The sequence below is a fragment of the Rutilus rutilus genome, assembly GCF_951802725.1.
Source record: "Rutilus rutilus genome assembly, chromosome: 2".
Taxonomy (NCBI): domain Eukaryota; kingdom Metazoa; phylum Chordata; class Actinopteri; order Cypriniformes; family Leuciscidae; genus Rutilus; species Rutilus rutilus.
In genome coordinates, this window is record NC_140210.1 from 50,488,564 (window position 1) to 50,606,770 (window position 118,207).

General features: G+C 37.3%; 5 protein-coding genes and 1 pseudogene across 6 annotated transcripts; 3 read left to right on the forward strand and 3 right to left on the reverse strand.

Annotated features, from left to right (window-relative positions):
- Positions 1 to 9,420: 9,420 nt before the first annotated feature.
- Positions 9,421 to 39,608, forward strand: LOC311283592 (B-cell receptor CD22-like). Its single transcript, XM_084398107.1, has 12 exons — positions 9,421 to 9,487; positions 15,959 to 16,303; positions 16,402 to 16,650; positions 33,603 to 33,860; positions 33,945 to 34,202; positions 34,292 to 34,534; positions 34,618 to 34,705; positions 34,884 to 34,929; positions 35,481 to 35,737; positions 36,566 to 38,296; positions 38,375 to 38,542; positions 39,373 to 39,608. Exons 1-10 carry the CDS (start codon positions 9,424 to 9,426, stop codon positions 36,618 to 36,620), a joined length of 1,863 nt encoding a protein of 620 aa, XP_084254233.1. The 5' UTR covers positions 9,421 to 9,423; the 3' UTR covers positions 36,621 to 38,296; positions 38,375 to 38,542; positions 39,373 to 39,608.
- Positions 38,180 to 39,044, reverse strand: LOC311283803 (ras-related C3 botulinum toxin substrate 1-like; the record flags this gene model as incomplete). The annotated part of the gene is made up of 1 exon (XM_084398524.1): positions 38,180 to 39,044. Exon 1 carries the CDS (start codon positions 38,753 to 38,755, stop codon positions 38,180 to 38,182), a length of 576 nt encoding a protein of 191 aa, XP_084254650.1. The 5' UTR covers positions 38,756 to 39,044.
- An 8,185-nt stretch (positions 39,609 to 47,793) lies between the features above and the next one.
- Positions 47,794 to 99,425, forward strand: LOC311279595 (B-cell receptor CD22-like; the record flags this gene model as incomplete). Its single annotated transcript, XM_084391202.1, has 4 exons — positions 47,794 to 48,025; positions 48,124 to 48,372; positions 99,053 to 99,336; positions 99,399 to 99,425. 4 exons carry the CDS (start codon positions 47,794 to 47,796, stop codon positions 99,423 to 99,425), a joined length of 792 nt encoding a protein of 263 aa, XP_084247328.1.
- LOC311283827 (B-cell receptor CD22-like) lies at positions 60,363 to 68,307 on the reverse strand. Its single transcript, XM_084398560.1, has 5 exons — positions 67,842 to 68,307; positions 63,753 to 63,995; positions 63,567 to 63,669; positions 60,913 to 60,958; positions 60,363 to 60,695 (listed from the first exon to the last, which is right to left on the reverse strand). Exons 1-5 carry the CDS (start codon positions 67,843 to 67,845, stop codon positions 60,636 to 60,638), a joined length of 456 nt encoding a protein of 151 aa, XP_084254686.1. The 5' UTR covers positions 67,846 to 68,307; the 3' UTR covers positions 60,363 to 60,635.
- On the forward strand, positions 99,405 to 105,459 carry LOC311283788 (uncharacterized protein). The gene is made up of 5 exons (XM_084398500.1): positions 99,405 to 99,641; positions 99,725 to 99,812; positions 99,991 to 100,036; positions 100,680 to 100,936; positions 104,042 to 105,459. Exons 1-5 carry the CDS (start codon positions 99,425 to 99,427, stop codon positions 104,094 to 104,096), a joined length of 663 nt encoding a protein of 220 aa, XP_084254626.1. The 5' UTR covers positions 99,405 to 99,424; the 3' UTR covers positions 104,097 to 105,459.
- Positions 105,460 to 105,590: 131 nt separating this feature from the next.
- Positions 105,591 to 106,167, reverse strand: LOC311279599 (ras-related C3 botulinum toxin substrate 1-like; annotated as a pseudogene). The gene has a single exon. The product of its transcript is annotated as a ras-related C3 botulinum toxin substrate 1-like (transcript).
- Between the last annotated feature and the right edge of the window lie 12,040 nt (positions 106,168 to 118,207).

Here is a 118,207-nt window from a genome sequence, read left to right on the forward strand (position 1 = left end):
TATAAGCAGCTTTACCAGGAAGACATACAATTGTATGCTATTTTACCCTGCTCTTTTGAAGTGTGTGACAAGGGTCTTTGTGTCCTTAAACAGCTTGATGATGTTTCTGTGCACTGGGTTGACCTCGTCCAAGTGGTCAAATACATGTTTTAAGATTAAGTTGATAGTATGGCCAGCACAGGAGAGTCGGACATAATCCTTGAATGCTGCAACCACATTTGAGCCATTATCTGTTACAAAAGCGGTGTCGTTGCTCAGGATGCCAAATTCCTGTGTGAGGTAAAAAAAAAAAAAAAGATTAAAAAAAGACTAACACAAAAGCTTTGCAAAAAGAAGCCCAGATATAAGAGCATCAAAACAGAATGACTAACGGTCCTGTAACTGAACAGAGAACTTTTCAATAAATGTTTATAACTATATTAGGACAAAACATACAGTGTTTACACATATGCTTAATGCATATCAGCACAGGAGGACACTAAGATATGAAAATATGAAAACTATTTTTAAAAGTTTGAAATTTTTATGAAACGGTTTCCTTAATCTATCAAAAAAGTAAAACTGCCTCCGACACAGAGAGCAGCAAATGCAGCTGCCTGCAACAAACTGATGTGCAGTACAGTAAGGGACAGTGACACACACATGGCTACTGTTGTATTTATTGATATATTTCTCTTATTGTATAATTATTCTTGTAAACATGTTTTTTGTTGTTGTTACTGTTGCACTCTGTTCTCATACTTTTCCCAATTTTATCATTAATTAGCAATATTAATTACATATGCCTTGTGGATAAAGATGATCTGATTTGAGAGACAGACAGACACACGGAGAGAGATACCTGAAGGATTCTCTCCACAGTCCTTCTGATGTGGTCACTGGATTTAACACCTTCCATCTCTCTTGTGGCCAGAATCCGGTTTACCATCTTCCAGTCAAGGATGTAATGCACTGTAACAGTGATGTAGTGTGTGTTGGTCCTTTCCTCTGTCCAAAGGTCTGTGGTTACAGCATGGTCTCTAGTCTGCATGAAAGGAAGAATTATATTTTTAATGGGCCACAAAATATCTTACATGTAAAAAAGATTACCAGTTTAGAATATGGAGATATTATGGCGTTTAAAAATTGTAAGGAAAATCTGGTGTATAGGGTTTAGAATCTATAGATCACAGACTACTGCGTGAGAGGTACAATTTATGTATAAAAATAGTGCAGAGTGACATACCTGACGGAGCTCCTCCATGACCAGCAGTTTTATTTTCTCATACTCCCCTTCTACGTGACGGGAAACTGTGCGTGCACATGGCAGTATGTCTTCCACCTGCACGTTACTTCCATATTTGGCTCCAATGTTGAGCAGCTCCTGTGCTACGTTGGTAAAGCCTTTCCCCTCTACCACAGCAAAGGGTCTGAGATCTTGGCTGCACATGCGAGCAATTTTGTCGGTCAGACGAGACTTGACACCTGACGGCAATTTTCGCTTGATGAACGAAGCGATGCTTGGCTGATTCTTTCCCGAATTTGCCTTGCAAGTGTGCCTCTTCAGACCGCTCGTCCCTGAATCACTTGCGTACTTGACTAAGACTAAGCATGTCTTACAAGCAGCGTACATCGTGCTATCCCCGTCACATTCTACTCTCATAAACTTAATTAATATTTCAGACTTTCCGACCAGTTCTGTGAACTTAATAGACATGTCATTACTTCTGACTTTGCGCTGTAAATCATTTTTTGCCACATCGACTTCTCTGCGGCTGTTATAGCTCCCTCCATCACTGCTCTTTGAATTCCGGCGGGAAGCCGTGACAAAAAGCACTGATGGCTTCTGGGACGGCTGGGTCGTGTAGTTATTTTTTAATTGCGTTACATTGTAGGCGTATTAAAAGGAAACTACAAAATGGTGCATGTACTTTTTTCTTTTTTTGTCGTCTTTGCTATTGGTTGATTCCCGCTCCCGTCTGCTCCCGTTAACCATTTATCCTGTACCGTCCAAATCCCGTGATTAATAGCAAAGATGACTCCCATCCTGCAGGAATCCCACGGGAATCCCGTGACCCGTGGGATTCCCGAAAAAATGTCAGCCTCACTAACCTAACAAGTCAAGTCAAGTCATCTTCATTTATATAGCGCTTTTAACAATGTAGATTGTTTCAAAGCAGTTTTACAGAGATAAACGTATAATTTAAGGTAACAGCAAGAATCTTGCAAGAAAATGTATAAAATTAACTATATTCTTCTTCTTCTTCTTCTTCTTCTTCTTATTATTCTTATTATTTATAAATAATTATTAAATTACTCTCCCAAGTTAAACGTGAGAATTATGTTTTGCAAAAATGACATTAAAAATCCTATAAATAATCGCCGTACACTGTAAAAAAAATCCTAATTTTACAGAAAATAACTGTGATTTTTTGACGATCATTTTCTTTCATTTTAAATTGTAGTCAAAACACTGTAAAATTACAAATAATATCTGTAAAATAAAAATTCAGCTGTTATTTGAGGTATTGTGACATTAATGACAAATTACAGTAATTCACATTTTTTATACAGAAAATTGATTGTATTTTTCATACAGTATTTTTTCTGTTTTCTTAAATTACATAAAAATGTATGTAAAATTACAAATATAATCTGTAATTTAACAGAAACAAAACCGTTGAATGATAAAATGGTCAAATGACTGTCAGCTCCCCAAAAAACTGTAAAACATCCTAAATTAAATAAACTGAAAAACACTGTTATTTTACAGGTATTTCCTGAATAATCACGATCAAAAACCTTCATTGTAAAAAAAATCGTAAAAAAAGGGTCAAATGACTGGCAGCTGCGGCTGCCAAACAAAAACCTTAAAATTAAAGTAAAATATTCTAATTTAAATAAACCGAAAAAACACTGTTATTTCACAGGTATATCCTGCATTATTATGGTCAAACACCTTCATTGTAAGAAAATCGTAAAAAAAGGGTCAAATGACTGGCAGCTGCGGCTGCCAAACAAAAACCATAAAATTAAAGTAAAATATGCTAATTTAAATAAAGTGTAAAAAACTGTAAAATAAATTTGATGTCACCATGATTGAGATCAGTGTCTGCTTTAGTTGGGCTCATGACCCTTGAGTTTTTAACTTTAGTTTTCTCTGGCTGCTTTAACTGTGTATTTGATGCACATTTATTTTAGCATTATATGCTGGAGAAAATATCAGATGACCATGATCACTTATTGGTGATGTTATAATCATCATAAGATGATCTGATTCACTGATATGCCAGTCAAATCTCTGAATATAATAGCTTAGATTACATAATATGTAGATGGATTTTAGCTTTAAACAAAGTCTTTAGATAATGTTAAAATTTATCACATGATCCTTGAATATTGTGGCATCAGTATTATAACCATCTGTAATTGAAAAAAAATATACAGAAAAAGTTTTGAGCTTGTTATATATATTTTTTTTGTAATATAGAGACATCAAGAATCAACATATGAATCTCAACAATGGTGACAACCAACAAAGCCTTTTTGTGACTTTATAGTAGTTCAGATTTCTTTTTCGTTGTCACTATTGTTGCGATTCATACGCTGATTCTTGATGTCTGAGTGAGTCGATATGATCCTATCAAAACATTTTCTGTATAATGACTTCATAAAATCGGAGTATCACAGCACTGCAGGATGTGCTATAGCAGTTTTATCATGCAAAATGAACCACTAAAATGTAACAAGTTAAAGCTTATTACTCTTCTCAGAGTCTCAATGAAGCAGGACATTACATGTTGACTATTATCACTAGAAAGTGAGCAACATCATCTGAGTTTCTCTTGGATTCCCACTATAACAAAGATGCATCAGAGACACACAGTTAAAGCAGCCAGAGAAAACTTAAGTTAAAGTAAAAAAGGTCAAGAGCCCAACTAAAGCAAACACTGATCTCCATCATGGTGACATTAAACTTTATTATTTTCAATAAAGCTTCAACTTCTAAACCTCTGTTAATTCTCAATAAGAATGTTAGTATGAAAGAAATAAAGTCTGGATTGTAATAAGTGAAGATGCTGAGATCCTGATAGTGTTTAATGTTCTGTTGGGGTTTAAAGTGTTTCTGTATGGTGTGTTTCGTGTGTCACCATTGTGTTGAAGAGTAGAGCCTGAGCTTCAGTCCAGGATGAGCAGAGAAACACCGATGATATGCTGCATGTTGCTTTATTTAACAGACAGTAACTGTGTAGTTGCTGATGTAGTGACGTATAGTCACAACAAATCATGCATATAATTAACTGCATGTTTTTCAGTAAAAAAATCAGAAAAAAATGTGAAGTAACTGTGTTTTAACTGTGTGTTTCTGTTAAAAAAGATTAATGAAGATTTCTGTAAAAGTATTTTGCACTTATTTAAATTAGGCTATTTTACATTAATTGTACGGTTTTTGTATGGCAGCCATTGCTGACAGTCATTTGACTGTTTTTTATGGGATTCTTTTACAATGAATGTGTTTGATCGTAATAATTCAGGAAATAGTTGTAAAATAACATTGTTTTTCTATAAAACATTTAAGGAAAATTTCTGTAAACGTTTTTTGCACTTCATTTAAATTAGGATATTTTACTTTATTTTTACGGTTTTTGTTTGGCAGCCGTAGCTGACAGTCATTGACCGTTTTTTTTACGATTTTATTTTTTACAGTGTAGGCAAATGGCAAGGCGCTCGGCTGGGGGAATTGCCAGCCGAAACGATGTGTTCTGCATTATGGTCAGCAGCTTATCAAACTCTGTCTTGTTCAGTCTGAAATAACTCTGAAACAAGACATCGTCAAAACGAAGCTCCTGTACCAAACGGTAGTACTCGCTGTGTGATCTGCGGTACTGGCGTATAGGGTGTACCCAGAACCTATGGCGCCGTCTCCTTCGCATGTAAAGTAGGGTGATAATGACAATCTTTGTTCGATAGTCCATGATGACAACTGACAAACATTGCTGGATACCATTTTATAACCCAGCATTACCTAATTCCAGAATAAAAGCATATTTTACATGCTGATAATTTGTCAGAAGTGCTTTATTTTATTTATTTGATGTTATTAAATTATTTTGCATTCAATCATTTGTTCAGATTGTAGTTCAGCTCTAGTCAATACATTCGCATGTTTTTTTTTATAAACAGTCATTACAGTGGAGTGACTTATTTAAAAACAGCCCTTTTTTGAATCTACGAAATTTTCAAATATCAAATAAGCCGGAAAATGTGTCAGTTGAATGTTTATTTAAACGTTCATAAATTATACCCTTTATTTTTTATTTATTTAGTTACTCATGTGTTTTATTTAGGTCTGTCTTGAACATTTGCTGATGAATTGTTTCATCAGTTTGAACTTTAGATGTTAGATGGCGCTAAAAAAGTACTTGGTTTGCGAACCACCATTAAAAAAAAGAAGAAGAGGAAACGCAAACAAGGTGGAGACATTCGTTTCGGAGGCGTGCTCCACGGTAAATTTATTCACACACCCAAAGTGGAGACGTTACAGCGTTGCCAGCGGCACTGAGCGGAGTTTTGCCGCTGTAGTGGACACGCGCCGTGAGTGGAGTTCACACCAAACGTGAATAGAGCGTCTGGCGCAAGTGATTTCCATGTTAAGTCAATGTAAAGACGCGTTTACGAGCGTCTGGAGGTCCTGCGGCGCGAATGAGGCGTTTAGCACGGCGCGTCTGGCGCGATACGTGCGAGTGATTTGAGGGTGAGATAGAGAGAGAGTCTTTTTTTTATTTTCATGTTGGATTGCATTAGCCTGGTAATACCAAACTCTGCTACTTCGCTTTGCTTCGTAGACAGAGTCGAGCGTTTTCTTTCTCGCGCGGGGGCGCCAATTGTCTGAAGTTTAAAATCATTGGTTACCCGTAAGCCAATCACATAACGTTTGGTTAAGAAGTGTGTTATGCGCTGACTCAGCCGCATTGAACTTCACCTGTAAACACATGTATGATGCGAAAACAAAACCATCGAGTGAAATACCGGACTGAACATGGCTGTGAACGACTTTTGCAGATTATGTGAAGTAAAACTACGCATCCACGGTACAATCAGCGGCTCTCAGCCCGCCCTCTGTTCGTTGATTGGCCGGCTGTTTTGAGGCCGGAGGAAAACTGAAAGACAGGTCGATATCTCAGACTGAGTACAGAAGCGAACTGAAATTGAGCGGAAGTACGAAGTCTGACGTAGTCAGGCTAGGATTGCATAGACGCTCACCTAATTCTGATTAGTCAGAATTCCGTTTAGGCTAAAAATAGGTTTGGCACTTACCGCGGTTTGTAAAGGAACTGCATCTTGAAGTAGCCTACTTTTTAAACAAGGAAATATAGCGGTTTGGTGTGAAACGTTGATGGAGCAGTGAATAGGTTCAGTCCACAGCAAAATTACATGACAAACTTTTTTTTTTTTCTTTTTTTTTTAAATGGCGTTTATCGCATTTTGGAAAATAGCTCTTCAAATGATAGAAACTTCTCACAGCCATGAATAAATAGGTTACCCTGGTGTAAATATAATTTGCCTTTACAATTAACTCAATTACATTCTATCATGATGTATTTATAGTAAACAGTAAATTCTCCGGTGTTAAATTTAACACCGCTCGGTGTTCATATGGGAACCACCAGCAGGGTGTTAAAAGTAACACTGAAGCAGTGTTAGAGTTAATTAGATAATTAAGTGTTTAATTGAGCGATGATTGAGCATTGAAGACACCTGATGATAACGAGCAGAATCACTGAAGAAAAGAGAAACACAAGAACTACAACTGACTTCCGGAGATGAAATTAACTGAAGATAAAAGACGACATTAAATCTGTGAAGATCTCAGCAGAGGAGGATTAAACAACTCTACAAACAGCATTACCAGCTTCACTTATTACCAACTAGTTATTGAGAATTAATAGAGGTGTAGATGTTGATGTTTTATTGGAAATAATATGTTTTAGTAAATTCACCATTATGGTGATCAGTGTTTGCTTTAGTTGGGCAGTTTGACTCTTGGCTTTGCTATGCAAGTTTGTGGTCTTTGTGACAGTGTTTACCAAAACACATACTTTTGTTACAAAGTATGCCAGAAACAAACATGATCAAGTGATGTAGTTTTAACCATCATGAAGTAGAACAATTCACTAATCTCATAAATTGGCAAAAATGGTATTTGGTATTAAAAGATTACTTTTTCACCAATGATGATTTCTCGCCACTGAACAGACATTCTTATTTATTTTTTTTATTTTTTTTGTGAACATTGTTGAGCAAATTATTTAAGACACACACAGACATCAAGAATTGGCATATGAATCTCAATAATGGTGACATGCTTCCTGCAGCAATGCATGCTGGGAGCCACCATATTATAAAACTAATGGCTCCCAGCATGCATTGCAGCATGAAGCATGTAACCATTGTTGTGATTCATAAGCTGATTCTTGATGTCAGTGTGTGTGTTCGGTTTATTTTTTCGCAATGTATTTAAAAGTTAAAATTCAGAATGTTTGATCTTTGAAAAAAATATATATTGATGGTAAAAATCTGTTGATAACAAGTTACTTCTTTTGGTCAGTTATGACATTTGTCAAACTTTTTCTTTATGATGATGATGAAATATACATCATATATTAGTTTATGGTTTTCTTCGTAACACATGATGTGTTTCAGTAAACACTATTATAAAGATAACAATTAACATACATTTTGTTTTATAAATTGTCAAACCACCCAACTAGAGGGAACACTGATCACCATAATGGTGACCAAATATTTTCATCTAAAAATGTGTTCATTCCCAAAAAGAACTTATGTAGATGAATGACAGAAATAAGGTCAAACTAGTTTGTAATAAGAGCGATTTCATGTCTTTTTAGTTGATTTCATCTACAGCTGTGTCCAGAAGTCAGTTGTAGTTCTTTTGTTTCTTTTTTCTTCAGTGATTCTGCTTGTTATCATCAGGTGTCTTCAATAATCGAACAATTATCACTCAATTAATTATTTAATTATCTGATTCACTCTAACACTGCTTCAGTGTTACTTTTAACACCCTGCTGGTGGTTCCCATATGAACACAGAGCGGTGTTAATTTAACACCGGGGAATTTACTGTGTAGGGCTGTTTGTCTTAAACATCTGTTACTGACTGAGTGACATTCAGTGTCTGTTCGATGCAGTGTACAACTGTTTGTTTAGTTTCTTCACTTTAAAAAAAATGAGGAACCACTGCGAAATTCAATATAATTTTGCATTATAATTAAGGTGCTAAACTTCCAGTTCACACAGACTTGAACAACATGTCCTGCGGAAGTTCGAAGGCATTTCCTATCATTATATGAAAGGCGACTTTAATGACATGTAGTATGGACCCATCATGTGCCCATATAAGCCGATAGACACATTTCTATAAAAAAAACATTTGGGTTGGCCAAGCAAGGTCCAAGTGACAGCCCATCAAAAACCTACATGGACATGTTGGCTGGGCTATGCTCATACTCCAGATGGTTTAGGAATGGCAACTGTTTGAGTTCAAGCATGTCATTTTCTTATTTTGGGCTCAAAAGGAAGGTGTGAAGCAAGAGGTTAATATAATTTTGTACGTTATTTTTATGTGTGATTGATTCTCAATGTTTGTGGATGAATCTATTGCAGATAAGAAGAGTACAAGATCAGCTTTTGTACAATGTCACCAATGTAATCGTGAAGGTCTTTTTTACCTAAAAACGGTTGTCTCATGTATCTCATTATTTATGTGAATAATTATGTGATGGATTTTTCTGTATAATGTGTTAATGATTCAGTAGGAAATTATTCAATTAAGTCAGGCTGATGTCTTCAACATCACCATTGGCTGTTGAAGTTTTATAACAATATCTTTAAAGTGCAAGGGGTATATATACAAACATTATCAATTATTATTCATTTCTGCATTTTAGTAAATCATAACGAGACACAACAGTCAAAGATGTCCAGTAGGGGAAACAGACAAAAGAGGAAAAAGAGTTTCCTCTTTCTGAATGAAAAACAGGTTTTTCCACCTCTGGTCATTAATAAACAGTGTTAACCACACAAAGTCCTTCACTGTAAAGCTAAAGTGCTTGTGTTAATGCAGTCAGTCATTCGGTTGCTGTTGATCTGGTGAGCTTCAACACGGTAAGACAAACACACTCTTGCTTAAATGAAACTGATGATTATTTCTATAGATGAAGCTCATATATCACATGATTCCTGACATGAGGAATATCTTCTGTTCATCTAATGATCAGTTCATTTACACACACTGATGTTGTGCATTAATAATCTTCAGATGTGCAAAGATCGTATTAACACTATAAGAGCTGTTTAGGATGATGAACATACACTGTTTATGAGCATATAAGTGATGTTTAATGCTGTATTATAGATAAATGTTATGCTGATGTGGGTCAGAATGGCTCCTCCTCTTCCTCTGATCTTCTTTCTGCTCATGATTCACGGTGAGTCTCTCTTACATTCACATTAGAAACACTGATTTTATTTTATTTTAATTTTAATTTCACTGATTTTTTATTTTATTTATTTTTACTTTTGAAACAGGAAGTTAGGTTGTGTAGCACCAGATCATCATTTTTATGCACCATTTTACTGATGAACCTGAACTGAAAGCCACGAAACTCACGTTTATTTGTCATTTGTTGTATTATTTGATAGAGCAGCATGTTGGTCATGGCTGATTTCTTTGCTATTCTCACTCCTCTGTCTCTGTGTTCATTTCTGCTTTTCTGCAACACCCTCCTTTAAAGCTGATGAAGAACTTCACACTGAGATCCTTCACTGGATTTTAACTTTCACTGCTGGTGTTTTTTTTTTGTTTTTTGTTTTTTTAGGTGCCAGCCACCATCAGCTTTGTTGATAATAATAAAAAAAAAATTATATAAAAGTATTGGCAACAAAATATTTTGTTGTATGAATATCTGAACATGCAATATATCAAAAGAAAGAACAGAACAGAGCCCCTGCTTTAAAGAAAAAGTTTTATTCTAGCTTCATTCATTCTTTTTGAATGTAGGTAAGTTTCATAAAAAGAGCAACATTTTAAACAAAAAGCTGAGAAAATCGTGTTTCATACAAAGACTAACGGGCATAAGCAATAATTGCACACAGTAAATTCCCTGGTGTTAAATTAACACCGCTCGATGTTCATATGGGAACCACCAGCAGTGTGTTAAAAGTAACACTGAAGCAGTGTTAGAGTTAATGAGATAATTAAGTAATTAATTGAGTGATGGTTGTTGGATCACTGAAGAAAAGAGAAACACAAGAACTACAACTGACTTCCATACACAGCTTAGATGAAATCAACTGAAAATACATGAAATCTCTCTTATTACAAACCAGTTTGACCTTATTTCTGTCATTCATCTACAGGAGATCTTTTTGAGAATTAACAGAGTTTTAGATGTTTATGTATTATTGAAAAGGTTTGGTCACCATTATGGTGATCAGTGTTTCTTTTAGTTGTGCAGTTTGAGTTTTTTATGATAGCTGTTGCCTTTGTAACAGTGTTTACTAAAACACACAATTTGTTGCAAATGAAACCATAAACATAGATTATCAGGTGATATATACATTTCATCATCATAAAAAAAAAAGTTTGACTAAAGAAGTCACTTATTATTAATAAAGAATATATATATTTATTTTAACACCAACACTTTTTTTTTTTTTGCCAAAGATTCTGAATTTTAATTTCTAAATACATTTCGAGAAAAGAAAATGTAGTGACACACACACCAACATCAAGAATCAGCATATGAATCTCAACAATGGTGACATGCTGCAATGCATGCTGGGAGCCATTAGTTTTATAATATGGTGGCTCCCAGCATGCATTGCTGCATAAAGCATGTCACCATTGTTGAGATTCAAATGCTAATTCTTGATGTCTATGTGTGTCTAAAATAATTTTCACCACAATGTATTTTTGAAATCTCAATTCGGAATGGCTAATCAGAGGCAAGAAATGTAATAATAACAAATAATCATTTTTGATCAGTTATGAGATTAGTGAATCAATCTACGCCATGATAGTTCAAAATATATCACCTGATCATCTTTGTATTTGGCTTCATTTGTAACAAAAAAGAAAGCGAAAGAAACCTGATATTCTCGGGCCAGCAGTGTCCAAATTTCAATCTTAACTGTTCTATTTCATCAGAAACGATCTGAAACCAGGGCTTTAAGTGTAAAATACCGAACTTGTCCTTTAAACACTAACAGATCTCCCCTATATTAATATTGAGCAAAACACATAAAATAAAACTTAATTGTAACATTTGCTCTCCTTTAACAGTCAGAAGCAAAGCATGCTGGGAACTAGAAATCTGTTGTAACTCATTCCGTGAATGTGTGTGAATTCACATGTATATAGGCACATGTATGTGCAATATATATTTTATATGTATTAATATATATTAGGGCTGGGCGATTTAAATCGCGAGATTGTTATGCGCATCTCGTCAATAAAGCCGGTTCCTTGATTAGTAGTAAATCTCCATCACCTGCTTTCAGATGGAGCGGCATTTAGGGCTGAGGAGATAATTAAGTGATTAATTTAGTGATGATTGAGCATTATTGAAGACACCTGATGTTAACAAGCAGAATCACTGATTGTAAGAAAATCACAAATTGTAAGTTACCATTAAGGTGATGGGTGTTTGCTTTAGTTGGGCTCTAGACCATTATATGTTTACTTTAATATTTACTGTTGTTTGTCTGCTGTTATTGATTTATAACAGTTAAATGAACAAAGTAAAATATTATCTTATAGTGTTGATTATGTTTTGACATAATCATGCTGTAATCTGAAAAAGGAAACTTATTGCGATAGTTTGGTTTAACTTGTTAGCTGCAGTTTAATGATTCTTCAGCCTATGATTATCAGTACTTTACTTATAATTCAAAATATTTAATAAACATTGTTCTGATCAAAACACTTTCAAATGAATTTATTTAGAAACACAGACATCAATAATCAGCCTGTTGGTGCGTTCAAGTCATCTCGTATAGATCGTATTTACGAGTTGAACGCACTTGAACGCCACCACAATGTCGTAAATACCAGTGGGGAGCTCGGGATTTTCTCTAAGCTCTGATCTTTACGAGTTGGGGGCGTGTCAGTGATTAACATGGCGGAATACACAATACGTAAAGGTATTTAGCTGTGATATTGTCAGGCTTTTCTATTAACAGCTAATCGCCAACACAGAATATGATAGTATTATAATATAACAATGCAACATGTAACGATGTGTTGGCAGTGGCTTCATAAATTAATTAAAAACATAAAAATACAAAGTACATCTGATGCACATTTCTTTGTTCTTCATTTTCTAGAACAAGAGTTTAAGAACCTTACTGTATTTCTGTGTAATTAATTAAGAGAAAGTACTCCGCCATTTTGCTCCGACGAAAGTGACTTGAACGCACATGCCGTTATAAGCACGACTTCCCACCTTGTACGTACGAACTTCCCAGGAGGACTTGAACGCACCATGTGAATCTCAACAATGGTGACAATAATAAAGCATGTTGCAGTAGCTGCCACCAATCACAACTCATTAATGGCTCCCATCATGCATTGCGGCATGAATAAATTATGATCTGAATTGTCTATGTAATTTACTTTTCCTAATTGAATATTCTGCTCCTCACCATTGTTGAGATGCATAGACTGAATCTTGACATCTGTGTGTGCCTAAAAGAATGATTTTTTTTTTAAAAAACAACTTTTAAGAAATTCTTTATATTATATGAAAAATTCTGGGCATTTATGCAGATTCACTAACCAACAACATAAATCGAAGTCAGAAAGAAGGATTTTAATGAGTTCAGTGATCAAGTTCAAATGATGATTGTCATAACATAACCAACACAATCAGATCACTTTTTTCTTTGTTCAGCTGGTGATTATAATTCAGAAACAACAGACAAATAAAATCTAAAGTTAATAATATATGGGTCAAGAGCTCAACTAAAGCAACCATTGATCGTCATAACGGTAACTTACAATTTGAGATTTTCTCCTTCAGTGATTCTGCTTGTTATCATCAGGTGTCTTCAATAATGTTCAATCATCACTAAATTAATCACTTAATTATATCATTAACTTAAACACTCTTGAGTGTGGACTCATACACTCCCAGGAGTGTTAATTTAACACTGGAGTTTTTGCTGTATACAAAGAGCCGTAGTTAACTGACAAGCTGAGCCATATCGCATTAATTATCGCTGGCGATACGTCCGCGATATTAATGCGATATGGCTCAGCTTGTCAGTTAACTACGGTTCTTTGTAGTAAATGCCGCTCCATCTGAAAGCAGGTGATGGTGATTTACTACTAATCAAGGAACCGACTTTACTGAAGAGATGCGCATAACAATATCGCGATTTAAATCGCCCAGCCCTAATATATATATAGTAGGGCTGGGCGATTTAAATCGCGATATTGTTATGCGCATCTCGTCAGTAAAGCCGGTTCCTTGATTTAGTAGTAAATCACCATCACCTGCTTTCAGATGAAGCGGCATTCAGTGATGATTGAGCATTATTGAAGACACCTGATGTTAACAAGCAGAATCACTGAAGAAGAAAATCGCAAATTGTAAGTTACCATTAAGGTGATGGGTGTTTTCTTTAGTTGGGCTCTAGACCATTATATGTTTACTTTAATATTTACTGTTGTTTGTCTGCTGTTATTGATTTATAACAGTTAAATGAACAAAGTCAAATGTTATCTTATAGTGTTGGTTATGTTTTGACATAATCATACTGTGATCTGAAAAGTGAAACATATTAAGATAGTTTGGTTTAACTTGTTAGGAGCAGTTTTGTGATTCTTCAACCTATGATTATCAGGACTTTACTTATAATTCAAAATTTTTAATAAACATTGCTCTAATCAAAAAGACGTTCAGACATCAATAATCAGCCTGTGAATCTCAACAATGGTGGTGACAATAATAAAGCATGTTGCAGTGGCTGCCACCAATCACAACTCATTAATGGCTCCCATCATGCATTGCGGTATGAATAAATTATGATCTGAATTGTCTATGTAATTTACTTTTCCTCATTGAATATTCTGCTCCTCACCATTGTTGAGATGCATAGACTGAATCTTGACATCTGTGTGTGCCTAAAAGAATGATTTTTTTTTTTAAACAAGTTTTAAGAAATCCTTTATATCAAAAATTCCGGCCATTTATTCAGATTCACAGTTATGCTGTAAACAACAACATAAATCGAAGTCAGAATGAAGGATCTTAATGAGCTCAGTGATCAAGTTCAAATGATGATTGTCATAATATAATAAACAAAGATCACTTTTTTTTTTCTTTGTTCAACTGGCAGTTCTAACTCAGATACAACCACCAAACAAAATCTAAAGTACACATGAAAGGGTCAGAGCCCAACTAAAGCAACTACCCATCACAATAATGGTAACTTACAATTTGCGATTTTTTCCTTCAGCGATTCTACTTGTTAACATCAGGTGTCTTCAATAATGCTCAATCATCACTAAATTAATCACTTAGTTATCTCATTAACTTAAACACTCTTGAGTGTGGACTCATACACTCCCAGGGGTGTTAATTTAACACTGGAGGTTTTGCTGTATACAAAGAGCCGTAGTTAACTGACAAGCTGAGCCATATCGCATTAAATATCGTTGGCGATACACTGTAAAAAATGAATCATGAGTCTTGTAATTTTCATTAAAAAAATTGAGGTGATCATTAAAAATATTATGTATATTTCATTAAGAAAATTGTGGTTCAGAGTTTACTAGAAAATATTGAGAACATTTCACTAATAAAACCAAGAGATGCATTTTCCTATTTTTTTTAAGGAAACATACACAATTTTAAGGCTTGAATTGAGGAACTGATAAACCTCATAAAATTAAGGAAAAGGGGCTACCTATTTATTTTAAGAGAATTAGCTCATTTATGCGGTTTTATTTAGAGACGCCATTGTTTGTTCCCAGCATGCTTTGCACATGGCTGGAAATGGAGAGTAAATCTTGAAATTAAGTGTTATTTCATGTGTTTTTGAGTAAAGGGAAACATCTGTTAATGTTTAATGTTCAGGTATGTTTGACATTTGAAAGAGTTTCTATTATGTTAAAGTTTTGATCGTTACCATTGTGCAAAAGAGTAGGGCTTATGGTTAGGTTGTGAATAACTGCATTTTTTTAATATTCTGAAGCATATTGTTACATATATGTAGCAATAACTCTGCTAGTGATAGTGCAGTAGCAAGTTTGATTCTGTGCTGTCCTAGCAGCATACAGTCTTTTTATAAAACAATATATCTCAAAGTTAAATATAAACAGGTCATATCCATTCAATTGAGAATAAAAAATACTTCAAATAAAAAAGCACATTTCACTAAATTTTTTTAATTCATTATGTCATAGATTAAATAAATTAGGGCATTTTACATGATTTATTCAGGTAGATTCCATGAATGAAATCAAGCTTTAACTACTCAAAAATATTATGTGTAATATTGTTACCATAATTTTTTAAAGTAAATAGCAGTAACATTTTTTACAGTGTACGTCCGCGATATTGATGTGATTTGGCTCAGCTTGTCAGTTAACTACGGCTCTTTGTAGTAAATGCCGCTCCATCTGAAAGCAGGTGATGGCGATTTACTACTAATCAAGGAACCGGCTTTACTGACGAGATGCGCATAACAATATCGCGATTTAAATCGCCCAGCCCTAATATATAGCCATACAAGGTCAATGCATTTATTGCAGTATATTGAAAAATATAAGCACTAGTTTCCCATATATGGAAATGTATTATGTAATATATTTTGCAGTATATTCCCATTTTTGTTCTGTAAGGGGTAACTGATAAAACAACATTTTCATCAGTATGAATTCTGTGTTTCAGGGGTTTCTAGTGATGATTGGAGAGTGAGTTACAGTCCTTCACGCATCTGTGCACTAAAGGACTCAACAGTGATAATGAACTGCACTTATAAATACCCTACTGGATATAAGATCATGAAAGTGTTCTGGACTAAAACAAAAAATAAAAAGAAAGATGAAGAGTTTCCAGATCTGTCTAAGGACCCTGAATACAGTCAGAGGCTTCAGTATCTGGGAGATAAACAGCAGAACTGCACCGTCAGACTGAGTCATGTGACACTGAAGGATTCACGCATGTACTATTTCAGAATCATCACTGATAAAGACAAATGGCTTGGTAACCCAGGAGTGACTCTTACTGTCACAGGTGACTTTGATGAGGTTTATCTCTTCTTCTGTGCATTATGTTGAATAATAATCAGTGTATGACAGCAGCACTAGATATAATGTGTGTGTTGTGTTCAGATCTTCAGGTGGAGTCTCCTGAGAGAGTGACAGAGGGAGATTCAGTCACTCTGAGATGTAAAAGCAGCTGCGCTCTGACTGACAGAGCAACATTCATCTGGTCCAGAAACTCACAGCCATTAACTGAGAGAAGAGACAGAAACAATGAACTCCTGCTGCAGTCAGTCAGAAGAGAGGATTCAGGCAGATATAGCTGTGCTGTAGACGGACACACTCACATCTCTCCTGCTGTTCAGCTCAATGTCATGTGTGAGTATAAATTTAAGTGTTTATTTTTGAAAAGCAACAAAGCACAGATCAGGTCAGGACTTTGGAAAAAGTTCTGGCAAGATTCTCTCAAAGTTATGAACAAAATTTCTTCCAGTAACATTAATAGAGTGTCTCTTCAACAGTCTTTAATAATGTTCTCAATATTGTAGCAATTTTCTTTTTACTTGTACATTACAGGTGTTTTAAATGCCCTCATAATGTTAACAGAAAACTCGTTTTTGCAGACGCGCCTATACACTGTAAAAAATGTTACTGCTATTTACTTAAAAAAATTATGGTAACAATATTACACATAATATTTTTGAGTAGTTAAAGCTTGATTTCATTCATGGAATCTACCTGAATAAATCATGTAAAACGCCCTAATTTATTTAGTCTATGACACACCATTTTTTAGTGAAAATTTGCTTTTTTATTTGAAGTATTTTTTATTCTCAAAATTGTGTGAAGTTAAGTGAATGGATATGACCTGTTTATATTTAACTTTGAGATATATTGTTTTATAAAAAGGCCGCATACTGCTAGAACAGCACAGAATCAAACTTGTTACTGCACTATCATTAGCAGAGTTATTGCTACATGTATATAACAATATGCTTCATAATATTAAATAAATGCAGTTATTCACAACCTAACCATAAGCCCTACTCTTCTGCACAATGGTAACGATCAAAACTTTAACATAATAGAAACTCTTTCAAATGTCAAACATACCTGAACATTAAACATTAACAGATGTTTCCCTTTACTCAAAAACACATGAAATAACACTTAATTTCAAGATTTACTCTCCATTTCCAGCCATGTGCAAAGCATGCTGGGAACAAACAATGGTGTCTCTAAATAAAACCGCATAAATGAGCTAATTCTCTTAAAATAAATAGGTAGCCCCTTTTCCTTAATTTTATGAGGTTTATCAGTTCCTCAATTCAAGCCTTAAAATTTGTGTATGTTTCCTTAAAAAAAATAGGAAAATGCATCTCTTGGTGTTATTAGTGAAATTTTCTCAATATTTTCAATAAAAACCTAACCACAATTTTCTTAATAAAATATACATAATATTTTTAATGATCACCTCAATTTTTTTAATGAAAATTACAAGACTCATGATTCATTTTTTACAGTGTACCTCGGCGAGATGAAAACATCTCAACTTCTCAGAATGCCGCAAGCGGTGCGCGGGTCATGTGACAAAAAACAACCGACCTTTCTGTAACATCAAAAGCTCGGCCGAACAGCTGATCATAGCTGAACAGGGCGGGTTTTTATTTCTCATCTCCATAAATATATCTAGTAGCCTAGTAAAGCTATTTTCTAATTTTCTAAATAATCTAAAGGATTTCTTAAAAGTTGTTCTGATAAAAGCAAACCTTTCTTTTAGGCACACACAGACATCAAGAATCAGTGTATGAATCTCAACAATGGTGACAAACAGAATATTCAATTAGGGAAAGGAAATTACTAAGACAATTCAGATCATAATTTATTCATACCGCAATGCATGATGGGAGCCATGAATGTGTTTTGATTGGTGGCACCCAGAATGCACTGCAACATGCTTTATTATTGTCACCATTGTTGAGATTCACAGGCTGATTATTGATGTCAGTGTGTCCAAATAAAGTAATTATCAATGTCTTATGATCAGAACAGCTTTTAAGAAACATTTTGGATAATATTGAAAATGATAATAAATCTTTTGCTGTAGATACGCAGGGCTACTGTTATCAACAAGGTAGACATTAGTGATGGGAAGTCCGGTTCTTTTCCGCGAACCGGTTCTTTCGGACAGTTCGTTTCAATGAACCGGTTCAAAAAACCGGTTCACCAGTTCTTTTACGTCATCACGTAATGACGTCAATTCTATCATCCCGGCGTATAAATATACATTCAAATAAAGGCATTTGTAATCATAACTTCAGTTAAATAATGTACTCATCGTCATAATCATCTTGGATAGGTTTCTTACATTTACGTTTTGAAAATGAACCCTGTAGTAGGCCTAAGGCAATGCGCAAACGCGGATGTTTTACATGTCTTAAAGTGAATAAACTGGTCTTCATCATTTTTATTTTATTTGCAATTAAATAAACTTACATTTCGCCGAATTCGGCCCCTCATTCAAGTCATTGGTTCACCCGTGCTCATGTAACAGCACAGCACAGTATAAACACAGCATCAGTTGGCCAAAAGAAAGTTCGGTTCAGAGACGGTGCGATCACGCATGCGCAGTCTCTCCAGCTCATCGGTTCTCCGTATCGAACGCGTCCGAAAGAAACAGTTCACAGTTCTGTACTGGTGATCCGAGAACCGCTGTACCTGTACGTTCGGCAGTGCGCGCATGCTCAATATCAACTGCTCGTGCTCATCACTTCTCTCAGCACAACATGTCTCAGCTCAATGAACTGTTGGATTTACTGGAGTAACATATATGCCTACACAGCAAAAAGTCCAGTGTTAAATTAACTCTCCTGGGAGTTTATATGGCTCCAGAGTCAGTGTTAAAATATGAGTGTTAAATTAACACTCAAGAGTGTTAAAGTTAATGAGCTCATTAAGTGATTAATTGAGTGATGATTGAGCATTATTGAAGACACCTGATGTTAACAAGCAGAATCACCAAAGGAGAAAATCTCATTTTTTAAGACACCGTTATGGAGATCAGTGTTTGATTTAGTTGGGCTCTTGAACCATAAACTGTAAACATTAGATTTTCTTTCGCTGTTGTATCTGAGTTATAACTGCCAGATGAACAAAGAGAAAGATGATCAGATTTTGTTGGTTATGTTTTGACATAATCATAATTTCACCTGAATCACTGATCTCATTTAGAGTCTAATCTATGACTTAAATATATATTGTTGATTACAGCATCACTGATACTACAGCATTAGAACTTTTTTTTCTAACTAGTCTAAAGGATTTCTTAAAAGTTGTTCTGATAAAACAAAATCTTTCTTTTAGGCACACACAGACATCAAGAATCAGTGTATGAATCTCAACTATGGTGACAAACAGAATATTCAATTAGGAAAAGGAAATTAGTAAGACAATTCAGATCATAATTTATTCATACCACAATGCATGATGGGAGCCATGAATGAGTTTTGATTGGTGGCACCCAGAATGCACTGCAACATGCTTTATTATTGTCACCATTGTTGAGATTCACAGGCTGATTATTGATGTCAGTGTGTCTAAATAAAGTACTTTTCTAAGTATTTTTATCAGAACAATTTTTAAGAAATATTTTGGATTATATTGATAATGATAAAAATCATTTGCTGTAGAATCTCAGGCTGCTGTAATCAACAAGGTAAATCTGACTCTCTAAATGAGAGTTGATATTCAGGTCAAATTATGATTATCAAATCACAACCAACACCACCTGATCACCTTTTCTCTTTGTTCATCTGAGAGTTATTACTCAGATACAACAGCCAAACAAAATTTAAAGTTAATGCTTTATGGGTCAAGAGCCCAACTAAAGCAAGCACTCATCACCATAACGGTGTCTTAAAAAATGAGATTTTCTCCTTTGGTGATTCTGCTTGCTAACATCAGGTGTCTTCAATATTGGTCAATTATCACTCAATGAATCACTTAATGAGCTCATTACCTTTAACACTCTTCAGTGTTAATTTAACACTCATATTTTAACACTGACTCTGGAGCCATATAAACTCCCAGGAGAGTTAATTTAACACTGGACTTTTTGCTGTGTACTCCGGGATATTGGTTTATTTTGAGTCGAAGGGACTGTCAGGACTCAGGCATGTCCGAAAGTGAGTAACTTAACTTGTGGATCAGCGCTGACGCAAGACGCGAACTGTTTCGAACGATTCAGTCCGATTTAGTGTACTGGTTCGACCAGTTCACTAAAAAGAACCGGTTCAAAAGAACGATTCGTTCACGAACCGGCCATCACTAGTAGACATAACTCTCTAAATGAGTTTTGTGATTCAGGTCCAATTATGATTGTCAAAACATAACCAACACCACCTGATGAACTTTTCTCTTTGTTCATCTGACAGTTATAACTCAGATACAACAGCCAAACAAAACGTTAAGTTAATGATTTAAGGGTCAAGAGCCCAACTAATGTTGCTTAAATCATTAACTTTAGATTTTGTTTGGCTGCTGTACATGAGTTATAACAGTCAGATGAACAAAGAGAAAAGGTGATATGATGGTGTTGGTTGTGTTTTAAAATAATCATTATTTCACAATCATTTGACCTGAATAACTTAAAAAAATGAATTGATGTTCAACAAATAAAAAACAGATATAATATGGATGAACAAATGATAAAGCTTGGGTTGCTGAATATTCAATCCCTTACTCCAAAAGCACTCATTGTTAATGATATGATTACAGATTATAACCTAGATGTGCTGTGTTTGACAGAAACCTGGCTAAAACCAGACATTTATATTACTTTAAATGAGTCCACCCCGCAAGATTACTGTTATAAACATGAACCTTGTCTGAAAGGCAAAGGGGGAGGTGTTGCTGTAATTTATAGTAATATCTTCAGAATTACTGAGAAATCTTGTTTTAAATATAATTCTTTTGAAGTGTTGTTGCTAAATGTAACACTATGTAGTGTATATGATATATCACGTTTAACATTTGTGCTGGCTACTGTATACAGGCCACCAGGGCACCATACAGACTTTATCAAAGAATTTGCTGATTTTCTATCAGAGTTAGTATTGGCTGCAGATAAAGTCCTAATTGTTGGTGATTTTAATATACATGTAGATACACTGTAAAAAAGAATACATTGATTTTATTGATATCTAATTAATAAAAATGAGGCAACAGATTACAAGCAATATTATTAATTAAATTTAACAAATTAGAATTGAGTAATAATTAATCAAATGAATTCCTTTAAAGGTAACCATTTAAAATGAGTAAAATGTACAAAATATCTTTTATTGCCAACATTGAAGACACCTGGTGTTAACAAGCAGAATCACTGAAGGAGAAAACCATAATTAAAGTCACCATTATGGTGATCAGCATGTGTTTTAGTTGGGCTCTTGACCTTAAATTATTAACTTTAAGTTTTGTTTGGCTGCTGTACATGAGTTATAACAGCCAGATGAACAAATAGAAAAGGTGATGTAATGGCGTTGGTTGTGTTTTAACATAATCATTATTTCACAATCATTTGACCTGAATCACTGAACTCATAGAGTCCAATTTATGAGTTAGGTGAACTATATTAATTATAGCAGCACTGGCCTTGTACGGTATAATGTTTTTTAACTTTTACAATGTAAGGCAAATTATTTCTAAAAGGTTTCTCTTACATAAAAGGAGACACACAGACATCAATAATCAGCCTGTGAATCTCAACAATGGTGACATTTATAAAGCATGTTGCAGTGCATTCTGGGTTCCACCAATCAAAACTCATTCATGGCTCCCATCATGCATTGCTGCATGAATAAATAATGAGCTTATGTTCAGAGGTGATCTGTTCGTCACCATTGCTGAGATTCATACGCAAAATCTTGATGTGTTTGTGCCTAAAAAAATAAATAAAAAAAATATATATATTTATTTATTTTTTATTATTGATTTGATCATTTGGATTTCATTGAAAAGGCTAAAAATATTATACTGCTGTAATTAATAAAGTTAACTTAACTCATAAATTGGACTCTATAAGAGTTCAGTGATTCAGGTCAAATGATTGTGAAATAATGAGTGTTAAATCACAACCAACACCATCAGATCATCTTTTCTCTTTGTTCATCTGGCTGTTATAATTCATGTACAGCAGCCAAACAAAACTTAAAGTAAATGGTTTAAGGGTCAAGAGCCCAACTAAAACACACACTGATCTCTCCACAATGGTGACTTTAATTATGGTTTTCTCCTTCAGTGATTCTGCTTGTTAACACCAGGTGTCTTCAATGTTGGCAATAAAAGATATTTTGTACATTTTACTCATTTTAAATGGTTAACTTTTAAGGAATTCATTTGATTAATTATTACTCAATTCTAATTTGTTAAATTTAATTAATAATATTGCTTGTAATCTGTTGCCTCATTTTTATTAATTAGATATTAATAAAATCAATGTATTCTTTTTTACAGTGTAACGAAAAAGATGCATTGGGATTGGCATTTAAAGACATTCTGAACTCTATTGGAGTTAGACAACACGTGTCAGGACCTACTCATTCTTGTAATCATACTCTAGATCTAATATTATCACATGGAATAAATGTTGATGCCGTTGAAATTCTGCAGCAGAGCGATGACATCTCAGATCATTATCTGGTCTCGTGTAAACTTCATTTTGCCAAGGCTGCAAAGCCGACTCTGTGTTACAAATATATTAGACCTATCACTTCTGCCACTAAAGATTGCTTTATTAATAATCTTCCTAATCAGTTTCATCATGTCAGCATCCCAGATAGCTTAGAAGAACTAGATATTGCGACAGAAACTTTTAACTCTCTCTTTTCTAGCACTTTAGACACAGTTGCTCCTTTGCGCTTAAAGAAGATTAAAGAAAATAGTCCAATGCCGTGGTACAACGAGCACACTCGGGCCCTTAAGAGAGCAGCCAGAAAAAATGGAGCTCAACTGGAAGAAAACAAAACTAGAGGTATTTTGCATTTCATGGAAAGAGAGCTCGATTACAGAGAGGCTTTAAAAGCTGCTAGATCGGCTTATTTCTCAACCCTATTAGAAGAAAATAAACAAAACCCTAGGTATTTATTTGAAATAGTGGCTAAACTAACGAAAAATAAATCCTCAACCCCAGGAACAAGCAGAATAAGAATTGGTTTCCAAGCAACACAGCAGTAATGACTTTATGAACATCTTTACTAACAAGATTGATAATATCAGGGAGAAAATTATAACTATGCAACCATCTACTACAGTATCGCATCAGGCAGTGCACTGTAGTCTCCTTGAAGAATTTTTTTATTAATTCGTTGCTATAGGACAGGAAGAATTTACTAAACTCGTTAAATCATCTAAATCGACAACATGTATGTTAGACCCTATACCGACTAAGCTACTGAAAGAGATGCTTCCAGAGGTCACAGATCATTAATTCATCTTTGTCACTAGGATATGTACCGAAAACTTTTAAGCTGGCTATGATTAAACCGCTTGTTAAAAAAACGCAACTTGATCCTATGCAGAATTATTCAATTATAGGCCGATCTCGAATCTACCTTTTCTGTCAAAGATACTAGAAAAGGCAGTATCCTCACAACTATGTTCCTTTTTAGAAAGAAATGATATCTGCGAGGATTTCCAGTCAGGCTTTAGATTGTACCATAGTGAGACAGCTCTCATTAGAGTCACAAATGATTTACTCTTATTATCCGATCGTGGTTGTATCTCGCTATTAGTGTTACTCGATCTTAGTGCTGCATTTGACACTATCGACCACAACATTCTTTTAAATAGACTCGAAAATTATGTTGGCATTAGTGGAATTGCATTAGCATGGTTTAAATCATACTTATCTGGGCTGCGTTCTCCGAAACTACCTTAACGCTACGTCGTTCTTAAGTTGTACCTTAAGAAGTACCTTATCGTTAATACGTGGTTTCCGAAACCTTCTTAGTTAAGTATACCTTCTGTAAGTCATACGTTCGTAAGGTAGGTCTGGAGCGCTCTTAGCTATACCTTATCGCTGCTGACGGTTCATACCGCTAGTGGCCACCACTACGCAAAAAGCTTTTTTACATCGCAGTTTAATTATAGACAATTTTATATGAACATTTAATATAAAATCTGATTTAGTATTAAAATTACATTTTTACTTTACTTTAAAATTTTACACATAAAATACTTAAGTTGTTATAGCCTACACCCAGTGTATGGAAGTGTTTTCATTAATAAAGTTTCCATACACTAATGGTTGTTAGCTTTTTTAATTACTATCCTAAGGCACATCAGCTGGCGAACCATTTGACAGAAAAGGCTTAGGAGTCTATGTCACGGGGTGACAAATAAGCCCGGGACTATCCCCGCTAGAGAAATGCCCCTGTTGAGATCTGGGAAGTGAAACACCGTCCCAAAGCCTGGGTGAGTGCCTGTCGCTATGGTAACCGAGTGGCGGATTGACAGCAGGTGTGGGTAATTTGCGCTGAGCGTTTGAATGGGGCCACGCTAGCTCATGAGAGTATAAAAAGTCGGAGGAAGAGAAAGCGTGCGTTAGTTCCTCTCCTGCTTGTGGTGCTTTGTTCTCGTTTGGATGTGGCTGGCTCCTGTTGGGAAGTGTTCTCTGAAGTGTGTCGTTGAGGGCTCGTTGCGAGGAAGAAGGAACGTCGTGTGTATGAGGAATTGAAGACGGAGAGAGAGAGGATTTAAAGAGGGAAGTGCATCGTCTGGTTGAAAGAGTGAAGATAAGTAACCGATTATTGAATCTCCTACCACACGTTTGATACTGAGATAGATGTGGGTTGAAGTGCTTGGAGTGTACCGTATGGATATCACTGAGTGAATTAAACTGATTCTCTGTCATTCTTATCTCCTCTTCCCGTTCGGATGGTGAAGCGAATCCAGTTTATGCCTATGAAGTGTTTAAATTCTCCTTCCTCTCACTGCCGATCCTTCGCGTTTTGAACCGAGACCCAGGAGAAAGCCCAGTTCAGTCTGTGACTGTGAGTTCGCTACAGCTTTGAAGCCCACCTGTACGGTGTGAAGTTCCTGTCTTCCCCACGACACCTAGAAAGCCCAGTTCAGGCTGTGACTGTGAGTTTGCTACAGCTTTGAAGCCCACCTGTACGGTGTGAAGTTCCTGTCTTCCCCACGACACCTGTGAGAACATTATATTGCTGTGTGAAGTTATGATTCTGCCTGTTCCAGAGAAAGCCCAGTTCAGTCTGTGACTGTGAGTTCGCTACAGCTTTGAAGCCCACCTGTACGGTGTGAAGTTCCTGTCTTCCCCACGACACCTGTGAGAACATTATATTGCTGTGTGAAGTTATGATTCTGTCTGTTCCAGAGAAAGCCCAGTTCAGTCTGTGACTGTGAGTTCACTACAGCTTTGAAGCCCACCTGTACGGTGTGAAGTTCCTGTCTTCCCCACGACACCTGTGAGAACACTATACTGCTGCGTGAAGTTATGATTCTGTCCGTCCTAGAGAAAGCCCAGTTCAGTCTGTGACTGTGAGTCTGCTACAGCCTTGAAGCCCACCTGTACGGCGTGTGGTCTTGTCTTCCTTGCGACACATGTGAGAAACACTAAACTGCTGGGTGAAGTTATGATTCTGTCTGCCCTAGAGAAAGCCCAGCTTGGTCTGTGACCGTGAGTTCGCTACAGCCCTGAAGCCATCGGTACGGTGCGAAGTCCCTGTCTTCCTTGCGACACACGTGAGCCGTTCTACCTGTGACCGTGAGTCCGCTACAGCCCTGAAGTTCATCTGTAGGGTGCGAAGTACTCACCCGTCCAAGACACCCGTGAGAGTTGTGCACCGCTCCTGAGCTTGCCCCCTCCTGCTCTAGGGGAAGTCTCGTACGGTGTTTACGGAGGACCTGCTGCAGTTCTACCTGTCCACTTCTTACCGTTGTAATTGCCCTTGGTGTAGAAGGAGCCTGGTCGACCTACTTACCGTAAGATACCTACCTGCACATTATTGATTGCTGTGAACTGTTCCCCACGTGAAAGAGGAGAGGAAGCTTTGACCATCCGCTCATCGGAGAACTCACCTGTTTCACCTCCCCCCATTGTGAACCTGATACCGGCTTGGAAGAAGGAGCCTGGTCGACCTACTTACCGTAAGATACCTACCTGCACATTATTGATTGCTGTGAACTGTTCCCCACGTGAAAGAGGAGAGGAAGCTTTGACCATCCGCTCATCGGAGAACTCACCTGTTTCACCTCCTCCCATTGTGAACCTGATACTGGCTTGGAAGAAGGAGCTCGGTCAACCTACTTACCGTAAGATACTTACCTGTCCATCATCGACTGCTGTGAACTGTCCCCTACGCGAAAGAGGAGAGGAAGCTTTGACCATCTGCTCATCGGAGAACTCACCCGTCCATTACCTCCCACCGTGCACCTGATACCAGCCTGGGAGAAGGAACGTTGACAACCCATTTACCGTAAGATATTTACCTGTCCATTATCGACTGCTGGGAACTGTTCCCCTCACGTGCAAGAGGAAAGGAAACTTGGATCATCTACCCACCGGTGAGGAACTCACCTGTCCAATACTTACCTGTCCAGTACTCCTCACTGGGAATCGCCGCCCGTGGGGAAGGGTGTGTCTGCTTGCCCCGCCTGGGATCCTCCCTGGACGAGGGAGAGAAGAAGAGTTTTAGATTAGGATTATAAATTATTTTACTCTCAATAAAATTGTTACTTTTATCCTCTGTCTCTGGTCTCGTCTCTGGCACGCTCCTCAAAGTGTTCTTGGTCTAGGGGTGGGTGTAGTCTGGTTCGGCCCATCCCGACCTGTGACATCTATATAAAGAAAGATGAGTTTACACAAACTTTATAGCTATGGCAGCAAGACAGCGAGTACTTGTTTTAAATCAAAGACGGCGCTGTCCGCGGAGCCAGTTAGTGTATGTCAACTAGCCTACATGGCTGGTGGATAATCAGCATACGTTGTGGAAAACATTAACACACTTATGGCCGTAAGGGTTTGGGATTGCACACTTGCTAAATTATAAACACATACTGTTTATACAGTATGTGTTTAAATTATAAACACATACTGAGAGTAGAGGTGACTTCCGGTTTCCGGGTCGAGTACGCTGTGCGCGTTTGTGCTGCCGCTTCGAATCCTGGATTGTTTGTACTGTTTGTCTGGTTCGGATATATATATTTTTTTTTCATCGGAACTCTGTGTTGATTACTCCGTTTCTCACTATTGCTCCCTGGCTTGGACTGTTGTCACTGCACTGACCACCTCTGCTGTCTGCAAGACGTTGAGAATACTGTGCGTGTCTGTGCAGCTGTTTCGCGCCTGGTTGGATTACTCCATTTTTTCACTGTTTAACTCTGAACTGAACTGTTGATAAGTCTGCCATCGGGCTGCTGCGAGCTTTCTTCCCTGTTACATCCCTACCACACTCGGCTCCTCGGATGGGTGAGTTACCGCTCTCTCTGTCGGTTGCGCTGTTTGTTTACTGCTTACTATCTGGGTGCGTTGCCTCCTATTTAGTCAGCTGTTTTGGTGAAGTGACGTTCAGGTTTGGCTAACGTGGTTTTGCTTGTGATTGGGCTTTCACTTTCTCAGCATCAACATGCCTTGTGCAAAAACATTTTTTTCTTTTTTCCTCTGCATTATTTTTTTTTTTTTTTTTTTTTTTTTTTTTTTTTTGTCTTACATCTGTGATGGATATTGAATATTCTACATCACAACTGAGGGCCTTTAACTGCCGCCCGCGTCTTGATTCGGTGACGTATGAATACTGTCAGACACTAGGGATTCTCCGTCGCCCAAGATACATACACCGTTCGCGGCGCACACTCTTGAGTTCCTTTTGTTCAAAGCCTGACGCTCCTCCTTGCATCTGGACCAACAATAGACTATCTTCCATGCCTAGACAACTGCCTGCCGGTCCCACCATTCAGCGTTCTCTGATCTATCTCACTGATAGCGATCAGCAACATACACCTAATTTGAATCCCTCACATCATCACTTTGCACTTTTGAACTGTCGATCAATTTCGGACAAGGCCCCTTATCTCAATGAAATGATCACTGACAATAACCTTGACATTTTTCTTCTCACTGAAACTTGGCAAGTTCCTGAAGATTTTCTACAGTTAAATCTACTTACGCCAGATGGATATAATTATCTGTCCAGACCGCGACCCCATGGTAAAGGGGGTGGTCTCGCTATCATCCATCGTGATAACCTCCGAATCAAGCAACTTGACTTTCATGACACCAATACATTTGAGTACATGGTTTTGAAGGCTGACTCTCTCATAATTATTTTGCTCTATCGACCTCCTAAGGTCCTGTCTAACTTCTTTTCTGAACTCAGTGAACTGTTGACCCTTGCCTGCTCATTGTCATTTCCCATTCTACTGCTTGGTGACTTTAATATTCATGTTGATGCTGTTTGCTCTAACACCAACCAGTTACTTTCTATCTTTGAATGTTTTAATCTAATTCAGCATGTTAATTTTCCAACTCATACGCGTGGTCATACCCTTGATTTGATTTGTACATCAAGGGCTAATATCTCTTCCATCACTTCTACTGACACTGGTATTTCTGATCATAAATTCCTTGATTTTAGCCTCAGCCTGCCTATGCTTAAGAATTGTTCTACAACTGTCATATCTTACCGCAATCTGAAAGCTGTTGATACTGCATTATTTTGTACCTCCGTTTCCTCTTCTAATCTCTCTGATGTCTTTGATATCTCTTCACCCTCACTGATACTATCTAACTATAACTCCATAATCTCGGATATCTTAGATAAGCATGCTCCTGTCAAGACCAGAAGTGTCCCTTCCACACATTCGTCTCCTTGGTACACTCCTGAGCTCCGTATCTTAAAGGCCACTGGTAGACGGCTTGAGCGTTACTACAGGAGAACTGGCCTGACTGTTCACCATTTGGCATTTACTGAACATATCAAAAAGTACAAATCGGCCCTGAACCTGGCTCGTTCCAGTTTTGTATCTGCTACAATCAACAAATCAAGCAACAGGCCAAAAGCATTATTTAACACAATAAATAAACTTACCAAACCTCCATCTCATGTTGCTCTAGCTTCTGATGAACTTTGCACTTCATTCTTGACCTATTTGCTAGAAAAGACAGATGCTGTAAACCAGTGCCTCTTTAATGATGCTACTAACATTAGTTATGTGCCGAATCAACCTGGTCAATCCCTGTCTTTCTTTTCTCTGTCTACTCCTTCTTCTGTCTCTGAGTTAATCTTGAAATCCAACCCTTCATCTTGTCATCTTGACCCTGCTCCTACTACTCTTCTGAAACGTTGCCATTCAGTTATTTCTGCACCTATCTCTCACTTCATCAATGCATCTCTTACCTCTGCTTCATTTCCTCTGTCACTCAAAACTGCAGCTGTTACCCCTGTTCTCAAGAAACCCAACCTTGATCCCTCAGTTTTATCTAATTATCGTCCCATTTCAAATCTCCCCTTCATAGCTAAATTACTAGAAAGTACTGTTGCCTCCCAGCTTCAGTCTTTTCTAGTTGAAAATAATCTTTTTGATCCTTTTCAGTCTGGTTTTCGCCCTTTGCATAGTACTGAAACTGCACTAGTTAAGGTACTGAATGATCTGCTTCTCTCTGGTGACTCTGGTTCTCTGTCTATGCTCCTGCTGCTTGACCTCAGCTCTGCCTTCGATACCGTCTCCCATCAACTACTCATTTCGCGCCTTTCGGATGTGGGTATTTCTGGTGCTGCTCTTTCCTGGTTTTCCTCCTATCTCTCTGACAGACTATTCTACATTTCACTTCAGAATTTTCGCTCACCTACTGTCCCCCTGAAGCAAGGTGTCCCTCAGGGATCCGTTCTTGGGCCATTATTATTCATAATCTATATAATACCTCTTGGTCAGATCCTCCGCCGTCATGGTTTTAATTATCATTTTTACGCTGACGACATTCAATTATATACTGCCTGTACATCGACTTTATCTCTCACAACTGACAAAATCTCTGCTTGTGTACATGAAATAAAAGATTGGCTTCATTCAAATTTTCTAAAACTTAACATGGACAAAACTGAGATTATTTTCACTGGACCTCCGTCACTCAATAATAAAATTCCTACCAACTTCACCTGTGAGATCGCTGGCTCTCTTATCAAACCATCTAGTACTATTAAAAATCTTGGTGTAATTTTTGATTCCTCTCTATCTTTTCACTCTCACATTAATTCTATCACTAAATTGGCATTCTTTCATCTACGTCGTATCGCTCAGCTCCGTCCCTTTATCAGTATCTCAGATGCTGAAACTGTCATCCATGCATTTGTCACCTCACGTCTTGATTACTGCAATGCACTTTTCATTGGCCTATCAGCTAGCTCCATTTCCAAATTACAATACATTCAAAACTCTGCTGCCAGACTACTCACCCACACCAAGCGTTCTGCACATATTTCCCCAATTCTGCATGATCTTCACTGGCTTCCTGTGGCTTACCGTATCAAATTCAAAATTCTCCTTCTCACTTTTAAGTCTCTGCACGGCCTGGCGCCCCCCTATCTCTGTAACCTGCTTCTCCCCTACACCCCGACTCGCTCTTTACGATCCGCTGATTCTAGCCTTCTCGTCGTCCCTCGGCATCGCCTGGCTTCAATGGGGGGCAGATCATTCAGTGTTGTTGCGCCCAAAATGTGGAACTCTCTCCCCCGATCACTCTGTTCTGTTAACACTATCTCTGAATTCAAATCCATGCTCAAAACTCACCTATTTTCTGAATGTTATAATTCTTAATTTTCCAATAATTTTTTTTTTTTTTTTTTTTTTTTTTTCTCTCAGTTATATCTGTTTGTATTCTGTTGGTTGCCGCCCCATCTACCAAATTTTTCACTTACTGTACTCAACTGCCTACTGTTGTCCTGTCTGCTGTCTTTGTCAACTGCCTTTATTGTTGTTTGTTTATTGTAAAGCGTCCTTGAGCTCTGGAAAGGCGCTATATAAATAAAACTTATTATTATTATTATTATTATACTCATATTTATTTCTGCATGTACATATTTCAATGAGCCCCGATAAATGCAGTTTGTACTATTTCTAAAACGCTTCTTTATAAAGAACATTGTTTTCTCAATACTTTACCTATACCGCTGTGAAGGAAAGAGCGCACAATCGATCATCGAGGCATCGATATCAACCTATTCAGCGCCTCCACCATGGACAGCGCCTGCTAAGGTCGAACTTAAGAAGGTTTACCTTAAGCAACATCCTAAGGTATAGTTCGGAGAACACACGTAGGAAAGGTATACCTGTAGTTAAGGTGTACCTTTGGAGTCTTCGTAGCGCGCTAAGAGACAACGTTATCGGAGAACGCACCCATGACCGTTATCAGTTTGTTGCAGTAAATGAAGAGATGTCTTATCGATCACAGTTTCAGTATGGTGTACCACAAGGCTCAGTATTAGGACCGTTGCTGTTCACTCTGTACATGTTACCCTTAGGAGATATGAAGCATGGCATTAGTTTTCACTGTTATGCTAATGATACTCAGCTCTATATTTCTTCACGCCCAGACGAAACTTACCAATTTACAAAATTAAAGGAATGCATAGCTGATATAAAAAAATTGGATGACTAGTAATTTCCTACTACTTAACTCTGAAAAAACAGAGATTCTAATTATTGGACAAAAAACTTCCTCACGTAATAACCTAGAATACTGTCTAACACTCGATGGCTGCTCTGTTAAGTCTTCGTCGTCGGTTAGGAACCTGGGTGTGCTCTTTGATACCAATCTTTCATTTGAAAGTCACGTGTCTAGTATCTGTAAAACCGCATTTTTCCATCTTAAAAATATATCTAAATTACGCCATATGCTCTCATTGACAAATGCGGAACAATTAGTTAATGCATTCATGACCTCAAGGCTAGATTATTGTAATGCTCTACTGGGTGGTTGCCCTGCACGCTTAATAAACAAACTACAGCTGGTTCAAAACGCAGCAGCTCGAGTTCTTACCAGAACCAGGAAGTATGACCATATTAGCCCGGTTCTGTCAACACTGCATTGGCTGCCTATTAAACATCGCATATATTTTAAAATATTGCTGATTACTTACAAAGCACTGAATGGTTTAGCTCCGCAGTACTTGAGCGAGCTCTTAACGCATTATAGTCCTTCACGTCTATTGCGATCTAAAAATTCCGGCCAGTTAATAATATGTAGAATATCAAAATCGACCGCTGGTGGTAGAACCTTTTCCTATTTAGCACCAAAACTTTGGAACAGTCTTCCTACCATTGTCCGGGAAGCAGACACACTCTTGTCAGTTCAAAGCTAGATTAAAGACACATCTCTTTGACCTAGCATTCACATAATACATTACAGACTTCTATAATTCAATGTTAGGCTGCATAGATTAGATCAGCCGGAACCGGGAACACTTCCCATGAATCCTGATGTACTTGTTACATCATAAGAAGAATGGCATCTACGCTAATTTTAGTGTCTTTGTTTATCCAGAGGTTTTTCCCGCAGCCTGCCGAATCCAGGCCGTATCCAGATCTGATGAAGGACCTTCACCTGGACCGATGACAACGCAGTGCTGAAGTGCCACTAGTCTCTCCCTATGGAGGATCCCTTTACCACTCTACAGATAAAGCGTTGTCGGGAAATTCGTTTCGCGTACCTGCCCCGAAGTGACAAAATAAAATATAATTCTGTATCAAAATTTATAAGGAAAGACCAGTACTTTGTTTAGGCTTGGTTTGTAAGGAATTACAAACCTGTGCACATATATTCAAACGCACATAACTATAGAACCAATTCTTAATGCGCATGTGACCGCCATCAGCGTTTCTCACAGGTTGGCGTTTAAAGTCTGTGTAGAGAGAATTGTGTCGTCTTAGCGGCCCCTAATTTAATAACGAATGATCGTTGCGACGGAAGCGAATCAATCAAAACTAACTTTAGCTGAAAAATAACTTTATTTAAAAAACGCTATAAAGCCAAAACAATCTCTGTAAATGATACGTTTATCTCTGTAAAGCTGCTTTGAAACAATCTACATTGTTAAAAGCGCTATATAAATGAGGATGACTTGACTTGACATGACTTGGATCAAAACAGTGCGAGTAGAACCAGTCACACATAAATAAATGCTGAATTTTCGTAAATAGTCCCTGACACCTGTAGATCTTGAATCCTGTGATCTCTGTCAGTCCATCTGCTGAAATAATGAGTCGGTGATGTCAAATTTACTTTGATTGTTAGTGTTTTTGTATATTTCTGTTAGATCCTCCAAAGAACGTCTCAGTGTCCATCAGCCCATCTGGTGTAATAGTGGAGGGAGATTCAGTGACTCTGAACTGCATCAGTGACTCAAACCCTCCTGCTCTGAACTTCAGCTGGTTTAAAGGAGGAACGATTGTAGGATCTGGAAGAATCTTCAGCATCTCAAAGATCAGCTCTGATGACAGTGGAGAATACAAGTGCAAGTCCATCAATGAACATGGATGGAAATTCTCTGATAATGTGACTTTAAATGTCATGTGTGAGTTATTGATCATCTGCACATTGTTAAAAAACTTCAAATTCATAGTTTTCTAATATTTGTTGTGAATTTTCATTGTTTTAGACCCACCCAGGAATGTCTCAGTGTTGATAAGTGGATCTGGTGTTATAGTGGAGGGAGATTCAGTGACTCTGAACTGCATCAGTGACTCAAACCCTCCTGCTCTGAACTTCAGCTGGTTTAAAGGAGGAACGATTGTAGGATCTGGAAGAATCTACAACATCTCAAAGATCAGCTCTGATGACAGTGGAGAATACAAGTGCAAGTCCATCAATGAACATGGAGGGAAATACTCTGATAATGTGACATTAAACGTCATGTGTGAGTAAATGATCACCTGCACATTGTTTACATTTTCTAAATTCATAATTTTCTAATATTTATTGAACTTTAATTTTTGTCTGTTTTAGACCCACCCAGGAATGTCTCAGTGTTGATAAGTGGATCTGCTGTAATAGTGGAGGGAGATTCAGTGACTCTGAACTGCATCAGTGACTCAAACCCTCCTGCTCTGAACTTCAGCTGGTTTAAGGAGAATGAACCCTCAGCTGTTGGATCTGGACAGAGTTTCAGTGCACTACAGAGTGGACGCTTCTACTGTCAGGCTCACAATCAACATGGATCTCAGAGATCAGACGCTGTAACTGTCACAGGTGAAGCTTTTATTAACACACTCCTGTATCTTCACATCATTCATCAGTTTGGAGAGTTAATCATGATGATCTTCCTCTTTCAGTTCATCATGTTGCTGGTAGGAATGTGATTGTGATCACAGCGGCATTTGGAGGATTATTCTTCATCATCATCTTCATCCTGTTCATTATGTGAGTTCAATAAAAAACGTCAGTGATTGTATAAGTTAACTTTTGGTCTGATGTAGAAGAAAATGGCTAATATGTGTTCGATTATTAGTAATCTTAGTAATCAAGTAAAACAGTGTTCATATTATCTCTTAATTTAATACATTCGTCCATATGCTGTTAATGTCTGTGATTATAACAGGAAGAAACAAAGGAGTGTTAAAGCTGAAGATCTCACAGTGAAAGAGGTAAATCATCTAAACACAACACGACTTTACAGAAGCAGAAAATCAGTCGATCAGCCGTTATCTGTGTCTCAGACTGTAACTGTACGAACTGATGGGAAACTAACATTATCAAAGTCTTTATCAACACAATCCAATAAACTTCCATAAACTGATATTTTCCTCTTATTAGACCAATGCATATCAAACTCTATGTGAAGCGTCCTCATGTGGTGTGACTCATGAAGAATTTTTTTTTTTTTTTTCATGGTTTAATTCTAATTTTCTATATACAGTATATGGTATATATTATGATGAATATTATTTGTCTAATCATTTGATAATCATTATCATTTACATCAGCACAGCTGTTTATGTATGTCACATAAAATCCTTATTCTGTCATTTAATTATATGTCTGTATTTTAGTATTTTACATCACTACTTTGATGTGATTTGATCTGATCTAGCACTTGATCTGAAAAGTTTGAAACTGCTCTAGACTGAGAATCTACACTTCAGATCACACTGATTTACTGGTCTTAATAATAATTACAAATGTTCTTGTATTTCAGAATGATCTCTATTCTGATGCGTCACGGAGAGTTTCAGTCCATGATAAGCCTCTTTCTGATCCAGATTCAGCCAATGGCGCTCTGTATGCCAGTGTGAAACCCAAAGATTTCAGGGGAAAAACTCCTGAATCCAGAGATACTGAGGAGATCCAGTACACAACTGTCCAACATCACAGAAAGACAGAGACGAAGAGAGCAGAGGAGAATGAATGTCAATATGACGATATAAGAGTTCATCAGCCTGATGCTGCAGTGAGGTGAGAAAAACCAACATAACCAGTACCAACATAACTAGCACCAGCTTAACCAGTACCAACTTAACCAGTACTAACATAACCAGTACCAACTTAACCAGCAACAACTTAAACAGTAGCAACTTAAGCAGCACCAGCTTAACCAGCACCAACTTATCCGGCACCAACTTAACCAGTACCAGCTTAACCAGCTTAAACATCACCAACTTAAATAGCACTATCTTAACCAGCACCAGCTGGAACACCACCAACTTAACCAGCACCAGCTTAACCAGTTTAACCATCACCAACTTAACCAGCACTATCTTAACCAGCAACAGTTTAACCAGCACCATCTTAACCAGCACTATCTTAACCAGCACCAGCTTAACCAGCACTATCTTAACCAGCACTATCTTAACCAGCACCAGCTTAACCAATACTAACCATCACCATCTTAACCAGCACTATCTTAACCAGCACCAGCTTAACCAGCACTATCTTAACCGGCACCATCTTAACCAGTACTATCTTAACCAGCACCAGCTTAACCAATACTAACCATCACCAACTTAACCAGCACTATCTTAACCAGCACCAACTTAACCAGCATCAGCTTAACCAGTACCAACTTAATCAGCACCAACTTAACCAGGTTAACCATCACCAATTTAACCAGTACTGTCTTAACCAGTACTGTCTTAACTTGCACCATCTTAACCAGCACCAGCTTAACCAGTACTGTCTTAACTTGCACCATCTTAACCAGCACTATCTTAACCAGCACCAGCTTAACCAGCATAGATCATCTGAGCTGTAACATCAATGTTGTCCTGTTTGTTTGTTTTTTAGGCAATCAAATGTACAAACAGTGGAAGAGCCTTCAATAATCTACAGCAGCGTGTAATGAGTAATAGTATATTATGTTGTATTATGTATTAATGTAAGTGTTTTATGAAGAGTTTCCACTTCATGTTTTACTCTGTATGTTCTTAAAGGGGTGGTATAAAGCCCTTTTCACAAGATGTAAAATATGGCTTTGATGTCCACAGTGTGTGTATGTGAAGTTTTAGCTCAAAATACCCCACAGATATTTGTATATAGCATGTTAAAATAGTCAATTATTGAGGGTGAGCAAAAGCGCACCGTTTTGTGTCTGTTCCTTTAAATGCAAATGAGCTGCTGCTCCCGGCACAGGGGGCGGAGCTTCAACAGCTTGCACTCACACAGACATGCACTGAAAATTTCAAAAAACGTTTAGTCTTTATGTTCAAACCGGAGTCAGACGACATTGTGACAACATGTAGAAGCAACAGGACATTTCTGAATGGTTAGTTGATGAATGTATTTAGCTGATGTATAGTTATCTTCTAGTCATTGATTTGCATATTCTGTCTTGATAATGTATAAATTGTGTTCCGGGGGTGGGGTTTATGTACATTTTAGGGTTGGTGATGTGACGTCACTAACCCGGGAGGAATGTCGTGTAGTCCCTACCAGCCGTTTGTTGTAGTCCTTAAAAAGTGATTTATTTAAAAGCAAATATCTCCCTTTGCTTTGAACTTTGAGCATTGTAACTTTGCAGATGTTGTTTATGCTCAAACAGCAACATTACACACTAACTAAAGTTAGAAAAGTGAAATCATAATCAACAACTCTTTAAAACTATTGCTAATGCATTGCTAATGCTTCAATAAACCTGATTAGTCATTAACCTAGTGCTGTTTAAGGCTGTAGTGTCTCTACTGGTTAAACAGGACTGAAAGGTCCTCTAGTGGTTGATGTGTGAATTATTCTTCATGGATGAGACAAAAATAGATTCTTGAAATGCAACTTTCCCTCCCAAAAACTTTTCATTCTTTACTCTGATCAGATATTATTTTCATATTCAGTTCGTTTTTTAATTGTTGTATTTGAAATGAAACTTTAAGACATTATCATTTTACATAAATTTGACAGTAAAGCTACTTTGAAGTGATTTGTATTTCATCTTGAAATATGTTTGATATTTCTTTCTGACAATAACAATTACATTGTGTAAGCAGTGTTTTCAAGGTGCAATTTTACTTACACTGAACATTAAATACATTTTGTTTTTGCAAATATTTATGAATACAAAGATTGGTTAAAAGGACATATTTTTAATGTTTCATCATGTTTCAACATCCTTATTTTTTACTGACCCATGAATAAAATATACTTGAATAAACCAATTAATACTTGATTAAATCAATACACCAACAACAAAACTGATATGTATTAGATATACCAATGTATTATAAACCAGTGCGTTTGTCATTAAATCATAAATGAAACCAATAAACCATATTCACACAGCACACATACAGTATGTATTATTTCTTGAATGGCATTTAGTTTCTTCTTCCCCAACACACATTTCCCATCATCCTCGGCTTTTCTCCTGTCAGGTGAGCTCATATTGCAGCATGTGTGTGTTCAGTCAGTTCAGGCGATTAAACATTTTTCCTCTCTGTTCTTCACTGGGGACGGGTCCAGGACTGCCCGGACAGCTTCATCAAACACCGTCTTAAGGCCTCGCTGTGTTAATGCTGAGCACTCCAGGTACTTCACAGCTCCTGTTTCTTTAGCCATAGCCAGACCTTGTTTGTACGTGATGGGGGTTTGTTTCTTCTCTTTCAGCTCTTCAGTGGTGTTCTTGTCGTCTCTCAGATCAAGTTTAGTCCCAACAAGAATTATCGGAGTCTTGGGGCAATGATGTCTGACCTCTGGAAACCACCTTGCACGGATGTTCTCAAACGAGTCTGGATCCACAAGAGAGAAACAGATCAAGAACACATCAGTCTGAGGGTAGGAAAGTGGTCGAAGCCTGTCATAATCCTCTTGTCCTGATGTATCCCACAGTCCCAGGGTCACTGGATTCCCATCAAACGTTACATTAACCGAATAACTATCAAACACAGTGCAGTCCTCACTTGGAGAGTGACCAATGGTGTAGCTCATCAGAAGTTTTGTTTTATCCACAGCCCTGTCCCCGACGATCACACACTTTATGGTCTGCATTTTTCACTTCACACGCTGTCCTGTTAGCACTCAGCTTTATCTTGGAATGAATCAATAAAAGCTGCTCCGACCGGGATAATCCACCATCAAAAATTCAATAACACAGCGATTCCACACAGAAAAGAAAGAGGTGTGGAGTCGATAAAAGTGAAAGGAAAATTTCAAACTCGACAAAGTAAAGTTAGCTGGTCGACTGCATTTAAACGTGTGTGCTGCTGCTCCAGTCTGTTAGGTTTAGGAAGAAAAGAGAGAAACGAAAGGGCTTTATTTAAAGTCAGAACAAAAAAACTACAGAGAAACATAAACTACCCCGTGGGGCAAAGGTTGGCGGTGATGGGAATGGGGTGAGGCAGGCAAGGCAAGACACGACAGATACAGGAAAACATCCACAGCAAACACTTGTGGAAAAAAGGAAGAAAACGAGGGAGAGGAGGTGGGGCAAATTAACTAATAATCAGATAACAAGCAGGTGAGACTAAGATTAGAAACTGACAGAGGATCACATTAAACACACACTGTAAAAATGTGCGCCGTAAAATAATGGTTATCTACTGGCAGCTGGTTGCTGTTCATTTACAGCCCTTTACCGTTAATTTACAGCTCTCTTTTTTTTACAGTATGTTATGGATTTTTCAGCGTCTGTGTCTGCGTCTCAAGGACGTGAACGCATCAAACTCATGTCCTGACCTGCTGTGAGAGTTGATTTCACAATCATTCCAGTGATTTATCTGAGAAAAGCTACCGTCAATCTCGCCAAAAGAAAAGTCCGGTTCAGAATAGGTGTATTTCTTTTTTAATTTACATTTGTATTATTGATTTCAAGTTTGCTGAATAAAACTTGTCTTTCATTGCATTGATTTTGTGTCGTTATTTTGGTGGTTGATAGTCCATCGGTGTGTGGATATGAAAAGGACATCAAGTTTTTGGAAGTCAGTTTGATTTGCATATTTGACCTGTTATTTTACGTCAATGTTTCATGTCAATTTCAACATCAATTGCCTGCTGGGAAAAGCTGCTCCGACCAGGAAAATCCACCCTCAAATTTTATAAAACAGCGATTCCACAGAAAACAGGAGTAGAGTTGCATGTCAAGGCATATGCTGCTAGCCTGGTAATACCAAACTCTGCTACTTCGCTTTGCTTCGTAGACAGAGTCTGGCATGGCATAATTGAAAAGCGTTTTCTTTCTCGCGGGGAGGCGCTTGTCTGAAGTTTAAAATCATTGGTTCCCGTAAGCCAATCACATAACGTTTGGTTATGGCGTGTGTTATGCGCATGCTCAGCCGCATCTAACTTCCACTGTAAACGCATGTATGATGCGAAAACAAAACCATTGAGCGAAATACCGGAGTGAACATGGCTGTGAATGACTTTTGCAGATTATGTGAAGTAAATCTACGCATCCACGGTACAATCAGCATCTACGTCACGGCTCTCAGCCCGCCCTCTGTACGTTGATTGGCCGGCTGTTTTCAGGCCGGAGGAAAACGGAAAGCTATTAAGCTGTCTCAGACTGAGTACAGAAGCTAAATGAAATTGAGCGGAAGTAAGAAGTCTGACGTAGTCAGGCTAATATGCTGCTGCTCCAGTGAAACAAACAGCCACTTCTCAATATGAGAAGTTGTGCATCTCTGCCAGTCTCTCGTCTTGGACCGAGCTGGACTGGACTGGCTGAAATGCTTGGTTGTTTTAATGAGCACTTTATTGCCTCGGGTTCCTTATTTGATTCAGTCAACTCTACATATCAGAATCGTTCTACAAGCCATACATATGGTCAAAGTAGACTCATTAATTCTTTTAATTTTAATCCATTTTTAGTTTCAGAAGTGCATAAAGCCCTCACACTTTTAGACATTAGAAAATCAGCTGGTCCTGATAAACTGGAGCCTTTTTTTCTACGGTTAGCATCCGATTTTATTGCTCCACCTTTGACCTATCTTTTTAATCTATCTTTAGACACAAATGAAATTCCACTTATATGGAAATCTGCATTTGTTCTTCCTTTGCTAAAAGGGGGTGACCCGTCAGATTTAAATAATTATAGACCCATCTCGAAACTGTCCGTCCTGGCCAAGGTTATGGAAACTATGGTAAATGAACAATTGAAAGAGTTTTTATCTACTAACAATATTTTGTCAAAAATATCAATCAGGTTTTCGTAAAAAACACAGCACAACTACAGCAGCTTTAAAAGTAGTAAATGATTTTATTGATGCTTTAGACACAAAACAACACTGTGCAGCTCTTTTTATTGATCTATCTAAGGCTTTTGACACTGTGGATCACACAATTTTAAAACACAGACTTGTCAGTGTAGGGCTGTCAGATCAATCAGTTGGCTGGTTTGAAAACTATCTATCAGGTAGAACTCAGTGCGTACAGGCAGATGGTCTCACTTCCAGCCCTCTTAGTGTATCTAAGGGTGTGCCCCAGGGGTCAGTGCTGGGACCACTCTTATTTATACTATACATCAATATTCTCGATCAAAATGTTTCCAATGCAAATCTCCATTTTTATGCCGATGATACTGTGATTTACTGCTCTGCATCAACTCCAAACCAAGCTCTTTGCCAATTACAACGCACTTTTGATATTGTTCAACGTACCCTATCCGATTTAAAACTTGTTTTGAATGATAAGAAAACAAAACTAATGTTGTTTTCCAATGCAAAATCAAAGTCAAAGAACCTTGTACCTATTACTACTTCACGGGGTTCCAAGATTGAGTTTGTATCGCAGTACAAATATCTCGGTATATTAATTGATGATTCACTTTCTTTTAAACCTCACATTCAGCAGTTGGTGAAAAAACTGAAGCTGAGACTGGGATTTTATTTCAGAAATAGGTCATGTTTTTCCTTTGAGGCAAGAAAGAGGCTTGTTGATGCTACTTTCATGTCAGTGCTTGATTATGGTGATGTTATATACATGCATGCATCTCTTACAAGCTTAAAATTGCTGGACACGGTTTATCATGGAGTGCTTAGGTTTGTCACAAATTTTAGAACACTAACACATCACTGTTCTTTGTATGACCGGGTTGGTTGGTCTTCTCTGTCCACTCGTAGACTTAACCATTGGTACGTTTTTATCTATAAAGCAATTCTTGGTTTGCTTCCCCCATACCTTCAATCTTACATTATAAAGAAAAACATAGGAAGATATTCTCTTCGTTCCGAGGACTTAATGCTTTTATCTGTCCCTCGTGTACGGACCGAATTAGGAAAAGGGGCGTTTAAGTATGCAGCCCCCTGTGCTTGGAATGAGCTACAAAATGTAGTAAAACTTCAGGAGCGGGTCTCACTTTTTAAGTTTAAAGCAATTTTAAATGAGTTGGAGGCTACCCAAACTACCTGTAAATGTTATGACTGATCATCCGGACGATCCCAGCGAGCATCGCTGTTGTTTTATTGCTTCAGTTAAATATTCGCAACTTTTCTACCTTCATGACCTTGTAATTCACTATTTTTTTTACCAGGTTTATTTGTTATACGTTATATGTTAAATGTTGATGTATTTGTTTTATGTCTGCAACTTTGTTAATTGTGCTGCTGCCTGTCTTGGCCAGGACACTCTTGGAAAAGAGATTTTTAATCTCAATGAGTTTTCTTTCTGGTTAAATAAAGGTAATATATATATATATGGACATGAGGTTGATGCGTTCACGTCCTTGAGACGCAGACACAGACGCTGACAAATCCACGAACGTGTGAAGTTCATGAAACAACGCTACTCATTCACAATTAAACAACAGATGCATTATGACGTTAGTCCATATCATGATCTGAATTTGATTAGCTGTGCATCGCTGCTTCCTTGTTTATTTCAAAATTAGCCAAATTCCGTGACATTATACAGCGAATTATAGACAGCACTTTGGTCCATTCTAATGGTTTTGAAAGTGCTTTATAAATAAAGGTTGAGTTGAGTAAATGAAGAACCATTCAGTATTAATATACTGAGCCAAAGAGCCTAGGGTATTGTCTGGCATCATACAGACTATGTGCCCATTTAAACCATGCCTAAAAATGTACTTCAAAGCCACATCATTAAAATCCACATGATAGCAAATTTCACAAAAATGGTGAAAAATAATTGGTTATCATTAAAAAATGGTTACACATTTTATTTGTCATTTAGAACTTTTTGCTCACAAGGTGGTTTCCTTGATCTTAATTATATGATGTCATGCTGTCTTTCTGCCAGCCAATCACTGCATTACAGCGGTTTGAATTCCCAAATTGGAGCCGAGGAATAAGGGTCTTACACTGAAAAAAATGTGGAGTGACATTTACTTAAAAAAAGCTAGGCAACTTTTTCCACACAGAAAGTGCTTGTAATCTTTACTCGGGCTATTTCAATTAGTAATTAATTGTAAAAGTAATTAAATTGAACAAATTATAATTGAGTAATAATTAATCAAATTAATTCCTTAAAAGTTAACCATTTAAAATGAGTAAAATTTACAAAATATCTTTTATTGCCAACATTGAAGACACCTGGTGTTAACAAGCAGAATCACTGAAGGAGAAAACCATAATTAAAGTCACCATTATGGTGATCAGTGTGTGTTTTAGTTGGGCTCTTGACCTTAAATTATTAACTTTAAGTTTTGTTCGGCTGCTGTACATGAGTTATAACAGCCAGATGAACAAATAGAAAAGGTGATCTGATGCTATTGGTTGTGTTTTAACATAATCATTATTTCACAAGAATTAGACCTGAATCACTGAGCTCATATAGAGTCCAATTTAGTTAGATTAACTATATTAATTATAGCAGCACTGGCCTTGTACGGCAGAATATTTGTAACTTTTACAATGTAAACAAAAATAATTTCCAAAATGTTTCTCTTATCCAAAAAAGAGACAAACAGACATCAATAGTCAGCCTGTGAATCTCAACAATGGTGACATTTATAAAGCATGTTGCAGTGCATTCTGGGTGCCACCAATCAAAACTCATTCATGGCCCCTATCATGCATTGCTGCATGAATAAATAATGAGCTTATGATCAGAGGTGATCTGTTTGTAACCATTGCTGAGATTCATACGCAAAATCTTGATATGTGTGTGTGTGTGTGTGTGTGTGTGTGTGTGTGTGTGTGTGCGTGTGCGTGTGTGTGTGCTTAAAAAAAGTATATATATATATATATATATATATATATATATATAAACATTTTTTATTATTGATTTGATCATTTCGGTTGCATTGAGCAGGCTAAAAATATTATGCTGCTATAATTAATATAGTTCACCTAACTCATAAATTGGTCTCTATATGAGTTCAGTGATTCAGGTCTAATTATTGTGAAATAATGATTATGTTAAAACACAACCAACACCATCAGTTCACCTTTTCTATTTGTGTCATCTGGCTGTTATAACTCATGTACAGCAGCCAAACAAAACTTAAAGTTAATAATTTAAGGGTCAAGAGCCCAACTAAAACAAACACTGATCACCACAATGGTGACTTTAATTATGGTTTTCTCCTTCAGTGATTCTGCTTGTTAACACCAGGTGTCTTCAATGTTGGCAATAAAATATATTTTGTCAATTTTACTCATTTTAAATGGTTAACTTTTAAGGAATTAATTTAATTATTACTCAATTATAATTTGTTCAATTTAATTAGTTTTACAATTAATTACTAATTGAAAAAGCCAGAGTAAAGATTACAAGCACTTTCTGTGTGGAAAAAGTTGCCTAGCTTTTTTTAAGTAAATGTCACTCCACATTTTTGTCAGTGTATCTAGCCAAATGATCAGTCATTTTCTATATATATATTTTTAAATGTATATACTTTTTAACCAGAAATGCTCGTCTTGCACTAGCTGTGTTGCGCCACGCATTACGTAATCACGTTGAAAGGTCAAGCTCATCAACATATTGCGGAAGGCAGACATATTGTCACATAGGCAGAAGTACAGACCTAGTCCCACATAGCAACGTTTTGACGTCCCAGATCTGGCACACATCTGGCACACGTGGGAAGATGATCTGGCCCACATGCAGTGTGGAATGACGGCCCTTGGGCACATGTCAGCCAAGAGCAAAGAAATAAACCAGAACTGGACCTTATCTAAGCCACAAAATCTGTGTATATTAAATATGGAGTAATCTCAGCCTTAATGTGCCTGTTAACAAGCAGAATCACTGAAGGGTCAAGAATCAAGAGAAAGGAAAAAGAGACAAGCAGAAAACCCACATGAACATGTTGGCTGGGACTATGGGACTATACTCCAAATGGTTTAGAAAAAAGACAAACATTTGAATTCAAGAATGTAATTTCCTTTGGGCTGAAATGGAAGGTGTGAAACAAGAGGTTAATATACTTTTGTAAGCTATTGTTATGTATGACTGTTGTGATTCTCAATGTTTGTGGATGAATCTATTGAAGAAGAGTACAAGATCAGCTTTTGTACAATGTCACCAATGTAATCGTGTAGTTCCTCATTTTAACCTAAGGACGGTTGTCCTGTCTCATGTATCTCATTATTTATGTGCAAAATTATGTGATGGATTTTTCTGTGTAATGTGTTCAGTATGAAATTATTAAATGAAATCAGGCTGGTGTCTACAACTACACCACTGGTTGTTGAAGTTTTATTACAAAGGGGTATCTATACAAACATTATCCAGGCAAGAGTGTGAAATGCGACAAAATATCTTCAAGTAAGAACACAGACACGAAATTAAACTCATCATCGTGAAGTAATTAAAATGCATGGGCTCCAGCCAATAACAGAAAAATTAAATAAAAGGGTAACACTTTACAATAAGGTTCTTAGTTAACATTAATTCATGTATTTACTAATGAACTAACAATGAACAAAACATTTGTTACAGTATTTATTCATCTTTGTTAATGTTAGTTATTAAAAAATAAAGCTGTTTATTGTTTGTTCAGGTTAGTTCACAGTGCATTAACTAATGTTAACAAATACAACCTTTGATTTTAATAATGCAAAATAATAGTAAATGTTGAAATTAATACGATTAATAAATGCTGAATAAGTATATTGTTCATTCTTAGTTCATGTTAACTTAACTAATGTTAACTAATGAACCTTATTGTAAAGTGTTACCAATAAAAGTATATATTTTTTAAAAATCTGCATTTTAGTAAGTAAATCATAATGAGACACAAAAATTAAGGATGTCCAGTAGGAGAAACAGACAAAAAGAGGAAAAAGAGTTTCCTCTTTCTGAATGAAAAACAGGTTTTTCCACCTCTGGTTATTAATAAACAGTGTTAACCACACAAAGTCCTTCACTGTAAAGCTAAAGTGTTAAAACAGTCTGTCATTCGGTTGCTGTTGATCTGATGAGCTTCAACACGGTAAGACAAACACACTCTTGCTTAAATGAAATCTGATGAAGATGATAAAACACATGATTCCTGACATGAGGAACATGTGCATTAATAATCTTCAGATGTGCAAAGATCTTACTAACACGAAGAGCTGTTTAGGGTGATGAACATACACTGTTTATGAGCATATAAGTGATGTTTAATGCTGTATTATAGATATATGTTATGCTGATGTGGGTCAGAATGGCTCCTCCTCTTCCTCTGATCTTCTTTCTGCTCATGATTCACGGTGAGTCTCTCTTACATTCATATGAAACTCTGATTTTATTAAAGGGTAACTCTCACCAAAATGCAACCTATGGTCTTTTTGTTTAAAAGCATAATTAGAATGGAAACGCCACTTTTAAGATTGACCGTATTTTAGTTTTCGGTCAAATAGCCTGCTGAATGAGCGGGAGTGCTTTGGGCACTTCTATGATAGCATCAAAAATCGCTATTTTTAAAACACTAAGGAGGCTCGACACAACATGAAACTTTTCTGGAAGTATCACCAGGGGCTCTACACATGAACTCGAGCATTGAGAACAGTGTTTGTGTACACAGAGTTTACAAAAAAGAAAGATTTTGAACAACTCACTGTCTCTGTGTCCGCCGGCATTTTTTTGACAGTCAAAAATAGTCGATCTCCGAATGCGAATTAACTGACTCTGAATTTTAGTATTGCTTCTTATATGAGCATCCTTTTTCAAATACAAGGTCAATATTGATTTTCACTAACGACAAAACAACAAATCATCCGTGAATTTATATGGAACTAAGCTTTAGGAGCTTTCCATCTTTACTCTCCTCCCTGTTACGTTGCATTCGGAGATCGACTATTTTTGACTGTCAAAATGCCAATGTGTAATGTACACATGTAATGTGTATACATTCACTCCTCTGTCTCTGTTCATTTCTGCTTTTCTGCAACAACCTCCTTTAAAGCTGATGAAGAACTTCACACTAAGTTCCTTTATTGGATTTTAACTCTTTCACTGCTGTCTTTTTTTTTTTTTTTTGTTACCTGCTACCACCAGCGTTGTATAATAAAATAAAATAAATGTATGGCCCACACAATATTTTGTTGTATGCGTATCTGAACATGCAGTATATCATAAGAAAGAACAGAGCCCCTGCTTAAACAAAAAGTAAAAAAAAAATTTATTCTAGCTTCATGCATTCTTTTTGATCAACTCTTCAATGACAAGTTTCATAAATACAAACAACATTTTGAACAAAAAGCTGAGAAAATCATGTTTTTTTCCCCTTAGACTACAACATGCATAAGCAATAATTTTATCGATTGCTTCTGTTCCTTTTTTTCTCTGTTTTGATCCAAAGATTCTGTACTCTTTACCTCTATTTATTTCTGTACCTCCTACTGTATAACAGGGAAAACACGGACAGCCGGAAAATTCTGTCAATGACGGGGAAAGACTTAAGAAGATTAGACTGTATTTTTTATGTCATGAGCCACCATTTTCATGTAATAAAAGTTTTCACATGCTTTCATTGGCGGTTGTAACTGATAAAACAAAATTTTTATCATGATGAATTCTGTGTTTCAGGGGTTTCTAGTGCTGATTGGAGAGTGAGTTACAGTCCTTCACGCATCTGTGCACTAAAGGACTCAACAGTGATAATAAGATGCACTTATACATACCCTACTGGATATAAGATCATGAGAGTGTTCTGGACTAACGAGTCTATAAAGGGTGATGAGTCTCCAGATCTGTCTAATGACACTGAATACAGTCAGAGGCTTCAGTATCTGGGAGATAAACAGCAGAACTGCACCGTCAGACTGAGTCATGTGACACTGAAGGATTCACACATGTACTATTTCAGATTCATCACTGATAAACCTGATGGAAAATATACTGGTGATCCTGGAGTGACTCTTACTGTCACAGGTGACTTTGATGAGGTTTATATCTTCTTCTGTGCATTATGTTGAATAATAATCAGTGTATGACAGCAGCACTAGATATAATGTGTGTGTTGTGTTCAGATCTTCAGGTGGAGTCTCCTGAGAGAGTGACAGAGGGAGATTCAGTCACTCTGAGATGTAAAAGCAGCTGCGCTCTGACTGACAGAGCAACATTCATCTGGTACAGAAACTCACAGCCATTAACTGAGAGAAGAGACAGAAACAATGAACTCCTGCTGCAGTCAGTCAGAAGAGAGGATTCAGGCAGATATAGCTGTGCTGTAGACGGACACACTCACATCTCTCCTGCTGTTCAGCTCAATGTCATGTGTGAGTGCAGATTCATTTAGTCTTTTCAAAAACCAGATTGTGTTTAAATGAAATTATTAAAATATTTGATTTTTGTCCTGTGTTAGATCCTCCAAAGAACGTCTCAGTGTTGATAAGTGGATCTGGTGTAATAGTGGAGGGAGATTCAGTGACTCTGAACTGCATCAGTGACTCAAACCCTCCTGCTCTGAACTTCAGCTGGTTTAAAGGAGGAACGATTGTAGGATCTGGAAGAATCTACAACATCTCAAAGATCAGCTCTGATGACAGTGGAGAATACAAGTGCAAGTCCATCAATGAACATGGAGGGAAATACTCTCATAATGTGACTTTAAACGTCATGTGTGAGTAAATGATCACCTACATATACACTGTAAAACCTAACAGTAATATTAACTAAATACAATTGAGTTCACAGCACTCAAATATTACCGAAACTTGAATGACTGAAACAGAACTCAAACTGAATGAGTTATAGAACATTTCTAGATCCCAGAATGATAATTGTGTAATTAAGTGATTAATTAAGTGATGATTGAGCATTAGTGATGAGCACCTGCTGTTAACAAGCAGAATCAATGAAGGAAAGAGAAACACAAGAACTACAACTGACTTCCAGCCACAGCAAAATCAACTGGAGATAAAAGAAGACATTAAATATCTCAAGATCTCAGCAGAGGAGGATTAAACAACTCCACGAACAGCATTACAAGCTTCACTTATTATTAACCACTTTGACTTTATTACTGCCATTCGTCTACAGAAGTTCTTATTAGAATTAAAGGTGCTTTATGTAACTTTTTTTATAAAATGAATCCTTTTTTTATTGCCTGTCTGTGAAGGGGTTGTAATCACACATTACAATGATCCACTTTTCGTGTTTTGCTATTACCTCTGAAGGCCTGTATTCCTATTTTTATGTGAAGTCTCCGGGTCGGATTTTCTGCGAAATCCACCAGATGTGACGTGCATGCGCGCTCCCGAGCCTCTCTCCTTTTTATATACAGTCTATGCGACGGCACTGCAGCTAACGACATCTGATAACACCAAAAAACGACCTGCCTCCAGCACAACACAGACTCCAACACAAACCCCAAAAAAATATATTAAAAAAAAATATATATATATCTGCTGAAGCTCGTCAGGCCAAACGTCAATCGGATCGACTCAGGACGAAAACACGGATCAACATTGGCAGAGCGTTTGAATTATGGAGAGACCTCCGCTTTGTTTTAGGTAGCCTATAAAAACAGACCCTGAGTTTGGCTTTTTTTCTGATAAATTACAAGTTTTCAGATATGCTGAAATAAATAATAGTAAACTGTAATGAAATAGCAAGGTAAAATACAACATACATGAGACATGAAATGAATACAAAAGACTGTTCCATGATAACAAAAAGTAGGTGCTTTAGGATGTAACTTTTATTTTATGTACTAGATCTACTGTCTAACGTCACTCATCCCACTACGATCATATTGTTTATAATACACATTTCCAGACACGTTCAGTAGGCCTACAGTAATATTACTTCCTACTGTCTTATTGTTACACTCAAATTGTTCAGTCTAGTTGACTAACCGTTTTCGTTATCATTCATTGACCTATGTTGACATTGCTAATTGTGAAAGATACACGAATAGTTAGTGAAATGCCTTATGCTAGATAACACCACATGTCGGCAAAATACAGTCAATGTAACGTTATCATGGTACGAGCATGGAGCATTAGTTATACGTCAAGCTGATAAAAGTAGCCTATTATGGTAATGTTGCAGTGGGAGTTTACATGAGTTTCCAGCATGTTGTGTGATGCTTTCTCCGTTGTGTTGAAAATCTCAGTGTGGCCGGTAGTGAGTGCGCGCTCTTGAGTTTGAGCACCCGCACGAGCACGAGCGCTGTTGTTGCAATCTGAAACATCACCGCTAGAGGCCGCTGGATCCTACATACAGCACCTTTAACAAAGGTTTAGAAGTTGATGATTTGAGTTTCATTTAAGGTCACCATGATGGAGATCAGCGTTTGCTTTAGTTGGGCTCTTGACCCTTGACTTTTGCACTTAAGATTTTCTTTTGACTACTATAATTGAGTGTTTATAAAACATATTTGTTATGGCACAAAAGGCAAAGAAAAGTCTGATTGGGTGTTGATGGTGAATGACTGATGATGACAATCATCATTTAGTGACTTGATTCACTGATTTCATTCAGAGTCTGATCTCTGATTAAAAGGGTAAGTTATTAGTTTCACTCTAAACTGTGATTCTACAGCATAAGAGCTAGCCATGTTGTGACCATCAGATAATCTGAAGGATTTTACAAATAGTTGTGCACAAAAAGTTTCACAGAAAAGGTATTGCATTACTAAGACTCACACAGACATCAAGAATCAGCATATGAATCTCAACAATGGTGACCATTAAAAAATTATTCATTCTGCAATGCATGCTGGGTACTAGCATAATACAAAACTTATTCATGGCTCCCGCATGCATTGCGGCATAAATCATTTTTTAATGGTCACCATTGTTGAGATTCATATGCTGATTCTTGATTACTGTGTAAGTCAGCATGATACCATAGAGGTTTTTCCAAGTCCAAGTCACCATCATCCAAGTGGATGCTGCACATTAGTGGTGGCTGAGGAGATTCCCCCCTTTCATGTAAAAGCACTTTGAGTAGGCCTACCTAGAAAAGCGCTATATAAATGTAATTAATTATTATTATTATTATTTAAAATCTGATTGTCACAACAATGGGCCTTATAGCAGAATCAGTTCTATTATAATGAATAATACAAGAAATACATCACCTGTCTAATCAGAGATTAGGCTCTGGAAAAGATCAGAGAATCAAGTCACTAAATTATGTTTTTTATTATCTAAACACAACCACATGCTCATATTTTCTTTTGGTGTATGTGCCATAACAAATGTGTTTTATAAACACTCAGTTACAGCAGCCAGAGGAAAAACTGGTGTTATAAAGTCAAGGGTCAAGAGCCCAACTAAAGCAAACACTGATCACTATCATGGTGTCTTTAAATGAAACTCAATAAATCATTAGCATCTAACCCTCTGTTCATTCTCAATAACAACTTCTGTAGACGCATGACAAAAGTCAAACTGTTTAGTAATAAGTGAAGCTGGTAATGCTGTTTGTGTAGTGGTTTAATCCTCCTCTGCTGAGATCTTTAGAGATTTAAACGTCTTTTATCTTGAGTTGATTTCATCTAAGTCTGTGTCTGAAGTCAGTTGTAGTTCTTGTGTTTCTCTTTCCTTCATTGATTCTGCTCGTTAACAGCAGGTGTTAATCACTAATGCTCAATAATCACTTAATTAATCACTTCATTTATTGACTGCAATGTATATCTACTTTTAGTAAACTCAACTGAAATAATTGCAGAGTACTCATAACTATTGTTTTTATAAACTTAATTGGATTAAGGCAATCGGTTTCCTCAAATGTAATAAGTTAGCTTAACTTATTGAATTTGACTTTGTGTGTGAAATTGTGAGCTAACAGTAACTGCAAGTGCTCTGAGTTCATTTAAAGTTTGTCATGTCACTGTTTTTACTCAATAAAGTGAAGTTTCAGCTATATAAAGTATTCAAATGCAGTGTAAAGTTTAATTGTGTATTAATAAATATTATTGTTTTAGTGACCTCGATTAAAATAAGTTCAGAGTACTCATAACTATTGTTTTTATAAACTTAATTGAATTGAGGCAATCGGTTTCCTCAAATGAAATGAGTTACCTTAACTTGTTGGGTTTTACAGTGTTGTTAAGAAACTTCAAATTCATAATTTTCTAGTATTTGTTGTGAATTTTAATTTTTGTCTTCAGACCGTCCCAGAAACGTCTCAGTGTTGATAAGTGGATCTGGTGTAATAGTGGAGGGAGATTCAGTGACTCTGAACTGCATCAGTGACTCAAACCCTCCTGCTCTGAACTTCAGCTGGTTTAAGGAGAATGAACCCTCAGCTGTTGGATCTGGACAGAGTTTCAGTGCACTACAGAGTGGACGCTTCTACTGTCAGGCTCACAATCAACATGGATCTCAGAGATCAGACGCTGTAACTGTCACAGGTGAAGCTTTTATTAACACACTCCTGTATCTTCACATCATTCATCAGTTTGGAGAGTTAATCATGATGATCTTCCTCTTTCAGTTCATCATGTTGCTGGTAGGAATGTGATTATGATCACAGCGGCATCTGGAGGATTATTCTTCATCATCATCTTCATCATCATCTTCATACTGTTTATAATGTGAGCTCAATAAACAAACTGCAGTGATTGTATAAATTCACGTTTGGTCTAATGTAGGAAATGGCTAATTTGTGTTTAATTATTAGTAATCTTTAAAATAAATTAATATGCTGCTAATGTCTTTCATTATAACAGAAAGAAACGAAGGAGAGTGAAATCTGAAGATCGCACAGTGAAACAGGTAAATCATCTAAACATGACTTCACAAAAGCAGAGAATGAATCGATCAGCCGTTATCTGTGTTTCAGACTGTAAATGTACAAAGTGACAGGATTCAAACCTTCCCAATCCAGCGGTAACCAGTTTGTACTATAATATATAAAAAAATATGAAATAAAGCTGATTTTAGTGGGCAGTTGTGAATGGCCTTGGCCGTGAAGTTGTTTTAGTGAATTTAACCAATCTGCTTAAGTTTTTAATTATAATTTACTGTTAAATTTATGATGACTCAAGCCATTACGGGTTTTGAACAAGATACATGACCAATCGGAGATTACTTCATTCACGTGCAATCATTTCTCATTGATTTATATTTTATCTGGTCAAAAAACATGGTCTAATCTCTGTGTTGTGGCTTAAATTAGTTTCGGCTATATGCTTAAATTAAGAGAAAGCAAAGTGAGAAAAACTGCAGAAACTATAAAATCCACATCAAGACCAAACTTTGAAGAAATTCATGTTATTTTATTTTGTTAATGTTATATAGCTTTTACTTACATGAAACATGGAGTAAAATATTTATTCGGTAATCATCTCAGATGAAGGATGTTTTCGACATCAAGAATCAGCATATGAGTCTCAACAAAGGTGATGATAAAAGCGCAGTGCATGATGGGAGCATTCAATCAAAACTCATCAATATCTCCCAGCATGCACTGCAGCATGAATAAATTATGCTGAATTGCCTTAGTATTTTCGTTTATTATTATATCTGCTTTTATTTTTGCTGTTGTTTTTGTTGCAACTTTTTCGTAACTTGTTTTGTGATGTTCAGAGTTTTATCTGATTATTTTGTTGATTGTCACCGTTGTTGAGATTCATACGCTGATTCTTGATGTCTGTGTTGGTGTACTTCATACAGAAGTTCAAAACCTTTTTTATACACCATGTGTTTTTAAAGTTCTTAATATTACTTCTTTGTCACTGCTGGATCACATGTGGTGGTGATAGAACTATTACATTCAAAAATGAGAAATATATTAGTAATAAACATAATGAAAGATCAGACTCTTTATGAGATCAGTGAATCAGGCCACTACATGACGATTATGTCACCATCAATAAATAGCCATCAACATCTGATCACATTTTCTCTCTGATTTTCATGCCATAACGAATGTGTTTTATAAACATACAGTTAGAACAGTCAGAGTAAATATAAAGTTAGAAAGTCAAGGGTCAAGAGCCCAACTAAAGATCCCTAAACACTGATCTCCATAATGGTAACTTTATTACAATAAAACATCAACTTCTAAACCTCTGCTAATTCTCAATAATAACTTTTATGACAAATTGGTTTGTAATACAATATTTTTAAATTATAGGCAAACCACTTTTTTTATTTTTTTTAACCATAAACTGAAGTTCAATGCCATAAAACCTAAAATATTACTGCAGTATTTTTTACGGTAAAGTGCTTGCAACCAGCTGGCAGTTTTTACTGTGAACTTAAGTTCAATGCCGTAAAACACAAATATTTCTAGCGTATTTTTTTACGGTAAAGCACTGGCAACCACAGCTGCCAGCTTTTTACTGTACATTTTTGTTCAATGATGTAAAACATAACAATTGCTACTTTTTTGCTAATTGCTAATTGCTATTTTTACGGTAAGGTACGGTAAATGCAACGGTAAAGTTTTTTTTTTTACACTGTACTTCCAAAATCTGTTCAATTAACATTATTTTACTGTAAAATTGCATGAAGTGTCCTGTGAGAGCTATTGCAGTTTTTCACTGTATATAGTAAGGGTATCTCTGTTAAGCAATTAACATGTCTTTTCCGTTGCTTTTAAAATTACGAACATATGAAAAAGCCCTTTACTTTGAACATTGTCAGGGAACTTTTTTGATAGTGTTTCCATAAAATTGTGAATGTTCAAAGTTTATCATTGATCATGTTTTTAAAAATGTATATTTATTATTCTGATTGTGATATTTTGTGAAGTAAGACCTTCTGTCTCTCCTGTAGATCTCTGATCCCAATGAAGACACATATACAGCTCTTGATCTCAAATCCATGACCTCTGACCTGTACGACACACTTACAGTAAGTGAGACGTCAAAGTCAGATACTCCATCACAGATGATCACATGACCGATCTCTCGCTCTCTTTCACACAGACCATTGATCGCAGACCTCCTGTAGACTCTTGATCCTCAGAGCTTTTCTAAACATGAGAATCCATCAGTAAGTGTCAGAACCTGCAGCTCTTCTCAATATAATCAATAAAACTCTCTTCAGTATAGTGTGATTGTTTTATGTATCTTGTGAAGGGTTTATAATGTTGTTGATGAACTTCAGTCAGTCTTTCTTCATCTTATTGTTTGTTCAGATCAACAGGAAGATTCTGCAGTGAGAGGCGGAGCACAAATGAACCAATCCTGAGCTCTGTGGGCGGAGCCACTGATGATTGACAGGGATCATCAGTGATGAGTGACAACAGACTTATTTCTGTATAGTTTAAGAAACATGATGTAACAGTGGGTTTCAATGAAAGTTAAACTCATTTTCATTCTGTAAATATCTAATGTTAAAATTAAGTTAGCAGAGCAAAACACCTAAAGTGATGTTCAGCTGTCAAACAAGCTATACTTTGTCAAAATTAGGTCAAGAAATAGGTCAAAAATGAAAGTCATATTGACGTCAAAGTGTTGATGTCAATTTGACGTCAAGAGTTTGACCTCTGCTGATGTCATTTTGCCAAACAAAAAGGTGAAACGCATGGCCGTACACTTATTACCAGCTTCACTTACACTAACCAGATTTACTTTATATAATTTCCATTTTTATGAAATCATTAAAATTTTGTATTTTAAAGTCACCATGATGGTGGTTAGCGTTTGCTTTAGTTGTGCTCTTGACCCTTCACTCTTTAATATAAAAGTTCTTTGGCTGCTATACTTGTTATAGGCAAAATAGTCATGAGAAGATAAGATCAGGGGATGTTGGCTGTTTATAGATGATGACAACAATACCATCATGTAAATGCCTGATTTCCTAATCGTGTTCAGTGTCAAATGTTTTGATTATATAGAATTTATGGTTTTTATGATGTATTACAATAGAATCTATTTATTTTTACAGCATTAGAGCAATTTTGTTTAACGAAGACTATAATGGATTTTAAAAACATTTAGTGCATTAAACATTTTCCTCTACATTATTACTTAGCCATCAAGAATCAGTGTATGACCAGAGAATGTCTAATAGGAAGAGTATTGGCACTCTCTGCTTACTTCCGGTTTCTGGACTGGCTGCAGTAACACGTCTCTGTCCATGCGGGGGCGCTCGCAGGCGAGTGCAGAATGAATGGAGGTCTATGGCGAAAAACCCTCAAACCCACTTTTCTCAGGATATAATTTTTTGTCTAGTAATTTGAATGTTGTATTCGAAAGGAGATGCAAATAAATTACACATTGCTGGGTGTTAGATTTTTTAGAGCCACTTTTTGGTTTAAAAAGTCTTTTAAAATGTCAATGACGTCAGAATGCTGACGTCATTAGCAGAATGCTAGCGTGTTATGGGCAACAACAACTCAACCTGTAAGAAATCGAAAAGAAATAAGTACTCGTTCATTCAACTTTCGACCTATAACCCATGTTGAACTTGCAAAACCTACAATAAAATCTGAGATTTCTCATCTCAACGGCAATCGGGTGAAAGAGACACATTTAGCCGTCTAGCCCCATAGACTCCCATTCAGTCTGCACTCGCCCGCGATCACCTCCAGTGGAATTATAATGGAACTGCAACCAAGATCGATACAATGGGGCTAATAGGAAGTGCCAAGGCTCTCCGTAGACGGGCTCTGGTATGACTCTCAACAATGGTGACAATCAATGAAATGCTTCATGCCGCAGTGCATGCTGGGTACCACCAATCAAAACTCACCAAAATCTCCCAGCATGCATTGCAGCTTTAATAAATTATGCAGCTGGAGTTGATCTGATTATCTGGATATTTTGTTTGATTGTCACCATTGTTGAGATTCATACGCTGTTTCTTGATGTCTGTGTGCGTCTAAGTTATGCCATAGATGACAGGGTTTTGTGCACTAAATAGTTTTTAAAAACCAAGTACATTATTTGATAAACAAAACTGCTAGACATTCTGTAGAATCAAATTACTTCTGTTATGAATAAAACAGTTTTGAAACTGCAAGTCCTATATAATCAGAACATAAGACACTGAATAAGATCAGGGCTTCAGGCATTTACATGATGATATCATCGTCATCATCATCATCAATAAACAGCCAACATCACCTGGGGCCTGTTTCAGAAAGGAGGTTCAACCAACTCTGAGTTAAAACTTGAACTCTGAGTTGACTTACCCTGAGATGGGAAACTCTGAGTTTTCGGTTTCAGAACAGCTGAAATTAGTTAGTTCAATCAACTCTGGGTTGACCTACTCTGAGTTAAGCGCCTGCACCACAACTATAAAAAGCCATTATCAATGGAGCACAGATATTATGAGTCACCATGGCAACAGCGCCAGACAAAAAGAGGTCTGCATTTTCTCACCTTTACATTTTAATTAGTTATACAGTGTTGGGTGTAATTAATTACCAAGTAATCTAAATACTGCAATTTAATTAAAGGGATTACTCTTAATTCTTCTGTAATTTAAAGTAAAATCTGATGTAATTGCATTAGACTATAGAACAATTCTGTATATTTAACATACATTTTTAAAAGGTATATTTTTTATGTAACCTTCTCCCTCTACACACTTTGGTCAATTCAAGAATAATTCATGCAATTGTATATATGGTTTATTTGAAAGCATTAAAAGTGGAGTTTCTTGTCTCTCCTTGTATTGTTGAAATGGTTGAGGTTGATATGGGATTTAGTAATTAGTAATAAGTAGACATTAATCTAATTACACTGTTGAAGATGTCATTTGTAGTTAGTAATACAAGTAACTTACCCAACTGTTATAATATCAGAGGTGAAAGAACAGTATGTTATTCAACCTAATTTTAATTTTCATGTAGGTGCAATCCTGCAGGTATTAAAAGAACATGGCAGCAGCTGAAAATTAAATATGAAAACATAATTCAATCAAGTAAGGCTTGAGCACATCATGGGTGTAGGCTACCTGCCTTTACATTTGACATAAATAACTAAATAGCATCCAGTGTCTAGCAGTGCAGCAGCATTTACAGCTGAGGGAATTCCTGGAGGGACTTCAGAGCCAGTCACTCCCGAAGGTCCAAGGGCCTTCATAAAATGTAAGAGGTGTGTTATTTTATATATAGGCTATTTTTGATATTTCCATTTATTTTACTTTGGTTTTGGTTTTTGTTGGTCCCAACAGATTCTGATGGTAATATCTGTCTGTTGGAGCCTCCTGTCCCAACAGAACCCCAGGCAGTTGTAAGTAACCTACTCAATACACCATTATGACAAATAGTGTTATAAAGTGTAGGCTATACTCGACCAAATGCTCATCTTCACAGGACGATGGGGATAAAGAGTTTCTGCTGCCACAGAGAGGCCTACAGTGTCTACACATCAAACAATCTACACATTCAGATTTTTTCACATATTTATGTGGAGTAGCCTATAGAATCAAAGTTTAAATCTAAGTATAAATGGGTATTCTTATCTCTCCCCCCGCCCCAAGAGTGTGGAAGAACAGCAGGAGGACGGTCCATCAACTTCTGCTGCACAGATCAACACAGTTCAGTGATTCTCAGTAAATGCCAGTTGAATTCTGTAGAATTTGTTTACAACTACATTATGTAACTCCAATCTACTACTGTATTTTCAATTGCCAGGTAAGGAGTTATATAGACTTCATCTTATTAAAAAAAAAAATAATACATACCATGGTAACTGACTCTGAGTATAAGTTACCTCTCTTTCAGAAACGGGCTTGACTTACTCTGCTTTCTCAGGTTTAACATACCTCCCATTCTGAAACAGAAAACTCAGAGTTTCCCTCATTTCAGGGTTAACATACTCAGAGTTTTCACTTAACCTCCTTTCTGAAACAGGCCCCTGGTGTTCATTACAATAGAAACAGACTCCAGACCTTCATTACTATAGCAACAGACTCAGGCACTCTTTACTATAGCAACAGACTCCAGGCGTTCATTACTATAGCAACAGACTCCAGACCTTCATTATTAGTCTAGTCCAGTGGTTCTCAACCTCTCCTGCAGGGACCCCCTGACAGGCCATGTTTCTGGTTTAACCCTGAAATGGCACACCTGATTCAGTTAATTAAAGGCTTAATGAGTAGTTGACTAATTGATTAATTGACTAATTCCTACTCTTCCTACTCTAAAAACTACTCATTAATTGAATCAGGTGTGCCATTTCAGGGTTAAAACAGAAACATGGCCTGTCAAAGGGGGTCCCTGTAGGAGAGGTTGAAAACCACTGGTCTCAACTAGCCCAGTCAACACGTTGATCTCACAGTGATCTCTCCATATGACCACAATGTGAGTTCACAGTGAGCTAAAAGTGTAACCTCACAGCGAACTCATTGTGTGCTCATATTATGGCCACAATGTGAGTCACCCAAGCTAGAAATGTCATTGGACATGGACTCCAACATCGCTCAGACGTCAAATTGTGGTTGAACATGAAAATTGCGTTGAAGTCTAAACATTTGATGCCATTTGATAACCCTAACTCCACAAACAGCATTACCAGCTTCACAAAAAAAAATGTGTTGATTGTCACCATTGTTGAGATTCAGATGTTAATTATTGATGTCTCTATACTCCTGAAAGTCCTCAAAGAAAATAAAAGCATAAGGTTTTATGTAAAGTGTGTAGATTATACACTGGTGAGTATTTGTGGTGGGTAAAGTATAAGCCCGACCCCTTATAATTCTGAAGACACACACACCCATTCGCATTAGCAAATACACACTCCCTGGTTCCTAACAGTATATAATCTCTGTTTAGTTTTATTTATGAGATGATGAAAAAACTTATTTTGGTCTGATAAGTTTATTTAGAAATAAATACGAATACATGTAAGAAATTATTTGAAAAAAATCAATAAATAAAGTAAATTAAGAAAAAAATATAGATAATATAATTTTCCCATGTTAAGACATGGCATATTGGAGAGTATAATTTTAATTTTGAACACACACCCACACTGCATGTGGGCCAGAACATCTTTCCAAATGTGGACCGGATCTGGGACCTCACAATGTTGCTATGTGGGATGCACACGCACACACACACACACACACACACACACACACACACACACACACACACACACACACACACACACACACACACACACACACACACACACACACACACACACACACACACACACACACACACACACACACACACACACACACTGATTTAAATGTCTGAATGGTCACTAGTCTGTGTGTGTTGTGTTTTCTTTTAATCAAGACAGTCTCATAACATCTTGTAATAATTCATATGAAATAGCAAAATTGAATGAAATCATTTGCAGAAAAAATATAATTTTGTCATAATCAACACTGACTGGGATTGGGTTCTTCATGGTTAGATTTATTTTTCCATTATCTTGTATGATTTATGATTTTGCTCAATTGTTCCTAGTTCCGCTTTATGTAACTTGAGGCATTAGTTCTGATTCTTCTGTATTAACATCTTTGGTCTACATTAGCTGTGTTTAAATAAACACACTTTGGTAAAAATAAATAAATTTAACTAAAAATCTGTTTCAATTTTCCTATTGGTTTCATATTAACAAAATACCTTGCATTTACAACAAATCTGAATTGAAGGAATCACATATTGTTCAAGGATCATTCACAGCAAAATGCTGAGCTGTATATGTGTCTTCATTGGGATCAGAGATCTATAGGAGAGACAGAAGGATTTACATCACAAAATAGAGAAGTCAATATAAACTAAATTTATAGCATTAATATTTTTTAGAATCAACTCATTTGTTTCTGAATCGGACTGTATGTTTGTTCCTGCATGCAGATCATGAAGACACATGATTATACAGATAACGGCTGATCGACTGATTTTCTGCTTCTGTAAAGTCATGTTGTGTTTGGACGATTTACCTCTTTCACTGTGACATTTTCATTTTTAACACTCCTTCGTTTCTTTCTGTAATGATGACAGAAATTAATAGCATATGGACGACTATATTTGAAACTAGATGTACCGCATCACGGTACAAAATATGACCGCCGCTCAGGCCTGCACTGGCTTTCCACAAAAATAAATGACGTGGAGTAATTTGGCTGTATTGCGTGTTTATGTATATACCTAAAAAAAGTAATAGTATGTGCATGTCTGTCTGTGTGTGTGTGTGTGTGTGTGTGTGTATGTGTGTGTGTTTGAGTATGTGTGTGTCTGTGTGTGTGTGTGTGTGTGTGTCTGTGCGTGTATGTATGTGTGCGTACATGTGTGCGCGTGTGTGTTTGTGTGTGTGTGTCTGTGCATGTGGATTTGTATGTGTGTGTATGGGTGTGTGTCTGTGCGTGTGGATGTCAGTGTGTGTGCATGCTTGCGTTTGTTTGTATTCCTGTGTGTGTGTGACAGTATCATCCTAAACCAGCAACCCTTCGCTCAACAGCACCATCTACAGGCTGATGAGTGTACAGTCACTAAATGTGCACATAAATTAATTTATTTTATACCCCCCCATGGATGAAATTCTACAAAACTTAGCAGAGGATACCCCCAGAGGATGTCAAGTTAATCATACACATGAAATATGGTGCAGTTCTGAACATCTCCACTGAAGATAGGGGCGATCAAAGCAGAATAATATTGCATTTTCATTTTTTATGGGAGGGGCGCAAATCACAAATGAGTGATTATGGGCTAGGTTGATGTGGGCCCTTAAGAGCAACATACCATAAAAATTTCTTCATCCTCGGTGCCACGGTTCAGGTAGTTATTTAGGAAAAACTGAATTTTTTTGGGTTTGGGGGGGCCCAGCGCGGGGGGGGAGTGGCCCCCGGGGACCAAACGAAATTTTTCCGTAGAAGTCTAGTGGGGCTACATGCCCACCAAATGTCATGTTCCCCGGTGTTTCGGTGTCCCTGGTATCGTTGACGAAAAATTTACGGGGGCCCCAGCGCAGGGGGGGGGAGTGGCCCCCGGGGACCAAACGAAATTTTTCCGTAAAAGTCTAGTAGACCAACATACCATAAAAATGTCTTCATCCTCGGTGCCACGGTTCAGGTAGTTATTTAGGAAAAACTGCATTTTTTTTGGGTTTGGGGGGGCCCAGCGCGGGGGGGGGAGTGGCCCCCGGGGACCAAACGAAATTTTTCCGTAGAAGTGTAGTGGGGCTACATGCCCACCAAATTTCATGTTCCCCGGTGCTTCGGTGTCCCTGGTATCGTTGACGAAAAATTTACGGGGGCCCCAGCGCAGGGGGGGAAGTGGCCCCCGGGGACCAAATGAAATTTTTCCGTAAAAGTCTAGTAGACCAACATACCATAAAAATGTCTTCATCCTCGGTGCCACGGTTCAGGTAGTTATTTAGGAAAAACTGCATTTTTTTGGGTTAAGGGGGGCCCAGCGCGGGGGGGGGGAGTGGCCCCCGGGGACCAAACGAAATTTTTCCGTAGAAGTCTAGTGGGGCTACATGCCCACCAAATTTCATGTTCCCCGGTGTTTCGGTGTCCCTGGTATCGTTGACGAAAAATTTACAGGGGCCCCAGCGCGGGGGGGGGAAGTGGCCTCCGGGGACCAAACGAAATTTTTCCGTAAAAGTCTAGTAGACCAACATACCATAAAAATTTCTTCATCCTCGGTGCCACGGTTCAGGTAGTTATTTAGGAAAAACTGCATTTTTTGGGGTTTGGGGGGGCCCAGGGCGGGGGGGGAGTGGCCCCCGGGGACCAAACGAAATTTTTCCGTAGAAGTGTAGTGGGGCTACATGCCCACCAAATTTCATGTTCCCCGGTGCTTCGGTGTCCCTGGTATCGTTGACGAAAAATTTACGGGGGCCCCAGCGCAGGGGGGGAAGTGGCCCCCGGGGACCAAACGAAATTTTTCCGTAAAAGTCTAGTAGACCAACATACCATAAAAATTTCTTCATCCTCGGTGCCACGGTTCAGGTAGTTATTTAGGAAAAACTGAATTTTTTTGGTTTTGGGGGGGCCCAGCGCGGGGGGGGGAGTGGCCCCCGGGGACCAAACGAAATTTTTCCGTAGAAGTCTAGTGGGGCTACATGCCCACCAAATTTCATGTTCCCCGGTGCTTCGGTGTCCCTGGTATCGTTGACGAAAAATTTACGGGGGCCCCAGCGCGGGGGGGGGGAGTGGCCCCCGGGGACCAAACGAAAATTTTCCGTAAAAGTCTAGTAGACGAACATACCATAAAAATTTCTTCATCCTCGGTGCCACGGTTCAGGTAGTTATTTAGGAAAAACTGCATTTTTTGGGGTTAAGGGGGGCCCAGCGCGGGGGGGGGAGTGGCCCCTGGGGACCAAACGAAATTTTTCCGTAGAAGTCTAGTGGGGCTACATGCCCACCAAATTTCATGTTCCCCGGTGCTTCGGTGTCCCTGGTATCGTTGACGAAAAATTTACGGGGGCCCCAGCGCGGGGGGGGGGAGTGGCCCCCGGGGACCAAACAAAATTTTTCCGTAAAAGTCTAGTAGACGAACATACCATAAACATACAATCCCTATATGACCGCTTTCGCTAGCTACGCTAGCGGCGGTCATAATTATCAATGTTGTTTGTGGATCTCACATTATAAACATGATGACGATAATAATGATGATGACGAGGATGAATATTGCTCCACATTCCACTGTGATCCCAAATACTTCATGCCAACTGGATCTAGGATGCACTGAAAGAGTGAAACATTATCAGCTAAGATTAACAGTCCTGACTGAAGAAAGATATACAGGTTTGCTCTTACAAAAGCTTCACCTGTGACAGTTACAGCGTCTGATCTCTGAGATCCATGTTGATTGTGAGCCTGACAGTAGAAGTGTCCACTCTGTAGTGCACTGAAACTCTGTCCAGATCCAACAGCTGAGGGTTCATTCTCCTTAAACCAGCTGAAGTTCAGAGCAGGAGGGTTTGAGTCACTGATGCAGTTCAGAGTCACTGAATCTCCCTCCACTATTACACCAGGTGGACTGATGGAGATCACAGGTTTCACTGGAGGATCTACAGATGTCAGGTAAAAGTATTTATCAGAGACGGCTGGTGGAAAATGTTCTAGGAAAGGCTGCAGTTGGTTATTATTGGACAAGTTCAGCAAACATCCCAGTTAATTTTTCACTGTTTAAGGCTAAAACAGATCCCCCTGTAGGATGTGAGGGAAGGTTGCAAGGAAAGAAAATGAGGACGGAGGAGTCGAGGGAAAGTTTATGGGTGCTTCTCAATACTCAAATTGATGCTTCCTCGTTTCCTCACTCCTCCGTCCTCCAGCCTGTGACCCAGAAACTGATCAAACTCAGTTTGACATCTCAATTCTCTCCATTCCCTTCACATGTCACAATCATTTTTATTTATGCTTTACCTTTGCAGTTTAAATTAATTATGTATCAAACATATATGCTTATTGCTTCATCTTTATTATGTATGAATTTCTTAAATAACCAAACTTTAACAACATAAGGGCAGATCCCTTGATCGCAGCTGTTGACGCTTTGAAGTGACGCTCCAGTGATCAAGAATATTCCAATATACAAATAGGGCGGAACAAAAGGGAACTGGAGCGCTGCTGAAATCCCTTGTATCCTCCGGTGCTCTTGGAAGGGTAATAATTGAAAAAAACGTAGGAAAAAATCCAAGTCCAGGCACTCAGTGGATACAAAAAGTGATACAAAAGTCTTTATTAGAGGGCTAAAAAATTAAAAAACACCAACGCGTATCGGCCCACTGGCCTTCATCAGGGTGTTAGTGACAAACAAACAGGAGCAGTACTTATACAGTGATTGATTTCAGGTGTGCCACTCTGGCACGTGTAACACAACTCTTTGGCCACTAGAGGCAAAAGTTAGGTTCATACAAGTAACAGGCAAAATACAATAAAAAAGATCTCTTAGTGGAAAAACAACACTTCAAATATCTAATATTCTCCACACAATATATACAAATAGGGCGCTTCTCATTTCTTATTTGTGTTTCCTCGTGTCTCAGTTCCACCCCCTGTAGTGGTGCTCATTGCTCAGCGGTGAACACAGGGATTGTGGCAATGGGACGTAACTTCTCCCTTCCCTCCTTCAAGGAATGGGGGTTACATTAGTAACCTAGACGTTCACATTCAGTCATCACTATGAGTTACGTCAGTGACTGATGAATTGGGATCCCTAAGAAAAACGCCACAAACACTGTCTTCCAGCTCCTCGTGTGAACCGCCTGATCCCCCGCACCCTTGGAGAAGGAGAGGGCTTTACACAGAGAAGTCAATCACTGCTGTTCCTACTTGTTCCCACACAGTGAGAATATTGGATAACACTGGGAAAGCGTGCCTACTCCAATCGGAAAGGGACGCTACGGAGACCAAATCCTGCCTGTAGGGAGGCAGCATGTGGAGTTACACATATGGACGGGCCAGAGGACAGTGCTACATATGAAGGTCCCAGCGGAGGATCCAGCCTAGTTAGGGTGGAGGCAACACCTACAGAGAAGACAAAGGCTCACCGTCAGGGAAGCCGTACCGTGGAAGAATACATATATAGGATCACCACATATGGGCACCAGTCTAGCACAGGGGCTGACCACTGACCAGGGGTGCGTTTCCCGAAAGCATCGTTGGCCAACTATGGTCGCAAGTTCCGTCGTTACCAATAGAGTTCAATGGACATTGCGATGAACTTGCGACCATAGTTGGCCAACGATGCTTTCGGGAAACGCACTCCAGAGTCGCTTCTGACTCCAGAGGAGGAGATGGTGGGCGAGTTGTGACATGCGATGGGATTGTGGATCACCTTGATGGTTTATGTACGCATATCGATGTGTTGTCCGTTCAGACCAGTATATGCTTGTCTTGCAGCAACAGCAGAAACCGGCGGAGAGCAAGGAAAACTGTGAGCAACTTGAGGCAATTGATATGCCACTGGAGTCGAGTTTGCTCTTTCCCAATTGGCCTGAAGCCCCAGATGGCTGAGGTGTCTGAGCACCAGGTCCCTGTGTTCGCACAACTGATCTCGCGAGTGGGCCAAGATGAGCCAGTCGTTGAGATAGTTGAGGATGCGAACACCCACCTCCCGTAACAGGGAAAGGGCGGCCTCCACGACCTTCGTAAAGACGCCGGGTGACAGGGAAACTCCGAAGGGGAGGACTTTGTACTGGTATGCCCGTCCCTCGAAGGCAAAGCGTAGGAACGGTCTGTGTCGAGGGAGAATTAAGACATTAAAGTACGCGTCCTGCAGGTCGATTTCTGCGAACCAATCTTATTTTAAGCCAAAATGGGGGTCAACCTTGAACAAATTGCAACAGAAGCAAACTCAACTGATTTTGTATCCTCAATATGTCCTGAGTAAGGGAAAAAAAAGTCCCATTAGGGGAAAGTTTCGAAAAAGACCCAAATATAGCCTATTCATACGCCTATTCATTATTTTTCTTACGTGAATAGGGTACAAATTTTAACCTTTAGATATCACCATGAAAATTACTGAGTTGATTACTTACATCAAGACAAACAAAAAATGTATTACAAGTTTTTTTTTTATTGTTTGTTAACATGGACAAACGGTGCATAATCTAATTACGCATGTGCTATTTTGCATAAATACCGCAACAGATCTAAACATTGGGTATAGCCAGGTGAAAATGTCTTGTTGAATCTTGTTGACATATAACAGTAAAATACTTAATGTTAAGGTCTGAATGGAACCCATTTAGGCTACCCATGAACATTAAAGTTTTTACCCTATTCACGTAAGAAAAAGAATGAATAGGCTATATTAGTTTTTTTTTTTTTGAAACTTTCCCCTAATGGGATTCTTTGGGACTTGTTTTTGCTTACTCAGGACATACTGAGGATACAGAATCAGTTGAGTTTGCTTCTGTTGCAATTTGTTCAACCTTTTTTCATAAAATGACTGGACTATTAGGGGCGAACACACTGCCGACACATGTATGTTCAAACACCATGTAAAAGTGAATTTTGCATAATAGGTGCCTTTAAAAACCTTGTAAAATTAACGTTTACAAAAACGTCATAGAAGTTTAAGATTATAAAAATGTTAAATATATATTTTTAAACTTTATATAAAATATATATTTTACAAAACATGTTCAACTCTAAAACTTCAAGAAAATCAAAGCTAAATATCTGAACAAGTTCTGTGACAAAATTTAGGTTGATGTCTCAAAAATATTTTCATGAAGTTTTTTTGAGCGCAGTACCAAACTTTTCCACTAGATGACATCCAGACTCTTCTGGTGACCATATAAGGACTCTTCGATTTCCATATATGGATTGAGTGATATTAACCATATATTTCCATACTTAAAAAAAATATTTATAAAGTAGACATCCTATTCAGAAGTAGTTTGGGTAGTAATGTTAAAATTGTATTTGAATTCAATCCAATCTCTAAAACACATATGAAAACATATGGAAAGAATCAGAGTGTGTGTTATAATTCGTCTTTTAAAAATTAGTCGCCAAATATGAAAACTACAGTCTGAAAGCTTTCAAATGCTATATAGTTTGTCAAGATTACTTTAGGTTTTGACTACGATATTATTGTTATAAATGTATAATGGCAAGTGTCCCACGGGTGTTGGGGAGGGGCAGTCTCAAAAATAGTGGTTAAAACATTTTTATAAATTATAAATTCAGAAATGTATTCTTTGTAATGTGTGAAAAGTATTGATATTAAAAGTTAATTATTTGTACCTGATTATACGTTGTCGTTGTTGTTTTTTTTATTTTTATATAGTGTGATTTTTAGGGAATTTAATACAATTAAGGTCAATTTGACCTGGACCACACAGACTGTAACCAGAAATCTAAAGTGCATGAGGGTTAAAGAGAGAAAGTCAATCTGTACTCACACATGACATTGAGCTGAACATCAGGAGAGATGTGAGTGTGTCCGTCTACAGCACAGCTATATCTGCCTGAATCCTCTCTTCTGACTGACTGCAGCAGGAGTTCATTGTTTCTGTCTCTTCTCTCAGTTAATGGCTGTGAGTTTCTGTATACGGGACCATCTGATCCTGGGTCAAATTAATTAAAGACATTTATATTACATTGCGATAATACTGTATAGCATATTAACAATTTAGTCCCTTGCCGAACTTCAAGTCAAATCTACACTGTTAACCCTTGCTGTAAAAAAAAGGCCAATTTCTGACAATGTCATACCATTTTCCATTAAAACAGTAATACGGTAAAAAAAAAAAAAAAAAATTGACTACAGGAATATACTGTAAATTAACAGTGTTCAAAATCAGTGCTCAGAATCGACTGTTTTCCCAATCACACCCTATACCCTCATTCACTATTCCCTACATTAGTTCACTAATATAGTCCCCTTGACAGAGAGAATGAAAAGAAGTGAGTGAATTGAGTAACTGATGAATACCTGAACTATAATTGACTTCCAGCAACACCTGAGTATGAAAACAGTTTACAAACCAGTTAAACATTATTTCTTTTGTACAAAAGTTATTGTTGAGAATTAACAGAGATTTAGTTGTTGATGTTTTATTGAAAATAATAAAGTTATTATCACCATGATGGAGATCAGTATTTGCTTTAGTTGGGCTCTTGACCCTTGACTTCATAATGTCAGTGTTTCTTTGACTGCTTTTACTGTGTGTTTATAAAACTCATTTGTTGGGGCTAGATAAAGTCAAGAGGAAGTTGATCAGGTGTTTATGACTGTTGTGATGATTACATAATCATCCAGGACATGTCTGAGTCTTTGATCTTAACCTGAGTATAAGCTTTGAATTTATGGGTATTTTATATTTATCATATGTCTGTTAATCTACAACATGAAGTACAGTAATGTTTCTGAAATCAGTAATATTGAAATAATATGGTTCTTTAAAACATTTTGAATTGTTTAACTCGGACACACACAGACATCAACAATCAGCACATGAAACTCAACAATGGTGACAATAAAAAGTTTCATTTCGCAATGCATCCTGGGTTCCAGGATAGTATAAAACTCCCAGCATGCACTTCTGCATGAATAAAAAATTTTAATAAATGATTGTCACCATTGATGATAGACGTGCAGATTTTTGATATCTCTGTGTTTTAAAGACAATGTAGTTCTGTTTATTTTTTAGGTTGTGCATGAGATGTTAAAAAAAATCATCATCATTAATACTGTAGTTGTGATAATGTAACACTTTTGATACAGGATTAAAAACTGAATGAGACTTAGGGAATGAACAGGCTATATGATGCTTTTGTCATCATAATCATTATAACTGCAATCATTAACAAACGGTGTGGTTGCACAAGTGTGACTTACAAACACACAGTTCAAGCAGCAATTGATAAACTAATGTTATAAAGTCAAGGGTCAGCATCCCAACTAAAGCAAACATTGATCTCTATAATGGTAATTTCAAACCAAACATTTTCAATTAAACATCTCAATAACAACTTCTGTAGATGTATGACAGAAATAAAGTCATTCTGGTTAATAATAAGTGTAAAAATGTGTAATGGCTGGAAGTCAGTTGTAGTTCTTGTGTTTCTCTATTTTCTGTTCGTGTGTTCCTCTTTTCTTAAGTGATTCTGCTTATTAACAGCAGGTGTTCATCACTAATGCTCAACAGTCACTTATTTCACTTATTCACTTATTATTCAACATATTCCCTTAATTATCTTACTGCAACACTGCATCAATGTTACTTTTTACTCTTTGTAGTGTGGATTTTTCTGTGGGGTTGAAAGGGTTAACAGTATTTTAACAGTAATAAACTGTAAGTTAGGGCTGGGCGATTTAAATCACGATATTGTTATGCGCATCTCGTCAGTAAAGCCAGTTCCTTGATTAGTCTTAAATGCGTCAAGTTCAAATGATGATAGTCATAACATAACCAACACCATCAGATCACTTTTTTCTTTGTCCAACTGGTGATTATAATTCAGAAACAACAGACAAACAAAATCTAAAGTTAATAATATATGGGTCAAGAGCCCAACTAAAGCAACCATTGATCGTCGGTCCGTGTACCTTCGGATAATTAGTTTTTTCGTTTTTGTTTAAAAAACGGAAAAACGAAGAAACCGTACGTTTATTGCATATTCAAACCTTCTCGTGGACATAAAAAACGAGTTTCAGTTTCTTTTATTTATATTTTTTATTTTGTTTTCATCACACGTTGTTCTAATGCATCAAATGAAAATACAATAAAACCAAAAACGAAAAATGAAGGTTTTTAATGCACAAAGCGCGTATTATTTCACCGGAAGTTTACTGTATCCCTGGTTACTGGCGCTTGCGATCTATGCTTGCGACAAACAAGTTCATCAATCAAGATGGGGTCAGTCCTGGAAAATCACGCTGAAAACATAGTTAATATGATAAATAATGGAGCAACGTATTCTGATGTTTCCACTGCCTTGGCGTCCATTGGAATTGAAAGAGGCCATTCTGTGGCCAGCATAAAGAAGTTCCTTGGCGACCGCAACCTGGTAAAGAGAGGGCATTTGTCAGATGATCATTTGGAGGTGGCAGTGGCCAGTGCTATTCGAGAGGTGAGTTTATTTTTTATAATCCTGCTGCTGCTGCTGCTGCTACTACTAAGGGATGTGTACTGTCCGCCTGCAATTTGACATATCCGGTTTAATATTATTTCGTACAGACTGGACCGTCTTTTGGCCGAAAAATGATGACGGGTTACCTTGCCTCAAAGGGACTCCGCGTTTCAGAACGCCGCGTTGGGTCAGCACTGAGGCTTGTCCATCAACCTTACCACCAAGCTCGTTTACAGGTGCCTATTTCACAGTGTTGTCTGTCTTTTCAGTTTAATTGTGTAATAATGTATGCAGTGTTTGATTAGTATGTGTATAGTAAAATTGGGGTATGAGGAATTAATACAATACTAATCAAAGACTGCACAATTAAACTGAATAGACAACACATTGTGTATGTTACATTATTAACCTTAATGAACTAGTAAACTCATACATTTATTACCATTTAAATTCCCAGGGAGCACGAAACTTAAACCCAGTTCCTTACAATGCTGAGTATTTTGGTCACAAATTACATATTGACCAAAACGAGAAACTTGTAATGTTCGGAGTTACGCATGTGATCGCAGTTGATGGGTACAGCTACAGAGTCGTTGGGCATGCAACCATGCCTGTCAAGAACAACCTTACTATCTATGAGGAGGTGTACAGGTTAGTTGGAAAACCCCCTGTAATAAGAAATCATTAGTAAAATGAAATAGTTGAGTTCTGGTGTTAAATGTGTGTTGTTTGAGTCATTCTGCTCAACTAATAGATATGTGTTTTAATATCAACTGTATGCTTTTAGGATTTGGGCCATTTTTATTAACGCTTTCCTTATTGTATTTCAGACCAGCTGTTCTGACCAATGGAATCTGGGACCAAGTACACAGCAAAATCCCCAGTGTTAAATTAACACTCCTCAGTGTTTATATGTGTCCACACTACAGGGTGTTAAAAATTAACACTGAAGCAGTGTTGAAGTTAATGAGATAATTAAGTTAACACTGAAGCAGTGTTGAAGTTAATGCGATAATTAAGTGATTAATTAAGTGATGATTGGCCATTAGTGGTGACACCTGATGATAACAAGCAGACTCACTGAAGGAAAGAGAAACAAGAACAGAAAAGAGAAACACAAGAACTACTGACTTCGAGCCATTATTGCACTTATTATTTTACCAGTTTGACTTTATTTCTGTCATACATCTACACACGGTCTTATTCAGATTTAACAGAAGTTTAGATGGTAATGTTTTATGGAATGTTTCGTTTCATGTCACCATTATGGTGACCAGTGTTTGCTTTAGTTGGGCTCTTGACACTTTATTATTTAATATTTCTCTGGCTGCTTCAACTCTGTGTTTATAAAGCATATGTGTTGTGGCAAGAGAAACTATGACTTGGGCTGTGTTTCCTGAAAACATTGCAAGCCTAATTTGATCGTATAGACCATTTGTTGCAGTTGTTCTGCGATCAAGTTAAGTTTAAGATGCTTTTGGAAATTCAGCCCTGGTTATGTTTCAATGATGAAATTACTAGTGACCTGATTCAATGATGTCACCCAGCATTATAAACTGATTATCTAATTGTTTTATTAATTTTTCACTACAGTAGTTACTTCCAGCAATGTTTTAAAGCTCTGAAGGATTTAAAATCACACACAGACATCAAGAATCTACATATGAATCTCAACAATGGTTACAATCAAACAAATGCTTAATGTTGCAGTGCATGATGGGAGCCACCAATCAGAACGCATCAATGGCTGACATCATGCATTGCAGCATGAATAAATTATGCAGCTGAATTGTCCTGTAATTTTCATTGTTTTTTTCTGTTTGCTTTTATTTTGCTATTGTTTTGTTCTGACTTTAGTATCTTGTTTTGTGATGTTCAGAGTTGATCTGTTTGTCACTAGTTTGTTTATTGTCACCATTGTTGAGATTCATATGCTGATTCTTGATGGCTGTGTGTTTAAACACAATAACTTCTTTGCACAAAGTATTTTCAAAATTTTTCATATTGCTGTTGGATCTCAAACTGTAGAATCTCAGAGCTACAATCACCAATACTAAAACGAGACATCATGCATATAGTCAAAAATTTTGAGTCTGAATGACATCAGTGAATCAGGACATTACATGATGATAATGTCATTATCATCAAAACATATTGTGAGCAGGTCATGTTTTCTCTTGCAGTAACAAATGTTCTTTATAAACACAGAGTTGTAGCAACCAAAGAAAAACATATATTAAAAAATGAAAAGAGTCAAGAGCCCAACTAAAGCAAACACTGATCACCATAAAGGTAACTTGAAAAGAAAAATTCCATAAAACATTACCGTCTAAACTTCTGTTGACTCTCAAGAACTTTTGTCGATGTATGACAGAAATAAAGTCAAACTGGTAATAAGTGCAACAATGTGTAATGACTCGAAGTCAGTAGTTCTTGTGTTTCTCTTTTTTTCTGTTATTGTTTTTTCTCTTTCCTTCAGTGAGTCTGCTTGTTATCATCAGGTGTCACCACTAATGGCCAATCATCACTTAATTAATCACTTAATTATCTCATTAACTTCAACACTGCTTCAGTGTTAACTTAATTATCTCATTAACTTCAACACTGCTTCGGTGTTAATTTTTAACACCCTGTAGTGTGGACACATATAAACACTGAGGAGTGTTAATTTAACACTGGGGATTTTGCTGTGTACGTGTAGACTGTGGGAAAGAATTTTATTTATGTCTCTTTATGCAAGAGATACTAGCTGCATACAGATATAACACAGTAAGGGAGCCTTACAAGCAGACACCTTCAACAAAGGTGAGTAGTTAAAAAAAAAAAAAAAAAAAAAAAAAATTAATCATTTGTTTGAAACCTGTGGTAGGCCCTCTATAAGTTAATGTTTTTGATTCATATATTCAGTACGCATAAAAGTGGTGGACTGCAAGATTGTAATTTTAAGTTTTAAATCAGAACCACAGGATTGAGCGAATGTGGCCGGAGATAAACAACCGGGTCAATTACCCTATTAAGGAGGCTTTGATTCAGCTGACTGACCAGGAAATGATTGACATGGAGGACCCCACCACTCGCTACTGTGTGTCTGATATCGCATGTCAGATAGGCCGTATTGGTGTAGGAAGAGTAGTGGACTCGTGGAATGCCCACAGAATACCAGGTATTCTTATTCTTATTAGCAACCAGTTTTTTTTTTGAGAGACAAACTAAAAACACTTAATTTTTTTGCAGGGAGAGGTGTCCCAAATGCCTTGGGAGAAGGTGGTTGCTTCAAAAAGTTAAGTGAAGACCTGCTACCCAATTCCATAGTTGCTGCAAACATGTACTTACAAGAGATGGGATCCTCTCTGACCACACCAACAACATTTGGCATCTACCCTTTCTTAACAGAAGAGGACTGTGCATATGCAGAGCAGTCGTTTATTGATCAGTTTCCTGACCTGTCTGTCCTCTACAACAGTGTAATTAACAACAATTACAGAAATTTTCAGGAAGCAGTTATGTGCCTTATTAACATTACTCACCGATATTCAAATCCTTAAAGGCAGTGTATCTACATGCACTCTTTGTGAAGATAGTGGAATTACATTTTTTGATTATATTTTTAAATAAGATTGTGGGTCTCATTTTGTGAACAAGTCTTCTTAATGAACATTTCTATTTTTTTGTTAAGATTTGTACAACCAGTAGCTGTAATTGAGCAAATTAAAGTTTATCAAGCAAGTACTTGTTTGAACAAAACATTTATTAAAACACATTCATTGAACAATGTTAAATACAATTTTTATACCAATGAGGGAAGACAAATAAAACATCTTTAAAGGTTAATGCTCCTTAATTCTTTGCCCTGGAATGTATGCAAAGCTCTGTGAATGTGTGGGATTTCTCAACCTGGAACTTCTTCCCTGGAAAACAAACACCTTACCAATTCTAGTATAACTACAGTATCTATAAGTTGGGATGATACAGGTTTTTTTCGTGAAATTTTACAACCTGGAACATTGTTGTACTTAAGTATTATTTTATAAACTCCACTGCAGAACAAAAAAAAACTAAAAAAAACCCTGTACAGGTAGTTAAAGATTTTAAATTTGTGTGCAATTACACACTCTGGAACACTTTTAAAGGAACAATTTTACATGCTACATATCAGAAAAAAAAAATGTAGGTAAGGATTTTACTTTTGTGTGCAATTTCACTTCCTAGAACACCATGTCTATAAGAAAAAATGCTTCTTCAGAGAAGCATTTTACAACACATTTCAAACTAACTCTTTCACAACATCTAGAACAGTTGACAGACCAGCCACCCTGATTATGTTTAGCACTGAGAACTCAGACCTGCACTTTAAGCATTGGTTTGATGTTAATGCCCATTCTTCAATGCAAGCTCTACACCCAATGATGCTCCGGCAACATTCGGACAGCATTGGCTCACTGATGATGTCTGTAAAAAAAAAATGGAGGATATGCATTAAAACTATGTCAACATTTTTTGTTGCCTACATTTTAGCATGTTGAGGTATACTGGAGTATATACTGATTGCAAAATAAGTTGCAAAATAAAAATATTTAAGAAGCACTATTCATTCTTTAGAAAAACTAAGCTGGTAAAGGAAAAGTTGTTCAGTTTTGTTCAGTTCATTGCTTAGCCATTTGGAGTCAAATTCACGAACACATCCATAAAAAGAAAAAGTGTAGTGTAGTCCAGGGTATGTGAATGCTGCACACAAATATGGCAAGTTACACTACTCACAATAAGTTAGGGATATTGTTATTTACATGAGTGCTATTCCTATTTGGTCTGAATTTTAATTAAATAAGTAAAAGTATCCTTTGATATTACTAATAATGAATGAGAAGAAACACCATTTTCATTAGTGTAATATTTATTACCCCAAAAATGTAGACAATAACAAGGGTAGCCCCAAATAACAAAAATTGACAATGTCAGTAACGGGTGTTTCCACCATTTGCCGCAATGACAGCGACGTCTCATGCTCCTCACTAGCCTCATGATGTTGTCCTGAGGCAATGCGTTCCACTCTTCCACAATGCTGCACGCAGTTCTGCCAGGTCACGTAGGGGTGGGGTACGATCATCCAGTCTCTGCTTCAGCTGGTCCCAAACGTGCTCTATAGCAGTGGTTCCCAAACCTGTCCTGAAGGCACCCCAACACTGCACATTTTCTTTGTCTCCCTAATCAAACACACCTGATTCAACTCATCAACCCATGTGATAATGAGCTGAGTTGAATCAGGTGTGTTTGATTAGGGAGAAAGTTGGGGGTGTGCTGGCGGAATTGGGGGATGATGATGGGTTCTATGATGTCTCTGAGGTAAGAACGTGCAGTGACTGAGCCATCTACAATAACCCCATCAGTTTTGCGCTGACTGGTGATGCCTGCCCAGACTGTTACACCTCCTCCACCAAAGCTAACCCTGGGGACCATGTTGACCTCGGCGTCTCGCTCACCTCGCCTTCTAAAGCAACACTGAGTGTCGGGTCACCTTGCACAGAAATGATGGTCGTCAGTGTTGCTGGAGAAGGCGAGGTGAGCGAGACGTCGCTGTCAAGCTATCATTGCAGCAAATGGTGGAAACACTGACATTGTCAATTTTTGTTATTTGGGGCTACCCTTGTTATTGTTTACATTTTTGGGGTAATAAATATTACACTAATGAAAATGGTGTTTCTTCTCATTCATTATTAGTAATATCAAAGGATACTTTTACTTATTTCATTAAAATTCAGACCAAATAGGAATAGCACTCATGTAAATAACAATATCCCTAACTTATTGTGAGTAGTGTATTTTAACTATAAACCCTTAAAGGGATAGTTCATCCAATTCATTCATGATTTACTCACCGTCAAGCCATCCTAGGTGTATATGACTATCTTCTTTCAGACGAACACATCAGACATACATTTAAAAATATCCTTAGTCCTCCAAGGTTTATAATGTTTGTGAATCACAGCCCAAATTTTGAAGACAAAAAAAAATGCATCCATCCATAAAAAAATTAATCCATACAAATCCAGGGGGATAATAAAGGCCTTCTGAAGCGAATCAATGCATTTGTGTAAGACAAAGATCCTCCTTTAAAACATTTGGGCTGTCATTCATAACTATTATAAACCTTGAAGGACTAAGAATATTTTTAAATACATCTCTGTTCATCTAAAAGATAGTCATATACACCAAGGATGGCTTGCGGGTGAATAAAGCTTGGGATAATTTTCATTTTTGGGTGAACTATCCCTTTAAGTGTGTGGTAAATTGTGAAGTTAATACATCAGACCCTTGGCGTCTCATACCTCTACAAACAAGGCAGGTGAAGGCCTCCTTGAGCTGTGATGCCTGCTGCATGTTGACTTGGTTTCTTTCCCTTGTGGCCAGTGTGTTGAGCTCCCGGAGTCTGACAGAAACACTCTCCAGACCTTGAGATGCCTCCAACACCTCCTCAATCTTTTCCAAAATGTCCTGCAATCCAGAATCTTCTTCCCTACACACACATAATATATATCAGTGGTTCCCAACCACATTCCTGGAGGCCCACCAACACTGCACATTTTGCATGTCTCCTCAAACACACCTGATTAAGGTTATCAGCTCATGATAGATAGATAGATAGACAGACAGACAGATATGCTTGTTTGTAACTTGATCAATAATTATACATTCCAATAACATTTACCTGGATTAATAACAAACAAAATTAAAATAAACTTAATAGATCTAATAAAATAATATCAATCACCTCATCCTTTTTCGTCTGTGTTGAAGCCTGGAAAAATGGCTAATGAGCATCGCGTTAATTTTTCTAGAGGTTTGTCTCCAATACTGGGAACCTTAACACATACAGTACACACAAAGGACACTACGTCAGTAACAGAATTACTAAACAAATGACAATACAATATAATACAAATCGTGAGAGTTTTGTTCGTGTTCCTTCTGAATCCATTATTTCGTTCCAGTTTGAATCCAGCAACACAGGAGATTCTGTAGTCCTTAGGTCAGCTTGAAGTTTCTGAACAATGCCTGTAACACTGGCCTCAGCTTAAGTAAACCTTACCACCACAACACTTTTGGGAACTGGTTTGCCATCTAGCACTTCTGCAATATTTATTGCTCTGAAATTTGGAAACAGATTTAACATTTGATGAACTCTCTAGTATATTTAGTTTACATATAAACCCTGCACAGTAAAAACCCCAGTGTTAAATCAACACTGCTCAGAGTACATATGGTCCCACTCTACAGAGTGTTAAAATTAACACTGAAGCAGTGTTGAAGATAATGAGATAATTAAGTGATTAAGTGATGATTGGCCATTAGTGGTGACACCTGATGTTAATAAGCAGAATCATTGATGGAAAGAGAAAAAACAATAACAGAAAAAAGAGAAACACAAGAACTACAACTGACTTCGAGTCATTACACATTGTTGCACTTATTATTACCAGTTTGACTTTATTTCTGTCATACATCGACAAAAGTTCTTGAGATTCAACAGAAGTTTAGACGGTAATGTTTTATGGAAGTTTTCTTTTCAAGTTACCATTATGGTGGTCAGTGTTTGCTTTAGTTGGGCTCTTGACTCTTTTCATTTTGTTAATGTTAATTTTTCTCTGACTGTTCCATCATTGTGTTTATAAAACACATTTGTTACTGCAAGAGAAAACATGACCTGCTCACAATATGTTTTGATGATAATGACATTATCATCATGTAGTGACCTGATTCACTGATGTCATTCAGAGTCTAAATCTTTGACTATATGCTTGAGTTCTCATTTTAGTATTGATGATTGTAGCTCTGAGATTCTACAGTTTGAGATCCAACAGCAATATGAAAAATTTTGAAAATACTTTGAAGTAAATGCAAAGAAGTTATTGTGTTAAAACACACAGACATCAAGAATCAGCATATGAATCTCAACAATGGTGACAATAAACAAACTAGTGACGAACAGATCAACTCTGAACATTACAAAACAAGCTATTAAAGTCAGAACAAAACAATAGCAAAATAAAAGAAATCAGAAAAAACAATGAAAATTACAGGACAATTCAGCTGCATAATTTATTCATGCTGCAATGCATGATGTCAGCCATTGATGCGTTCTGATTGGTGGCTCCCATCATGCACTGCAACATTAAGCATTTGTTTGATTGTCACCATTGTTGAGATTCATATGTAGATTCTTGATGTCTGTGTGTGATTTTAAAACTTTCAGATCATTAAAATATTGCTGGAAGTAGCTACTGTAGTGAAAAATTAAAGCATTTGGATAATCAGCTTATAATGATGGGTGCCATCATTGAAACAGGTCACTAGTAATTTGATCATCAAAACATAACCAGGGATGCATTTCCAAAAGCATCTTAAGCCTTACTTGATTGCAGACCAAATGCAATTAAAGGTCTGTACGATCAAATTAGGCTTGCGATGCTTTCAGGAAACACAGCCCAGATCATAGTTTCTCTTGCCACAACACATATGCTCTATAAACACAAAGTTGGAGCAGCCAGAGAAATACTAATGTTAAAAAGTAAAGGGTCAAGAGCCCAACTAAAGCAAACACTGACCACCATAATGGTGACGTGAAATGAAACATTCCATAAAACATTACCATCTAAACGTCTGTTAAATCTGAATAAGACCGTGTGTAGATGTATGACAGAAATAAAGTCAAACTGGTAAAATAATAAGTGCAACAATGGTTCAAAGTCAGTAGTTCTTGTATTTCTCTTTTTTCTGTTCTTGTTTCTCTTTCCTTCAGTGAGTCTGCTTGTTATCATCAGGTGTCACCACTAATGGCCAATCATCACTTAATTAATCACTTAATTATCTCATTAACTTCAACACTGCTTCAGTGTTAACTTAATTATCTCATTAATTTCAACACTGCTTCAGTGTTAATTTTAACACTCTGTAGAGTGGGACCATATGTACTCTGAGCAGTGTTGATTTAACACTGGGGTTTTTACTGTGTGTTTAAAAAAAAAAACTCACAGTTAAGTGCAATAATATAAAGTAATAAATAAAAAGAAGGTTTTCAAACCTTGTCCAACTTCGGCTTGCACGGGGCGTTGTTGTGAGAACAGATCCAGATGATGCTGGTCTTGTGAAAGAGAAATGTCGCTGAACTGGTGATGAAGCAAATGCTGAAGTTGATGGGGTGTTTTGCGGCATCTCAATTGGGTCACCATGGACTTCATAATGAGCCCTTAATGTCAAATCCAACGAGCTGAAAGACCCTTCAGCATTGGGAAAGATTGCAACGTTTGAATCATCAGTCAAATAGAGACTATCACTGCTGACCTACACCAGAAAGAACAAGAATTAGCCGAGTAAAATCGTATGTCATTTCAAAGCCAGACATATTCAATTCAGTTTAATCAAGTTATGTAGCAGGCCAATGTTGCATCTATAACAGTTCTATAAAGTAATATGATGGTAAATGTAAAACCTCTGTGCAACAGCAACTTAAAATGTTTCTCTCACCCTTACTTTATATCACTCATGGAAAATATGGGCTGGCATATGTTCTATGCCAGTGCTTCTCATGCTTGGTCCTTGACTGTAGCACTGCACATGTTTCCCTTGTATGCCACATCCATTTTAGAGTACTAGTGAGCTCATCAGGAAGCATTATGTAAGGTGTGTTTGTTGTTTTGGATGTCTCCAATATTTAACACACCTGACATAGTACTCTAAAAACTGAAATAGATGTGCCATAAAAGAAAAATGTGCAGTGCTACATGGCATGAGAAACACTGGCATAGAACACATACCAGCCCATATGTTTCACAACTGTTATTAATAACTTAAGGATGAGATATATAAATTGATGTTGCACAGAGGTTTTACATTTACTGCAAAACCACATTACAAAACTTTTACAGATATAAAATTTCCCAGTTATAGAAATCGATTAAAGTGAACTGACAGCTGAGATGTCAAATATATTAGAAGCAAACCTAAAAATCTTTATTAGATTTCGTACATACATTAGCAAAAAGTGTTACAATGCATGTATGGCTCTACATTTATTCATACTCACATGCTAATAGGTCATTTATTAAGACCAAATTAGTTTAGGACTATTCAATTTCGTTCCTGGAGGGCCATGACCAGCAGAGTTCAGTTCAACTTAATCAAACAAATCAGAACCGTCTAATCAAGCTCTTCAGGATTATTACATTGATTATTACAGGCAGGTGTGTTTTATTAGGGTTGTTGAACTCCAGGAACATAAAGGAATAGCCATGTAACGTTACTAGTTAACTTAGCTTATTGCCATAGTAGTTAACTTATTTAACCCCCTTTAAAATGATCTTTCTGTGAGTCTTGCAAACCTACCAGAAATATGCGCGAAATTTTTTCAGAACGCATATCTTCATCTTTGAGAGTGACTCTCTTGTTTCCATGAAAAAGCACATATGTATCCATTTTATTCGCACCTGGAGGTAATAAGTGAACTTGAAGCCTAATTGCGCGTGCGCGAGTGGATACTTCCGGTGAACTAATACGCGCTTTGTGCATTAAAAACCTTCATTTTTCGTTTTTGATTTTATTGTATTTTCATTTGATGCATTAGAACAACGTGTGATGAAAACAAAATAAAAAATATAAATAAAAGAAACTGAAACTCGTTTTTTATGTCCACGAGAAGGTTTGAATATGCAATAAACGTACGGTTTCTTCGTTTTTCCGTTTTTTAAACAAAAACGAAAAAACTAATTATCCGAAGGTACACGGACCATCGTCATAACGGTAACTTACAATTTGTGATTTTCTCCTTCAGTGATTCTGCTTGTTAACATCAGGTGTCTTCAATAATGTTCAATCATCACTAAATTAATCACTTAATTATCTCTTTAACTTCAACACTCTTGAGTGTGGACTCATACACTCCCAGGAGTGTTAATTTAACACTGGAGTTTTTGCTGTGTACAAAGAGCCGTAGTTAACTGACAAGCTGAGCCATATCGCATTAATTATCGCTGGCGATACGTCCGCGATATTAATGCGATATGGCTCAGCTTGTCAGTGAACTACGGCTCTTTGTAGTAAATGCCGCTCCATCTGAAAGCAGGTGATGGCGATTTACTACTAATCAAGGAACCGGCTTTACTGACGAGATGCGCATAACAATATCGCGATTTAAATCGCCCAGCCCTACTGTGAGGTTACACTTTTAGATCACTGTGAACTCAGATTGCTGATGGTGTGACCACATGGTGACATCACTGTGAGATCAAAGTGTTGACTGGGTAGGTATTTACCTGGTAAATATATGGTAAGTCATAATTGGTTATTGGTAATTACCACAGGTAACAAGTATGTAAATGCAGAGAAACTACAAACTAATTACTAGGTATTTACCTGGTAAATATATGGTAAGTTATACACAGTAAATTCCCCAGTGTTAAATTAACACTGCTCAGAGCACACATGGTGTTAAAGCAGAGGTGGAAAGTCCAGGGGTCAGAAAGTAAAAGTCCTGCCATATGTTTATTCCACCCATGAACTCACACAGCAAAAACTCCAGTGTTAAATGAACTCTCCTGTGAGTTTATTTGGCTCCAGACTCAAGAGTGTTAAAGTTAATGAGCTAATTAAGTGATTGATTGAGTGATGATTGACCATTATTGAAGACACCTGATGTTAACAAGCAGAATCACTGAAGGAGAAAAATCACAATTTTAGTCACCATTATGGAGATCAGTGTTCGATTTAGTTGGGCATTCGAACTTCAAATGACTATCTTTAGATTTTGTTTGGCTGTTGATCTGAGTTATTACAGCCAGATGAACAAAAAGAAAAGTTGATCAGGTGGTGTTGGTTATATTTGAACATAATCATAATTTGATCTGAATCACTGAACTCAATTAGAGCCTAATCTCTGACTTAAATGTATATTGGTCATTACAACATCACAGTAATTCTACAGATTAAGTTCCAGATTTTTCAATATAATTCAAATTATTTCTTAAAAGTTGTTCTGATAAAGAAAAAGAAAATCTTTCTTTAAGGCACACACAGACATCAAGATTCAGTGTATGAATCTCAACAATGGTGACAAAAAGAATATTCAATTAGGAAAACAAGACAATTCAGATCATAATTTATTCATACCGCAATGCATGATGGGAGCCATGGATGAGTTTTGATTGGTGGCACCCAGAATGCACTGCAACATGCATTATTATTGTCACCATTGTTGAGAATCACAGGCTGATTCTTGGTGTCAGTGTGTCCAAATAATATAATTTTTCAAAATTCTTTGATCAGCACAACTTTCAAGAAATCTTTCTGATTACATTGAAAATGATTAACATGACATAATATTAGAATCACAGGCAGCTATAATCAACAAGGTAAACTTAACTCTCTAAATGAGTTTTGTGATTCAGGTCAAATTATGATTATGTCAAAACATAACCAACACCACCTGATCAACGTTTCTCTTTGTTCATCTGAGAATTATAACCTAGATACAACAGCCAAACAAAATCTGAAGTTATTAGTTTAAGGGTCAAGAGCCCAACTAAAGCAAACACTGATCACCATAATGGCAACTTAAAAAAGAGATTTTCTCCTTCAGTAATTCTGCTTGTTAACATCAGGTGTTTTCAATAATGCTCAATCATCACTCAAACAATCACTTAATTATCTCATTAACTTTAACACTCTTGAGTCTGGAGCCAAATAAACTCCCAGGAGAGTTCATTTAACACTGGAGTGTTTGCTGTGTGAGTTCATGGGTGGAATAAACATATGGCAGGACTTTTACTTTCTGACCCCTGGACTCTCCACCTCTGTGTTAAAGTAACACTGAAGCAGTGTTAAAGTTAATGAGATTATTAAGTGATTAATTGAGTGATGATGAGCATTATTGAAGACACCTGATGATAACAAGCAGAATCACTGAAGGAGAAAATCACAAATTGTAAGCCACCGTTATGGAGATAGGTGTTTGCTTTAGTTGGGCTCTTGACCCTTACTGTATATTTTTAACTTCAAACTTTATTTGTCTGCTGTTATTGATTTATAACAGTCAAATGAAAAACAGAAAAAAGAGACGAGCAGAAGCACAAGAACTACAACTGACTTCAGCCACAGCCTCAGATGAAATCAACTGAAGAGAAAAGAAGACATTAAATCTGTGAAGATCTCAGCAGAGGAGGATTAAACAACTCCACAAACAGCATTACCAGCTTCACTTATTACTAACCAGACTGACTTTATTTCTGTCAGAAGTTTTTATTGAGAATTAACAGAGGTTTAACTCTAATGTGTTTCATTTGAAGTCACCATAACAGTGAATAGTGTTTCCATTAGTTGGGCTCTTAACTCTTATTATGTCTTTTATCTTTTTTGGCCGCTGTGATAGTGTGTTTGTCAAACACATTTACAGCAGCAAAGAAAGCTAAAGTGAAACGAGATCAGGTGATGATGGTTACCTGTTGATGGTTTTATAATCATCATGAAGTAACCTGTTTCACTGAGGTAATTTGAATCTAACAGTTGTGTTGTACCAATAATATATTCTCATTACAAACCCTGTGTTACTGCAGCATGAGTTCCAGCAATATTATAACAATCAATTAGAAGATTTTAACAAACATGAGCACGAAAAATTACTGTTCGATAACAAACACAGACATCAATAATCAACGTATGAATCTCAACAATGGTGACAATCTAAAGTACCTTGCTGCAATGCATGCTGGGTACCATCATTGTACAAAACTCCCAGCATGCATTGCAACATGAATACATTATGCAGCTGAATTGTCCTATTATTTTAATTCTAAATATGTGCTTTTATTTTTTTGCTGTTGTTTTTTTTTTTGTGACATTTAGTAGCTTTTCAGTGATGTTATGAATTAATCTGTTTATCTAAAAAAAATATATATATTGTCACCCTTGTTGAGATTCATGTGCTGATTTTTGATATCTTTGTGTGTCACGGTGGATTAATTTTTCATGTTCATGTTTGTTAAAATCTTCTAACTGATTGTTATAATATTGCTGGACCCCACGCTGCAGTAACACAGGGTTTGTGATGAGAATATATTATCGGTACAACACAATTGTTAGATTCAAATTACCTCAGTGAAGCAGTCTATTTCATGATGATTATAAAACCATCAACAGGTAACCATCATCACCTGATCTCGTTTCACTTTAGCTTTCTTTGCTGCTGTAAATGTGTTTGACAAACACACTGTCACAGCTGCCAAAAAAGACAAAAGATACAATAAGAGTTAAGAGCCCAACTAATGGAAACACTAATCACTGTTATGGTGACTTCAAATGAAACACATTAGAGTTAAACACCTGTTAATTCTCAATAAAAACTTTTGTAGACGTCTGACAGAAATAAAGTCAGTCTGGTTAGTAATAAGTGAAGCTGGTAATGCTGTTTGTGGAGTTGTTTAATGAAGTTGGAGCCTGACATCAAATGTTTAGACGTCAACCTAATTTTCATTTTCAACTAAAATGTTCAAATCCAATAACATTTATAGCTAGGGTGACCTCATATTGTGGCCATAAAATGAGCACACAGCGAGTGCGCTGTGAGGTTACACTTTTAGCTCACTGTGAACTCACATTGTGGTCATATGGAGAGATCACTGTGAGGTCAACGTGTTGACTGGGAACTTTCATTCATGGGGATAACATGGATAATTTGACATGGTTTAGTGTAAGATTTTTGCCCATCTTTTGGAAAATGCTGTTTTAAAAGTAACAAATTATCACTTTAACCAGTAGATGGCTGCAGAACGATTTGCTATTTGACTAACTGAAAGACATATTTTCACAAGTTTTTCCAGTTGTATTCATATCTACATATTATGAAATCACAATTATAATAATAAAAGTTACTTTTTGTCAAAGTTTAGGCACTTTTTGTACTGAAGAAAAAAAAAATCTGTTTTTCAGTAATGTTATATTATGATTAGAATCAAATGAATTTTATCAATGGACAAAATTCATCCTCAAAATCAGAAACAACACAGAACACACATAGACAGAAATAAAGTGGCACACTTTAAATTTGTAGAATTATATGAAAAACAGATGTTTGAAATAAATGATAAACTCTAAAAACTACAACTTTTCTCTTTGTAACATCCTGATCAGGTTTGATTCTAATCATAATGTAACATTATTGAAAAACTTTTTTTTTTTTTTTTTCAGTACAAAAACTGCTAAACTTTGACAAAAAGTAACTTTTATTGTTATAATTGTGATTTCATTATATGTAGATATGAATCTACCTGGAAAAACTTGTGAAAAGAAGTCTTTTAGTTTGAAACTTTTAGTATGTTAAGAGCTCTGCAGCCATCTACTGGTTAAAGGGATTTTTTTTTTTTTTTACTTTTAAAACTGCACTTTCCAAATTAGTGCAAAAATCGTACACTAAACCTTGTCAAATTATCCATGTTATCCCCATGAATGAAAGTTAGAAATGTGGGTATTTTATAAGGTGAATTTTACATTTTTATTTTTATTTTTTTGGACATTTTGTGGAGTAAAAATGTCCAAATGTGGAGTAAAAACATTAATAAACTGAGTAAAATTACATTTGTTTAAAATAATTATATATATTGTTACAAAATTTAATTTTGTTGCCTGGGGTCTCTCAGAGCCCAAACAGCCTGACTGTAAACCGCAAACGAACAGCGCACAAGGGTTAAAGTTGTGGAACATAGTGCAGAACAAAGTGCAGCCATAACAGGGCATTATGTATCAAAAAGTTTAATGAAAAAAAAAAATACAAATAAATAGAATGAAGAAAAAAAAATTTTATATAACAAAACTTAACAGTAGAGATGTCATTTAAAGGGTTAAGTTATGTTTATGCACTAAACAAGACCAATAACCTTGATTTATTAACCTATTAACACAGTATACCCCATTTTCCCATGATATATGTACTTACAAGGCATTTGCCCACCGGCAACTATAGTTGCCGCTTGGACTTTTGACTAAGTATACCAAAAAACTATAGATCTCTTGTAAAATTTGTTTTGTTTGGATGATTCTAGAGACCTTCATGATTATGTAGAGATATATATATATATATATATATATATGTCAACAAAAAATACTTATTAGTAACATGAAAATGACCTTTCTTTGGGAGGGTTTGCCGCATGCTTCCTGGAAGTAGGGCTATGAAGTTGACAGCCTCATGTGACAGGGAGGAAGTGAATACCTTTTTTTTTTCTTGAAATCCTTTATTTGGTTGTTTGCTTGCATGTCATTGAGAAATAAAACATGGACAACATCTAGAAAAATACTTACAAAAGGAAAATGACAACTATGCATTGCGGCAACTATAGTTGCCGGTGGGCTTAAATTGGTTAAAAAACATTATGTGTATAAGTTCTGCATTTTAGTAAGTTAATCATAATGAGATACACAAATTAAGGATGTCCAGTAGGGCAACAGACAAAAAGAGGAAAAAGAGTTTCCTCTTTCTGAATGAAAAACAGGTTTTTCCACCTCTGGTCATTAATAAACAGTGTTAACCACACAAAGTCCTTCACTGTAAAGCTAAAGGGCTTGTGTTAAAACAGTCAGTCATTTGGTAGCTGTTGATCTGATGAGCTTCAACACGGTAAGACAAACACACTCTTGCTTAAATGAAACTTGTGATTATTTATATAGATGAAGCTCATATATCACATGATTCCTGACATGAGGAATATATTCTGTTCATCTTGTAGCGTTTATACGCCCACGTATAAATATCATTAATTATTTTTCATAATGGATTATGAATAATAATTAATATTTTAATTATTTTCAGAATTTACTGTAGCAGAATCAATAGTATGATCCTTTTATCAGTTCATCCAATGAACAGAAAGCGTAACAATTATTAATTCTAGGAAATATAATATCTTCCTGGCCGAGAAAGAATAATTCCCCGCTAACAGTAAATTAAGAAATAAATCAAGGGTAAAAGCATAGGTAACTTAGATCGAAGTTCAAGACAATAAATTCGTAATGCTGATAACACAAGTAATCTCTTTTCAAATACACACAATACTTTATTGATTATATAGGCTACTAACACATAAAGCTAATATCTAACACAAACACACGCACACACACACACATTCATACGTGTTGCAGGAAGGGATAGAGTGAGGAAAGAGTGGGTTTAAGAGTGAGAGGATGAAATCTCAAGATTCTATGCACTTATAAGACATGACCTGGAACGAACCATCAATCATTAATTAACCCTTCTATCGTTTCTTAGACAGGTTATTCAATTTATATAAATACACCTGTTCAGCTTTTAGTCTGGAGGTGGCCTACACAGCAAAAACTCCAGTGTTAAATGAACACTCCTGGGAGTGTATATGAGTCCACACTCAAGAGTGTAAAGTGTTAAAATATGAGTGTTAAATTAACACTCAAGAGTGTTAAAGGTAATGAGATAATTAAGTGATTAAATTAGTGATGATTGAGCATTATTGAAGACACCTGATGTTAACAAGCAGAATCACTGAAGGAGAAAATCACAAATTGTAAGTCACCATTATGGTGATCAGTGTATGCTTTAGTTGGGCTCTTGACCCTTATATGTTTACTTTAGATTTTGCTTGTCTGCTGTTATTGATTTATAACAGTCAGTTTAATTAATGGCTCCCATCATGCATTGCGGTATGAATAAATTATGATCTGAATTGTCTATGTAATTTACTTTTCCTAATTGAATATTCTGCTCGTCACCATTGTTGAGATGCATAGACTGAATCTTGACGCCTGTGTGTGCCTAAAAGAAAGATTTTTGTTTTTGTTTTGTTTTTTTCAAAACAACTTTTAAGAAATCCTTTGTATTATATCTAAAATTCTGAATATTTATGCAGAATCACAGTTATTCTGTAAGCAACAACATAAATCTACGTCAGAAATAAGGGTCTTAATGAGTTCAGTGATCAAGTTCAAATGATGATTGTTATAATATAACCAACTCCATCAGATCACGTTTTTTTCTTTGTTCATCTGTCAGTTATAACTCAGATACAACAGCCAAACAAAATTTAAAGCAAACATATAAGGGTCAAGAGCCCAACTAAAGCAAATACTGATCACCATAATGGTAACTTAAAAAAGAGATTTTCTCCTTCAGTGATTCTGCTTGTTAACATCAGGTGTCTTCAATAATGCTCAATCATCACTAAATTAATCACTTAATTATCTCATTAACTTTAACACTCTTGAGTGTTAATTTAACACTCATATTTGAACACTATACACTCTTGAGTGTGGACTCATATACACTCCCAGGAGTGTTAATTTAACACTGGAGTTTTTGCTGTGTACTTGCTTGTCTTTTGCGTTCCTTTTTGGGAATTCCCTTTGTTGCGTAAAAGGGGGTTTCCCGGTCCGTTCGTTGGCTGGTCTCCTCGTGCCTGATGTCTGCGGCGGCCAGTCACGTGGTGTGCTGGAGCTGCTGAATGAAAAGTCTTTGAAGTTGAAAGCGTGCGTTGCAGCCGTGAATCGTTGACCGAAAGTTTGCCGCAAAACTTTACTTAAAACCGAGACTTTCAATCGGAAAAGAAATAATGACTCAGAAAAGAAAGGAAATTGAGAAGAGAGTATAGGCTAGTAAGATGGCTTGGATAAAGCTGTTTAACCCGTTCTTCTGATCTTAATTTGGGTTCCTTCTGCTCCGTCTGTTACATGTTTGCTAGTCTGGTTTAGATCTTCATCTTTTTCTACCCATCTTTGTTCTGCCTTTCTTGAGAGTTCTTCTAAAACTTCGTTTGGGTCTTAAGACTTTAAACTCAAAGTTCGTCCAACCTCCAGAAGAGATCGGACCAATTAGACGCTGGCTTTGTTTGCAAAGTCATAAATCATGTATTGGGGGTTCTCTCGTCTTAAGCGGAGACCAGATGCAAAAGTTTAGACATGATTTCTAGTGATCAGAATACGAAACATTTTACACAGATTTAATTCCAGCCATCTTGCTAGTTGTGTTCGTATTGATATGAAACAGTACACACTTTCATTCACACACCTAATAGTTATACAATTACATGAATTATATGGGATTAAAGCATATTAAATGGACACATATATCGTAGAAACACAGAATGATGTATGATGTTTATAAGTCCATTGAAAACGTTGACCAGTTCTTCCTTCAGTTAACCAATAAAAGTCTTTGGTTAGAGACTCTCTGGAGCCTGGGTGATTTATGGTTCTGGTTTGTGATTTGAGTCTGGGATGTGAAGACTCTTTGTGGGATTATGCATTAACAAAATCACCTAAAAGCTTCAATTGTGTTTGGTTAATTCTCGTAGATGTTACAATCTAATGATCAGTTCATTTACACACACTGATGTTGTGCATTAATAATCTTCAGATGTGCAAAGATCTTATTAACACACAGAGCTGTTTAGGATGATGAACATACACTGTTTATGAGCATATAAGTGATGTTTAATGCTGTATTATAGATATATGTTATGCTGATGTGGGTCAGAATGGCTCCTCCTCTTCCTCTGATCTTCTTTCTGCTCATGATTCATGGTGAGTCTCTCTTACATTCACATTAGAAACACTGATTTAATTTTATTTTATTATCAAAGGCCCCATAATTAGTGATTAATGAGCAGCTTTGTTGATTTCTTTCCCTTTTGAAACAGGAAGTTAGGTTGTGTAGCACCAGATCATCAATTTTATTCGCCATTTTATTGAGAAACATGGACTGAAAGCCACGAAACTCATATTTATTTGTCATTTGTTGTATTATTTGATAGAGCAGCATGTTGTTCGTGGCTGATTTCTTTGCTGCTTTATTTCTGCTTTTCTGCAACACCCTCCTTTAAAGCTGATGAAGAACTTCACACTGAGATCCTTCATTGGATTTTAACTCTTCCTGCCAGCGTTTTTTTTTTTTTTTTAAGTTGCCAGCCAGCGTTGTTGATAATAAAATAAAAAATAAATATATAGATATATATAAATGAAAACACGGAAAGACGGAAAATTCTGTTAATGGCAGGGAAAGAGATTAGCCTGTATTTCTTATTTCATGAGCCACCATTTTTGTATAATAAGTTTTCACACGCTTTCATGGGTGGTTGTAACAGATAAAACACATTTACAGTTTGATGAATTCTGTGTTTCAGGGGTTTCTAGTGCTGGTTGGGGTGTGAGTTACAGTCGATCACACATCTGTGCACTAAAGGACTCAACAGTGATAATGAACTGCACTTATACATACCCTACTGGACATCAGATCAAGAAAGTGTTCTGGACAAAAGGCCCATTACTAAGTGGTGTTGAGCCTCCAGATCTGTTTAATGACACTGAATACAGTCAGAGGCTTCAGTATCTGGGAGATACACAGCAGAACTGCACCATCAGACTGAGTCATGTGACACTGAAGGATTCACACATGTACTATTTCAGATTAATCACTGATATAACAGAAGGAAGATGGACTGGTGCTCCAGGAGTGACTCTTAATGTCACAGGTGACTTTGGTGAGGTTTATCTCTTCTTCTGTGCATTATGTTGAATAATAATCAGTGTATGACAGCAGCACTAGATATAATGTGTGTGTTGTGTTCAGATCTTCAGGTGGAGTCTCCTGAGAGAGTGACAGAGGGAGATTCAGTCAATCTGACATGTAAAAGCAGCTGCGCTCTGACTGACAGAGCAACATTCATCTGGTACAGAAACTCACTGAAGATAGTAACTGACAATAAATACAGTAACAAACTCTCCCTCAATCCAGTCAGAAGAGAGGATTCAGGCAGATATAGCTGTGCTGTAGACGGACACACTCACATCTCTCCTGCTGTTCAGCTCAATGTCATGTGTGAGTATTGTAGTGGATTTTTCCCTAAACCTGACTATCTAGCGTCTGCAAATCGACGTCTTAATAAATAAATCTGGCGTCTTCAAATCGACAACCATAGCGTCTTCTAATCGACACTTAATAACCTTTATACTCTAGCTCTCTGCGTCTTCCGTCGACAACTGGCCGAGTCTCTTACTCTAACTTACTTGCTTCCCTAAACTGACCTGCTGCGCATCAGTAATAACAGACACACTTTCAGCAAATGTCTTTTAAATGCCTTTATTAACGGCCGGGAGAGTATTCGAGCAGTTCTCAGATAAACTCTCCCAAGAAGAATCAAGGCCGGAGGATCTCAGACAAATTCCATTGAGAAAATCCCACAGTACACAAGAATACAACAGTTTTTATAGTATAGAGGTATAGCATAAATGTTATGCTGCATTACATAATTTCCCGACTATTTGAATGGTTCTTCATATGCAAACCCCTCTGTTACTAGGTAAAGCAAACTTTGTTTTAATGATGACTTCATTTGTTAATCACAAGATTCTATCAGACTGTCTAGTTTCATTTCCCAAACTATGTTATTTATACACACACACGCACACACTCAAAGTCACAGTGGCAGGAGAGATCAATATATCAAAGAAAATACAGAAATGATCAGACAGTGCTACATCCTTAATAACAATCGATGAAATGTTTAGACCCTTACTGATAAGTAAATCTAGAGTGTGTCCACGATTGTGTGTGGGTCCATGTACATGCTGAGTCAGATATTTGCTTACATTGATAGATATCTTTAAAAAGAGCAGCTAGACCCCCACCTCTCTTAACAGCTCTGCAGACACTCATAAAAGTAAAGTTAGGAGAGGCTGTTTTATTGAGGACTGTTGCACTGCAGCTGTCTTCTAGCCATGTTACATTTAGAAGCATACAATCCAGGTTGTTTGTGGTTATTAAGTCGTTGACTAGAAGTGATTTATTTTTAAGTGAGCAGATGTTTAAAAGTGCTAACTTAACAGTCTTACTTTTTGTCACCACAGCAATCTTAGTTTGACGTGTAATAGGCACCAGATTAGTTAGGTTTGCTGTACGGCTATTGAAGGCCTTAGACTTTCTATCTTGTAATAGAACAGCAATAGAGAAAGATACAGGCACACTGGGTTCCCGCTTGTTCTGTAAACATTTGAGAAAGTTACTGTTATCAGAGCGGGGACCCGACACATATCACTGAGAGCTGGTATCAGTTGTTTTTGGTTCACCTCGAGCAGACCCAGTCAACACGTTTATCTCACAGTGATCTCTCCATATGACCACAATGTGAGTTCACAGTGAGCTAAAAGTGTAACCTCACAGCGCACTCGCTGTGTGCTCATTTTATGGCCACAATATGAGGTCACCCCAGCTATAAATGTTATTGGATTTGAACATTTTAGTTGAAAATGAAAATTAGGTTGACGTCTAAACATTTGATGTCAGGCTCCAACTTCATTAAACAACTCCACAAACAGCATTACCAGCTTCACTTATTACTAACCAGACTGACTTTATTTCTGTCAGACGTCTACAAAAGTTTTTATTGAGAATTAACAGGTGTTGAACTCTAATGTGTTTCATTTGAAGTCACCATAACAGTGATTAGTGTTTCCATTAGTTGGGCTCTTAACTCTTATTATATCTTTTGTCTTTTTTGGCAGCTGTGACAGTGTGTTTGTCAAACACATTTGCAGCAGCAAAGAAAGCTAAAGTGAAACGAGATCAGGTGATGATGGTTACCTGTTGATGGTTTTATAATCATCATGAAATAGACTGCTTCACTGAGGTAATTTGAATCTAACAACTGTGTTGTACCAATAATATATTCTCATCACAAACCCTGTTTTACTGCAGCGTGAGGTCCAACAATATTATAACAATCAGTTAGAAGATTTTAACGAACATGAACATGAAAAATGCATCCACCGTGACACACAGAGATATCAAAAATCAGCACATGAATCTCAACAAGGGTGACAATATATATATATTTTTAGATAAACAGATTAATTCAGAACATCACTGAAAAGCTACTAAATGTCACAAAAAAAATAAAAGCACATATTTAGAATTAAAATAATAGGACAATTCAGCTGCATAATTTATTCATGTTGCAGTGCATGCTGGAAGTTTTGTACAATGATGGTACCCAGCATGCATTGCAGCAAGGTACTTTAGATTGTCACCATTGTTGAGATTCATACGTTGATTATTGATGTCTGTGTTTGTTATCGAACAGTAATTTTTCGTGCTCATGTTTGTTAAAATCTTCTAATTGATTGTTATAATATTGCTGGACCTCATGCTGCAGTAACACAGGGTTTGTAATGAGAATATATTATTGGTACAACACAATTGTTAGATTCAAATTACCTCAGTGAAACAGGTTACTTCATGATGATTATAAAACCATCAACAGGTAACCATCCTCACCTGATCTCGTTTCACTTTAGCTTTCTTTGCTGCTGCAAATGTGTTTGACAAAAACACTGTCACAGCGGCCAAAAAAGATAAAACATATAATACGAGTTAAGAGCCCAACTAATGGAAACACTATTCACTGTTATGGTGACTTCAAATGAAACACATTAGAGTTAAACCTCTGTTAATTCTCAATAAAAACTTCTGTAGACTTCTGACAGAAATAAAGTCAGTCTGGTTAGTAATAAGTGAAGCTGGTAATGCTGTTTGTGGAGTTGTTTAATCCTCCTCTGCTGAGATCTTCACAGATTTAATGTCTTCTTTTCTCTTCAGTTGATTTCATCTGAGGCTGTGGCTGAAGTCAGATGTAGTTCTTGTGCTTCTGCTCGTCTCTTTTTTCTGTTCTCTTCTTTCTTTCAGTGATTCTTTTTGTTAACAGGCTGAGATGACTTCATATTTAACACAGATTTTGTGGCTCAGATAAGGTCCAGTTCTGGTTTATTTCTTTGCTCTTGGCTGACATGTGGCATTGCTATGGCCTGCTTGTGGCCCAGATTTGGCAAACAGGAGTGGCCCACCCAAGTGCCGTAATTCCACGCTGCATGTGGGCCAGATCATCTTTCCACGTGTGCCAGATGTGGGCCGGATCTGGGCCGTGTGATAGAAATTTTACATTTAGATGTGTTCTTTTACTTTTAGAAGTGGTCTTTTACTTTTAGATGTGTTCTTTTACTTTTAGAAGTGTACAACTTGTATTAACATCTTTCACTTTATTTGTACTCATAAGCATTTGAAGAAATATATTCATATAAGCTAAAGCACGTTATTAAAGATATGTAATCAAGTGTTTAGAAAAGCATAAGTTAAGACAAGCTTGCAGGGACAAAATGTTCTGAGTTATAGGAGACTAAGTAACAGAGAGACTATACACACTCAAGTGACCTTTTGTACTTCAAGTGTCCCTTTGTGAGCTCCAAGTGTGAAAGTATGTGCGTAGCTTAAGATCAAAATAGAGATAGACAAAAGGTGTGAATTTTGAGCAGCAGCTAAAAACAGGAACTTGTATGTTGGCATGATATTGTTCTGTCTAGATATAATTTATGCCAGACAAAGATTTTGAGCAAGATGTATCCTTTTAAGGTAACGAAGGCGATCTTTTGAGAAAACCAGGATGTGTTTTGTGTATATAAGCTAGGCAAAAAGCAGAAGTCGGGGCCTTCTCATACCAGATGCGTTCTGTATGTGAATGTCTATTTCTTGCAAGAAATAAAGCTGATCTTTGTTAACCTTTGAGATATCCTACTGTCTTACGATTATTGATTTGAAGTTGAGAAAAGAATTTCCACGACAGCCGACACAATGTTGCTATGTGGCTATTGTGGTCACAGTTTGAGCACACAGTGAGAGCGCTGTGAGGTTACACTTTTAGATCACTGTGAACTCAGATTGCTGACGGTGTGACCACATGGTGACATCACTGTGAGATCAAAGTGTTGACTGGGGATGGAGGAGGGTGTGGGCCCTGGCGTTGTGGTAGAGGCCGAAGAGCTCTCACAGAAGGAGGGGGAGGGCGAGCTGGGCCCGCAGGCTTTGGTGGTTGCGGTGCCTGCCGTTTTTTTATTGATATCTGGGGGCTTGCAGCAAAAGAGTGGGATAGTTTGGTTCCAGCATACACCAGTTCTTCCATTTTCTGTGAGAAGCACAGAAGTGGAGATGCTGGAGAGAGGGATAACGTGTCTGGTGAAAGGGGCTGTTGCTCAGGTGTTATCGGAGGCTGTAATATGCTGTCCTGGCTTCCCTGGCTGTTTTCCAGGAAGTCGTCCTTGGGTGCTGAATCTTGGAGCAGCTCTAATATGTCTGTCTGTGGTGAGCTCTGTGGGCAGGGCTCAGCTGAGATTGAGTCCGTGAGCAGAGGTTGTTGTGGCGGAGTGGTGTTATCATTGTCCTTGTGTGATATGTCAACATCATGTCCATTTTGCTGCTGAAGTGAAGTCCTGTGGTCATTCATACTGTGTCCAGGTGTGTGTGTGTGCCGTTCAGATTGGCACACACTGCAGAAGGATGATTGAGGGAGAAGTATATATTGTCCTTTAACACTCTTGAACCAAGTTTGTTTGGTGGTGGGTATCCTAATGTAACAGTTGTCTCTGACTCCAGAAAAGATTGAAGTTGTCAATGAAGTTCACTCCTTTTATATTGCAGGTTTTTTGCAGCCATGTATTAAGCCCAAGCAACCATGAAAACCTGTTTGTTCCTCTTGCTGGGAGTGGTCCACTGATGCATTTTTTTAACTTTCAGTCTTTTAAGTGTTTCAAAAAGTTCATTGAAATCCTTCTTAAGGAGTTCTGACTGCTCTTTATAAATATCATTCTTCCCCACATGAATGATGAGTCGATTTGCAGTCTTATGTTTCATCAGAATGTTCTGAAGTTCCCTGTTTACATCAGAAGTTGTTGCTTGTGGAAGGCAGCACGTAGTTGTGTCCCTGCTGCTAATGTTTCTGATTATGGAGTCCCCCACTATCAGAGTCCTGGGCTCGGCTGCGCTCTGAGCTGAGTGCCGCTGTCTGCTCGACCTTGAGCGCCAGTTAGCATCAGTGTTAGCTACAGGCTGATTCAGTCTGTGTTCGATCACATTCATCACGTTTGGGGATTCCTCATTTACATTCATTAGTACTTCAAATCTGGTCTTAAGATGTATAGGCAGTGGTAGGAGACCAGTGTTTGCAATCCTTGTCAGAGCTGTATCTGGGGTAGAGGATGTTACTGCGGCAATATGCGATGCTCGTGACAATCTGATGTCTCGAGTGCCTTTGGGTCTCGCTCCCTGTTTGTGCCATCGATTAGTAAGTCGATCGGCTTGTTTCTCTACCTGTCGAGGAGCACTAGTTTCATGGGACTCACCGGCTGTATGCTGAGGGTGTCCATGACGAAGCTCTGTTGTGTGCTCCGTCTGGTTTGGTGGTCCCGTAAGTAACTTTGTTTCAAGAACTGCAATCCTTTGTAAAACTCTGTGGCAGTTAGTGCAGCAAGTAGATTCCAGAAGAGGCATTTTCTCTCTTATACTTATGAATGTAGTTGTGTTTTCCTTTCCCAGAATGTAAGCTGGTCGGGTAAAAGAATTCTGCGTTTTTGTGGTAATCCAAACTTTGTTGTATGAGCACTGTGCTGATTTGCTGAAGTTAAAATTAGGTGATAAAAGGAAATAAAATATAAAAATATAGGAGATAAAATATAAAAGCGATAGAGCAAAGCGCGGAGCAGTAAGCAAGAGCGTCCGAACAGTAGCTGAGCAGGAAGTCAAATCACAACATGAAATCAACGCGACATGGCCCTAAAACTTAAAACTGTTAACCTCAAGCTCTTTTCCCTTCCTCTTTCGCCGCTTCCTCTTTTTTTCAGCGCACATTAAAACTACAATTGCCAAAGTGTGATTCATCATTGTCTTTTTGTTTACAACTAGCACATGCTGATGACGTTTATTCTTCTGTAGAAACTTGCATCGTAGCCTACGAGTCAACCCACTAAGCAAAATGATGTCCGAAAGACGTCTTTTCAATGTCTTTGTTACAAAAATCGGACGTTGAAATGACGTCCACTGAGGAGCCAGAATGAAAGTTTTTATGACGTCTTTTTTTGACGTGTTCTGGACGTCCGATATAGACGTTCATCGAACCTTCGTACAAGGTTAAAACTAGTTCAGATGTGGCCATTGTGGACATATTTCAACATCATTTATGGTCTCATTTAGACATAATTACTTTGACTATTGCTGTCAGATGATCTTAGTGAGAATTAACAGAGGTTTAGATGTTGATATTTTTTTAATTTGAAGTGTCACCATTGTGGTGATCAGTGTTTGCTTTAGTTGGGCTCTTGGTCCCCTTTCTTTTTACTTTAACTTTTCTTTGACTGCTGTAACAGTGTGTTTGTTAAACACAATTGTTGTGGCAGAGAAAGCCTAGAAAAAGTTTGAGGTGTTATCAGCTCAATGTTGATGATGACATAATCATCACAAAATGGGCATCTGTGTTTAAAGTTTTGTGTTTATATTTGGTATTCATAACCACCAACCTTGTGGAACTGCATTATTGGTGCCAAAAGCATTAAAATGATCACTTATTTGAAGGTGAATGCTGTAGAATATCAAAATCGACTGCTGGTGGTAGATCCTTTTCCTATTTGGCACCAAAACTTTGGAACAGTCTTCCTACCTTTGTCCGGGAAGCAGACACACTCTCGTCAGTTCAAAGCTAGATTAAAGACACATCTCTTTGACCTAGCATTCACATAATACATTACAGACTTCTATAATTCAATGTTAGGCTGCATAGATTAGGTCAGCCGGAACCGGGAACACTTCCCATAAATCCTGATGTACTTGTTACATCATAAGAAGAATGGCATCCACGCTAATTTTAGTGTCTTTGTTTATCCAGAGGTTTTTCCCGCAGCCTGCCGGATCCAGGCCGTATCCAGATCTGATGAAGGACCTTCGCCTGGACCGATGACAACGCAGTGCTGAAGTGCCAACTAGTCTCTCCCTATGGAGGATCCCTTTACCACTCTACAGATAAAGCGTTGTCGGGAAATTCGTTTCACGTATCTACCCCGAAGTGACAAAATAAAATATAATTCTGTATCAAAATTTATAAGGAAAGACCAGTACTTTGTTTAGGCTTGGTTTGTAAGGAATTACAAACCTGTGCACATATATTCAAACGCACATAACTATAGAACCAATTCTTAATGCGCATGTGAACGCCATCAGCGTTTATCACAGGTTTGCGTTTAAAGTCTGTGTAGAGAGAATTGTGTCGTCTTAGCGGCCCCTAATTTAATAACAAATGATCGTTGCGACGGAAGCGAATCAATCAAAACTAACTTTAGCTGAAAAATAACTTTATTAAAAAAACGCTATAAAGCCAAAACAATCTCTGTTACCTTAAATTATACGTTTATCTCTGTAAAGCTGCTTTGAAACAATCTACATTGTTAAAAGCGCTATATAAATGAGGATGACTTGACTTGACTTGACTTGGATCAAAACAGTGCGAGTAGAACCAGTCACACATAAATAAATGCTGAATTTTCGTAAATAGTCCCTGACACCTGTAGATCTTGAATCCTGTGATCTCCGTCAGTCCATCTGCTGAAATAATGAGTCGGTGATGTCAAATTTACTTTGATTGTTAGTGTTTTTGTATACTTCTGTTAGATCCTCCAAAGAACGTCTCAGTGTCCATCAGTCCATCTGGTGTAATAGTGGAGGGAGATTCAGTGACTCTGAACTGCATCAGTGACTCAAACCCTCCTGCTCTGAACTTCAGCTGGTTTAAAGGAGGAACGATTGTAGGATCTGGAAGAATCTACAACATCTCAAAGATCAGCTCTGATGACAGTGGAGAATACAAGTGCAAGTCCATCAATGAACATGGAGAGAAATACTCTGATAATGTGACTTTAAATGTCATGTGTGAGTTAATGATCATCTGCTCATTGGTAAAAAACTTAAAATTCATAATTTTCTAGTATTTGTTGTGAATTTTCATTTTTGTCTTTAGATCCTCCCAGAAACGTCTCAGTGTTGATGAGTGGATCTGGTGTAATAGTGGAGGGAGATTCAGTGACTCTGAACTGCATCAGTGACTCAAACCCTCCTGCTCTGAACTTCAGCTGGTTTAAGGAGAATGAACCCTCAGCTGTTGGATCTGGACAGAGTTTCAGTGCACTACAGAGTGGACGCTTCTACTGTCAGGCTCACAATCAACATGGATCTCAGAGATCAGACGCTGTAACTGTCACAGGTGAAGCTTTTATTAACACACTCCTGTATCTTCACATCATTCATCAGTTTGGAGAGTTAATCATGATGATCTTCCTCTTTCAGTTCATCATGTTGCTGGTAGGAATGTGATTGTGATCACAGCGGCATTTGGAGGATTATTCTTCATCATCATCTTCATCCTGTTCATTATGTGAGTTCAATAAAAAATGTCAGTGATTGTATAAGTTAACTTTTGGTCTGATGAAGAATAAAATGGTTAATATGTGTTCGATTATTAGTAATCTTAGTAATCAAGTAAAACAGTGTTCATATTTTCTCTTAATTTAATACATTCGTTCATATGCTGTTAATGTCTGTTATTATAACAGGAAGAAACAAAGGAATGTTAAAGCTGAAGATCTCACAGTGAAAGAGGTAAATCTAAACACAACACAACTTTACAGAAGCAGAAAATCAGTCGATCAGCCGTTATCTGTGTCTCAGACTGTAACTGTACACAGCAAAATCCCCAGTGTTAAATTAACACGCCTTGGTGTACATATAGGTCCAACTACAGAGTGTTAAAAATTAACACTGAAGCAGTGTTAAAGTTAATGAGATAATTAAGTGATTAATTAAGTGATGATTGGCCATTAGTGGTGACACCTAATGTTAATAAGCAGAATCATTGATGGAAAGAGAAACAACAAGAACAGAAAAAAGAGAAGCACCAACTGACTTCGAGCCATTACACATTATTGCGCTTATTATTACTAGTTTGACTTTATTATCTGTCATACATCGACAAAAGTTCTTTTTGTAGATGTTACCAAATATTATTTGTCTAATCATTTGATAATCATTATCATTTACATCAGCACAGCTGTTTATGTATGTCACATAAAATTCTTATTCCGTCATTTAATAATATGTATGATTTTTAGTATTTTACATCACTACTTTGATGTGATTTGATCTGATCTGGCACTTGATCTGAAAAGTTTGAAACTGCTCTAGACTGATAAATCAAACTGATTTACATGTCTTAATAATAATTACAAATGTTCTTGTATTTCAGAATGATCTCTATTCTGATGCGTCACGGAGAGTTTCAGTCCATGATAAGCCTCTTTCTGATCCAGATTCAGCCAATGGCGCTCTGTATGCCAGTGTGAAACCCAAAAATTTCAGGGGAAAAACTCCTGAATCCAGAGATACTGAGGAGATCCAGTACGCAACTGTCCAACATCACAAAAAGACAGATACGAAGAGAGCAGAGGAGAATGAATGTCAATATGACGATATAAGAGTTCATCAGCCTGATGCTGCAGTGAGGTGAGAAAAACCAACATAATCAGTGCCAACATAATAGTCCAGGCGTTTTAGGAAAAAAGGGTGAACAAATTGCAACAGAATCAAACTCAACTGATTTTGTATCCTCCATATGTCCTGAGTAAGGAAAAAAAAGCCCCGAAGAATCCCATAATGCTGCGTTCACACCAAACGCGAATATGCGTCTGGCGCGAGTGATTTCAATGTTAAGTCAATGGTAAGACGCGTTTACGCGCGTCTGGAAGTCTTGCGGCGCGAATGAGGCGTTTAGTGCGGCGCGGTAGACGCGAATTCGCCTCATTCGCGCGAACTAGACGTGAATTGAGCGTCTGGCGCGTTAAGCGCGAATTGTGCTTTTTGTGTTTCACGCGTTTGACGCGAATTCGCGTCTGCCGCCCGAGTTGAAAAATCTGAACTTCTGCGTCAATTCGCGCCGCGTTAACCAATCAGGAGCCTGCCTGCTTGCTGCTGTCACGTGGTGAACTGACAGTTTAATGTTATTTTATGTTTGGCCTCAATAAATTATTTTGTAATATGACTAAAATGCACAACAAAGCAAATCTTTCACATAAAACTCGATTTCAATATGAGAGATAGCCTACTCATTTGTATTGAATGCTATTTATTCCATATCTATTCTAGATTAGCCTATATTAAACTTTATTAATCTAATGTAAAGACACCAAACACAATTAAGTGTATAAAAACTTTTCAAAAAAAATAACAGGACAGGTTTCACTTTTGGAGGCTGGCTCCATTTATTATCAAAACAAAAATAAATGACAGATTAGGTGCGGGAGAGGGTGAACCTCGCGCCGGGCTTTACAGCGCGGGCTCGTCAGGCAGCGACCATTCGAGGCCGAGGCTTTATATGGCCTACGCTGTCCTCGTCAGAGTCCTCACCGTTAGGTCCACCAAACCTACCTCCTGGAGCAAATTGTGAAACTCCTGAAACCCTCCGGAGGTTTTGGTGGACCCGAGTACAGCGACGATGTCCCCTACGCAGCTGTTTCTGCTCTTCAGATCATATAAGAGCGGTGACTCTCTCGATTAATGCTATTGTTAATGCTCTATAAACATCTAAAAAAGATGGCCGCCAACAGCTTAGAAACTTTCGCCCCCTGACTTCGCCTCTTGACGCGCGTAAATTTCGCTTCAAACTTTTGATTTTACGCGCGTCAATTTCACTCTTGACGCGCGAATGCACACAAAGTGGTCACGCGTATAACTAGACGCGGCAGGCGCGAATTTTGACGCAGATTCGCGTTTGGTGTGAACGCAGCATTAGGGGAAAGTTCCGAAAAAGACCCAAATATATCCTATTCATACGCCTATTCATTATTTTTCTCACATGAATAGGGTACAAATTTTAACCTTTAGATATCACCATGAAAATTACTGAGTTGATTACTTAAATCAAGACAAACAAAAAATGTATTACAAGTTTTTTTAATTGTTTGTTAACATGGACAAACGGTGCATAATCTAATTACAGATGTGCTAATTTGCATAAATACCACAACAGATCTAAACATTGGGTATAGCCAGGTGAAAATGTCTTGTTGAATCTTGTTGACATATAACTGTAAAATACTTAATGTTAAGGTCTGAATGGAACCCATTTAGGCTACCCATGAGCATTAATACATAGAGGCAGGAAGAAGTACTTTAGAAACCAGCCTTTATTAATTTTTAAGAGATGGGGTTTAGGGCTGGGTCCATGGGACTGTTTCTGGGGGACGAGTCTGAGGCAAGAACAGGAGACAATGGTAAGGAGAATGCAGAAGACAAAAGGTAAGTAAAATAAAAAGTAAATCCCCAGAAACAGTCCCACGGTCCCAGCCCCAAACCCCATCTCTGCAATAATAATTAAAAAAGGCTGTTTTAAAGTACTTCTTCCTGCCTCTATGTATTAATGCTCATGGGTAGCCTAAATGGGTTCCATTCAGACCTTAACATTAAGTATTTTACAGTTATATGTCAACAAGATTCAACAAGACATTTTCACCTGGCTATACCCAATGTTTAGATCTGTTGTGGTATTTATGCAAATTAGCACATCTGTAATTAGATTATGCACCGTTTGTCCATGTTAACAAACAATTAAAAAAACTTGTAATACATTTTTTGTATGTCTTGATATAAGTAATCAACTCAGTAATTTTCATGGTGATATCTAAAGGTTAAAATTTGTACCCTATTCATTTGAGAAAAATAATGAATAGGCGTATGAATAGGATATATTTGGGTCTTTTTCGGAACTTTCCCCTAATGGGATTCTTCGGGGCTTTTTTTTCCTTACTCATGACATATTGAGGATATAAAATCAGTTGAGTTTGATTCTGTTGCAATTTGTTCACGGTTGACCCCCATTTTGGCTTAAAACGCCTGGACTATAACTAGCACCAGCTTAACCAGTACCAACTTAACCAGTACTAACATAACCAGTACCAACTTAACCAGCAACAACTTAAACAGTAGCAACTTAAGCAGCACCAGCTTAACCAGCACCAACTTATCCGGCACCAACTTAACCAGTACCAGCTTAACCAGCTTAAACATCACCAACTTAAATAGCACTATCTTAACCAGCACCAGCTGAAACACCACCAACTTAACCAGCACCATCTTAACCAGTTTAACCATCACCAACTTAACCAGCACTATCTTAACCAGCAACAGCTTAACCAGCACTATCTTAACCGGCACCATCTTAACCAGTACTATCTTAACCAGCACCAGCTTAACCAATACTAACCATCACCAACTTAACCAGCACTATCTTAACCAGCACCAACTTAACCAGCATCAGCTTAACCAGTACCAACTTAATCAGCACCAACTTAACCAGGTTAACCATCACCAATTTAACCAGCACTGTCTTAACCAGCACCAGCTTAACTTGCACCAGCCTAACCAGCACCAGCTTAACCAGCACTGTCTTAACCAGTACTGTCTTAACTTGCACCATCTTAACCAGCACCAGCTTAATCAGTACTGTCTTAACTTGCACCATCTTAACCAGCACTATCTTAACCAGCACCAGCTTAACCAGCATAGATCATCTGAGCTGTAACATCATTGTTGTCCTGTTTGTTTGTTTTTTAGGCAATCAAATGTACAAACAGTGGAAGAGCCTTCAATAATCTACAGCAGCGTGTAATGAGTAATAGTATATTATGTTGTATTATGTATTAATGTAAGTGTTTTATGAAGAGTTTCCACTTCATGTTTTACTCTGTATGTTCTTAAAGGGGTGGTATAAAGCCCTTTTCACAAGATGTAAAATATGTCTTTGATGTCCCCAGTGTGTATGTGAAGTTTTAGCTCAAAATACCCCACAGATATTTGTATATAGCATGTTAAAATAGTCAATTATTGAGGGTGAGCAAAAGCGCACCGTTTTGTGTCTGTTCCTTTAAATGCAAATGAGCTGCTGCTCCCGGCACAGGGGGCGGAGCTTCAACAGCTTGCACTCACACAGACATGTACTGAAAATTTCAAAAAAACGTTTAGTCTTTATGTTCAAACCGGAGTCAGACGACATTGTGACAACATGTAGAAGCAACAGGACATTTCTGAATGGTTAGTTGATGAATGTATTTAGCTGATGTATAGTTATCTTCTAGTCATTGATTTGCATATTCTGTCTTGATAATGTATAAATTGTGTTCCGGGGGCGGGGTTTATGTAAATTTTAGGGTTGGTGATGTCACTAACCCGGGAGGAATGTCGTGTAGTCCCTACCAGCCGTTTGTTGTAGTCCTTAAAAAGTGAAAAAACTCCCTTTGTATTGAACTTTGAGCATTGTAACTTTGCAGATGTTGTTTATGCTCAAACAGCAGCATTACACACTAACTAAAGTTAGAAAAGTGAAATCATAATCAACAACTCTTTAAAACTATTGCTAATGCTTCAATAAACCTGATTAGTCATTAACCTAGTGCTGTTTAAGGCTGTAGTGTCTCTACTGGTTATACAGGACTGAAGTGTCCTCTAGTGGTTGATGTGTGAATTATTCTTCATGGATGAGACAAAAATAGACTTTCCCTCCCAAAAACTTTCCGTTCTTTACTCTGATCAGATCTTATTTTCATATTCAGTTCGTTTTTTAATTGTTGTATTTGAAATGAAACTTTAAGACATTATCATTTTACATAAATTTGACAGTAAAGCTACTTTGAAGTGATTTGTATTTCACCTTGAAATATGTTTGATATTTCTTTCTGACAATAACAATTACATTGTGTAAGCAGTGTTTTCAAGGTGCAATTTTACTTACACTGAACATTAAATACATTTTGTTTTTGCAAATATTTATGAATACAAAGATTGGTTAAAAGGACATATTTTTAATGTTTCATCATGTTTCAACATCCTTATTTTTTACTGACCCATGAATAAAATATACTTGAATAAACCAATTCATACTTGATTAAATCAATACACCAACAATAAAACTGATATGTATTAGATATACCAATGTATTATTAAATCATAAATTAAACCAATAAACCATATTCACACAGCACACATACAGTATGTATTATTTCTTGAATGGCATTTAGTTTCTTCTTCCCCAACACACATTTCCCATCATCCTCGGCTTTTCTCCTGTCGGTGAGCTCATATTGCAGCATGTGTGTGTTCAGTCAGTTCAGGCGATTAAACACTTTTTCCTCTCTGTTCTTCACTGGGGACGGGTCCAGGACTGCCCGGACAGCTTCATCAAACACCGTCTTAAGGCCTCGCTGTGTTAATGCTGAGCACTCCAGGTACTTCACAGCTCCTGTTTCTTTAGCCATAGCCAGACCTTGTTCGTACGTGATGGGGGTTTGTTTCTTCTCTTTCAGCTCTTCAGTGGTGTTCTTGTCGTCTCTCAGATCAAGTTTAGTCCCAACAAGAATTATCGGAGTCTTGGGGCAATGATGTCTGACCTCTGGAAACCACCTTGCACGGATGTTCTCAAACGAGTCTGGATCCACAAGAGAGAAACAGATCAAGAACACATCAGTCTGAGGGTAGGAAAGTGGTCGAAGCCTGTCACAATCCTCTTGTCCTGATGTATCCCACAGTGCCAGGGTCACTGGATTCCCATCAACCGTTACATTAACAGAATAACTATTTAACACAGTGTAATCCTCACTTGGAGAGTGACCAATGGTGTAGCTCATCAGAAGTTTTGTTTTATCCACAGCCCAGTCCCCGACGATCACACACTTTATGGTCTGCATTTTTCACTTCACACGCTGTCCTGTTAGCACTTAGCTTTGTCTTGGAATGAATCAATAAAAGCTGCTCCGACCGGGATAATCCACCGTCAAAAATTCAATAACACAGTGATTCCACACAGAAAAGAAAGAGGTGTGGAGTCGATAAAAGTGAAAGGAAAATTTCAAACTCGACAAAGTAAAGTTAGCTGGTCGACTGCATTTAAACGTGTGTGCTGCTGCTCCAGTCTGTTAGGTTTAGGAAGAAAAGAGAGAAACAAAGGGCTTTATTTAAAGTCAAAACAAAAAAAACAAAAAAACTACAGAGAAACCCTTACGAAAAAAAGTATACTTCAAGTTCATTTTATGAAGTATACTTGAGTAATGTTCAAGTATATTTTTAAGTATACTTTATGTAGTAAGTATATTAATGTCAATATGTACTAGTAGTAAACTTGTAAGTGTACTATTTTAATACCGCTTGGGACTAAATTGGCCCACTTGAAGTATATAAAAGTATGTTTAAGTGTACTATAAGTGTAACAGTAGTAAACTTTAAGTGCACAACTAGTTCATAATTATGTTTCTCATTTGTACTGCAAGTGAACTTATGAGTATACTAGTAGTTTACTATTTTAATACTTGTAGCAACTTTGAAGTATACTCTCAGTAAACTACTAGTTTAGTAGTTTTATACTACAAGTTTTCTTTAAGTGAACTTAACATTATACTAATAGTTTACTATTTATATACAATTTTTGCACTTGCAGTAGGCCTATACTACTATGTTCATTTTTTATACTTGAAAAATACCTTTAACTCTACTTTAATTTTAAAAACCTTTTATTAGCTCCTTTTTTATCAACACTTGAATGTAGGTAAGTTTCGTAAAGAAAGGCAACATTTTAAACAAAATAGTTGAGAAAATCACATTTTTGTCAAAGACTGCCTTGATCAGATTCAGAACGATGATCAAACACAGATGGAGTAAATCGAGTCCGACACCCCCACAGCTTCAGTCGTTTTCCCTTAATGGGTTACGCTTCATTTGGAAACATTAAGCAGTTTTGATTTACAAGCTGTTTAATGTTTGATGATCACATTATTTTACATTTGAGTGAGCAATCTCCTATCACTTGTTTCAGCTTCTTCTTCTCCTGTGTTTTGATCTGGAGATTCTGTACTAGAAGATGTGTCATAGCGCCCCCTACCGTATACCAGTGAAAACATGGAGAGCTGGAAAATTCAGTCAATGTGGGGAAAAGTTGAATTAAAGTCAATTCCTATGTACACCAGTGTACTAGCCTACACTAAAATTCAGATACGCAGAATTAGAAACATATCTGTTTTATATCAATATTTTAATCAATATTTTCAAACAAAGTTTCATAAGACTGTATATGAAAACCGATGTAAAAAAAGTATATTTAATAGGCTACTCGATCAAAAGAGTTAACACAACTACAAGCAAAGTATACTTTGAATAATTAAACTTTTAAGTATATCTCGATCAAAAGATTGAGTACAAGTATAGGCCAAGTACACTTAAGTGGAATTTTAAGTATATTTCTGAGAAGTACATAAAGTATATTTCTGAGAAGTATATAAAAAGTAGACTGAAAGTATACTTTCTTATTTTTAGTTTAAAAGAAGTATACTAATAGCACACTTGAATAAACTTCTTTTTCGTAAGGGAACATAAACTACCCCGTGGGGCAATAACACAATCCAGGGTTGGCAGTGATGGGAATGGGGTGAGGCAGGCAAGGCAAGACACGACAGATACAGGAAAACATCCACAGCAAACACTTGTGGAAAAAAGGAAGAAAACGGGGGAGAGGACGTGGGGCAAATTAACTAATAATCAGAGAACAAGCAGGTGAGGCCAAGATTAGAAACTGACAGAGGATAACATTCACTGTAAAAAATTGCGCTGTAAAATAATGGTTATCTACTGGCAGCTGGTTGCTGTTCATTTACAGCCCTTTACCGTTAATTTACAGCTCTCTTTTTTTTACAGTATGTTATGGATTTTTCAGCGTCTGTGTCTGCGTCTCAAGGACGTGAACGCATCAAACTCATGTCCTGACCTGCTGTGAGAGTTGATTTCACAATCATTCCAGTGATTTATCTGAGAAAAGCTACCGTCAATCTCGCCAAAAGAAAAAAGTCCGCTTCAGAATAGGTGTATTTCTTTTTTAATTTACATTTGTATTATTGATTTCAAGTTTGCTGAATAACACTTGTCTTTCATTGCATTGATTTTGTGTCGTTATTTTGGTGATTGATAGTCCATCGGTGTGTGGATATGAAAAGGACATCAAGTTTTTGGAAGTCAGTTTGATTTGCATATTTGACCTGTTATTTTACGTCAATGTTTCATGTCAATTTCAACATCAATTGCCTGCTGGGAAAAGCTGCTCCGACCAGGAAAATCCACCCTCAAATTTTATAGCACAGCGATTCCACAGAAAACAGGAGTAGAGTTGCATGTCAAGGCATATGCTGCTGCTCCAGTGAAACAAACAGCCACTTCTCAATATGAGAAGATGTGCATCTCTGTCAGTCTTGGACCGAGCTGGACATGAGGTTGATGCGTTCACGTCCTTGAGACGCAGACACAGACGCTGACAAATCCACGAACGTGTGAAGTTCATGAAACCACGCTACTCATTCACAATTAAATTAAACAACAGATGCATTATGACGTTAGTCCATATCATGATCTGAATTTGATTAGCTGTGCATCGCTGCTTCCTTGTTTAATTCAAAATTAGCCAAATTCCGTGACATTATACAGCGAATTCTGGTTTTATGCCTGGATTCCGCGATTCCTTCTGCGTTGTCCGCATCGCTGAAACCATAGCCTATAAAGGACATATTAATCCCTTATCAGTCTCAACGTCCCCTACGCATATTTTCTGTTGCGGCTCCTGCACTTTGGAATGTGTCGCCATTATCTTTAAAATCCTCGTCAAGCATGGACATTTTTAAAAAGGACTTGAAGACTCATTTATTTTATCAAGCTTTTGGCATTTGATTAGGTCTGAGAACTGTGAGGTATTTGTTGTTTGATTTTCTTTGTGTCGTGTTTTGATGTTATTTTATGTTTCTTTGTATTTTAGAGTTATTTACTACTTATGGACAGCACTTTGGTCCATTCTAATGGTTTTGAAAGTGCTTTATAAATAAAGGTTGAGTTGAGTAAATGAAGAACCATTCAGTATTAATATACTGAGCCAAAGGACCAGTCTAGGGTATTGTCTGGCATCATACAGACTATGTGCCCATTTAAACCATGCCTAAAAATTTACTTCAAAGACACATCATTAAAATCCACATAATAGCAAAGTTCACAAAAATGGTAAAAAATTATTGGTTATCATTAAAAAAATGGTTACACATTTAATTTGTCATTTAGAACTTTTTGCTCACTAAGCTGTTTCCTTGATCTTAAATATATGATGCCATTACATTGCTGTCTTGCTGGCAGCCAATCACTGCATTACAACGGTTTGAATGTCCAAATTGGAGCCGAGGAATAAGGGTCTTATCTAGCCAAATGATCAGCCATTTTTTATTTTATTTTTTTATGTATATACATTTTTACCAGAAATGCTCGACTTGCACTAGCTGTGTTGCGCCACGCATTACGTAACCACGTTGAAAGGTGAAGCTCATCAACATATTGCGGAAGTGAGCTCAATAAAAAAAACCCTGCAGTAATTGTATAAATTCACTTTTGGTTTGATGTAGGAAATGACTAATTTGTGTTTTAAAACAAATCCATAAGCCCTATTTGGACGGGACTAGTTTTCCAAACGACGTTTGAGTTACAATTCTTATCAACCTACGTCTGTGATTTCATGTACGGATTCGGACGGGACTAACATCTCCGTGTTTATTACCGAGGTAGGAGTGTTTTACATGTGGTCATTGCAGAAGATCACGTGTTCAGAATGCGTGGATTGCGTATGAAATTTGATCAAATGTATTTTGAAATTAAGTACTTTTAAAATTAAGCACTTTGAAATATAAAGTAAAACGTCCTAACGTATTTAGTGTTTTGTAAACATTTTATAAAAAATGTAGTATAAAAAAAACTAAACATACATTTATCATCATGATTTTATAGAACTGTTTTCTTATAATAAACCCACTGGAATAACAAGTTTTAACTTATATAATTTACACGTTATGTAATTAAGTGCAGAAATGAAAGTAATCTTACCTGAAACTGATATTACAGTGGCCAGTTTGATTTGGCTCTTCTTGTTGATTTCATTTTTTTATTTCTTCGCAGTGTACCGAACACATCTACATCCATTATCGGTGCGCAAAAAGCAGAAACGTGAATACCGGCGCGATAGCGAGAGATTGTACGGTAGTTCACGTTGACCAAAACACACAAGAAAAAGCGTTTTGGAAAAAAACATTTTCGGCAATCACAGACATTCGCATTCGGACGGGATTAGATTTCTCTGAGGACCGCCGAGTTTGACGAAAAACAGTAGGTAATTTGCTCTGGAATTTTTACATAGGTCGTGTGAGAAAAAGACAGACATGGCAGATTCGGACAGGATTAAAATCTCAAAGTACGTCTGTGAAACAGAAATTTCTCTAACGTCCCCGTGAAACTAGTCCCGTCCGAATAGGGCTATAGTCTGCTAATGTCTTTTATTATAACAGAAAGAAACGAAGGAGTGTTAAATCTAAAGATTGCACAGTGAAACAGGTAAATCATCTAAACATGACTTTACAAAAGCAGAGAATGAATCGATCAGCCGTTATCTGTGTCTCAGACTGTAAATGTACAAAGTGACAGGATTCAAACCTTCCCAATAGTGATGGCCGGTTCGTGAACGAATCGTTCTTTTGAACCGGTTCTTTTTAGTGAACTGGTCGAACCAGTACACTAAATCGGACTGAATCGTTCGAAACAGTTCGCGTCTTGCGTCAGCGCTGATCCACAAGTTAAGTTACTCACTTTCGGACATGCCTGAGTCCTGACAGTCCCTTCGACTCAAAATAAACCAATATCCCGGAGTAGGCATATATGTTACTCCAGTAAATCCAACAGTTCACTGAGATGAGACATGTTGTGCTGAGAGAAGTGATGAGCACGAGCAGTTGATACTGAGCATGCGCGCACTGCCGAACGTACAGGTAAAAGTTACAGCGGTTCTCGGATCACCAGTACAGAACTGTGAACTGTTTCTTTCGGACGCGTTCGATACGGAGAACCGATGAGCTGATGAGCTGAGCATGCGTGCAATTTTTTTAGAGTGACGAAATGCATGTTTCTTAAGTATTTTATTGAACATCAATAAGTGTAACAAAATAAAACATGTTAGAAACATGTTTATCACATAGGCTACTGCCTTTTCACTGTATTATTTTAAAGATTGGAAACAATGAATGGATTATAAAACTAAACATTTATTATTATACTAAAGCATTATTTTCAGGAACAGATCATTTAATTTCTAAGTAAGGTGATATACGTTTTTGACGTAGCCTAAACTCTTTCCAAGGTTTTAAAGGGTGCAAATGTTTATAATGTGTTAATCAAAACATAACGTATTAAACATACTGGAGACATGCATCGAGTTTTTAGTTTTGTCGACTGATTTAGCCTAGTAAGGTTTCAGTAGTTTTCAGCTCACACACAGGCATGCTACGGTTCTCGAGTCAAGAACTGGTTGTTGCAGCAGTTCTCGGATCACCAGCACAGAACCGAGAACTGTTTCTTTCGGACACGTTCGATACGGAGAACCGATGAGCTGGAGAGACTGCGCATGCGTGATCGCACCGTCTCTGAACCGAACTTTCTTTTGGCCAACTGATGCTGTGTTTATATACTGTCTACCCAGCTAACAAAAATATGTCCTAAGAACGTTGTGGGAACGTTGACTTGAAACGTTCTAAAAATGTTGAAATGTCCAGTTTGCGAAACGTTGCTGGAATGGTATCTTAATGTTAGAAAAAACATTGCCGGAACGTTAGCATAATGTTGCTGGAACGTTATCTTAAGGTTAGCATAACGTTGCCAGAACGTTAGCATAACGTTGCTGGAACATTGTCTTAAGGTTTGCTAAGAACGTTGTGGGAACGTTGACTTGAAACGTTCTAAAAATGTTGAAATGTCCAGTTTGCGAAACGTTGCTGGAATGGTATCTTAATGTTAGAAAAAACATTGCTGGAACGTTAGCATAATGTTGCTGGAACGTTATCTTAAGGTTAGCATAACGTTGCCGGAACGTTAGCATAACGTTGCTGGAACATTGTCTTAAGGTTTGCAAAATGTTTCTGGAACATTATCTTAAGGTTAGCATAACGTTGCTGGAACGTTAGCACAACGTTGCTGGAACATTATCTTAAGGTTTGCATAACGTTGCTGGAACTTTATCTTAAGGTTAGCATAACGTTGCTGGAACGTTATCTTAAGGTTTGCTTAACGTTGCTGGAACGTTATCTTAAGGTTTGCATAACGTTGCTGGAATGTTATCTCAAGGTTAGCATAACGTTGCTGGAATGTTAGCACAACATTGCTGGAACATTATCTTAAGGTTTGCATAACGTTGCTGGAACGTTATCTTAAGGTTAGCATAACATTGCTGGAACGTTATCTTAAGGTTTGCATAATGTTGCTGGAACATTATCTTAAGGTTTGCATAACGTTGCTGGAACGTTATCTTAAGGTTTGCATAACGTTGCTGGAATGTTATCTTAAGGTTAGCATAACGTTGCTGGAATGTTAGCACAACATTGCTGGAACATTATCTTAAGGTTTGCATAACGTTGTTGGAACGTTATCTTAAGGTTAGCATAACATTGCTGGAACGTTAGCACAACATTGCTGGAACATTATCTTAAGGTTTGCATAACGTTGCTGGAACGTTATCTTAATGTTTGCATAATGTTGCTGGAACGTTATCTTAAGGTTAGCATAACGTTGCCGGAACGTTATCACAACATTGCTGGAACATTCTTAAGGTTAGCATAACGTTCATGGAACATTATCTTAAGGTTAGCATTACGTTCATGCAACGTTATCTTAAGGTTAGCATAACATTGCTGGAACATTGGCATAACGTTGCTGGAACATCATCTTAAGGTTAGCATTACGTTCATGCAACGTTATCTTAAGGTTAGCATAACATTGCTGGAACATTGGCATAACGTTGCTGGAACATCATCTTAAGGTAAGCATAACGTTCCTGCAACGTTCTTTCCCCCAAAATGTTATTATCAATACAACATTCAAAGAACGATAAAATGTCCACTTTCTTTCAAGTTAAAATGTTATTTTAAGGTTAGAAAAAAAATTCTGCACTATTCGTCCAACTTTATTTTTTTATTAACACAACCATGTGAATTATAAGTGCACACTTTTACAGCACATCAAAAAGCAGAAAATTTCATATGATTATCATACATTTTAAACGCTACATTATAGCTTAAAAAAACAACTACAAATATTTTCATATAAACATTTAAATGAAATGAAAACGGTGTTTAAGGGTTAGTTCACCAAAAAAATCTGTCTGTAATTACTCACCCTCATGTTATTCCAACCACGTAAGACTCCCGTTCATCTTCAGAACACAAATTAAGATATTTTTGATGAAATATGAGAGCTGGCTCACTCCTCCATAGGCTTCTAGGCAATTTTATTCTGGCGAGTTTATCAAGCGACGACAACAATTTTTGTACACACAAAAAAAATAAAAAAATAAAGACTTTATTCAACTATTAATTTTCTTCCGTATGGGCCTCTGAGTGACTTCACTAGTGCTGGGAGAAAAAAATCGATTCACCTAGGTATCGCGTTTTTTTTTAACGTAATATCCCTTTCAAGTGGATGCGTAAAAGCGACGTGAGATTGCATGCATTGAAAAGCCCTCGCGCTACTCATATACTGGGAGAGAGATAGAGGTCTGCTACCCGACCCGAGCCCGACGGGTCCCGAAAAATGTGCGGGTTTCGGGTCGGGTTCGGGTTAATGTTTATTGAACAGCCTCGGGTTCGGGTCGGGCTCGGGTTTGTAACTAAGAAAAACTATATAAGCTATATATAGTTTGCGTGCCGTGTGCTTTGCCTGCTTGCTGTATTGTGGTGACCGGCACGCGAGAGAGAGATCCGGCGACTCAAAACTGAGGTTGGAGGTAACGGAACAAAAAAAATAAAAAAAAATAAATAATTACACTGCCTACGTAGTTTCTCTGCAGGGACAGCGCCAGAGAATTTTTAACGCATGTGCTGAGTGGGTGGGTGCAAGATCATTGACGGGGAGCAGCGCAAAACTTGGCCACAAAATATTTAATATTCAGTTAAGTTATGTTAATGATCAGAATTAATGCTTTAATTTTATTAAATTGAACAAGCGCAACATTCAGCATTCAATCAAATATTCTAAAAGATATAGGCTATTATTAATAATGTTATTTCAACACAATATCTCGTTATTTCGAAATAATATGTGAGTGTGCATCTGTAAATCCGGTGACGCGTGTATTGATTTTTATTAATAAACAAGTGTTTTCTCTAAAAGTGTCGACTCGGCTGCAAAGATGAAGTTGATCGCCATCTCCGTGTGAACGCGCTTATAGAGAGAAATGCACATAAATAAGCCTAATGGATTACATAATCAGAGAGTAGCCTTTTTCTTTTTTCGTTTTGAATGATTTCGTTTAAAGACATTTCAAGCTTTGTGTATTTGATGTATTTGTCATGTCTGTGTGAGGCATACACTGAGTTTCGTTAAGTTAGGATGTGCTAGTTCACGTGCAATGCAAGTGAGCGCGCGGGCGCCTCCGTTATATTTATTTCGTAGCCTATTCATTAAATAAATACAGGCAATTGGTTGATGAAAAATTGATTAAAATTAAGATACAATTTAAACAAAACAAAATTCACTTTAAAGAAAGGCTTTCTACAAAACAACTTCAACTTCAACGATCAAAATCATGTCTGACCCGCTGCATGTCTCATATTGCGCATCCTATCTTACTCGGTCGTGCTGTTCACTTTTCATAAATCAACATAAATGAAAAAAAATAACATTATAATATTTTAACAAATATGAAACTAAATGCGCTTTACAACAGTAGGCCTACATACTCTCTATTTGTACACATTTCTGCGCATTAATTTAATTCTGAATTTTGCACACACAAGTTGAAAGGCATTTGTTCAAATCAAGTTCACGGAAAATTGTGCGTGCATTTATTAATCATTATGATACTAAAATCCTAACAAATAGGCTGCTATGTACAAAAAATCAGATGAGCCAATAATATGAACGCATTTACACGTTAAGCATTTTCCTCCTATAGAAAACCATTATAAGAAAGCTTAATGTGGCTTAATGCAGATTAGAATGTCCCCTTATTTTGTTGAAATAACGAGATATTATGTCGATAGGCTACTGTGTCCACCGTGGTCTCCTTTTTGATCAGCGGAAACGATTTTTGCTTGTTTGGGATCTGACTGTCCAGCGTATTTTAAAAAGTTAAGCAAACTTTCCTGTCTTTTTGACATTTTTCCCCTGAGTGAAACGATCGAGGCTAACAGCAATCTCAACTCGTACAAGCGCGCAAGTCATGAGTCACAAACATTGAACACTACACAAACAGTAATTTTATTTTATTTTATTTCATTTAGGCAATTCATTTTAGTGACACAGGAGGTGCCGGATCCAATAAAAAAGGTTCCGGATCTAATGTCGGAGGTGGGGCTCAAATTAAGCCCTGGCTGTTGTTCATTTTATTTGTTTTAAAATTCACATTTCATCCAGAGCGGTTTCTTCTCGCTTTGCAATGTTTTCGCTTTCTTCTCGATGTGCAATGTATGCATAGGCTACACAGACCACAGACACACAGGCTCTCTCTCTCAAAAATGGCATTTATTTGCTGTGAGAAATAGAGTGGACCTCGGGTTCGGGTCGGGTTCGGGCTTAACATGTAAATTTAATTGTCGGGTCGGGTCGGGTCGGGTTAAATGATCGCGGGTACGGGCCGGGTTCGGGCTTCAGTTTAAAGCCCGTGCAGACCTCTAGAGAGAGATAAGACAATAGAGCTGCACGATTCATCTTTAAAAAAATGTGATCTCGATTCAAACACCCACGCAATCTGCTTCCATTTTGTCTGTCTATTAAACCTTTGACAAAATCACATCGCAACATTTAAAGCTGTGCTGACTCAGAGTCGTCATGAAACAGCTTCACAAACAGTCTTTTCAACCTCATAGTATCATTATTTCTGTGATACAATAGTTAAAATTATCATAGAAGTACTAGGATAAAAGTTAAAATTTCAAATATAAACACTGATGTTTATGATAGCGATCAAAATAGAGTAAAGCCCCAATCACACCTAACGCGTTTTTCCGGTTCGAAAACGCGAGGCGCACAGCACTGCCCCAATCACACAGAACGAGCAGTGAACTGCGTTTTTTGTTGCTAGGCAAACACAGAAACCGCTGTCCTGTCAGACAAGTAAACGTCAAATCAGCCTTTTATTAACTTTGTTTATTTTCTGTTAACATTGTGGTAGTTACGATTCGTGCAGTAAAAAATCGTTACGAAAAGACAAAATCATAATACCAGCAGTATCAGCACCTATAGGGATGTTCGCCGGAGTCAAATGTGACGTCACGATATGGGCGTGGGCGCGAACTGGTTGGCAGAAAGAACCAAAACATGTCGCAGCAGTCTACCTGTGTTTTGTCAGCATATGTTAATTATTTGTCCGAAGAAGCTAAAAAGAGATATAATTAAGCTTTTATATAACCAGGGTTCATGCCTATCACCTGAGTGAGAATTTTTTGTTGTTCTTTGACATTTAAACGAAGTCAGCAATTTCGTTGGATTTACAGCTAAAAAATCTGGCGGCACATTACTGGAGTAAAAAAAGCATCTGTGAAAGCAGTGCAGTTCGAGTGTTTCGGTACGTGTATGTGATCGGAGAGAAAGATGAGGCCCTTCTCTGACTACGTTGGTGAGATGAGATGAGATGAGATCATGCAATGCTGACAGTACAATGACAGTTGCACAGATGTTGGGAGTTGGGAACCGGTGAGAAAATGTCCGGTAGCCTACCCGGTAACTTCACCAGTAATAACAATATTAATTTAGTTCTGCTTAACGGTTCCTGAACGCTGTAACTAACAGCTGCCCAGCCATCAACACAGCCACGTGTAATTTGTTTACATACGAGCTGCACTAGGTCTATATCTGTATTCTAAGAGTTATTATTACTTATGGATCTCGTTAATAACTTGACAGCACTTAAATGTGTATTCTTACAAGTTAAAGAACAAATGTTTGTGCAATTCCTTTTTTTCACCTTTTATGAGGCCAAAAAAAAAAAAAAACCTGTCTGGTAAAAAGTCAAAAAAGTTAACTTCAGGCCCTGTATATAACATTGGTTAACATACGTAAAAATGTATGAAAATACAATAATTTGCCCTTAATTTATAAGGATATGTACACAGATGATACACACAGTACAGTAACCAATCTTGCTGATCACACAGCACGATACAACCATTTTTGTTCTGTGTTTGCGCTGCGCAGCAAGCGGCTATTACTTTTCTTCTGCCAACCAGAGCGCATGTAACCGCGTCGTGACGTCACGGCGAAGATCCCTATCGTGATAGTATCGAATCGGGAGATAGTTGTATCGTCCCAGCCCTAGAGTTCACAAGAGCAGCGAGAACTGAGAAGATGACGCAGATGGGTCTCGGATGTAGTGCGGCACTTTTGTGAACTCACTCAGAGGCCCACAAATAAAAAAATTAATAGTTGAATAAAGTTGTTATTTTTGCACACAAAATTGATTGTTGTCGCTTGATGAATTTAAGGTTGAGCCAGTCACTTGGACTATTTTAACAATGTCTTGACTAAGATTCAATTTTGGTATGTTTTAGCTTACCTCAAGGGCATCCAAGATGTAGGTGTCTTTGTTTCCGCAGTAGTTTCAATTTTGATATTTTTAGGTCAAACCGTTCTTGTCTGTCAGTCATATCATGCAGGTCTATGGTTACTGTCTCAAAGAGCATG

Bases quoted from the DNA above. Each gene is read 5' to 3' on its own strand.
- LOC311283592 (XM_084398107.1), top strand. From the start codon at position 9,424: ATGCTGATGTGGGTCAGAATGGCTCCTCCTCTTCCTCTGATCTTCTTT. The intron at 34,706-34,883 runs GTGAGTTCAATA...TGATTATAACAG, and splicing joins ATCTTCATCCTGTTCATTAT to GAAGAAACAAAGGAGTGTTA. The intron at 35,738-36,565 runs GTGAGAAAAACC...TTTGTTTTTTAG, and splicing joins CAGCCTGATGCTGCAGTGAG to GCAATCAAATGTACAAACAG.
- LOC311283788 (XM_084398500.1), top strand. From the start codon at position 99,425: ATGAGTGGATCTGGTGTAATAGTGGAGGGAGATTCAGTGACTCTGAAC. The intron at 99,642-99,724 runs GTGAAGCTTTTA...TTCCTCTTTCAG, and splicing joins AGACGCTGTAACTGTCACAG to TTCATCATGTTGCTGGTAGG. The intron at 100,937-104,041 runs GTGAGAAAAACC...TTTGTTTTTTAG, and splicing joins CAGCCTGATGCTGCAGTGAG to GCAATCAAATGTACAAACAG.
- LOC311283827 (XM_084398560.1), bottom strand. The intron at 63,670-63,752 runs GTGAAGCTTTTG...TCACTCTTTCAG, and splicing joins AGACGCTGTAACTGTCACAG to TGCATCCTAGATCCAGTTGG. The intron at 60,959-63,566 runs GTGAGATCCACA...TCATCATTACAG, and splicing joins ATCGTCATCATGTTTATAAT to AAAGAAACGAAGGAGTGTTA.